Here is a 120904-nt window from a genome sequence, read left to right on the forward strand (position 1 = left end):
CGGCACGGTGGTGTAGTGGTTAGCACTGTCGCCTCACAGCAAGAAGGTCCTGGGTTCGAGCCCCGGGGCCGGCGAGGGCCTTTCTGTGTGGAGTTTGCATGTTCTCCCCGTGTCCGCGTGGGTTTCCTCCGGGTGCTCCGGTTTCCCCCACAGTCCAAAGACATGCAGGTTAGGTTAACTGGTGACTCTAAAATTGACCGTAGGTGTGAATGTGAGTGTGAATGGTTGTCTGTGTCTATGTGTCAGCCCTGTGATGACCTGGCGACTTGTCCAGGGTGTACCCCGCCTTTCGCCCGTAGTCAGCTGGGATAGGCTCCAGCTTGCCTGCGACCCTGTAGAAGGATAAAGCGGCTAGAGATGATGAGATGAGATGAGATGAGATGAGATATCATTTTGAAGCTAAAATAGTTCTCTATCTAGTGATACCATTTATATATGTTGTCAAAATATATTGTATTTTATGCCAAAGAATACATCCAATGGTGGAATGGCACTTTAAGGCACTGTAGCTGGTTTTAGGTTGTGTGTGGGTGGAAGGATCATGAATAAAAATACTTGACGAGATGAATATGACGGTGCGGTGGTGGTGTGTTCTGGGTGAAACAGGGCGCCTGGCCCTTTAAGAGGTGCCGTCCGCCATTTCCTGCGTGACCGCCCATAGGACGCGGAGTAGCCAATCAGAGAAGGGCGCACGTGACGCGGGCTCTAAGCGATGACCTCATCCCTGGAACGGGATGACGTCAAATACAAGATGGATGGAATCACGGCTGCTGTGGGGACGACGCAACTCGGAAAACAATAACAAAGAGAGAGAAAGAAAGAAAAACGGAGGAAGAGGGGGAAAAAAGACCACGGAAAGCGTTCGCGCGCTCTTTCCGGGGCTCGAGACGCGGTGAGTGCTGAGAGACTCCTCGGCTATTCCGTCAGCGTGCAGCAGCGCGCGCGAGAGAGAGAGAGAGAGAGAGAGGAAAAGAGAGAGAGAGGAAAAGAGAGAGAGAGTCTGACTGACTGAAGGGGGAGAGAAGTTTGAACTGTAATTAGGTTAGAAAAAAAGCGGTGTTTCCTGACGTCAGGTCGCGCGACGTTTTGTTCTTCTTCTTTTTCCGTTTCTCTTTCATTTTCTTTCTCTCTCTTTCCATTATCCGTCTCTGCGCCTCTCATTTACAGCTCAGCGCACACAAGTCAAATGACAACTCTGTGTGTGTGTGTGTGTGTGTGCGCGCGCGCGACTCCTTCACACACACTCTCGGTACACACTGTGCTTTCGGTTGATCGAATCAGCAGCGCGTGGGCCGCGATTAAAACACCCAGATTAGTGAATAATAGTCGTGCGATGAAGAGAAGATTGTCCACATCCCACCCCCACGGGCGCGCGCGCACACGCGTGTGTGTGTGTGTCACTGTGTGATTAAGCGTGAAGTAATGCGATACCAGTTTGCGCATGCGCCAAGAGAGCAAGCCTTTAACTTTTAGACATTTTTTTTCATTCAGGGTCCACATTTGGAGAAATAAGACGTTATGCAGATGCATTAAAAAAAAGTGTCGAGTTTCTTGTATTAAACTTGTATGTTTACATTAGTGTCATCGGATCACCACAGAGAAGACTTTTTTGAAATTTTGTTTGTGTTGATTTTTTTTTTTTAAATGCCTTTCTGGTCCATTTTGGGGCTGTTTTGGTTTGTTCCACTGTAGATTGAACTATATAGCATCATACAGAATCCCACATTTCTAGTGCATTTTTTTTTTGTGTGCTATAAGATTGATCTCATCTCATTATCTGTAGCCGCTTTATCCTTCTACAGGGTCGCAGGCGAGCTGGAGCCTATCCCAGCTGACTACGGGCGAAAGGCGGGGTACACCCTGGACAAGTCGCCAGGTCATCACAGGGCTGACACATAGACACAGACAACCATTCACACTCACATTCACACCTACGCTCAATTTAGAGTCACCAGTTAACCTAACCTGCATGTTTTTGGACTGTAGGGGAAACCGGAGCACCCGGAGGAAACCCACGCGGACACGGGGAGAACATGCAAACTCCGCACAGAAAGGCCCTCGCCGGCCACGGGGCTCGAACCCGGACCTTCTTGCTGTGAGGCGACAGCGCTAATCATTACACCACCGTGCCGCCTATAAGATTGATATGAAATGATAATGTAGTATCTCTGCTTAATTTAATATATGCATATAAAGGAGTCATTTATCACCTGGGAAATTTTTTTTTTTTACAGTTCTTTAATAATGTGTCCGTCGTTATGCCAGATGACATTTTTGGACAGTGTTCTCAAAAAGGAACCCAAAAATTCAATCACTGATTCTTTTAATGGTGTCCATTTTGGTAGTTTCAATCTGTCGGAATAATGCACAGAAAAAAATGTTTTGACTGTAAGGTACCGACACCTTTCAGCGTTCACTGGGATAATGGAAAAAGCCATGTAGTCTCTGTAGCCCTCTCTAAACTCGGGGTTTAATCAGGGTTAAAGAATTTCCCATCATGTTTTTATAATTACTATGAGAAGTAAAGGTATAAAAATGCCTTTAGTCATTACAGACTTGAAGTAATTGCACTGAGTGGTTTAATTGAGAAATGTAGTCTCCGTAGCCCCCAATTCTTCATTAGGCGTTTCTTCGTTAAAAAAGATATTTGATTCTGTGCTCATTGCCATACAAATTGTATTTCATAATGTGTCCAATAAAATATATCTACTTATACCTTTTAAATCTTTCTTTTTTTATTCTGTGGAAAAAAATATACCCTGGTGTAGTCTCCATAGTTCCCACCAATTCACCGAAACAGTGGTCTTGATCAACAGGCCATATCTTCTGAATCAGATGAGGATACCTCGTGAAATTTTCACACTGTAATATTAAGATATGTGGAAACAAAATGCACTGACTAAAAATCTGAAAACTAAACTTTCAAAAAATGACCATTTTGGAACAGAAATGTGTACCGAGTGAAAAAATGCCATTTGTTTTTGAACACGACTCTTTTGTGGCTTTGGCTACCATCAGTACACCTTTTGCACCCTCTGTACCTTTATACCTTTAATAAACACGTCTGAAAGATAATTTATGAGACAGAATACATCCAGTCGACGTTAAGTTTTTAAAGGCGCAAGCTATGGCATTTTATGATTATCGAACTCTAAAACCAAACTGTTTGTGTCCCTCAGGGCCGTCATGGAGAGCCTGGTGCACTACAGCAGCCCCGCCCATGCCGTCTCGTTGCTCGGTGTGTTAAACGAGCAACGTCTGAAGGGCCAGTTCTGTGACGTGGTGCTGATGGCGGGTGAACATCGCTACCCGGCCCACAGGAGCGTCCTCGCTGCCAGCAGCGAGTATTTCCACACTCTGTTCTCCAGGAGAGACTCAGAAACCCAAGATGTGATCCAGCTGGACTTCTGCGAACCCGAGGCGTTCGAGATTGTCCTGAACTACATCTATTCGTCGTCCCTGTTTGTAGACAGAGGAAGCCTGGCAGTGATACAGGAGCTGGGGTACAGTTTAGGCATCCCTTTCCTGACTAATATCATGTCCACCAGACCTCAGGTGTCTTACTGCGTGACCCGAAAGAGGTTGTGCTTTCCTGAAGAGGATGATGGTTCATTTACAAAAAGGAGCGTTATCGTACATCAAGGTGGCGTGGGCGTCGCCCATAGAGGGAATGCAGTTCCCCATGGAAAAGCGTCCAGGCACACGTCAGAGGAGACCGGGTTGGGTCTCGATTATCGTCTGTCCGGATATGTTAAACCAACAGAAATGGGGATGAATCTTAGCAAAAGTGCTCCCAAAGAGATAGAGGACGAATCAAAATCCATCATTCCGTCTTTGCCGTCCATCCTCAAGGGCCGTGTCGAGTACAGATCGCTGTCGGCGAGGCCGCAGCTGACCTCTTCGGTGTCTTTCAGCGAAACCATACAGCACTTAAACTCTGATCCTGCTGATGACCCGACAGAGGAGGTGAAACCCGAACACGCGTACGATCCCAAGTCGGTCTCTGGAACGCAGCAGGGAGCACATAACCAAACCGTAGACCGGAGCGGGCCACTTATTAAAAGCCTGCTTCGTAGATCCTTATCCATGGACAGTCCGGTTCCTGTTTTCTCTCCAGTTTTGGAGCTCAAGGACTCTCAGAGCAGGGAGCAGTCTGTTGCAAAATCAGACATGAACTCGGTAGAGTCGCTGTCGTCCGGGAGCAAGCATCAGTTACCGCAGCTTGTTCTCAGGTCCAGACAGCATAACGTGATGGCCAGCGAAGACAAAGAGGCTCAGGGAGAGGACAGAGTGACGGTCAAAACCGAGGCCACTAGCCCATTGGCCGATCCTTCTGAAATCATACGGGTCACTGTCGAGGACAGTCTGCCTGTCAACTTTAAAGATTTCCAGGCTAACTTTGACGAAAGTCCTCGAGGATACTTCAGTCCTCCTGTGAAAAGGAGGTTACCGTTGGACGGTAATTCGAACATGTTTAAGCGATCCAAAGTTTTGAACGAACACCAGTTCACGGATGAGGACGGCGTGGCCGACGAGTCGCCTCGCAACATGGACGATCAGGAACCCGCGGAATTGAGGCCGACGAAGATGTTTAAATGCTGGAGCTGCATGAAGGTGTTCAGGTCAAACGCAGGGCTTTACCGTCACGTGAACATGTACCATAACCCGGAGAAGCCGTACGCATGCGACATCTGTCATAAGCGCTTTCATACGAACTTCAAAGTGTGGACGCACTGCCAGACCCAGCACGGCGTGGTCCAGAACCCGGCGGCTTCTTCCAGCTCCTACTCTGTGCTGGACGAGAAGTTCCAGAGGAAACTCATAGACATCGTGCGAGAGCGGGAGATAAAGAAAGCCTTGATCATGAAGCTCAGGAGAAACAAGCAGGGCCATCAAGCTCAGCCGTTTGCCAAGAAAAGCCGGAGATCGAGGTCTTACGGATGTCCCTATTGCGGGAAAATGTTCTTCTTCCAGTCGCATTTCAAACTGCACATGAAAGGACACACTGCTGAGAGAGCTAGCATGGACGCGCAAGACGAGGAAGGTCTCCGTGAGCAGCAGGAGCAAAAGGGACAAGTCAAGGAGAACCAGGACAAAGAATTTTTCCCCTGCCGGCTCTGCAACGTGAAACTGTTCTCCCTGAGCGAGCTGGAGGACCACGAGAGAGCGTGTCGCTATGCAACCGTCTGTCCTTACTGTGGCCTCAGGTTCTCCAACACGCTGGTTAAAAAGGATCACGAGGCTCACTGCAAGTACAAAAAGCTGACCTGCCTCGAGTGCATGCGCACTTTTAAATCCTCGTTCAGCATTTGGCGCCATCAGGTCGAAGTTCACAACCAGAACATGATGACCGTCAGGGAGCAGCTGACCTTCGGGTACCACAACGTTAACCAAGAGACGGAGGAACTTCCCAGAGCACCACCGCCTCCTAAAGAGGTGATGAGAGATGACGCGACGTACGGCGACTCTGAGGACTCGTCCTCTTACCTCCCAGAGGATCTGAGCTCGACTCATAATCAGGGCAAGCTCATTGTAAAAGAAGAACCGCAGGAGGAACCTGTGACGGACCGAGAACCCTCAGCTCCCGAGGAACCAGGCGGGCGGCCGTGCGAGAAATGCGGCAAATTCTTAGGCTCTCACAAAGCCCTCGAGCGCCACCAGGAGCTACTCTGCCACATCAAGCCCTTCATCTGCCACATTTGCCACAAAGCGTTTCGGACCAACTTCCGCCTCTGGAGCCACTATCAGTCCCACATGTCGTCGTCCGAAGAGCCAGTGAGCAGACAGACGGACAGACCGCCATGTTCTCCTCCTCCGTCTCCGACTCCTCTTAACATCTCCGCACAAGAGCCTCTGTCCTCACAAGCGTCTCCACCAAAATCAGGTCAAACCGAAGGGAAGGTCCCAGAGGAGGAGCCTCGAACCCTCACGGCTTCTCTGTCAAAATCTGAAAGAGCGGAGCAGGAAAAGTCAGGCGGAGATTTCTCCCGTTCCAGGTCGGACACCACTGAAAATCCAGCAACTTCTTCTCAGGAATCAGACACGCTCTTTTATCACGCGCCGACGCTGTCTGCTCTGACGTTTAAGAGGCAGTACATGTGCAAACTCTGCCACAGGACCTTCAAGACTGCCTTCAGTCTGTGGAGTCACGAGCAGAGCCATAGTCACGTCTGAACATCAGTCATTTACACTAAAATCTGTTCAAGGAGCGAGTCTCCTTCAACCCAGACATAACCAGTCTGCTGTGATGTGTGTGTGATTTTAAGTTAAACAAAATTTAGAGGCGGGGCTTGGGCAGGGGATCCAAGATGGCGGCACGCGTAAACAGTGTTTGAGTATTCAGCTGCACGGTTTATAGATTCGGGTCTAAAGAAGGGAATGTCGCACCCTGATCACATCTTGATTGCGTTTGGGTTGCCAGGGACGATGATATTCCCCCTACACATGTACAGGATGTTTATCCATATACGTATACAACACTTACTTTGAGGTTTTTTTTTTAAAATACTTTCTGGTGCATCAGTGAACAGTGTGTACACAGATGTTACAGATGTCTTATTTCTCATTCCTGATTATCATCTCCTCATCCACAATGATACAAATCTGCTTCTAAGAATCTGCAATAAGTCTGTTAAAGTGCTTTGCGTCCGAGTTACGCTTGTTACTCGTCTCCGTGGCCTTTTCTCCTCTTTTGTGTTGATGGAAGTGGAAGATGATCAGAAAGGCACAACAAACCCAGACCCAAAGACTGCAGTGTTCAGGATGGGACGTCTTTTTTTTTCTTTCCCCTCTCCCCATTCTGCAATTATGTACTGTAGGGTATATTTATTTTGTATTACGTTTATACAATCTATTACCCACGACCTGTCTGAGTGACGGAGCTTTCGGCCATGACTTTGCTTGAAAATCCAAAACCGAGATGTTTTGGGTTGCCTTACTACAAGTACATCGTACGAGGTGCGATCAAAAAGTTCCGAGGTTGTTCCTGTTGCGAACGAAGAGCAGCAGGAGCTAGCGGTAACTTTTGTGAGTTTGTATGCCGCTCTGTCAACAAATATCAGGACCTGTTTAACAAATGTTTTTGCGACGACGAGTGCACCAACCTGGAAGTGCATCAGCAAACGTACAGCAATGAAGCAATGAGCCGGGTGAGGTGCGAGATGGGGCGTGGTGTTGTGTAGCGTTCACGCTTCAAGAGGGGCAGAAGTCAGGACCATCCAACAATCCTGACGCTCACAATTTCTTCGACCTTTTCTGCGTTCCTGATTTCCTGATTTTGACACAGAATTTGATGTTTACTCTCTGCATAAAATCGCAAACGTGTATGTGCACGTTGTCGCAAAAACGTGCGTAACACAGGTTCCGATGCTGACAGCGCAATGTCATGCGGTATACTGACTCATAAAAGTTGCTACTCGCTTCTGCTGCATGTGCATGAGCATAGCGCACTCTCTTCTTTTCAACAAGAACAGAATCACAACTTTTTGATCACACTTTCTATCCAGAAAATAACAAAAGTCATTTCATGCTGGTGTTTAAACTTTATTCGGTGAACAAGTATTATTATCATTATTATTATTATTATTATTATTATTATTAACAGCATATTCTTCATTCGGATGAAGAACTGCATGAGGTTTTGTTCCTTTGACAGTGTAAGTGTTGAAGACTAAAACGTGTTATTCTGAAATTACATTTTGTTTGTGTGATCACGTTTACACGTGAAACAAAACATGCTCTTTTTTCTTTCAATTTTAAAAAAAATAAAATTGCTTCTTTCATTCAGTGATTGAAGTGAAAACAAGGATAAACTGAAAACACACACGTATAAAATTCAGTAGGCATGCGCCGATATTAAATTTTCATCGCACAAATAATGAGCTAACATATTATCATGGAATAATTTCCGATATTATTCCAAAATTGTTTTAAAAATCTACGACATACTGTATATACAAGTGTTTTTGACATTCAGAAATGTTATATACACACCGTGATCATTTTATTACTTCTCGTAAATTGCTCATTAGCATCTCAACTTAGATATAAACACTTTTTATTTAAAATGATGTATGATATGTAGCTATATATATTTGTTATTCCACAAAATCGAGTCGTACATGAGCTGATGGGTGACGAGTCGCGTAGCACCAAGTTGTCTATAATCCATGTACGACAAGATTGAGTGGCATAACTGTTTTATTCTATCCACATTCACTGGATTTTGAGAAATGGAGCATTTAAATTTTTTTGCAAATTCGATAAATAAAAACTTTAGACAAAACGTCTGACAAAATCATTTCCGCTTAGAATGTAAACAAACCGGCACAATGACAGGAGAAATTTGTGAAAAATGCGATAATTCTTGAAAGATAAACAAGATACGTCCTTATCATTAAATACTTTAATTCTATATTTTGTTGCCTTTTTTTTTTTAAGTTTTGTTTTTGAGTCGAGTTTTTATTTCACCCTTGGTTGGTTCAGCAACACGCTCCGCCATTTTGTTTTTCTCAACTCACGCTATAAGAGCCGATGTCCTAGTAGTAGAGTAGCCAATCAGAGCACACGATTGCTCATATCCATTGACTGTGGATGGAATAAATCCATATATAATATGGTTGTGTTTTATATATCTTGAACATTTTTGTGCAATGTGATTTAAAAACAAAAACGATGCACTTATCATGACGTGAAAATAACATCGGCACACACCTAGTGAGCAGTGTAACTGTTAGCTCGTCATTTCTGGTTGTGTGTGTGTGTGTGTGTGTGGTATTTCCCCCCCATTAATGTTTAAATACAGAGTGAGAATTATTATATTACGGTACTGTATCAGTACTTCTTTATTAAAATAACACGAGCTCGTTACTCAGATGTCGATGCTAAGCTGATCGTACAGGATTCCTTCTGGCATCACCCATGTTAATCAAAGCACAATTTCTAGAATTATAAGAAAATATTCGATTTGTTCTTGTTGAGCTATAAAACTATATTTGTGCTGTGGATGTTAAACAGAAATATTCATAGGTAATTAAGAGTTTTGTCAGATTGATGACTCTTACATGGATATTTGTGGACACTTTTGGGCAGAGTTTAATGAATGTAATGTGCTTTTTTTTTTTTTTTATTACTCAGATTAAATGCCTCAGATTAAATAGAAGACGCCTCTTCATTTTGGTCCTCGAATAAGCTTAAAGGTGATTGATTTAAAGAGTTGATTCAGATTTCTGTCAGCCGACTTCGTATTTTGTACCAATTTTTTTTTGTTTTATGAACACAGTGTAACTTTTCAGGTATTTCAGTTATTGCTCTGCAATAATTCTTTTATAATAATTCTATTCTATAAATTTGTTCTGTGGCAGGTTTATTTTGTGTTGAGTGATTATTTTTTCTCCTCCCCTGCTGTTTAACTGCTTGCTTTCTAAAATAAAGTGACTCTGATCAGCAGGTCGCAGAGTGGAATCATTCAATCATCTCAGTCTTTAGTGTCAAATTGAAATAAGAACATCATCCAGTTGTATTAAATAGAAGACGCCCCCCAGCAAAAAGCCCTGAACCGGCAGTTTTGATTCCAGACTTTCACATCAGTCAGTCAATAATCCATCAGACACCGAATATTTTTACACAATTTCAGTTTTATTCTGAAAAAAGGATCAGGATGTTTTTCCACTGTACAAAACTAAACATCAGGATTTAGTAGTAGGATTTGTTTTACGCTGTACAGGACAGAAAATCAGCTCGAACTTCACATGATCATGCAGATATGGAGAGACAGATTTACAACAGTTAAAGTGTCAGTGTGTGTGTGTTTTAGTGAACTGACTCATTAACAGGGCTTTATGACCTTGTTATAACGCCAGCGTATCTTTGATGAGCCTCCTCATGGTGGTGCTCACCGATGTCCCAAGAGAATCCGTAATCTGGTACGTGATCTTGTACAGATACGGCTGGACGTCCTTCAAACTCATGTCAAACACGTTGTCCACCTCGGACTGCGTTGGCATCTTGGGCAGGTACTCATGCCGATTGATGACCTCTACGATGTTGATGACCTTCTCACCAAGCTTCTCGCCCACTTTCTCCCGGCAGATCTGACGCTCCTGTTCGTTGGCCAGGTTCACCACGTTCACCTTGATGGTCCACACCTCCCACGGGATGCACTCATCTGAGAACGGCCAGCGCGACTTCTTCTTCTGATAGAACTCCAGAGAGATCTGGCCCATTCCGTCACTGCCCGAGTTCCCGAGCGCATCCTGGAGAAGAAAGGAGGGGGGAAAAAAAAAAAAGTGCTTGATGCGAGAACAGCATTTTGGAAAGGAAAGAAGGTTGCTCTCCGAAGTCCAGGTTAATTCCAGTCTATGATCAGGTTCAGGAGATATGAATCATGGGTGAGCGAGTTGACTCTTTTGAACTGGCTCTTTTAGAGGTATTGGTGAGCCGAGTCAAATGAAACAAATCACCTAAAAAGATCTGGAATTCCTCTTATTAATCAGATCAAAGGTTTTCAACCTGGGAGATATTTTTACAGCAACCATTACTTATATTGTAGTTTTATGCATATAAACTTGACTTATTTAAATAATATCCATTCAGCTAGCGCGATACTGAACGAGTTGAAGGTAAGTATTCCAAGCTGAATGAAATACATCTGATATACCACAAAACAAGCCATTATTATTATTATTATTATTATAATACATACACGTTCCTTTCGGGTGTTCAATGTGTCTCTTTCAAAATTCTCAATTTTCCATATTTAACAAAGCAAACCTGGCGGCCATCTTTGTTTACAAATTGTCACAGCTGCTTGCTAGCGTGGAAGTTTTACATCTCTGACGTGTGACATGTTGTCTTGACAACCGTGCAATATCGTAAACTATATTCAACGCTCATTCTCCACTGTGTAGAGTGATGTAATACACGTAGGATAAGCGATATGCTAACAATATTGCATGCTATCGAACCAAATGAATTAAACCTGCTAAAAGGGAATAGAACACATGCTTTTAATCCATCAAAAAAGTGTGCTGTATGGATATAGATAATTAATTAATAAAAATAACGTGTTGCCAGGCAAAACAAATCTCGCCCAGTAGCACTCATGATGAATATGAAGGAAGATATCTGTCGATTACTTTCTGATACTATAAAGTTATCACGAGGTTTTTCTTATTTGGTTTCTAGTTCTGAAGTTTATCAAGAAATAGAATGGGGACTCGAACTTGATCCGGATAAGTGCTGATTGGTTACAAACGCTGTGTCCTAAATCACTCACTCGTTCACTACACCCTACTCACTATATAGGAAATTACTATACAGAGGACTATAGTGAGCTCACTGATTAAATGATAAAACTACTTCTTTGCCGTGGCACTACTTTTCATGATGCATTGTGAGATACTTTGAGTGCACTATACATTCAGATAGCACTACAAAATGGCGACATCTCTCATCGATGCAATTATGTGCAATAATATAGGCCTTAAACTATTTTTATGCATACTTATGTTATTTATATGTGTGTGTGTGAGTATATATATATATATCACACACACACACAGGGTGCGATTTGTCAAAAAACCAGAAGGGGGGATTTTTTTTTTTAATCATGAAACGTCACAAAATTAAGGTAACAATAGGCTAACAGCTCAATAACATCCAATGATATCAAATGAGGGGTGGCACGGTGGTGTAGTGGTTAGCGCTGTCGCCTCACAGCAAGAAGGTCCTGGGTTCGAGCCCCATGGCCGGTGAGGGCCTTTGTGTGTGGAGTTTGCATGTTCTCCCCGTGTCCGTGTGGGTTTCCTCCGGGTGCTCCGGTTTCCCCCACAGTCCAAAGACATGCAGGTTAGGTTAACTGGTGACTCTAAATTGACCGTAGGTGTGAATGTGAGTGTGAATGGTTGTCTATGTCTATGTGTCAGCCCTGTGATGACCTGGCGACTTGTCCAGGGTGTACCCCGCCTTTCGGCCGTAGTCAGCTGGGATAGGCTCCAGCTTGCCTGCGACCCTGTAGAAGGATAAAGCGGCTAGAGATAATGGATGGATGGATGGATGATATCAAATGAATAACACTAAATGAAAATGAACACTAAACCAGAGATAGTAAATTCATCTTCCTATCTCTCTGACTAAATACACGAACACTAACACACGACAAAGTTCGCATTGCTTGTCGCGTTGCTGTGATGTTTCTCTCCCTCCGGATTAAATGGACAGTGACTCGAAAATCACTGAAATACATGAATACTAAATGAACAGTTTGCTCTGATGGCGCAGTTCATGTGGCCTTTTCTGCTTTCCCGTCGGTGCGCTATCCGCCGCGTTTCGCCCTTCTTTAATCCACATTTCTGTGAATTTCTCAGCAGGGAAGGAACGCACGTCTGACCCATTGACAGCGAGGAAAAGAAGGCTGTCAGTGTGGATACATTCATTCTGTTGCACTCATCAGTAAGGATGTGATTCATGGCGCTGAATCCACGTTCACACTCTGATTATCTACAATGTATCTATTTGCTGGGGATGTTCGTAGGGTTGCCAACTTTCTCATATCCAAATGAGGGACACTTTGTTCCGGGTGCGGACAAGTACCGGTACAGGCCCTGTACACGCACCCCAGCGCCCCAAAACAGTTACAGTACCGAATCGCCTTTAGGTGAGGGTTTCAAATGTAGGCCACTACAAATTCATTTCTAAAATAGAGCTTTTAAAAATTAATAGACCAATTAATGGATATTTTTAAGTAACTTAATGCAAAATAAACAATTCTAATATTATTGTCTCATTTTTCTCTTTTAAACTTTGGCCAAATAATTCATCAGGCCATATTTATGAAGGCAATGTCATAAACTGAAAAATGATTTGCTGTAGCTGTAAAACCCTGATATTTGCTTAATTGTCCATTTGAAAACCCTAAGAACCTTCTGCAATGCTTCATAGCAGAAGAAGAAGAGAGAAAGACATCACAAAGGCAGGAGTGAGGCAGAAAAGCTCCCCTACTATAGGCTGAGGTCTATCCTGTTTCGGAAGGTTTTTTTTTTTTAAGCTATCTGCTATCCTTATCGAACAGTTAGGCTGTATCCACTGGCTGCACCATCTGCTCTAGTTTAATTTGATGCCTATTTTGTCAGTATAGCTTAAAAATTCAGGATATGGCAACAGTGAATGGTTTTAAATCGCAGATGACCGCGACTCGCGGTAATAGCGCTTCTCACAGCAATTACGCGATTTACACCACAGAATTGGAGTGAGGGGCAGGATCTGTCCCTGACGGGACAAATTAAAATTACCCAAAAAACGGGATGTCCCGCCCAATACGGGACGGTTGGCAACCCTAGACGTTCATGAACATCAAAGCTGCCACTTCGGGTCATTTTGAAAGTGAGTTCAATGTAGACCATAGAAAACTGTGTCACAACATGCCTGTCATGTCAACTTTTTTTTTGGTTTGTTTGTTTTATTGACGGGGTTGTCCCCGAGGATTTTTTTTTCAGCAGAGATAAAAACCAGAGGGGGGGGATGATCCCCACCATCCCCCCCAGCAAATCACACCCTGTGTGTGTGTGTGTATATATATATATATATATATATATATATATACACACACACATACACACACAGAGTCTACCTGTAATGTGCAATTTTTCTGAGCCTCTCAATAAGGCAATATTTCTATACTTTTTCACGGTAGCCCTCTGTATTTAATCCTTCGTTTGTCTAATTTTTATTTCAGTTTTATTTGTTATCTGTTTGACTTTTTCTTGCTACTGTAACACGTGAATTTCCCTGATGTTGGATAAATAAAGTGAATCTAATCTAATCTAGTCCACTACACTCTAAAAAATAAAGGTGCTTCAGTGGTTCTTCAAATCTCTGGATGGTTCCACGGAGAGTCAAAACTCTGTGATGAACCATTACATTATGCGAAAGGTTCTTCACATTGGAAATGGTTCTTCAGAGCCTGGCATTCTCTTACCATTTGCTGGTCAATGCACATACAGTGGTGCTTGAAAGTTTGTGAACCCTTTAGAATTTTCTATATTTCTGCATAAATATGACCTAAAACATCATCAGATTTTCACGCAAGTCCTAAAAGTAGATAAAGAGAACCCAGTTAAACAAATGAGACAAAAATATTATACTTGGTCATTGATTTATTGAGGAAAATTATCCAATATTACATATCTGTGAGTGGCAAAAGTATGTGAACCTTTGCTTTCAGTATCTGGTGCGACTCCCTTGTGCAGCAATAACTGCAACTCAACGTTTGCGGTAACTGTTGATCAGTCCTGCACACCGGCTTGGAGGAATTTTAGCCCGTTCCTCCGTACAGAACAGCTTCAACTCTGGGATGTTGGTGGGTTTCCTCACATGAACTGCTCGCTTCAGGTCCTTCCACAACATTTCTATTGGATTAAGGTCAGGACTTTTGACTTGGCCATTCCAGAACATTAACTTTATTCTTCTTTAACCATTCTTTGGTAGAACGACTTGTGTGCTTAGGGTCGTTGTCTTGCTGCATGACCCACCTTCTCTTGAGATTCAGTTCATGGACAGATGTCCTGACATTTTCCTTTAGAATTCGCTGGTATAATTCAGAATTCATTGTTCCATCAATGGGGCGGCACAGTGGTGTAGTGGTTAGTGCTGTCGCCTCACAGCAAGAAGGTCCTGGGTTCGAGCCCCGGGGCCGGCGAGGGCCTTTCTGTGTGGAGTTTGCATGTTCTCCCCGTGTCCGCGTGGGTTTCCTCCGGGTGCTCCGGTTTCCCCCACAGTCCAAAGACATGCAGGTTAGGTTAACTGGTGACTCTAAATTGACCGTAGGTGTGAATGTGAGTGTGAATGGTTGTCTGTGTCTATGTGTCAGCCCTGTGATGACCTGGCGACTTGTCCAGGGTGTACCCCGCCTTTCGCCCGTAGTCAGCTGGGATAGGCTCCAGCTTGCCTGCGACCCTGTAGAAGGATAAAGCGGCTAGAGATAATGAATGAATGAATGAATGTTCCATCAATGATGGCAATCTGTCCTGGCCCAGATGCAGCAAAACAGGCCCAAGCCATGATACTACCACCACCATGTTTCACAGATGGGATAAGGTTCTTATGCTGGAATGCAGTGTTTTCCTTTCTCCAAACATAACGCTTCTCATTTAAACCCAAAAGTCCTATTTTGGTCTCATCTGTCCACAAAACATTTTCCCAATAGCCTTCTGGCTTGTCCATATGATCTTTAGCAAACTGCAAACAAGCAGCAACATTCTTTTTGGACAGCAGTGGCTTTCTCCTTGCATCCCTGTCATGCACACCATTGTTGTTCAGTGTTCTCCTCATGGTGGACTCATGAACAATTAACATTAGCCAATGTGAGAGAGGCCTTCAGTTGCTTAGAAGTTACCCTGGGGTCCTTTGGGACCTTGCTGACTAATACATGCCTTGCTCTTGGAGTGATCTTTGTTGATGGACCACTCCTGGGGAGGGTAACAATGGTCTTAAATTTCTTCCATTTGTACACAATCTGTCTGACTGTGGATTGGTGGAATCCAAACTCTTTAGGGATGATTTTGTATCCTTTTCCAGTCTGATGAGCATCAACAAGACTTTTTCTGAGGTCCTCAGAAATCTCCTTTGTTTGTGCCATGATACACTTCCACAAACATGTGTTGTGAAGATCAGACTTTGATAGATCCCTGTTCTTTAAATAAAACAGGGTGCCCACTCACACCTGATTGTCATCCCATTGATTGAAAACACCTGACTCTAATTTCACCTTCAAATTAACTGCTAATCCTAGAGGTTCACATACTTTTGCCACTCACAGATATGTAATATTGGATCATTTTCCTCAATAAATAAATGACCAAGTATAATAATTTTTTCTCATTTGTTTAACTGGGTTCTCTTTATCTACTTTTAGGACTTGTGTGAAAATCTGATGATGTTTTAGGTCATATTTATTCAGAAATATAGAAAACTCTAAAGGGTTCACAAACTTTTAAGCACCACTGTAGGCTATGTTTACACAAATCTGTCTTCACTGCTCAGACAAATGGTTTAAATGGTTCTTTAAAGAACTGTTGCATGAACGGTTCTTTGAAGCCCTGAAAAAAGGTTCTTCTATGGCATCACCCTGAAGAACCGGTACTGGCCCCATTATTTTTTAGAGTGCATGTAGTGAGTGATTTGGGACACAGGAGAACTTTTGCTATCGTTACACTCATTCTTACATATGTTCTTGTGTACTATAGTAATACTTATGCGCATGTGCAGTGTGCTACCGTTACACTCATTCTTACATCCTCACAACGCAATCTCAACTGTTCATATCGCAAGATCACAATTCACCGTTCTGGTGATGCGCATGCACAACTGTTAGATTCTTACAGCATGATGACATCGTGGCTATCGCCTCTATAGACCCCTTTCACTGACGTCACCCGAAACCGGAAGTAAACAAACCCTGCGCCATATTGGAAGACCAACAAACTCGTGATTAGGGGGAAATAACGGCAGCGCGCGGTATTTGAACCCACGAGGCACTTGGATCATCAAAAACCTACAATGGTAAACTTTTGTGTTGTGTTAGGGTGTTCTAACAAAGCTGATGGGAAAGGTGAAAAGAAGGCTTTCTACAGAATACCAGCTGTGATTGAGACACAAGCAAACCAAGGAGCTTTCTGCCAGGAGACAGCGAGAGCATTTAGCTGCTTTATGCAGAGCGGATCTGAATACTTCTTGTCTACAACAGTACAGAATATGTTCAGACCATTTTGTTACTGGTAAGTCACTAGGCTAGAGTGTTGTAGAACATTTTTTTAAATGTTTACTGAATAAAAACATCCTTAATTTTATCACATTTATGTTATGTATTTCATTTCTCTCTTTTGTTTTAATTTTCCTCCCTCCATCCCGCTTTGGATTTTAAATATAGTTTTTCCCCCCATGTCCAAATAATTCAAATATGTATAAATAAAAAGAGATAAGTAGTAAATTAAAAATAAATTATGAAATAAAAAAAATCCATAACAGCATGAATACAGATTGCAATAGTGGTCAAGTGCTATAATTTTTTTAACATGATAGTGGAGAATTTCATTTAATCTGCACTGATTATTATATGAAATATAAATGAACAAATTCTGAACAGGTCTTTCATAGAATGGAACAACTGTTAATGTAGTAAACACTGTTAACATGTTAATAAAAGAAAATGTGCTGCTACATTTCAGGTGTAGTTTGTTTTATGTATGTATGTACTTGCATAGATGTGTACTTGGTCTTCCAATATGGCGCCCTAACAAAATCTCGCGGTGTGGTGACGTCACGCGAAAGGTAGTAGCCACAAAAACCTTGACCATGACCAGATGACCCTCAAAATGTTGGAGGTTCTATCTGAGACCAATGCCCATCTATCCTGAAAGTTTCATGAAGGTTGGTCCAGCTGTTTTCCCGGAATACCGTTAAACAAACAAACCCCACAGAAAACAATACCTCGCCCCCTGGTGGACTCTGTCCCGGGTGAGGTGGTAATAATAACAACAACAAGACTGTCAGTGATGGCGTAGCTCACTCTGACCCCGTCTAGTCCAGAAGGAACGATCTAAAGTGGGCCACCTTGCACAATAAATGTTGCAAGCTATATACACTATACACAAGCTATATATAGAAGCGATATCCACCCTAGGAATACTGACCTATTTATCAGAAAGAATCCAAAATGGCGAGGAATTGACTGAGAAGAAGCCATTTTTGTTGAACTTATTTAGTCCATAACTTCATTAATAATTGTAATGAAGCAAATCTGGGTAGAAGTTATATGCACCCTAGGTACCCCTACCTTCAAACTGGAAAGAATCAAAATCAGTGAAGAATTGAGAGAGAGAAAAGAAGTGATGTGTGTGGAAACTGCTCATTAGAGATTGATTGATTAATTACTCCATATCTTCATTATTAATTGCAATTATGCAAATTTGGGTAGAAGCTATCTATATGCACCCCAGGCAGACCTACCTTCCTGCCAAAAAGAATAAAAATCGGTGAAGAATTGAGAGAGAAGCAGCGACTTTCGTGAAATGTGGACGAGGCTGGGCGGACGCCAGACAACAGGATGGCATAAACTCATCGCCTGCTGGCCAGATGAGCTGCTAATAATAATAATAATAATAATAATAATAATAATAATAAAGTCAAATCATTTACATTTAGACTTTCATTAGCCTTCATTCAATCTGATCCAGAGTCGAAGTGAAAATCTGATTCGATGATAAACAATAGCGTTTGTTTATAATCCAGTATTTTACAGATTATCTGCACTTTGCGCTCCACAGTGATTGGCATAAAATGGGCTTTAAACTCATGAAAATGTGGAGTGATGTGAAATGTAGGGGCGGCACGGTGGTGTAGTGGTTAGCGCTGTCGCCTCACAGCAAGAAGGTCCGGGTTCGAGCCCCGTGGCCGGCGAGGGCCTTTCTGTGTGGAGTTTGCATGTTCTCCCCGTGTCCGCGTGGGTTTCCTCCGGGTGCTCCGGTTTCCCCCACAGTCCAAAGACATGCAGGTTAGGTTAACTGGTGACTCTAAATTGAGCGTAGGTGTGAATGTGAGTGTGAATGGTTGTCTGTGTCTCTGTGTCAGCCCTGTGATGACCTGGCGACTTGTCCAGGGTGTACCCCGCCTTTCGCCCGTAGTCAGCTGGGATAGGATCCAGCTTGCCTGCGACCCTGTAGAACAGGATAAAGCGGCTAGAGATAATGAGATGAGATGTGAAATGTAATGTGAACGAGACTGAACCCAAGTGTTTGCTGTCATTTATGTGATTGAGACCTGATGATGAGTGACACACAATCCCAGTCCCATCACTCCAGAGCCTGTGGTTACACACTCACTGAGGAGTTTTCCCCCTTCTGTATCACGAGCGGAACCAAACTCCGTGTGTGTGTGTAAACAGACTTGGCCAATAAACCGGATTCGGATATGGAAAGAGTGCGCGTGCTGTGTGGATGGTTGTATTTGTGTCGGTTTGTGTTTACAGTACCGCACCTTAAACTCGGTCACTGTTTTCCTGATCACGCGCTCGAGCTCGTCCGATGAAACCCGCACAAAGGTGAAGTCGATGAAGTCGCAGTCCACGTCCTGAGTGCCCACCGTGCCCATGCAGTACGTCCCCTCCTTCTTATAGTGGAACTTGCCGGTGCTGCGGTGCAGGAGGATGGTGTGCAACAGCGCCGCCATGGCCTCATCCACCTGCCGGGCCTCCAGAGACACCTCCAACACCTCCGAGCGGCAGTTCATCCCCGACACTCACTACACACTCTGCCAGGGCTGTGCGCTCACAATCCCTTTATTAACCCCCGGAGGGAAATTCAAATGTGGTCTGATCCTGGATCAGCTCCAGAACACGATGACTTCTCCCTCAACACTGAATACACAACGTTTCTAAAGCTTCTAAAATCTCTTTCGCGTTCACAAAAAGTCATACATAATAACAACCGAGGATCTGTTCATCCAGAATATTCCCTCGAACACGTCTGCGTTGTTTTTTTTCTCCCAGCAAAATGGACGCCTTCTAATACACAAAAGCGTCTTTGTTTTTCCAAATGCGCGTTTCTTTCCGAATTTGTCCCTTCTGACGTTCCGTCAGTTACGGAATGCAACGAGGGACATGCTCAATGGGGAAAAAAAGCGCGCTTCGAATTTGTTCGGACCTGTTTTGTTGTTGTTTTTAAGTTACCTTCGCGTTAGATTTACTGCTCTCCTTCATTTAATAGTTATTTAACTTCATGTCAAGGTTGTTTTTACCGGATAAAGTTGATTAATCTGGTGTAAAACCAGGAATAATAGATGTTAGCGAGCTAGTCGATGAGCAGGTTCATATTAATATTTATAATATTAATATTCTGTTGTTAAAAAACATTTCGACAGCACATAAAGATAACATCGACTTTATCTATCTATTTTTTATTATTTAAAAATCATGCTAGTCAGAGTATTTTTGTTTATCCGTCGCCCGGAAAATGAAGGGCTCTAGCGTTGTAATTATGCGGAAGTGAAATACGGAGAGCAAAAAGGGACAAAACAAAACGCGTTTGGAAATTACCGGCCTGTTGATTATAGCTATTTGTTTGTTTGTTTATTTAAGACTGCAGTGTGGTTTTGATATGTAAGAGTACTTCTGATTTAAAGATCAGGTGTGATTCTATATCATACCGATAAAAGATTAGAATTTAAGAATTCACAGAAGTGCAGTGAGAGGAATATGATGCTCAGGACGGTGTCCAGTTCTCCTTTGGCTCCTTCTGTGAAGGTCAAATTAATAAATGCTGGCTTTCACACAGCTGCAGATCTGACTGAGGTGCAGCCACTCCAGCTGTGTAAAGGTACACTGCTTCATTGCATCACTATTTACAGCTGAGAGCAATAGTTTACAAAAAAAAAAAATCACTTTATAGTGAGTTGTGTTTATCGGAGGTTCATTATAACCTTATTTATAATACTGTAGATTGTTAAAAACTCTCACTCTATTAAAATAATGAGTAACTGCTTCAAAACTCTTTTGCATTCTTTGAAGTGTAATGTGCACAAAGTATTGTCTTTTTTGCAGTTTTATTTTTATATTCTATTTTGTCCTGTTGTCTTTTCCAAAATATACTCATATTTCATTTAAAACTTTTTTTTAATGATAGATAAATTGCATAGCACATACATTTTCTTTTTTTCTGCCTTGAAACTGTGAGGGATGCAAACTTTTGCATTTGACCATCCATATGTACAGAAAGAACATATATGTTGCTGTAATAATTAATAGACGGTATGTTTTGATTCTGGCAGCAGCAGGTGTCTCTCAGGAGGAGGCTGATGAGGTGTCACGGACGCTGTGTGATGACTCGTTGCCCCTCCAGCAGAGAGCAGCGGTGCAGAGTCTCACAGCGCTGGATCTTCTGCACCAGGAGGAGACATGGGGCAGCATCGTCACGTTCTGCTCGGAGCTGGATGCTGTGCTCGGAGGCGGGGTTCCTGTGGGAAAGACCACAGAAATCTGTGGCGTCCCGGGCATCGGAAAAACCCAGCTGTGGTGAGACCTGAGCGTCGTTCTGGTTCTAATGACTGAACTTTTTAATGTTTCCTCATTTTACACACCAAATTCTGGTCCTCGGGGTCAGTCATGCAGCTTCATGAAGCCAGGATAAGGGTGTCCCGTTATTGTGCCGTTGAGGACTTTTGAGCGGTTCGGTGTAGAACTCCATAACAGTGTTTTCCTTTTGCACAGGGTTCCAAGGAGAACCTTTTGAAAGCTGAAAACCTGAATATTAATATTTAGCATGAGAATTGGGGTTAGTTAGACGAGGAAAGAGTAAAATGTGATTATTTAGGATCGTTATGAAGAATCACAGGCCTGCAGTGTGGATTTTGTGTGTGTGTGTGTGTGTGTGTGTCAGTGTGCAGCTGGCTGTAGATGTGCAGATCCCGGTGTGTTTTGGAGGACTGGGTGGTGAAGCCGTATTCATTGACACAGAGGGCGGGTTTGTGGTGCAGCGGCTGGTGGGCGTGGCCAAGGCTGCAGTGGAGCACTGCACTGCTCTGGCTGAGGACGAAGGTGTGTTTATAGTCATGTTTACATCCTTTTTCTGTTATACAACTTAAAAAAAAAAAAAGTTTTCCCTCTGGTGTACGGCTGTGAAATAAACATGTGATAGATGTGGAGTGTCCTCATGACTGTGATGTCACGTCATCACATTGCTCCTCTTCACACCATTCAGTCGAACAGTTTGGTCAGGAACTCTGGGTTGTGTGTGTCTGTTCTCAGAGCAGCAGAGAGCTTTAGAGAGCTTCACCGTGGAGAAGATCCTCTCCGGCGTCTTCCTCATCCGCTGCCTGGATCACGTGGAGCTCCTCGCCGAGCTTCACCTCCTGCCCGACTTCCTGAGGAAGCATCCACAGGTACGCAGCTTTGCACACATCTGGGGAGTCGTCATCAGAGGAATGACATGACGCCACTGGAACGATTCACAACACAAACGAAAGCACGAATCACAAGTTTCTGGCTGTGTAGAAATGAAAATAGAAGTACAGATTTTAAAAAATGTTTTTCCGTGGTCTCATTAGATATCATATCAGATTATATCATATATACAATACAGTCTAAAACTTGGACACACACACACAGGAGCAGAAGCTTCCAGAAAAAGTGAAGTTGGATGATTGTCACAATGTAATTGTTAATATTGAAAGTACAAAGCAGAGATGTTTATTATTAAAATGCCAAGCAGGTCACATCTCAACCTCAAACATAATAAAAGCCCCACAGATAAATAGACAGATGAAAAATACAGAAAATAACATTAAAAAGCCTCAAATAGAATAAAAGCCCAGTAGATAAACAAAAAAAAAATCTTAAAATCTCTTCCGGAGGTTGTGATATTCGTTGAGTGATTGGAGAGATTTTTATGAACGGATATCGGACAGGGCGGCACGGTGGTGTAGTGGTTAGCGCCATCGCCTCACAGCAAGAAAGTCTGGGTTCGAGCCCAGCGGCCGGCGAGGGCCTTTCTGTGCGGAGTTTGCATGTTCTCCCCGTGTCCGCGTGGGTTTCCTCCGGGTGCTCCGGTTTCCCCCACAGTCCAAAGACATGCAGGTTAGGTTAACTGGTGACTCTAAATTGAGCGTAGGTGTGAATGTGAGTGTGAATGGTTGTCTGTGTCTATGTGTCAGCCCTGTGATGACCTGGCGACTTGTCCAGGGTGTACCCCGCCTTTCGCCCGTAGTCAGCTGGGATAGGTTCCAGCTTGCCTGCGACCCTGTAGGACAGGATAAAGCGCCTAGAGATAATGAGATGAAATGAGATATCGGACATGTGATTATCGATTATTGAGATGATTATTATGGGATGGCAGGTGCGGCTGGTGGTGATTGACAGCGTGGCGTTCCCGTTCAGACACAATGTGGAGGATCTCTCTCACAGGACACGTCTCCTCAACGCCTTCTCACAGCAGCTCACACACTTATCAGCTCAGCATGGGCCAGCGGTAACACAAACACACTACAGACAGTGCACACGTGCAACAGATACCACACACACACTACACACATGCTGTGGAACATGAAGAGATGTGGGACAGTAAAAAGCCTCTGATGATGGAGTGTGTTCGTGTGGCATGATGGATGCTGTAAGAAGTGGGCGGGGCTTATAGCAGATCAAAACGTGGTGACTAGTGATCATGGTGTTAGCAAGGCATTAAATAACTTGAACACACAAATAGTTTGGTGAGTTTCATCTGTGCACTTGTTCTTTTCTTTAAACTCTTTGAAAATAACACACACTCAGCCGGTTAGATAACTTTACTGATCATTAAACAAATAGGTTTAATTCAATAACAGCTGTCTCTCCTTAACCTCTCTCTACACACACTTCCCTCCTGTGTGCTGCTCTCAGGTGGTGTTGACCAATCAGATGACAACGAAAGTCTCGAGCGGCCAGTCCAAGCTCGTCCCCGCTCTGGGTAATCTGCTCCTTCCTCATGGTTGATTTTCTTTAGTTTTGGCACTGGAGTGATGATCATGCTCATGTAGCTAACAAGTAGTGGAAGTGTGTAGCCTCCAGTTTTGCATTCTGCAAAGTGCACTTGCGAACAACAGGAAGTTGAGGGGTGAGTTATTAGATTGTCCAGTAGAGGGCAGTACAGATTGAAGTGTGCGTTTATCGCTTTAATTAACACTTTTATATACTGTCTGTATAACATGGTGTGTGTGTGTGTGGTTGTCCATCAGGTGAGATTTGGGGCCATGCAGCCACACAGAGACTCGTCCTGCACTGGGAAGGAGCTCAAAGGCAAGTGTGTGTGTGTATGAGTGAGATTTAGATATGCCACACAAGTGGCTGTTTTTGTGCACTCAGTAGGCAAGTGAGAAATTCTCTCTCACCCTCTCTATCACACACACACTCTCTTCTCTCTGTCTCTTACACACACACACACACACACACACCTCTCTCTCACACTCTTTTCTCCCTCTGTCTCTTACACACATACGAGCATTCCTCTCTCTCTGTTTCAGCTGTAGTTTATTTCCATCATTCTCTGTCAGGCTGCTTTTTTCCCGTCTGAGCAATAAACACTCAAGGTCATTGTGTGTGTGTATGATTGATGTGCATCAACTCTGCAGTGAATACAAAATCAGAAATACACATCGATCTGTTTCAGTTCTCTCTTTGCTCTTCCTGCAGGTTTGCATCTCTGTACAAATCATCCAGCCACAGAGACGCCACCATCCCCTACCACATCACGGTTAGTTCATAATAATTTATTATTATTATTTACTGTTGGTTTTTGGTGCCTTGCAATTAAATATGAAACAGAATATTTATAATAAAAGCACTTTCATGGTTAATAATTTGAATCTAAACCTCTGATAATCTAATGATCAAGAAAACTCACGAGAAAGTTTAACTTGCTTTGGAGATTATTTATTTCTTTGTTGTTGAATAATAAAATTGATTGGTGTGGCACTTTGACAACTAACGTTATGTTTACAAGCTCAGACGGCATATAAAAAAAACAACCCAAACCCCTTCACCAGGTCCACCAGTGCTGCTTGTCTGGTTTTTACCCTCTGAAACCTGATTGGCTGTTGTTTGATGATGCAATCACTTTTTTTTTTTTTAACATGAACACGGATTAACTCAGTACTTCAGATGGTTATGTGTTTGGAGCTGCACTGAATGTTATTAATATCAAGTGTCATGTCATGTTGTGGTGTTTTGTCCTCATTTCTCTGTGATGAAGGCTGAAGGATTCAGAGACACGAGTGTTTCAGTGTCTTCCGTCCCATCTCACAGTCCTGCAGCAGGAAGCCACAGTAAACGTCCTCGCACTGAACACTAGCACAGTTAATCTCTCTCTCTCTCACTCACACACACCCACTATTTACACAGGAACAACTGATCTACAGTCTGTCTACTGTTTAAGTGACCTGCATGTCCTCTCCAAACACTGTTCTGGATCAGAATAAAGATTTTTGTGTCATTACAAATTATTCACGTGAAATTGTAAATATTTTGTATTTACAAAAAATCAGTGGAATGCTGAATAGTGTATATGTAATGATGATTGTTTACCATTGATATACAGTTTGTATTTGATTTTAGATTTTTACCGTTCTTAGTAGTATAATTGGTTTAAATCGTTTTCAGAACACGACTTTAACAACTTGTGGCTCAGTTTAAATAAGGTTTCTGTTTGAGGAAATCATTCTTCCTGCAGGTATTAACTCTGTTTGTCTTAGATTACAGTACACTTTTAATCAGAGCAACTTACTGCAGTTTTTTATGCCTCTGTGCAGGCGACCAAAGGTCAAGGTCACTGTGACCTTGTGCGTCCTGTTCTCATGAGCACAATATTTCAAGAACACCTTAAGGGAATTTCTTCATATTTGGTGGAAATGTTCCATTGCACTCAGAGATGATCTGATGATATTTTGGTGGTAAAAGTTAAAATCACTGTGACCTTATGTATCCCATTCTCATGAATGCAATATCTCAAGAATGCCTTGAGGGAATTTCTTCAAGTTTGGATGAACTGATTAAGACTGAGTTTGGTGGTTATGAGGGTCAGTGTGACCTCATGTTCTTGGGAACATGATATATCAGGGAGGCATACAACGGCAGAGCGGTAATTTAAGTTCAATTATTTATGATTGTTGTTATTATAATAATACCAGACTGGGGTGTGTATATATATATATTTTTTGCATCATTGTTCTTGTATTTAGTTTGAAAAATATTACGTGGTTATCAAAATGTACAAATATTGTGCGGCAGGGGAATGCAAATTCTGACAAAAGTTTTGAAAAATCTTTGAGACAATATGTTATCTCAGATGTTATTTTCATTTCTCTTCTTGTTTCATTCTCTGTACAGCACTTCAGCCATTGTAAGTTGCTTTAATAAATAAATCTTGCTTACTGATCATCAGAGAGAGAGCAGAAGAGTTAAATCTCAGCCTCTGTGAAATGTGCAGCAGTTATTTTTACCCACTGGTGCTCCTCTGATGTCCTATATACACTCTCGCTGCACGACAGAGCACAGGTTTGTGGTGATGATCATGAATCCCTTGAGCCTCTTTGGGGAATCAGGGAGCTTTTCACTGCTCGTTTTCATTAAAAGCCTCACAGGACTCGAGGCATCACTCCTTCGAGGCCAATTAGCTGATGGATTTCCGTCCCTCGGATTCTTGTGAAATGCCATTAGTGAGGTGGAAGGGAAAGTAAGTCAGATCAGCAAGAAAAAGGAACATCTGAGACACTGAGTGTCTTGCTGCTGCTGTAAATGACATCCTTGTTTTGACTCATTTTTCACCTGCATGTATATTTAACACGTGTTTATTATGTTGGTGTATTGTTACTGACAAGCAGAGTACAGGGGTGCCAAAACTTTGTGCAGGGCAACGGACTATGTTTAGTGTCTGTTTTTATTCATACATTTTTGTCCTAAATGAAGTCATTTCAATAGTGACGTCATTCCTGACTCAGGCCAAACACACACAATATTTATTTATTCATTCCACAATTTAAACGCGTTTTAAAATAGTGTCTCTTACGTGCACGCGCGTCGAGACTACTCGGGTTTTACGTCATTCCGGCGCCGGAAGTAAAGTTCCTCAATTTATTTCTAATAATTCATATTTTAACACTTCTGCATATTTAAACTTTCCGGTCGTTTTTTTTTTTTAATTTTATATATTTTTGTTGTATTTTCTTTATGAACAATGATTGAATATTTTATTGTATATTTATTATAACCGCTGGCATTAAACAAAAACTCCATGTCCCATGACCACTCGCTTCTTAAGCTTAGCCTAGCTAGGGTTAGCATCTGGCTAATGTTCGCTAACTAGCAAGCTAGTTTATTTTCTCACACAGCGACATTTAAAAAAAAAAACCTTTCTGCTTTGTTAGTGTTGTAAATGGAGTTTTCTTTGTTTAGACAGTTAGCTAGCTACAGTTTATTACTCGCCTCGCTATTTAGCCTAGCTAGCTAGTACCCACTGACAGAAGGCTGGGCTAAGACCCGGATGTGAAGGCTATATCTGATTGGTTCAAATGAACCCCGCGATGCTTTAACGAAACTGGAGTAAGATTAAGACATTTCCGAAAAAAAAAAAAACAATTTAAACATTTGATGAGTCGAAACATGTCGCAGTAATCCAGATAAAATAAATCCGGTTTGTGAAGTAGTTAAGAACTGGAGCATTGAGTCCATTCAGGTACTCATTCATTCATTCATTCACCCCAAAGAAACCGGATGACGTAGTCACCCCAATGGATAACGTACTCTTTCTATTTTCTGTTTAGCCCCGCCCCATCGTATCTGACGTCACCGCTGCTCGTTAACGCGCTCTCGCGTTCACGCGCGCACCTGCAGCTTGTTCATGACTCAAACCCACAGATCCTCCTCCTCCTCTTTCTTCTCCGTCTGTGTCGTGTCTCTCCGGGAATGAGAAGGAGCGATGGCGGGCTGTGGCAGCGAGGAGAAAGCTTACCGCCGCTTCCTGGAGCTCTTTCTGCGGGAGATGCGGCCGCCGCTGCGCGAGGACTCACCTGTGCCCGCGCGCCCTTTGTCGGACTCGGTGGTGGAGGACGAGGTGGAGGGGGAATGTCTCGACCTGTGTCTGCAGCACCTGTGCAAATAGTTAAGTACCCAGCATGCCTTTCGGAATCCCTAGCCCACTTAACAGCGCACTAATTAACAAACTATATAAAGTAGTCTGAAGAACCAGCGGAGGAGATTATTATTATTATTATTATTATTAATCTCTACATAGCCTTACACAGGGAAGTGTTTTAGTAGAAGCTTCATCTTTCCAAAGGGTTATGCTCACTTTATTCAGAATCTAACTCAAACTTTTTTTTTTCTTTAAATTCCTAATGAGGGCTTTAAACTGAAATATCATCATGCATCCCTTAGTGTTAGAAATAAAGTCTACAAACTGTATTTACTGCATTCCATCTTCTACCTTTTTTTTAGTTTTTTTTTTTTATTCCACCTGTCAACTGATCTAGAGCATTCTTTCATGGCTCCAGATATGTCCCTGAAAAGATTTGTAAAGGTTTCCAGCTATGACCCGAATCCCCTTACTGGTACCGCAACAGTGACGAGCAAAAGTACCATTTGGTACCTCTAAGTTTGAGCTAATATTGTTTCCTACTACTACTACTAATAATAATAATTATCTTAAGTGTGATGCTTTGAACCTTATGTTCTGTATTGATTGCCTTTTAATTATCCTAAATAAATATAATTCATAATCTTATGACCTTGAAAGAGATCCGGACTATTTGTTTCTGGTTTTTTTTAAAGCTTTATCCTAAACACTGTTTACGGTACATGACTGGACTGTAAATCTGTTGTAACAACCTTTCCTAGTTTATGGAACTGTTCACATGAACAGATTGACTTGCCATGTCATTGATCAAAATCGTGCCATTAAAAGAAGGTTCGAGTGTCTGTTCAGGACCGCACGGAGTGAACAATAAAGCAGAAAAAAAAAATGTCCCAGTGGATGGAAGTGGTGCCCTTGATAATTTCAGAATCGTTTGCTCTTATAAATGTTCTCACTGTGGCACCAAGACAAGTACATAATTGTACATCAAGTGGTGCTTTTATATTGTGGCATCTTTCATGTGTACAGTGCATGCAGTTGCATCTGTCAGGCTTGTGTTCTTGTGCTTTTGAGAAGTGGTGAGCTCGGTGTGTTGAGGCGCGTTCCCCCCTCTGTGTCCATGACTTGAGGTGCCCTAGTGGTAAATCCCCAGTTTTTGCGTTGCACAGCGTCACTACTGCAGTTGCCTCCCTCCCCCTTCTCCTTCTTCTCCTCCTCAAACCATCATCCATCAGGAAGCTTCCGGAGTGAGTATGAGATGGTGGGGGGGGAGAGAGAGAGAGAGAGAGAGAGAGAGAATATGAATGCACGCACGCAGAATAACTGCACTCTTGGTTCTGTGTGTGAGATGATGTGGAGTGGTATAATGGAGAGGACGTGCAGTGTTCATGTTAAATTGTCGCTTAATGTGTGTGTGTGTGTGTGTGTGTGTGTGTGAGAGAGAGGGAGAGATGGTTACCTTTATTCTTCAAGATGTCTGCAGTGTTGGTGCGCTCTGCTTCTCATGCGGGAACACGCGCACACCAGAAGCCTCTTGCTTTTCTGTGGCTGGATTCCAAATGGCTCCTTGCTCCCTTTATTGGAAATAAGTGCACTACATTAGAAATAATGATGCCTAACCCACAATTATACAGTGTGACGTGCACAATATAGGCGGACTTGCCACGATAGTTAGTGCACTTAATCATCAAGGCATTCAGCTCCCTCCTCTCCATGGAAGTGTTCCCCCATTTAGTGCATTACATGTCCATTAGGGAACTACTTAGAACTCCATATTCTCCAGCTCCCTACTCACTATTTAATATGTACACAACAGGAATCTCTCTCTCTCCCTCCCCCCGTTAGGTGTAAAATAATGGTGTGTCCATGATGCATGTCATACTTGGAATCATTTGGGATTTGGCTCCCTGATCTGTAACTAAGTACGCTACATTGGGAATGGATGATTGGAATTTCCACTTTTTTTCGGATTCAGGTCCCTACTTCCTGTATCGGCACTACAGTACTTCACACAGGAAGTACCCACTTCCCTACTCGATGTAGGGCACTCCATGTGAAATGAGGAGCCATTTTGTGGCTTTTTAATTACTAGTGGCTTCCCAGTATTGTATGTACGGTTCCCTAAACCCTCAGACCTTCATCTTTTTACTCCCTATGTAAGTACACGACATATTTTGTAAAAAATAATGGCTCCTGTACCTTGTAATGCAGGTAATTGGGGAAACATTTGGGATTCTCCTTCCACACAAGCACTATGCCCTATATAGTGCACTGTATGTGCAATAGGGAGTGATTTCGGGTGTGCTGTGCTTTTCCCGATATCAATACACTGCATCCTATTGAGTGTACTATTGGTGCAGTAGGGAGTGATTTGGTATCCTGCGCGCGCTCTCTCTCTCTCTCTCTCTCTCATATATATATATATATATATATATATATATATATATATATATATATATATATATATATATAAATAAAAAAAAAATAATATAAGCACGCACTAGTCCCTATTTAGTGCTCTTTAAGTGTAAGAGTCATTTGGGATGCTTCTTAGTATGCTCTGTCGGTACACGATACCCTTTAATGATGTTGACTAAAAGTGTAATCAGGAGTGATTTGGGATTCTGCCCCCTGCTCCATATACTATAAGTGCACTACACCCTATGTAGTGCACTGTAAGTGAATTTTTGGTTCCTTGGTGCTTATATAAATGCTCTATACCTTTATATAGTCAGTATAAGTGCAATTGGGACACAGCCGTTGTGAGCAGTGGATTGTGTGGAATAGCGTTATCCGGAGATGTGTTGTAGGTGAACCTCCTGCTTGTGTGTGTGAGATCTGATCAGTGAAATGGAGCATTAGAATCATGTTTTATTGTTAAAACTGTGGTTCGTGTTCTGAGGCTAAGACACAGAAGTCTGGTGTTGGTGGGGTTCTTGTCGGAGGCGAGGGCGTAACGAGGGGTTTTTCTGCTCGTCTCCCACTCTGCCCGCGCTGATGTAGCTCAACGTGTGATTATTTTGTCTCCGGGTTGAAGATCTAATAATAGAGCAGGGGAGAGAGGTGGAGATCCCCTTTGTTCTCTAGCTGTGTGTGTGTGTGTGTGTGTGTGTGTGTGTGTGTCAAGGTGCAGTGAGATGAGACGCGTTTGTCTGTATGTGGTGTTGGGGTGTGTGTGTGTGTGGGATTTGAGTTTTGTGGTGATGGAGGAAATGAAACGGCAGGTTTAATGAAGTTCTCAGTCACAGGACGATCTTGTGAAGGTTATAACTGCTTATGACGGTCTTATTAACTAGAGTCCAGTTTGAGATTCAGTTCCTGCTGTACAAGTGCACAACATAACGAGTGAAAGAAATGCCCCCCTACACGCTACAGTGTGTTGGGTCAAATAGGAAGATATTTGGACCTTCTTAACCCTCGTACCTCCATCTGTAATCTCCTTCTGTATCTGCGTTGGAGGGTCTTGTGCTGTTTAGTGTGTAGGAGCTGGATGAAGGGTTAAGTGCTTAGAAAGGCGTTAGTAGTATGAAGACGAGAGTAATGGACGGTGAGGTGTGTGTGTGTGTGTGTGAGACAGTGTTTTACACTGTGATAGCAGTTGAACCTGGGATTCAGATGGAAGGAAGCGAATCGGATGATTCCGAGGCGTTAGTGATTCAGTGTGATTCACATGGCAGAAGGAGATCCGGATGTGTCATGCTCCAAATGGAGGGAGGGAGGGAACAAACGAATGATGGGGGCTGTTCCCCCCCCTCACGCTGTGAGCCATGGGGAGTCCTGACACGCACTAATCGAGAACGGAAAGCTCTGCTAAAGCTCATTAAAGCCCTCTGTCTCACACAAATGTAATTCCCTCACTGAGGAAGTGTCACACCTCCATCTTTCACATCTCCATCATGTCCCTCTTGTGCGTCCCTCCTTCCTGTCCCTCCATTGCGTCTCCATCATCACGTCTCTGTCGCGTCCTTCATCCCTCCATCACGTCTCCATCACATCCCTCCATTGCGACACAGATGTGAGCTGAGACTTTAGTTTGGGACGTGTTCGATCCCTAACTGTCCTCTATCTGTGATGTAAAAATAAAAGGTGATCATTGTTATTTATATGGGAGTGTGCTTGCTCTTATGGTGGACTTTCTCTTGCTGGAACGAGAATTAGTGTGAGGGAGCAGGAAGTGAAAAGGGTTCCGTTTCCCCCTGGCTGTACCTCTGCACGGGTTTTAAATAAACCTAGAGGTTCATCAGTACCGTCACTGCGTGCTTGTTCCTGGAGTCGAGGAATAACATGGAAATCCTTTTGTGTAAAGCTGCAGACAGTGTGGGTTTATTTTAGAGTTTACAGGAACAGAAATGTAATCAATCATAGAAGCTGAAAGGGAATGGAGCCTGGCGTTTGCTTTCACATGCTGGAAATCATCCTGATTTACAAAGGCAGTCCTTTTTTTGAAACACTCCTCAGAAAAATCGAAAACACTCGCAACAGCATGGATCACATCTAATCAGTAAATCGCTCTCTTTTCCAATCTGACACCTGGAGGCTTTTCCTGCGTGGACCTGACGGTGGATCTGTTAGACAGACGGGAGCTTTGTAGATAAGACAATCCTGTTTTAAACTGGCAAAGAGCCTGTTTGGCATCACATTAGAGCACAAAAACCTCTTCAGCTGTAGTAGAGCAGCTGCTTCTGAGAGGATGCTGTCGAACACACACACACACACACGCACGCACGCACGCCATGCGCATTTATCTTTATCCTTTTGTTTCGACACAGATTTTGAGGTTATTGCAGTCTCAGAATCGCCCGCATATCCATTTAACTCTGTGTGTTTGTGTGTGAACGAAATGTTGTTTTTTATTTTCATCTAATTGGAAGAGTCTTTAAAATCTGATTAATAATAATTTATTATTTCAATTTATATAGCGCCTTTTTCAAAACCCAAGGTCTCTTTACAGTTATAGGGAATAAATAAATAAAGTCCACCAAATAGAGGTCAGGATGTCATTCCAGTGGTGTAGCAGCCACAGTCCCACCAAAAGGTGCACGAAAACAAGTCCCACATCTCCAGCACAGCTGCTGCGCCGCTGCCGGCAACATCACTCAGAACACCACGCCATGGATCCACAAAGCAAGCACAGAAGCACAGTCATGCAAACCGCCGGTACGTCCCAAACTGCCTGCACAGCTGCCGTGACGCCACTGAGCAACATCACTCGGAACGTCACGCCAAGCACTAAAGCACAGAGCGCTGGACAACCCCGATGTTAAAATGAGCAACGAGCTCACTGCAGTCCATAGCTGGGAGCGCAGGCATCACCCACAGCGAACCAAGGCCTGGAGGGAACCGACGCCCAAAACTGGGTCCGGAGCTACACCACAACCGGCGGACAAAACACTCAAACAAAACCAAACATCAAATTACACAAACACACAAAAAAAGAAAAAATAAATAAAATAAGGAGAGAGAAAATAAAATAAAGCTCTGGTGAGAAGCAGCAGCCAGAATGCACACGACGTAGGCTACTCTCAAACAGAAAATGGATGTCTTAAAGCTTCCAGAAATGATCAAAATACAAAGTAAAAGGCATGATCTCTTTAGAACGGACTGCAGCCCTGTGTCTTGTAACTCTGTCCCCTAATATGGAGGATTTTCCCCACAGTTCCCAGTGTGGTGTTGGTTAAACCGGTTTGTTTCTCGAGCGCTGAGGAAGTTTGATTTTGTTCACTGACCTCCGTGAGCCCGAGGCATTATCGCTCTCCGCTCTGTGACTCTTCTAGCACCCTCGGGCTTCCTCTCATTACAGCCAGGGGCAAAATAAACTGAGCCAAGCACACACACAATCAATACATACACTCTCTCTCTGTCTCACACACACACGGAGACAATTGGAGAGGGATCGGTCCCGGAGGGCTGGCCTTCCTCTCGTATCGATGCCGCTGCTGCATTAAACTCCTCTTGAACTCCACAGCGTGACTTAAATGATTGCAAATCATTTAATTCCTTTTCTCTGTACAGTAGATTCCCGCCTATTCGCGGTTCAGTATTCACGAATTCACATTTTCGCGGGATTTTATATAGAACATATCTCCTATACATTCGCGGAAATCTCAGCGATTTGCGGTCATTTGCGGCGAACATATCAAACGTTTCCGCACTGCTACATTCTTGGAGCCGAATGCTCGCTCGCTCGCTTGCTATTGGCTGAAGTTTGAATGGCGGGCTGCTGCTCATTGGCTGATACGAATGAGCGCATTGTACAGTACAGTCTCGCGGTTCCCGTAGTTCAGAATTGTTCACGTGTTGTGCGTTCTTGGTATCTTTGAATAATTTTTACGCCCTACAATGGCTCCTAAACGCTCTGCATCTTCTAAGGCTCCTGCCAAGGAACCTAAGCGCCAGAAGAAGGTAATGATGCTGCAGGAGAAGGTAGGACTTCTCGATATGCTAAAGGAAGGGAAGACTTTTGCGGCAGTGGCTCGTCACTACGGGCGCGTTATAAGTATCCGCGATTTTGACTTATTCGCGGCCATGTTCGGTCCCTAACCCCCGCGAATACTGAGGGCTTACTGTATTTCTGTATACAGTGGATTTGGGGCGGAGCTATGTCTGAGCTCAGTTTGTGATGTCACAAAATATCCTCCGCTGCTTTGGACCAGTTACGTCTGAGGTTAATGTAGGATGACCACGTGGTACCTGGAGACATTTAACATGCAGTGGTTGTCATGGTAACATTGTAATTATATTTTCCGACAGGTTTTGGTGAAAATAAATAGGTGAGAAAATGATGAAGTAGCCTGTGAGCTAGTGTACTAGAAGGTAGCTAACCTGAAAGCTAATGTTAGCAATGTTGACGTCATGGGGCGTTTCCAGTTTGCATGTATTTATATATTCGTGGGAGTCGATGGATTTGTAATGTGTAAACACGTACAGCTGTTCGTGGCTTTAAAGAAATCCTCATAAAGGGTTTATAATATGTTCAGCATTAAAGAGTCGTAACTGATGATGGTTCAATAAATAGTCTATTGAAGATCTTTTATTTAAAATTTTCAAATGCTACTAACGCTCGTGTCCCTGGTGAGAGTTATGTAAGACCCTGTGCTCCACCACTGCAGAGCTGATCTGAGGAGGGCTGTGTTCAGTGTGCTCGCACTGATGAGACGGAAGTTTATTATAAAACTCCAGCGTCACGCTGCATCTCTGAGGTCGTCCAAGGTCGTCTCCTCCCGCAGTGTTTCATTTGGCTAAAAGAGGTCCGTCACCTCGTCTCCGGCTGCACGCTAATTGAATTGAAATATGATTGATTCGCCATTTCTCAGCGGTCACACAGCAATTAGGCTGAGTGGGTTGGACGTCGCTTTCCTGTCCATCGCCATGTTCTCTGAAGAAGAGGGGGTGGGGCTGCGAGATCAATCCTCTACCGTGTGGAGTCAGTGCGTAGGGGAGGGGGGAGAAACACTCATCACTTCAATTATTTAAAGCTCCTGAGGGAGATTGCAAGCGGACCCACAGATCTCTCTCTCTGTATGTCATCCTTTAACGAGAGCCCCTCGGGTTCCCCACACATGACGTGTCCAGCCCTGGACGTGACCTCTGATTCACTGAAGCACGAAGTTTCACTGCTCTCTTTCGGACTACGAGGCCGTGAGTAAAAAGTGAGATGAAACTCGAGTTTTCTTCTTCAGCAGATCAAACCTTAACAAGGTTGTTCTGGTTGAACAATCCTCTTCCTTCCAGATTCTACTGAAGACTGAAAGTTTTTGCTCCTCCATGCCCTGTTTAATGGAAATTTCCAGCCGCTCCTGTGGGAGGATGAGGTTGATGTAGCGATGCATGAAGTGTGTAATCATTTCCAATAAAATAAATCATTGTTGGGCTTCTCCACCGTATCGGCTCGGCGCTGTTGTAAAACAAAAGCTTGTTAAACAAAAATGCAGACGTTTGGTTTTTAACCCGCAACAACATCCCTATGTGGTGAACATGTGTCGTGAACAGGATTGTTCTTGGGCCATGCTGATTTTGTTGAATGAAAGGGCCAAGTTTAAATTAAACTTGCTCAAGCAATTACATGCATCATCACATCACATCACATGACTAAGGGTTGAAAAATAACTGATACTAAAAATGCCATAATCCAATTTTTACACACTTGTATGCAGAAAAGTTTCATTTAACTAAATAACGCTACGTTCACACTGCAAGGCTTAATGCTCAATTCCGATTTTTTTTGTGAAATCTGATTTTTTTGTGAGGTCGTTCACATTAACAAATATATGCGACTTGTATGTGATCCTCAGTATGAACGAAAAGCGACCTAAAAGTGTTCCGCATGTGCATTGCAGGATACGACGACGTCACACGCAGTGAGCATGGCCAGTGTTTACGGAAATAAAACCGCCCGGTTGCGGTATGACTCATCCAATCTAGCTTGAATAGCTGCATCCCCCCAAATGGAAATCAGCTCCCTAACCTCTGCGTCCTTCCATTGAGAAGATTCAGAACCTTCACAGCCCGAAGCGTCCCTCGCATTCATGTCATGCGCAGGGGCGCAGATACGTTTTTTTGAACTGGGGGGGACAAAGCAAACCAACCCCAACCCCGATATGCCTGTCAAACTTGTTGTTAGTAACCATAGCAACCAAGCTCGAGCTCGCAACCTGTGCAGTCTGCGCAGCTCAACCAACCGAATATCAGTCTTTGTTTTGTTTTATGAGAGTTGTTGCAACTATGTATACACTGCTGTGCACCTCAATAAACCGAATGGTAATTAGTCTTTTGATTTTTCCGTGAGGTTTGCCTTATGCAAAGAAAGACAGCATAGACGTTTTTTCCTCCCTATAAGTGGGGGGGACCGAACGAGGTGAATTTAAATCTGGGTGGGACGAGTCCCCCCCTCTATCTGCGCCCGTGATTATGCGCCATGTTGTTGTAACTTTTTTTGAGAGACCCGCCGCCTGCTTCAGCGCAGAATAGTGACGTTTGTGGCTTGTTGATGACGTGCAAGTCGGATGAATGCGACCTGGCGGTTCAGACTGAAGTCGCATATGAAAAGAGCGGATAGGGATCGGAATTAGGACCGCATATCCAAACGGCCTGGGTCGGATTTGAAAAAATCGGATCTGTGTCGTTCATATTGTCAATAAAAGATCGGATACAGGTCACATATGGGCGAAAAGATCGGATTTGAGTCACTTCAGCCTGCAGTGTGAACGTAGCCTAAAACTGCTTTTTAAGTTACTGTGTAGAAGTTTGTTTGTGAATGTGTTTTTATCATAAGTATATAACCGCTTCAGACTCTGTCTTCATTTATACACTTGTTAATGTCTCAGGGAATCCATACTCCATCATTTAAACATCACATCAAGTCCCAAATACCCCCATATTCACTATATATGCTCACTAAATAGGGTAGAACAGGGCAGTTGTAGACACTACATAGTGCACTACATGCTCAATTTACCGTCGTTTGAATCTCAGCTGATCCTCCAATAAGCTCCTGATCAAAAGGAACAAATTGGACACCACTGAAGACACGGGCTTTGTTCCTCTTGTTGTTGTTATTCAGCCAGAGATCTTTTCCTGGAAGAAGTAACACACAAGTGATAAAGTATGTATAGGAATGTAATAAACCCACACTAGGTGACTGAAAGGAGGACATGGGCTCTTAGACACTCTCTTTTGAATATGTAAATATGATGTAAATTTGAGTCAAATCCATTCCAGCAGCTTTCGTGTAAATATTTATTTCATGATGACAGTGAATGATCATCTCGCAGAGTACAGAAATCCAAAATCGAGAAACTTCTGTAAATTTATAGTTGTCACAGTATCATGAGTCAGAATTGCATTCACTAATGAGTCACTTGAGGATTAGAGGTTACTGATTCGTCACCTTGCCGTGCCAAAGGAAAGGAAAATGAGGTTGGGGTGACGTCATGCGATTCGAGTTCTGATTGGCTGGTCGAATGTAACTTAAAGCTATACTGCCTTTCAGATATTTCAAGTGTAGGTCATAAAAAGAATTTTTCCTGACACCCAATTATTTTTGTTTACTGGATCGAAAGCTACTGAATTTTGAATCACAGACTTTCAATTTTATTTGGTTTTATTTAATAGAGCAATTAATGAATTTATCTCGAAGTGGCCCTAAATTTTCCACTGTTTTTTCCTGCTTCACTATGAAGCAATACAAGATACTAAGTCGTGCATCACGTGGTGGGCTTTCCCCGTTCGAACAAGGCATTGTGTGATACAAATTTGAAACCAGAGAAAAAAATGGAGGGTGTGAGTGTGCGAATGAAACGTGAAAGACTGACGATAGTAGCGGAAAGTGAGAAGACATTGTTAATATACGAAGGAAAGGAAACGCAGGCCCAAACTAATAAATATCAGCGGTCAGCGAGCACCTCGGTTAGCAACAGAATGATGGAACTGTCAGTGCACGCTCAAAGGCAAACCTGCGCACGCACGCACACAGACTTCCTCTGTCTGCTTGACTGTGCGAAGCGAGCGATTTCATGCACATTTGCTTTAATCCCCTCAAATTAAATAACTTCCCAGCCACAGAATGGCCTGATATTTTGTGAGATATTACAGAAATAAACATAAATCACAATGACCACATTTCAGAGGGAACTAAATTTCACCAATTTTATAAAATCGAAAGGCCGTCTCACTTTAAGGTCCGCCCTCGTGATCCAGACGCAGTTATCCATCTTCAAAATCAGGATATTTTCCTCCTGTTTCTTCTTTAAAGATAGCTCTCAGGTAAACTTTCACACAAAAATCATGTCCTTTGTCACTAATCTATATGAATAGTATAAATATAATAAAATCAATCCTAAAAAGTCAGGTCTCGTTTTTTTTAAATGGAAATATTGAAATATCTTTTCCAGTCTTTGCTGTTTATTACAGGATCTGAATTGCGATACGTTTTCTCTGATAGCTGATCCCCCATTTTGTGCCAGTATTGGCCTGATCTTGACACTGGGTATTGGATCAGCACAGTCTCGAGTTATTTTCATAGGTTTGATTTATTTGAATGTAACTTTTACATGTAAATAACCCATAAAAACTCCTTTTTAAATTTAATTCCTGTGAATTTTAAATAAAAACCTGTAGAGCAGCTTGTAGTAAACTGTAGGAGTCTTGCTGTTAAATCAGAAACTATAATTATGGTGTGTGTGTGTGTGTGTGTGTGTGTGTGTGTGTGTGTGTGTGTTTTCCCCTGCTGTTTAAATGCGAGTGTTGTGTAGCCATGTGCTAAAAACCAGTAAGAGCATTTAATCACAGTTAATCCTGACAGTTGACGTTACCAATCTGTTGTTAAAATTAGTTTTTCTCTAACACCTCTCTCTCTCTTCCACCCCCCCCCCCCCCCCCCCCCCGTTTTTCACACTTCATCCTTCCCTCCTTTTTCACTCCTTTTTAAAAAAGAAATCCTCGGCCCTCTCTCTCTCCCACGCATGATGATGGCGTGATGTTTTTCTCCTGCAGTTAAGCTGCTGATTCTACACTCGCTCTGATCGGGTTGTGATGGCTCTTTAGCCTCCACCTCACTGTGGATTAGCGAGATGCTGCGTAAGTGCAAAAACTCTCAGAACCAGTCTGAAGGTTCTGGTGGGTTTAGGTTTCACCATGTTAGTATTACTAGATCTTCAAAAGAAAACATTGTGTCTGCTGTAGGAAGTGTGTGTGAGAGAAAGAGAGATATTTTTCTCTTTTAGTGAGACAGGGATTTAAAGTGAATTTTATCCGATCAGGAAATTGGGGGAGGGGTTTGTGTGTGTTTGAGATTTTCAGTAAAGAAGGGAATCAAGAGATTGGTGGAAGTATGGTGCATTAACCTTGTTATGGAAAGTGAAAAAAATTTTGGTGGGTAAGGGAATTAAAAGAGGAAGCAGGAACTCATTTAAAAAAAAAAAAGGCATGTTTAGAGGGTGGGGAGTGTTATGGTGATGATACACGGGGCAACTTTTTGGGCAATGTTGCCGAGCAATGTTGCTGGGCAATTGCGTTTTGACTCTTTTCTATTGAGATTGGGCAACATTGCTTCTTTCTGAATGGTTTTGATAATCTCTGGCAACTTTTTGAGATAAGCCAATCAGAACGCAAGTATCGAGTCATGTGACCTCCGGTGAGGTTCGGATCAGAAATTTCAAACAAATATGGCGGCCGCTCAGTGTCAGTGGAGTGAAGAGACTCCTCATCTGTTTTTACGCCGGTAAGTTATTTTAATATTCCATATGGAGGAATTTACCTCACCAAAGCTCTAAAAAACAACAGACAGCTTGATTAAATGGTCACAGCAAAAATTAAGACATCGATTTTTTTTTTTTTTTTTTTTTTTTTTTTAGCTAACTGTAAACTGCCGTTGCTAACTGTTGTTGCCCTGAAAAGTTGCCCTGTGTCTCACCTAGTTGCCCGTTGCCAGCAACTTTGCTCGGCAACATTGCCCAAAAAGTTGCCCCGTGTATCATCACCATTAGCGAGGTAGGTAGAAACTAGTGAGATGGGGTGATTTTGGCGAGGTAGGGAGACATGGGTGAGGTTGGGTGTGTTTGGCGAGGTAGGGAGACATGGGTGAGGTTGGGGCGTGTTTGGCGAGGTAGGGAGACATGGGTGAGGTTGGGGCGTGTTTGGCGAGGTAGGGAGACATGGGTGAGGTTGGGGTGTGTTTGGCGAGGTGAAGGATGTGTAGCAATGAGCTTCGTCTGAAAATGACCTTGTTTTGGACACTGAAATTGGACCAGATGGAATGAGCCAGGCAGATGACCTGTTAGTGCATGCGTGCACACGTGTGCATAACCTCCCTTGATCATTTCTCTGTACACACACACTCCTAAGGCTGCAGAACTGGGCTGTGTGGGTGCTGAAGTGCAGCGATAACCTACATTCAGATACTAAAGCTTCCCTCAATCTGGATCTCCACTGAACGAAAACACACACGCGCTCTCTCTCTCTCTCTCTCTCTCTCTCTCTCTCTCTCTCTCTCTCTCTCTCTCTCATATTGTGTCCCTGTGTATTGAGTATGTTATTCCTTTGTGTTCATTGTCTGTGTTCCGTGTTGTCTCTTGTTTACTTAATCACAATAAGTGTGTCTTGAGGGATTGTGTATTAACATAAAGCAGAACTTTACCGTTCACGTTTGTCTAGGTGTGTGTTGCAGAACTCGAAGATCTGTGCCGCTTCACTTTTTTTCCGTCTAACCCGAGTTTATTCTTGTCGTAGTCTTTGGGTGTCTTTGGGGGATTTTGATGTCAGAAGTGACCCGGAGTTCGGGTTTGTCCTTGACGAAATGGTGCTCTACATTTTATATCTCATCTCATTATCTCTAGCCGCTTTATCCTTCTACAGGGTCGCAGGCGAGCTGGAGCCTATCCCAGCTGACTACAGGCGAAAGGCGGGGTACACCCTGGACAAGTCGCCAGGTCATCACAGGGCTGACACATAGACACAGACAACCATTCACACTCACATTCACACCTACGGTCAATTTAGAGTCACCAGTTAACCTAACCTGCATGTCTTTGGACTGTGGGGGAAACCGGAGCACCCGGAGGAAACCCACGCGGACACGGGGAGAACATGAAAACTCCGCACAGAAAGGCCCTCGCCGGCCCCGGGGCTCAAACCTGGACCTTCTTGCTGTGAGGCGACAGCGCTAACCACTACACCACCGTGCCGCCTTACAGTTTACATGTGTATAAATAAATCTTTTCTCTCGATCTGTCTGCCTTGATCTTGTACTTATCCACAGATATTGACACAGTCCTCCCAGTTTTGGGTCTCTGGATCCCATTTTATATCTTTGTTTTTGTCCTTTTTATGATGCTGTGAGGTACAAATGAGTAAATATGTCCATTATCCATTATAACTCCATGATCCATTCACAAAAATTACATCAGGATTCATTCTTTAGTTTTAAATTTTCTGTCCTGGATTCACATGGTGCTCACTTAACGTTGGGTTTGTTAACATTTTGCACGTGAATCACCTTTTAATAATAAATTTTATTCGACTAGTATCAATAGAGCTTCCTATGTAACTTTTTGTTCTTAAGAAAGGTTAACAAAATGCCTAGCTTTAGTTAACTTCCACCAAACTACCACTGACAGCACTTTCAATACAGTATAATGATTTGAACATTGATTTTTGAAATACTGTTTGGAAGTTTATACTCTGTTTGTTTGCTATCCTCAAGTTTTTTTATTTCAGCCTCAAACCAAAATACAAGATGTTTTTATTTTTGCAGCATCCGGACATGTTTCAGCAAGATACAAGAACAGATGTTGCCAGCATGAAAACACTGACGGCACCTTTAATCGCTAGTTTGGTCTAAAATCACATATGGTACCTTTAAACCTCATTCACAGTAACTTGCGGAGTGAACGTCTGCAGAAAAGTTGACCTGCAGGAAAGTTGAGCGCTGTATCTGGGTCAGTCAGAGAAAGGAGCTCTTATGGACATTGTGATCTCATTCTGTCCTGGTAAACAGGTCTTTGTATGTAGTGTTGCTGAAAAATTCAATACAGCCCAGTCCAGGACCCATCAGTGTTGGAGCTGAAAATATGGCTGTGTGTTTGAACGGCAGTGCGTCGCGTCACGTTCCTGAGTGGAGAAACTCTGCATTGTTGACGTCGCAGACGTTTGCCCTCTGCTTTACCAAAACGACCGACGACTTCCATATATGCACTCTAATTTCTTTTCGTACAATCATGGATGTGAACGTCATGGCAATATTGGGCTTCCAGTGAATTCTTTGACCTGTTCATTTTCTCAGGCAGGTTGATTCTTGTACAACATCTTTTAATAGGAAAAAAAACTATTCAAATTTAATTGATTTTTTGATTTTCTAAAAGTAACAGTCAAAAATTTACATACGCCCACTAATTATTTATTCAGTTATTGCTGAAAGTTTCCAAATGTCTTTTAACTTGAGACCAAGGCCTTTTAACTTGTTGAGAATGATGATGATTTGAATACAGCTGGTAGCTTCTCTGTGCACAACTTTTAAAAAGGGTTTGTTTGATACTCATTGGATTGACCAGCGGAGACACGGTACAATGGGAAAGTCCAAGGAGCTCGGTGCAGATCTGAGAAAGATCATAGATTTCCACACACAAGAATGCCTTTTGGAGCCATTTCTAAAGCATTTGAGTCCAAGATCATTGGTTCAAACAATTGTACACAAGTACACGTTATTGGAAGGTGTAGCCACTTTGCTGGAAGGAGACCCAAACTATCCCCCCTCAGCTGAAAGGAAAGTTGTTCAGATGGTCAGGAACCACCAAGGCACAAGTCTGCCATGAACTGGAAGCTGCTGGAACGCTGTTTTATTATATATAATATAAAAAAATATTGGGGCGGCACGGTGGTGTAGTGGTTAGTGTGGTCACCTCACAGCAAGAAGGTCCAGGTTCGAGCCCCGTGGCCGGCGAGGGCCTTTCTGTGCGGAGTTTGCATGTTCTCCCCGTGTCCACGTGGGTTTCCTCCGGGTGCTCCGGTTTCCCCCACAGTCCAAAGACATGCAGGTTAGGTTAACTGGTGACTCTAAATTGGCCGTAGGTGTGAATGTGAGTGTGAATGGTTGTCTGTGTCTATGTGTCAGCCCTGTGATGACCTGGCGACTTGTCCAGGGTGTACCCCGCCTTTCGCCCATAGTCAGCTGGGATAGGCTCCAGCTTACCTGCGACCCTGTAGAAGGATAAAGCGGCTACAGATAAAGAGATGAGATGAAAAAATATTGCCATGGACTGGGAGGTTGCTATCCAAGAAAGAAGCCCCTTGCTCCAAAAATCAACAGCTTCAAGTTCAAAGTTTACAGCTGACCACATGGTCAAAGAAAAAGCCTTCTGGAGGAAAGTTTTATAGTCACATGAAACAAAGATTGAGTTGTTTGGCCACAATGACAGATGTACAGAGGAACACATGGTACAGTGTTGAGCATGGTGGCGGTAGCATCATGCGCTGGGTCGGTTTCTCTGCCAGTGGAACTGGTGCATTGCACCAAGCAGATAGAATACTGAAGAACCTCCGAATTCTTCAGCATAACTTGAAACCATCAGAAATTTTGACGCAGTTGGGTGTTCCAAAAGGACAATGACTCCAAACACACGTTTAGAGCCAGTTATGGAGGATAAAGCAGGAGAACATTCATCTCATTATCTCTAGCCGCTTTATCCTTCTACAGGGTCGCAGGCAAGCTGGAGCCTATCCCAGCTGACTATGGGCGAAAGGCGGGGTACACCCTGGACAAGTCGCCAGGTCATCACAGGGCGCAGGAGAACATTTAAGCTTAAAACAAGTCCTGACCTCAGTACTATCGGAAATACGTGGACTGTATTTAAAAGTTGAGTCTCTGCCAAGAAATGCCACACTTAATTGAACTCTGCTTTTCTTGGCAGAATTGGTCGTCAAATATCCACCCAGAATTCCATAGCCTTTTGGCCCCATGTTGATTTCAGCAAACCCAAAATATAAACTTGTGCACCAAATTCTTTTTTTAATGAAAGATGTATGATGATATCATTCTTCTACGGAAAAGGCGCAGTTCAAAGAATTCATCATTGAAAGCCCAACATTGCTATGGGATTCATGTTCCTGTCTGTAAACATCTGACCACAGCTGTCTGACCTGTGGTTTAGCAGTTCAACATGAGTATAATATGTACTGGTGTATCTGCTGTGACCCGCATAATAAACTGTTCCAGTGCTGAAGTTCAGATGTTCTACACTGTGTGGTATGTATTTGGGGGTGTGGCTTTGCAGAAAACACTTAAGGGAGGGGCTGTATCTTTTTTTTTTTCTCCAAAAAGGTTAGCTCCAGCTAATTTCCACCAAAGTCTCCAAATCACTGACTACACCTTTTTAAGATGCTTCTGATTTTTATTTATTACAATCTTTTAATGTATTTTTTGAACTGGTACATCTAGGTCACGCCTCCTTCAGGGCATGTGATGCACACAGGCCACACCTCTTTCACCAAGTGTGATTGGCACAAGTGTTATCTCCCCTTTATAGTTGTTGGAAGTTTTAGAAGTCAACTTTTGAGTCAAGTTTCTTTTTTATTCAAAGATTGTGTTAATTGCATGTTTCTTAATTGTGCCTTTCGTGTATCTAACTCTGCTCCATTTCGGAGCTGACGTGTGGTGATTATCTGACCGCCGTGTCGGTCGCTCACACCAAAAGTGTGAGGTGCTGGTGGTTGTCACTTCCTCTCCTTCTGTTCACTCTGAGTGTGGAGGAACTGGGGCTGAGCTCACAGTAGATTGGGGAGGCCTAAGATCTAAGATGGGAGAAATGTAAGTGTGTGTGGTGGGGAATCGTGCACCCGATCAAGCCTCCTCCGCCTTGGCCTTCAGCTATTAGTGTTGGGGATAGTGTGAGAGAGAATTAGTGTGTGAGGGCTGACTCATAATAAGCACTATGCTGATGGATTGCAACTCCCTGAAGCTCCTTGATTAGCCACCGTGTCTCCACAAACACCATAATCTCTGAGTCACGGCTGAATAACCAGCACGCTCCCATTGCTCTGACTCACCACGCCGATGCTAAATCGGGGGTCACAGTACAGGTTTTTGGGGGCTTACCCGCTCTCCCTCAATCCATCTTTGCTCGCTTATTAACAGCAAGGTCGAGCAGGTCGTTGCCATGTTGGAGAATGCGATATTTTCAGTTTCTTCCTCCAGCCAGGAGTGTGTAGGGGCTGGGCTAGTTATGTGCTGGCTAACTAGCATAGAGCATAGGATTTAAACATGACTAGCATAAAGAGTGGCATTTTTCACAAGTACTTTGTCTTGAAAATACAAAATTTTTCCACCAAAATGGTTCAGCTAGAAATTTTTCTAACTAGCTTGCTAACTTGCTAAGCATTACTATGCTGGCAAATGAGCTAGCCTCTATGTAGGCTGGATAATTAAAAAAAAAAAAGTCTTGTTAATTTGTAAAAGTCAAATCATCAAACATTTCAATAAGACAAAACAAAATTCTTAGTTAACTATATGTGCCGTATGGGAGAAGCTAGCTAACTAGCTTGACATGATGAAAAGGCAGGCTAAGCTGAGGAAAGTTATTAGCAGTAAATCTACATTAATCCTGAGAACGTCATGCTATTAATTTCCTCACATTACAAACCAGATGTTGTTTACTCAGTAGGAATGATTAAATTAATATGGTTGTGAATTTGGATGATGTAAATCCTGTTGGGCAGCAGAATGTGACGTCATTGTAGCTGTTGCACTAGTTATGGAGCTTTGCTAGCATAAGAATTAGCATAAAAAGCTCGGAGTTCAGCTGTAGCTTAAAAGGTTTTGGAACGTTTTCCTTAGGAAATGCTTATATAGATATGAATTCATATAAAGAGAGCAGGATTGGGGCTCTCTTAGTTAACTAAGGCGCCATACCATAAATCCGGGGACCCGGGTTTGATTCCAACCCGAGGTCATTTCCCGATCCCTCCCCGTCTCTCTCTCCAGCTCATTTCCTGTCTCTACACTGTCCTATCCAATAAAGGTGAAAAAAGCCCCCAAAAAAATTAAAAAAAGAGAGCAGGATTTGGGTTTTATTAATCTTTATTGCATCATAGCGCCGCTGAGTTCTGGATTGTGATCAGTCAGAAGGTGTTGATTAATTTTCTATAACAGCAGCTCTGACAGTAGTGCAGCTGCACATCACAGGTTTATATTAACGCACTCGTTATAATGCGTTATTGTTTCTACAGTAACAGCTCATACAGCAGATGCTTCACTGCTTGTTGTGGTCTAAGAGGAATAAAACACTCAAGGACGTGCTGTTACAGGAAACCGATCAACTTCAGGGTGATGACTCTTTCAGCACCACCTCATCACTCATGCTGTTTTATTTGTTTGTTCACCTTCTGTTGGACTCAGTCTGAACGTTTTTGACATGGTCACACCTCTACGTCTGAGCCGAATGGACAGATTTTTTTTTTTTTTCCACAAAAGCAGCCGGTGGGTTACATAACCCTCACTTCTGAGCTGTTCAGTGCTCATACCGGCGCTCTGTTGCCTGGAAGGAGGATGTGGTGTCGCTGACCTGTTTAGTGGGAAGTGAGTCAAGGCTCGGAGGGAGGGAGGGGGAAAAAAACCCTTATTGGCATAAATAAATTGGTGGACAAGCTGTAATCTTGATTAAGATGAAAATAAGTGTGGTTATCTCTAACAAATACATAAATGTGCATGCATACACATGGTAGTATTGTCTGCTCTGTGATTTTTATTTTTTCCCTAAGAAAAGAGCAGCAGAACGAGTGTAACGTATTGCCGATGAAGTGCAGAGGCGGCGAGAGTATGAGTCGATGAGGATTGCTCAGCACCACAGGTGGAAATGATATGAAATTTCCAGGATGTAATCGGGCTGGGTGATATGATAAATTATATAAATATTGTATATGTTCCAGTACATTTGAGATTTAAAATTATACTAATAATTTACAAATGGTTAGTTTTTCACTTGGTCTTTAAAACTATAATGTGTTTTTAAAAAATAATAATAATTCGGTGTTAGTTTTATTGATTAAAACAATTTTTTTTTAAACTAAATCGAGCCTCTCGAATGAAGCTCTACTTTTACCAGCTTATAAACTTTAGTGTTCTCCATTTACAATGCAATGGTAATCAGTGTGATCGTTAGCTGAAATGATCTTGGGTCATAAAAGCATCGGCAAGAAACGGGTCCCCTTCTTGAAGCTTGTCCCGAATCAACAGTCACCTTTTAAATTGGTAGATCAATCCAAACGCCATAATTAACATCTGAACAAGTTTAGCGTGATGTCAGTTGACAGCGTTTCAGCATGGATGCCGACTCTGTGCTCTAGCATTCGCACGTTGACCAAGAAGTCTATCCCACAAGAAGATAAAGATTCAAGTCTGCAGTAAGAACCCTTGTCTCTATGGACTTCATGTTAACTTGGATCATGTTCCTAATGTTGATGTTTTGTGTGTTCTCTCCTCGTTGTGAGTTCCCTCTCGCTCCAGCCGCACTAACCCACGTCCCAATCACTTATATAACCATTGCTATGTGGAGGCGTTGAGCCCCGTAATCTCTCTCTCTCAGCGCTCTGATTCATTTGAGGACGCCAAGGCTGGAAGCTGATTGTAGCACAGCCGGTGCTGACTTTTTTTCGTTCCTCTCCTCAGAAACTTTGGTCCTCCATCAGGCACACACAGTGGGAACAGGGCCAATCGTAATCTGCAGATTAAGACCTTAATCCTGGTTTGTAAAACAGGTGACGAGTCCATTCAGGGTCGCTACAGGCCATTGTACTGTTCCAGAGTTAAAAACGACCATAGTCCCTCATTTAAACCTTCACCCCAAAGACACGGCACATGCATGCTGGAGCTTTATGTTGTGCTCTTGTGAAGTCAGCTATAAAATAGGCAGTGCAAAATTTACTGAATATTTCTGCATGATATATGATGTACAAAAAAAAAAAAAAAAACGGCAAATTTGTTGCTGGTAACCTGATTAAACCTCATTTCAGCTCCTGGAATGACTCGCACACATTTGGAGGAGATTTTAGCACAATACTTAAAGAGAAAATAATAAAATCAGGAGTAAATGGCTGTGTCGCTCCACTCTGGGCAGAAGAAAGAAGCATTGCACCAAAAACTGACTCTCAAGTAGCTAATATTCTCCAGTGTCAGCTCTGTCAAGACACCGAGGTCAGAGGTAAACCTGTAGCTTGCCGTTTTCAGACATCTTCAGGACAGAGGACTTTTGCTCTTCTTCTTTGTAACATGACAAGCTGCATTGTTTTTGACTTGCACTGTATTGAGTACAGATGAGAGAATAAAGAGGGGCTGGTGAAGGAACGACTGTTTACAGCGGCTATAATGTGACTACAGGAGCTAACTTGGTGTACTGAAGTTCCACAACATTAAATGGGTAAGCGTGTAGTATATTTAATAAATAAATTTTAGTAGTTGATGAATTGTAACTTCTGGGTGGTGATGGTAAGACCATTTTGCCTCAGGAAACATCACACCACCTGTTTTGATTATTTTCCTTTATCAGCACTAACCCTGTCTTCACACTGACAGTGTTGTGACAAAATTGCCAGAAGCCATTATTTGCAACTTACCAGTAAAAGTAAGGGTGTGTGTGTGTGTGTACTTGAAAGTGGTATCAGGTATCCAATTTAATGACTCATCTTAAAGGTTTATTTTGCACACATCAGTTTCACCTTCTCCAAGACGTGACCTTAAAGGGCATATTCTGGACCAATTTCGTTATTTATTTATATGAAAGTATGTCTCTTTACACACTCATCCAGAAGGGTAATTTTGCACAAGGCCATCTGTCTACAGCAGAAAAAAATAAAATGACAAAACACGTCTGGAAAAATCCCAAGGGAGTCTGGAGCCAGATTCGTGACGTTATCTGCGGAAGCGCCAGCAGGCTGTGCGAGCTTTGCATGGTTTCAGTGCACAGCCTGTGTAGACCAAGCGCTCCCATTTCTCTCTCATTGTCCGGTCTTTTGGAAGACGGAGTACTAATCCCATCAAGATTGGTGTTGCTACACCCTCCTACGATACATCTGTTAACCGTTTTAATAATTACGTGATAACGTTGAATGTAGGATTCAGAGGGAGGCGTCCCGCACGCGACATCACAAAAATCAATGTTTCCCGGGAAATCCAAATGCCAAGGACCAATTCACCTTAAATGGCTTGATTTTCAACTGAATTTTTCTGGTATTGTGCAAGGTAAAAAAAAAAAATGCATAAAATGCAAAATGTGACACATATTTGACCAAAGTTTAATATAAAATAGGAGAATTACATTGATCTTGCTCCTGAATTTACCCGTAATATGCATCTTAAAGACCAAAACTGATGGATTTGACCATGATGAAAAACCAGAGCGTGCGCACTTGCACACCAGAATTGCTATTTAAAATTTATATTTCTTAAAAAAAAAAAAAGTCCTTGACACTCCTCCTCAGAACTTTTATTCAGTGTGCTGTAGCGGAATGGTGTAGAATTATTCCAGGAGCTTTGAGTGAACGCAGAACTAAAGAACAGCTTTTAATTTTACAGAATTGTAAACGTGTCCTGGCCTGAGGGGACAGAACATCACTAAGTAGTGCACACTACAGGAGGCTAGTGTAGGGAACAGGATGGACTGAGCCTGAGTGTTTGTTTAGCCCACATTACTGTCCTCTTTGGCCCAACTAGGCCATCATGTCTCTCAGAAAAGGCACACGCACTTCCTCGCTCTCTGCACAGATGACTTATTTACCCTGCTTTTGTTTCTTCTGTCTGTTGCTAAACCGCTTGATCAGATTCTCACAACCGTGCACACTGACACAATACTTATAAGCGCAAGAGTTTTCAAATATGATCCATTTTGAAGAATAACAGCAAATATTAAGTCATGTTTTTGGTTTGTAATTTCGAGGAGGCAGGAGTGATGCTTTAATCTCCTCATTGTTTCAGGATGACTCAACCAGAATCTTTGAAATAAATCAGGTGTGATGTATTGGACAAATGGTTTACAAAGGGTTTTTTTCAAAATCCTGGTGGGGTTTTTTTTTTTTTTGTAATTCATAGTAATTATAGCTCTAGAATTAGCACTAATATTAAAAAAAAAAATCAGGATAGCCACCCATTTTTAGTGATGGTGCTTTGTTTGTAAATGACTCTGATGAATCAATTCACAAGCACAACTGAATCAAAAGGGCCTGCCCCCCGCAAAAACATTGATGCATCATCCAAAATGCCCATTTTTTTTTTTCCCCCTGACATCTATAAATACACAAACATGTGAATTTGTACTTCTGTACACAATGGGGAGGTGTCGATGTTGAGTGCTGTTGCTAGACAACTGGAAAATACTGCCACGGAGAATAAGCTAGCTCGTAATTTTAGGTAGCTAGCACATACCTTTTTTTTTTTTAAATACAAAAAGTGTAAAGACAGTGATGGTGTAAACCACACAGGATGATCAGGAGCGTCAACATTTACCTCCAAATATGTTAGTACATTTTTAATAAAACACTCCGTGACCTAAAATGACACCATTTACACTTTACACCTCTGTGGTGAAATCACAAGGCAGGATTTCTCATCAATGGGGAAATACTCCAGAACATATGATGACTTGGTTAGCTGTCGTAAGTCTTTTTATAAAAACAAAGTGACCTTGGAAATGAAACGGAATGATCTGGAACATCAACTTCAGGTTTATTGAGAAACTGGTGAGAAAAGATTCAGAATGGCTAGAATTGTACTTGGCATCGACTGCTAACACAACTTTCGTGGTTGTGCCATAAGAAGTAGGAGCAGCTTTGTGTCATGACGGTGAATGGAACATTTCAACTCCTAAGGTAGTGAATATCATGAAGAACTACTATGGAAATTTCTGAACTTTTACTGAATCCGAATCGAACGTTTTGAGGCGTTTTTGAGCTGAAATGAAGTCAGAGCGCCATCATTTAGCACATCACCGCCATGTGTGAATGCCAGAACCATAGGATTGTTTATAAATGTAATTAATTTAGTAATGAAAGATTAAATGTGTTTTTATTTGGAAAACTGTTTGTTCACGCTGAATTGTTGTTTTTTTTTTATTTTAAATGTCTAACCATTCCTGACAGTTAGATTGTTCCCGGCAGTGGTGTTCTTGGATTTGATTAGAGCTATTTTGTAACACACATTTTCATAATGGTGTGGGTTTTTTCATTTTATTATTTTTTTTATTAAAGCTTATTCTCAATAGGAAGTGACTTTTATTTTTAAACCACTAAACGTTGAGCTCCATTCCATCTGCCTGATCTGTTTATAGTGTGAGTCCTGCATTATTGATGATCTCCGAGCCGTAAGAGACCGCATCAGCCTGTCTGCTGCCGAGTGGGATTCCCGCTCGTGATGTGTCGTGCCTCAGTCCAGCCGCTGCTTTCCATAATGTGGAGTCGGGGGGGGGGGAATAAAGGCATTTGTTTGGCAAATGCAGAGCAGGGATACGCAAATGCACCGGACGCAAAGCCGTGCCTTCTCCCCTTTCCATTGTTGAGGTCTGTTTTGACTCCTCGGGTGTCTGAGGATTTGAAGGTCAGCTCCCACTGGGAGTGTGTGTGTGTTACAGAACTGTGCTTCAGAGATGGTATGGTCTATCTGGATCCTGCAGAATAATCACTCCTGTGAGGAGAAATGGAGTAACACACATCTAGAGGTGCTCCTTAAGGAAAATGTCTGAGAAAGAGATTAAACGAGGCTGTTTAAAAAAAAAAAAAACTCCTTCAACATTGTCACACTGTTCATGAACCAATTCGATGGATGAAAAATGGTTCTACTGTTACACCACTCGTTGGTTCCCAAGTGGTGTAACAGTAGAACCTTCAGAACATCTTCAGTGCTGTTCAGAAATGTTTTTCATGGTTTGTGTGGAACATTTAGACAAGTGACCTGTAGTTCTGTTAATCTTTTCATACAGAGACGTTACATTTTGGGTTTTTATTGTCTATCTAAGGAAGGCATGAGCCACGGGGTGTAATTTTCCTCAGTTGCTATGTCATTATTTTGTCTTACCAAGTCTTTATTTTGAAGTAGTAATTCAAAATAATGAGGTGTTTAAATCAAAATAATGACTTTTTTTCCCAGGTGATAATTCTCCCACCTTGTGGTTCTGTATCTTCTGGATCTCACGGTGTGTCTGAGATTGTCTTTAGTGTGGTTTTTTGAGTGAGTGGTTGGAAGTTTGGAGGATTTTATATAGAACGATCAGTACAAATTTCAGGTGAAGAAATGTACCACCTTAGTTTTACAGAGAATAAAACAAACTCCGACGCTTGGGCAGCACTGATGCTCTCATGATGTAGATCTTAATCCTGCTGCTTTAACGTTTAAGACACAAAAGAAACACACATTAACACGCTTTCTATAGGAAGATGGTTAATTGTTCTCGCTTTCTGAAGAGGTTCTACTTGTGACAAACCGTGTGAGTGATGTGGCCAATACTCACTCTATGCACTTTTAGTAGGTATGCAAAGTTTGTGTGAGCGAGACGGAGGAAAATCTTGTTCAGCTTTGCAAAAAAGCATGGAGTAATGACCTCACTGTCTGGCTCACTCCATGTCTCTGTGTGTGTCTGTCTGTCTGTCTGTCTGTCTCAGGGGTTAAAGATGGTCTCTCTCAGGTCCTTGAGAGAAAGACATGGAAATGGTCGTTTGTGTGTCCTCAGTGATGGACAGGCTGTAGAATTAGTGTTGCACGATTCCTGCATGTTGCTATTAACAACCTGTGACTCATCCACCTGCATTCGTCTCTCACACACACACACACACACACACACACACACACACACACACACACAGCCTTGAATACTCAAAGCACTCAACACACACCCACAAACCCATTTGCACCCACGTACGCACTCCAAAAACGAACAACCTTTCTCACCTAGATCATGGCTTTTGGGAGGGTACAATGAACACACACACAGTACACATCAGTGTTGTGTAACACTGGATGATTGTGCAGCTGGAGCTTGAAGGGTCTCTTGGGGAGAGCTGTAACTAACACACACACACACACACAGGCTTTTGTTAAGGAATGGTGACAGTGGATTTCTCTCTCTCTAACACACACCCACAAAGGAAAATCCCATATACTATTGGTGTGTTAGAGCTACATTTTTTTTTTTTTAATACCATACTAATGACGTCAAAGTGGCTTCTTATTGTATATCTGTCTGTCTCTCTCACTAATCCTCATTCCTCTGCGTCCCGTTGCTCAGTAAACAGAGCGCTCTGATTGGTCCAACACAGTTGCTTCAGCCAATTAGGACTCCCCACCTTGACGCCCCCTCCTGCCTGCCGCTGACGTGTGTGGTTTTTTTTTTTTTTCCTATGAATGGAAATGCGGGGGTGGATCCCAGAAAGTGATGGCAATTTGCGTCTTTTCTCTCCCTTTGTATCCCTCTTTCACCCCTTCTTAATTTTCTTTTTCATCTGCACATTTCTGTGCAACTAATTCACTATGATCCCTCACACACTGATGGTAGTAAATGAATAATTTTAAGTGATCATGATTTTTGAGCCACTTATTTTCAGCAGGTGACAATTTAATGTCTGAGGGTCTGCCCACATCTCATCATCTCTAGCTGCTTTATCCTGTTCTACAGGGTCGCAGGCAAGCTGGAGCCTATCCCAGCTGACTACGGGCGAAAGGCGGGGTACACCCTGGACAAGTCGCCAGGTCATCACAGGGCTGACACATAGACACAGACAACCATTCACACTCACATTCACACCTACGGTCAATTTAGAGTCACCAGTTAACCTAACCTGCATGTCTTTGGACTGTGGGGGGAAACCGGAGCACCCGGAGGAAACCCATGCGGACACGGGGAGAACATGCAAACTCCGCACAGAAAGGCCCTCGCCGGCCCCGGGGCTTGAACCCAGGACCTTCTTGCTGTGAGGCGACAGCGCCAACCACTACACCACCGTGCCGCCCCGGTCTGCCCACATTATTTTTTTTTTTTTTTACATTTTATTTTTTTAAGACCTCATCCACAAAGTGTTTTTGAATGGTAGAAAAATGCATTTTAAAAAAAACGGTCAGCCTGAACCTTCACAGGACTGTTGTGCGTGTGATTTTAACGTGTTATGAATCTGCTTGGATTGTGTTTTTATCACGGCTACTCATCAGGTCGATGAATCCTCACACATGGAGTTTTAACTTGATTTTGGACCTTGTTGGTGTTTTTAATGCATTTTTTTTCCCCTCCCCTCTTCTTGAGCTTCCAAACTGAAAGTAAGATATTTGACATTTGGGCTAATGGTTGATGTTCGGGCTCATGTGAGCAATTTTCCAAATGTTTGTTTGATGTGGAGTCAAGTATGCTTCTTCACAAGACTGTGTGGATGGGAGTGGTTTTGAAAATGGAGGCACTGCGGCCTGCATGCACACGATGCGTTCTTTGTGCTGGCAGCATCTATATTCAATACAAATCCTTTCAGTGGTGATGGAACTTGACCTCCTCAGCACACAACTTTTTTTTTTTTTAAACTTCAGGAACCCTGCCAAGCTCGTGAATGTTACGTTTCTCTTATTGACCAATTAAGAAGGGGCAGGACTTAAGATAACAATGGTGGATGAGAAACTGAACCTGGTTGTCCCTGACAACTCGGTTATTTATGATCTAACATTGAAGGGTTACCATTCCTTAGCAATTTCTTTATCGTTTTAGCGAACACCTCAAAAGTAGACTTGACGTTCACGATGAGAAGGAATGCAGAAGTGCTAAATGTCTTTTATAACCAACAATAACAAGCACTTGAGGGAAGCATTCTGAGAATGAGGTTGTGGGCGCTGCCAGCACGAAACCTGCATCTGCTGGACACAGGAAGAGACAACAGCTGTGTCTCAAACCACACTACTTTCGTTCACTGTACACTACACTGATGTAGCAGAATAGAAACGGCTTCCAGAGGAACCACACTGACATTTTGTAAATGATCTTTAACTATAAATTGAAACTTGCAACCCTGATCTTAACACGCGCGTGTGTCTGTGCGGATAGGTGGTTTCTCCTCCCTTGGTTCGACACATCTAGAGCAGGCTGTCATTGATGTGTCCTTGAGACACAGCGTTCCACTTTCCTGTCCACAAGAGCAGCTTGTGTGTGTGTGTGTGTGTGTAAAAGACCTGCTCTAATTTCTAATACCCAGAGTCCTTTGCATAGGACATCAGCGTGTTTTCTCCTCCTGCTGCTCTGTTGCCACCATTTGTTGTCATAGTTACGTCGTCATGGTTACAAGCAGCATCCATGGGTGGCCTCATGTTGCTACGGGAGCAGAGAGAAGACGATTCGACCCTACCTGAGAGGATGAGGATGATGTTAGTGATGGCATGTGAATCCATGCGCTGTGTGAGGCAGGGTTTCGATACATCATTTGAGTTAATGCGCGTCTCCTGAAACACACACAAACTAATACACAGTAATACAAAGGAACACACGACACCATGAGACTAATACACACTTCACAATAAAAACAATCATGTAGTTGACTGTAACACAGACTAATTGTCCATTTCAGCTCAGGGAAGGTTTTCATTGTTCTGTCGCTTTAGTTGTGGAGACGTTAACGTTCAAAGTCTTCACCACGTGCACCCTGAGCAGAGAATTCTCCAGAATGTTGGCGAGTCGTTACTTTTTTTTTTTTTTTTTTTTAACTTTCAGACTTTAGCAGAATTTGCAGCTGTACTTCATTATTGGGACATTTACTACAAATTTATTACCAGTCTTTCAGGTACATTAATTTACACACAATATAAAATATGCTAAGAAAGTGTCATAACATTAGCAACGTTAGTCTCATAGCTCCAATACAAGACTTCACGCACTGAACACTCAGCTGATTGACTGGATTTGAGAGGTCATTTTTATCCAAACTGTTGCATTATTGTGTCTCTCTGTACGCATGTTTTACAGTAACTGTCCGTTCCCGCTGGCGGCAGGTTTGGCCCGTGGTACAGCTGACAGCGTTCTACAGACTGATCTCTCCAGCTGTCACCTCCCCAAGCCCACAGAGGACGGCACAGAGACTGAAACCATTCCTCGTGAGTGTTCACTGTTTAAACAACACTGATATTGTAACGCTTCACTGTGTCTCACTCCAAACCAAAACCTCTTTATCTCCATATCTCTGCTGCTTAATGCTGTAGAATAGGGTTGGGAACTGAAACTTGGTTCCAAATTAGAACAAAATTCTAAAGTGTTAAGTCCCAGGTACCTGTATTTTAAAAAAATAATAATTTGAATTTCAGTTCTGCTTCAATTTATTATTGCAAACAAAGGCGGCATGTCTGCTCGGACCCGTCGAGATGAATACATCACGCATCGGTGCAAGGGCGTGTCCATTTGTTTGGATCTGAACTCGCATACCTGGCTAATGTCCCAACAGTAGCCAGGTTTCCACTGCAGTTTTGCGTACAGTAGAAGCAATGTGTTTTTGTTGCAATTTTTAAAACAACTGTGAATGTTGTGTGTTTCCGCTGAGTGATTATCTGATTTAAAGCTGAGTTTTCACCTCTTGCAATAGCTCTCACAGCATGCTTTTTTTTTTTTTTTCCCTTCCCCCTCAAAGATGGCATTTCAATTTGCTCTTCTGGTCATGTGACTTAAATGAGGAAAACCGTTTCCATTTAAATTTTGCAAAATATCACTATCAAATCATCTGAAAACAACTCGTGAGTGTAAATTGTTTGTGATGTCTGAGGTCCCCCCCCCCCAAAATTCACGTGTGTCTTACTTTAAGTTCACCATTTCAAATTGCACATTAAGCAGGTTGATGGAAAAACAGCTAGCGTGAAAGATGGACCATAGTAAATGGTCACATGTTTTATCTAAGTATTTAACATTTTTTTTAACTAATTTTGATGAGATTCACTAAAATTCAAAACACCCAACTGCAGAATATTTCTAGTGTTGCTAAAATAATTTCATTTCGGTCCATGATAGTGACTCCCATTTCCCCTCTTCTGTCAATAATACGCATGTATTTTTACAAATGTTTGTGAACGGTGCTGAATAACGGTTAGGAAGTTTGACTCAAATTGCTGAATCCAATTTCTGTCAACTGAATGAAACCACCTGAATTGATTTGAGGGTGGTATGGGAGTGTATTTTATTTTTTTTAAAAATCATCAAATCGGTTCATGTTTGTCCCAAAGCGCACAAATGGTGAAAGTTTGGTGAAATTCCTTTCATTGGCCTTTGAGATCGCATTCACAAGGTTTCAGGACGGACGCACGGACAGACGGAAAACCCGAAAACATAATGCCTCCTGCACCTTATGGTGGCGGAGGCATTAAAAAAAACAACAGGCTGGTAAGTGGACTGGCTAAGATCAATTGCCCCACAGTGCGAGAGAGGTGTGTCGCGATGTGTCCTGTGATTGACTGGCGTCCTGTTCCGGGTGTCTTCCTGTCTCACACCGTGGCCCTGACCAGGATAAAATGCTTGCTGAAGTGAATTGGTTTTGAGTTCAACTGAAAACGGATGAATCACGAATCGTGTTGAATCCGTCAGCCCAAAGATTCAGACATAACTGAACACAACTGGAAATGGAGTTATATAGTGTTTAACATGTACACCATTTTCACTGTAAAAAAGAGAAAAAAAAAAACCTTTCATTTCTGCTTCCAAGTTGAAATGCAAAAGCACTCAATCTGCATCGCTGAAAAGTGCATCTGAGTCCCTTAGAGAGCGCTGCTCTTGTTCGACATTGGCTTTGACATTTCTGGGTATTTCCAAGGACGCCCGTGACCCAAAAGCCGATGATTTTAGGTCTTCGAGAGGCTCAAACAGGGAGAGACTCTTCCGTCCTGCTGCCTCCGCACTGCTATCGGCTGTGAATGTAGGCCACTCTGCACAATTTAAACTCGCTCTCTCCTATTCGACTGCAGAATCAGGTCACTTACTAACTTAACTCTGGCCTGAATTGCTTTCTTAACTTTCTATATTCGAATGGAAATGGCAGAGGAATTGGAAGCGGGGACGACTGAGAAATGCTCCAGCCAGATGAATTAGAGATCAAACGTGTGGTCTTCAGATTTACGCTCGTGTGTGTGTGTGGGGGTGTCACAATTGGTTCTTACTACAACCATTGTGTTCGTGTGGAATTCAGCATGGATTTGTAAAGCTCATGACTGAGTAACACCAGCAGATGGTCTGTGAGGGCTGGATTTATCTTAAGTGATAGAATCTTCTCTAGGGATGAGGGTTTTATCCACAGATCATGTGTGGAGAGCTTTAAGAAAAAAAAAAAGTTTCCACACTTCTGTACAGGAAGCTTCTTTCCTTGATATCCCAGTGGGGTTTAATGCCTCAAAAACTCCATTCTTCAGTACTTGGTGTAATGGAGTAGAGTTGGTGTTTGGTAAAGGGCTGTACACACAGGAAGCGATTCCCTCATCACTTTGTTGCTGAAAGTTGGTCGCTTGGGCCATCTACATATCGAGTGATTAGCTCATCGCCTGGCTCCAGGGGCCTAGGTAACCTTGTACATCAGTAACGTATATCATACGGTTATATGATTTCATTGCAATTCCTGTACATTATTTTGATATAGGAACCAAAAGTTGTGGACGTTTTTCTCTTTGCAATAAACATTTTAGGGAACACTCTATTGGCATCATTGGTCCGTCAATGGTATTCTTTTGATCCCGCGGACAGGCACATCAGGCGAGAGCAGTTTAACTCCGTTCCTGTCCACTTTCTCATCACTAAAATCTGAACACTATTCAATTCAAGACTCATTAAACTGTAGTACTCTGATAGCCCATTGTGCATGTTTAAGTTTAAAGCTGATGTCCTGTTTATATAGAGCAGGTCGGTCGGTCGGTCTGTCTGTCTGTCTGTCTGTCTCTCTCGGTCCCCAGTGTCTGTCGCTAACCTGATTTCACAAAGCAGCACACCTTGTAGACTTCAGTGTGAAACACCATGTAGTGGAGGAATGGACATGCAGACGGCTGTCTGGTGCAATCTGTTCAGCAGGGCAGACCTGACATTACAGATTAAGTATAGATTGCACCGACGGGGCAGGAGGGATGCTGCATCTGTATAAACCACAAAATTGTTAAAATGTAAAATAAAAATGCACTTGAAATACTGCAACTGAAGGGGGAGGTCTTCACTCTGCGTGTCTCTCTTCGCAGATGTCCTCTTTTGCTCCTGTCCTCAATTCTCACATTCAAGTGTGACCGAACACGCGCACGCACACACTCATAGCCTTTTTTGAACTTTGGTAACTGTGCAGTGGTCCTTCACAAACCTGAACTGTCTTTTTAGATTTTGTAGAACTGGAACATGTCTGATGCTTGTGTGTTCCTGAACAGAGATCGAGGCAGTGAAATTGGCTCGTCTGGTCTTCAATAAGCTGTGTGAGACATGTTGCGTGTGGCTGAAGGGTTTCCCGCCGCGACGCCGCTCTCAGGCCTACTACGAGACCTCCATCCATGCCATTAAAAACATGCGCCGCAAGATGGAAGACAGGCACGTCATCATACCCGACTTTAACACGCTCTTCAACCTGCAGGTAACTGCCCCACACACACATGATCCGAAAAGTCTGCACAACACTAAAACCAATTATGATGGTTCTTAAGTCAGCTGATCAAGAATAAAGGACATTGAAAGTTGTGTGGCGTCACACAATGTTTTTACCACAAAGGAACCTACACAGGAGTCACATTCAGATCCATCAGACTCGTCACTTTTACAGCTCGTTGGTTAAGAACACAGCTCGACTACTGTTCCCACATTCATGAGTGGTGAACAGCTAGTAAGTTACCAGCTATTACGTTATTGGTGTTTTGTTGTTTTTTTTTTTAAAGCTATCTAAGGGCCAGGAGAGAAGATTTACTGCTTCATATGAAAGTTTGGCTGAACTTCAGGCGCATTTCTCAAAACCCTGACACCGAGCGTATGATCTTCTGATAAAGCTCAGTGTGTTCAGCTTTAATAGCTCTGAATTGAATCAATAAAGCATTTGTATGTAAACGACCGGCTTATTTTAGTGCTGCTGATAAATGAAGAGCTTTTACTGGAGCTAAAGAGTAGAAACTCTCTCTCCATCAGACAAAACATGAGCTGCAGCAAAAGAGAGAGAGCACTCGATATTCATAACGCACTACTCCGACAGACTGAGAATGAGGATTCAGAAGCTGCTCTCAGGATTTAAGAGGTAAAAGTTGAACAAGTGACTTTTATCCAGAAAGGGGGTACAAACTTTTGATCCAGTATTCTTTCGATTTATTGTTCATGATCATTTTTGATATTTGTGTTCATGAAAAGAGAAACCCATCTTGCATTTGCCAACACTTTCTTTGGTGGCTGACCAGGTCAATTCTTAAGAGGCAGATAGGGCTGCAGATCTCACAAATAAATGCCGATGATGTTGGTGCCGCTCCGGTATTAGCCTTTCCTCCTTGCCCTCTTTGCATCTGCTTCAGCATTAAGCTTGCGCTCGCCTGCTTCGAGTGTCTGATTATACACCGTCCTCCATTCGCAGCGAGAGATTCCCAAGTTGCAGGTGGTAAATCAATTTCGAGCATGTCTCTCTTGCAGACATCCTTGAAACGTAACGGAGGTCGGCCGACAGGTCTCAACCCCCGTTCCAGCTCCCTGTACAAGAGGTCCTTGGGGATTCGACCGTCTTCCATACAACGAACATGGCCCAGCTACCTCAGTCTGCTATGCCTGAGGAGGGTGTACATGGACGGAATGCCTGCTCTTTCAAGAACATTGCTGTTGGAGACCTTATTTGCCCATAGGATGGACAGAATGCGACGAAGGCATCTCATGTGGAAGATATGTAATTGTTTTTCCTGCCTAGCATAGGTGGTCCAAAACTCACTTCCGTAAAAGTAGAGTACTCCCAATGCAGGCACGATAAACAGCAATTTTGGTCTGGGTGCTGAGTTTCTTGTTCTCCCACACTCGAGATGAGAGCTTGGCTATGTTTGCAGCCTTCCCAATTCTTTTTCCAATCTCCACATCAAGAGAAGCATTGTCTGAGATAGTAGCGTCAAGATAGGTAAACTGTGGGATGGCATCCAAGGTGTAGTCTTTGATGGTATGGACAGGTGTAGCTTCAGAACCTTGACACAACTTTTGTCTTCAAGCTGATGCTAAAATCACTGCATGCATTGGAGAACCAGTCAAGGTGCTGAAGGTCTTCCTCATTGTGTGCAACAAGGGCAGCATCATCAGCAAAGAGGAAGTCGCGAAGGGTTACTTTGCGAACTTTTGTCTTTGTTCAAAGACGTGCAAGGTTGAAGAGATTGTCCATCAGTTCGAGTACGCAGCAGGATTCCTTTGTCACAAGACCTGAATGCATGTTTGAGGAGGACCGAAAGGAAGATGTTGAACAGTAATGGTGCCAGTACGCAACCCTGCTTCATACCACTATTGATATCAAATGCCATAGACATGTTGCCATTATATTGTACCGTCCCCTGTGTACCATCATGAAATGACTGAATGAATCTCAGGAGTTTTGGAGGGCAACTGATCAAAAGGTAATATCTGAAAGAGGCCAGCCATCTCTACTGACCAGGTCAAAGGCCTTTGTTAGATCGATGAATGCAATGAAAAGTGGCTGTTCTCTGCACTTTTCCTGGAGTTGCCTCAATGAGATCATATCCACTGTAGAACGTTTGGAGCAGAAACCACACTGGGATTCAGGGTACACCCACTCAGCAAGCAGTTGTAGGCGATGGAGTGCTACTCAGGCAAACAACTTTCCAGCAATGCATAGTAGAGAGATACCCTGCCAGTTATTACAGTCGCTACAGTCACCCTTCTTATACAGAGTGGTGATGGTTGAGTCTTTCATCTCCTGTGGGACAGAACCTTGTTCCCAACACTTGTAAAGCAGCTGGCTTCCCGTCCTGTCCAGGAGCCTTGCCAGATGACACCATGATTGCCTTGAAGAGTTCATCTTTAGTTGGAACATCGTCAAGGCTTTGTGGGAAGTCTTTCAATCTTATCGAAAGCAGGGGGAGAGACAAAACTTGTACCACCAGAGAGCTCATTATAGTGCTCTACCCAGCACTCCATCACTTTGGACTGGTCACTGACAATCTCCCCGCTTTGCCTTCAATGGGGCGCACTTGCTGTGTAGGTCCGATTGCTTTCTTGATGCCCTTGAACGTGCCTCTGATATTACCATTATCAGCAGCTGATTGGATCTCAGAGCGGAGACCCATCCAGAAGCTGTTGGCACAGTTCTTGCACTCAGCTTTCGTGCGTTTTCTGGCCTGGCGGAAAGCATCGAAGGAGCTTGATGAAGGGTTGCGCTGGTAGTTCTGCATGGCATTCCTCTTTTCCTCAATTAGTGGTTGGAGGATGGTGATATTTGCGTTGAACCAACCTTGGCTTTTGGGTTCCTTCTTGCTGAAAGCCTGAAGTGCTGCTGCATGAGTCATGTCCCTGATATGTTGCCAGTGATCATGGGTATCAAGTTCCTGACAAGGTTCGAGTTTAGCGCTCAGAATAGCCTTGAAGAGCGAAAGTCTCTCCTCAATGGCAGTAGTATTAATGTGAGGTTTGGCAGGATGTGTAGTACGATGTAATTTCTTCAGGTGCATTTGGACTTTCGAGCAGATGAGCGAACGATCGGTGTCGCAATCATACGAGATGTAGCCGAAGGGTGTGCAGGCTTTTGCACTGGGCCTTTTGTTTATTGGTTAAGTATTAGTTGTTGGCACTTGCTGGTTCCTGAAGAGTGAAATGATTATTCACCCTCATCACGTTTCTCTCTAAAGCCACATAACGACTCTTAATCTGCTCGTAATTAAACCTGATTTAAAGCCGAGAACGCAGAGTGCTTTATTTACTCTATCAAAACATTTCATTTAGTGCGTTATAATAAGAGAATAGGAGCCACTACTGAGTGTGAGGATTAAAATGGTTTAAAGTGCACCGAGTGCTGCAGATGAATTACACCCAGGGGTCGTGCTGCAGCTTAATTACTGTTACAGGAGCATCTCTTTACTCACTGTTTTATTGAAAAGCACAAACGGAAGCGTATCATCCTCGACAGACAATAACTCCTTGATGTAATTGGTTAAACATCGGATTAAAGATGGATTTAGTGGGATAGAGGATTGAATAAACAGTTTGATGGCAGAATATATATATATATATATATATATATATATATATATATATATATATATATATATATATATATATATAATATAAATATAAATAAAATTTGTGCGCGTGTGAGGCCACACCCCCCTCAGTAAAAACTGACAAGGCATAGAGACCACACCCCTTTTCATTTGGACTGATGGGTCAATTTCGAGTTCTTAAACATCTAGCTTGGGGTTTGAGGAGGTGGCGCCAAATGTGTGGCTGACTCGAGATTTGCGATCAGAAAAGCAGTTTAGATGCTTTTAACATACTGAGGCGTGCATGGGTTGGAACCCATAGTGTCATGTTCCAGAAAGGCAACATGACGGCAGTGCGTTTGTGTTTGCAGGATCAGGAGGAGCAGGCGTTCTTTGCCGTGTTCGATGGTCACGGTGGTGTCGACGCTGCAACCTACGCTGCAAATCACCTCCATGTCAACCTGGTGAGGCAGGAGATGTTCAGCCAGGACCCCGCAGAAGCTCTGTGCCGAGCCTTCAAACTCACTGACGAGCGCTTTGTACAGAAAGCGTCACGAGAGGTGTGTGCGCGCGCACGCGTTTCCTCACGCTAGATTAGATGGATACTGAAGGTGTCTTATGCTCAGGGCTGACTGCTCTGTCTTCAGGGCTCCTGAGCTTTGAACACTGTGGCCTGACACTCTCAAACCTGTTTGCGTGTGTGTGTGATAGAACCTGCGCTGTGGCACCACTGGGGTCGTGACCTTCCTCCGAGGCCGGACTCTGTACGTTGCCTGGCTTGGAGACTCGCAGGTCATGCTGGTGAAAAAAGGACAACCAGTGGAACTGATGAAACCCCACAAACCAGATCGAGAGGTGAGAGACACACGCGCGCACACGCGCTCCGCCTGGATGTTTTTTATCCATTACGTTAGTGTCTGCAACTGGTGAATATAATTTCATTTAGTTACAGTTTAGTGAGATTTCTCTAGTTCCAGAACACCTTTCTTGTGGACCTGTGTGCATGCATCACCTTTACACAACTACTAATGATTTTTATACACTCCTTGCGTCAAACAATGAATTAGTCAGACTGAAAAGATAACACACTCCTCCCGTGTTGATCCGGTCATAATTACAAAAAAGTTCAGATTATTTTTCACAAGCAATTAAGTGATTACAGTCCTAGTAACAGTTGGAGTAAACCAGCCTGCAAGATGCTGATGAAACGTAAATTGGAACATTATCACTATAAACACATTGAGGTGGACTGCAGCGCTCTTGGGTCATTTTTTTTGCTGATGGATATTTTTGACTGAAGCGCGCGTGTGTGTGTGTGTCTGTAGGATGAGAAGCGACGGATCGAAGCTCTCGGTGGGTGCGTGATTTGGTTCGGGACGTGGCGAGTGAATGGCAGCTTGTCTGTATCAAGAGCCATTGGTACGTAAATTAAACCCCAATCCACTTTCTAGAGCAGCAGCTCAATTACAGGTTTATATTAACGAGCTCCTAATATAGTGTTTCCATAGTAACAGCTTGTTCACAGGGACTCGTACAACTGATGCTCCACACAGACCGATTAAAAGTTCTCTGTACATGTAACATTTATGGAAGGAGTCTCCAGTGTCAGCAGCTTGTCATGGTAGTGAAAAATCGCAAAGAGAGGGTCGTCAACTCTGTCCTGAAGGTGCTGGGAAAACTTGGTGATGGCTTTACCTCTGACTGTTACAAAGCACAGACACTGGTGACACCTTCCATAAATGTTACATAAAGATCAACAATTATGACACGACTCTGAATGAGCTGTTACTATAGAAACAATAATGTACTGAGATAAACCTGTCACTTTCCCAGCTCGAATGCTGTTTTTAGATAATTCATCAACACCTGACAACCAATCCAGAACTGAACAGTAGAGGGGGATTCTCAGGTGTGATGTGGCTTTTAAACTTTAAAAAAAAAAAAAAAGGTGAAAATCAAAAGTCCAAGTTGATGCATGTCTAGCAGTTGTCTGAATTAAATAAACTCTCGCTGGATTGCTGCGGTGTTCTAAGGTAATATAATCTAGTATTCTATCCACATTCACTGGACATGAGCAATCGCATGCTCTGATTGGCTACTCTACTATTAAGATATCAGCTCATGTACAGTGAGTAGAGGAAAAACAAAATGGCGAAGCGTGTTGCTGAACCAACCAAGGACGAAATAAAAACACTACTCAAACCCCCCCCAAAGCAACAAAATATGGAATGAAAGTATTTGTGGGTTTCCCCCCCCCCAAGAATTATTGCATTTTTCACAAATTGCTGCTGTCATGTCACCGGTTTGTTTACATTCTATGCAGAAATGAAGTCAGACACTTTGTTTCTCAAAATCCAGTGAAATGTGGATAGAATAAAACTTATTCCACTCAATCTTGTCGTACATGGCTTATAGGCAACTCGGTGCTACGCACCTCGTTGGTCATCAGCTCATGTACAGCTCAATTTCATGGAATAACTGTTAGATCTAATAATTGCAGCCTATAAATGGGGGTGTGAATGGAACTGACTCATTTCAGAGGTTTTAATAGATTACATTTGCTGGACTTTTTGTTCCTAGAACACTCAACTTTGGAAATTAAACTGTTGCATAAGTTTTTCTTGATGGGGGAACGGTGTGATATTTAAATCAGTTGAATGTATTACTCAAGTCGTGTGTGTGTCTGTCTGTGTAGGAGACTCTGAGCACAAACCGTACATCTGCGGTGACGCTGATCACGCACTGTTTCCTCTGGATGGCACTGAGGATTACCTGATCCTGGCGTGCGATGGTTTCTATGACACTGTGTGTCCGGAGGAGGCGGTGCGCGTCGTCTCGGATCACCTTCAGGAGAATAATGGAGACACTGCCATGGTGGCGCACAAACTGGTGGCCTCAGCGCGTGACGCCGGCTCGAGCGACAACATCACAGTCATCGTAGTTTTCCTCAGAGACCCACGAGCTCCGCCCCCATCTGACGAGCAGCAGGATGAAGAAGAGCTGGAACCTGAGGAGGAAGTGGAAGAAGAAGAAGAGGTGGAAGAAGAGGAGACAATGCAGGGCGAGTTGGTGTGTCAGGATGGCGGCGGGGAGAACGGAGGGAAAGTGCGCAGCGGCTGGCCCCTGCAGCAGTGCTCTGCTCCTGCTGATCTGGCCTACGAAGAGCGCACCGACTCCTTCACAGACAGGACGAGCCTGAGCACCACAGGGCCTGATCTCCCACTCATGACCGGCGGCTGCTTCTGTCCCGTTCTCAGCAGGTCAGACCTGGGCCTGAGAGGAGGAGGAGGGCGACGGCTGGGTCCCAAACCTCAGGTCCCGTCCTGCAGCGGACGCTGGGTGGAAGCGGCAGCTCTGTTCACTCAGCAGGGACGGAGAAAGAGGAGGATGGACGAAGAGTTGGAGCGCAGGATGGAGGAAAAGCGGCGTATCCAAAAGAAGGCAGAGTGCCGCGGTATCCTGAGCTCCTGGCCTCGACTACCTGAGCCGCTGCGCTACACCGAGACCCAGCCTGGAGTCGCCTTTCCATGCTTAACACAAGAATATGGCATCTAAACCCCTCCCCTCACAAACACACCCACCATGTTCACATTAGCATTTCCTCCTGCAGGTCAAAGCCACATTTTCCACCCACATTTCCCCTGAGCCAGCGTTAGTCCCTACTTGAGCCAAGACATAGAAACACACTCCACTCTGACCTGATGGAAAAATTAGTCAGACCAGTGAACGTCTAGGATGTTCTTCAGAACAATCTGCCATTTTTAAAAATTTATTTATTTCTGTGTTAGTTTAAAGAATGTCAATTCTGACTTCTCGTCATACAGGTAGTTACCGGTAACTAAGTAGTGTGTCGTTCCTGTCGTTTAGAAAAGGATGCTCACTCGCTGAGCCAACACCTTGCGATTAAAAGTTGTTTGCCTTTTAACAGTGAAAAGGAATACAATTCTGTTCACATTTAAAACCTAATACTGATTTCTGTACACACTAGGGTTATGACTGTGAAAGTGTTTTCAAAATTTCTACTTTCCTGATGTTGCATTTGGTGAACTTTTACTTGTATATTACTTTTTTGAAGTTATTTTTATTGGGTCATGCAAAAACCTCCCGCACCCAACATCACCTCACTTTTGATAAATGCATGTATATTAAATAAATCATGATTATAAAATAAATTCATTGAAAGATGTGTAAAGTACTTTTATATAACAAATTGCTTAACAATTGTTGTAATTATAATTGTTAAGCAATTTGTTATATAAAAGTACTTTACACATCTTTCAATGAATTTATTTTATAATCATGATTTATTTAATATACATGCATTTATCAAAAGTGAGGTGATGTTGGGTGCGGGAGGTTTTTGCATGACCCAATAAAAATAACTTCAAAAAAGTAATGTAAAAGTTCACCAAATGCAACATCAGGAAAGTAGAAATTTTGAAAACACTTTCAGTCATAACCCTAGTACACACGCTTCAAAAAAGGGTTCTTTAGACGTCCTTTTTGAAAGTGAATATTTCTTTACTTTCTGTTCTATATCCTATAAAGGCTTCACAGGGTTTTTGAGCCTTTACACATCTTTATCTAGACCAGACTCGGTGAATAAGTGCAAGATGATACATCAATTTGAGTCCACAAAATGTCAATTTAGCTTACCACTTTATAAAAACAGCAAGTAGCTTAATTAAATGAAATTGTGAATAGGTGAAAGCAGAATCTGTGAAATACGTTTTTAAAGTTTTTCCAAAGGGAATTATTTGCCATCATTTTAGCCCAAACCTGATCTATCCTGGCACTTCTTACTTTACATATCCCTTTTGAGCCATTTTACTGGTGTATGGTTCTTTTTACAGAAATGTCAGCGATGCAGTATGAAACACTGGATGTGTTTACGACGACAGCGAGACCAAAGAAAGGCCGTACAGCTCAGTGTGCGCGTGAGAGGGGGACAGTACCTTATACAGAGTTGTACAGTCAGGGGGTTAGCGGTTTCACTTTAACTGCAGCGCTGTGGGTCCTGTTCATCAGAAATGTCTGCCGTGTTGTATTTGCCATTTTAAAAGTCAAATGAATTTCGTTAACACGTAATGGAAGCGTACAGCCTTTGGTTTGGTAGGGGGTGTGGCCTAAAGGTTGAAGGCAGGGCTTGAGGTTATCTTAATTTTAGTACAGACTTTATGTAGAAATGCACATCTACTCAATGTTCCTGTCGGAACAAGACTCGCACGCGCAGATCTGCACAACCGGAAGAATGTTTTCGTAACGGCCAAACTGATTCCATAACAATTTAAACTTTAGTGGGAAATTATGCTACTGGAAGTTAAAGTTCTTCCTCCACACACACAATATCCACTCACTCTGAAAAGCCATGACCAGGAAGCCTCGGTGAAACCTCCTGCACTCACATCTTCATCCACAGCACTCAAACCTGATCTCTGTTCCAACAAGAGCCTGTAACAAAGCACCACCGAGGAAGAACAGCTGTGAATCCTCCTCAGATCTACAGACTGTGGAATGTACTCACACAAAACATTTATCATGTTATTTAAAAACAACTTTTTTTTGTTAAGTCCACTGAGCCTGAGTCACATGACCATCACCTGCACATCACGACAGCTCGCCACGTTTAAGTGAAAAGCAGCGGTCTGAGGTTCTGCGTCTTGTACTGAAGTGCACAAGTCTTCTCGCTCTCACTCATTCCCTGATTTACCACTCAAGGGGTACAAATATATTTAACAGAATTGTAGTAAAACATGTGTATATGTATTTTTGTGGGCGTGGCCGTGTGTATGACACTGTCTGTCTTATTAATGTGATAGTTAGGTCTTACACACTTGTGTATTAACTCTTCAGCCATGATGTCCCTCTGCATCTACTCCGAAAGTAAACTACTTGAAATTATCTGAAAAGGAGGACGTGCCATGAACAAAAACACACGCATCAGAAGCGGCCGATGGCTTCCTCCTCTGTTTTCAGGGACCCTGAGCCTCGGCGCTTCACACTGCCGGCGTGCTCCTGCTCGTCTCACCTCGCACTTCCTGTCTCCCTCTCTTTAGCTGCGTGTCACCTCATCTGATCTTCACCTCTGCTTTTACTTCCTGTAAGCAATAATGAACCTACTGAAGCCATGAGACTCTCAGCACTGGACTGCATTAAAGGAGGCGTTCGGCCACAACTTAAACGTCCACAGCGACCGTCTTCAGTCGTAAAGCCGAGGCGTGTTCACCGTGTGAAGTTTGCTTCTTTAGTTTAGTGATGAAGGAGCTAATAACAGAATCGTTAGCGCACAGTGGCGGTGTGAAGCTGTAGGGGGGAGCACCAGTGCAGCTGCTATTACATACTGGGGGGGGGGCGCAAACAAACCGAAAGCAGAAATAATTAAAATCTATTTCACAGGAGCTTGAACATAAAGATTTTATTCTTCAATGTGTCACTGACGGAAAAGACGAAGGTGGGTGATGCTCTTTTACACAACTCGAGAGAGTAGTAAAGACCACAAATGCTGATCGTTTCACATAAAACTAAAATACCACAATCAAATATTTTCAACTGGTTTTTGTTCCTGCAACACGAATAATCATTTGATTATCTGGAGAGGAGAAACAGAATGTCAGTAGCATAACAGGATGCTGAATTTCGAGTTGTTCCTTATTTTTACATTATATTGTTGACCAGAACAAAACAATACAAGTGATTTATTACAGCTATGTTTATAAGCCTGCTTTTTTTTGTTTAATTTACGCTGATTAAATCGCTTGTCATGAAAAATTTTTTGCAGCTCTAACCAAAATAAATTGACTCCACCCCCCCCAGAGATTTAACAGTAGAATCGTGGGAGAAAGCCTGAGATGAAGTGGACGATAGTCAAGTTCCACTTTTAACTTAAACATGTCCAAGCATTACACAGTCAGTCAAGATTTCAAGCGACGGGAACATTTGCCTCAAAAATCTCAAGATGCAAACTCCACACAGTGATCTCGTCTCTGGTGTTTTGTTTCTTTCCCTTCTTTTTGCTGAACTGCGCCTTTAAAGGTGTATAAGACTCCTGTAGTTTTCCTACAGAGTGAGAGTGAAAAGGTTTTGGATGACGTGAGATGTTTGCGTGAGAAAGCGTGAGCTGGGGATCGTGTTTGGATGTTTCAGTGAAACTGACTATTACAGACTCATTAAAATACGTCAGCCTTTAAAACACACACACAGAACAGATCCTCATCCTCACACTCATTGTCACACCTGTAGGAGTTTTTTTGTTTTCCGTTTCCTGCTGGAGGACGAACACAGTGAGTCACGCCTTCTCTTCTGTCCTGGTGAAGGAACGCCGTCACACCGGTGTCGTCTCCTCCAGAACCTCAGTAACCTGCGGACACGAGACACCCCGTCCCCCAAATTAGCTCTCAGTAAATAGTGAAACTGTGTCTGAATGTCTGTGCGTGTCAGAAAGAGTGCGTGTGTGTGAGAGAATGTTCTGTCTAATGTAGTATTTATTATAAATATGTATATCTGGTGACTATCATGTATAAAAAGAGTGTAAGAAGTGTGTGTCACGTGTGTATCACTTGTCTGTGACTTACCGTATTACTAAAGATAAACAATGTTCACTGTCTGAAGACAAACATTCAGTTTTTGAAGCCAGTCGTTTTCCTGAATACGACTGCCTGATTAAGCCGTAACTAACGAGCGCAATCAGACAGACAGGATTAGCTTTTTGAAGGTTATTTAAGAATAATGAGCATCTGAATAAAATCAAAAGACAACACGACACGTCAGCTACATGGCCATAAAACTTTATAACGGTGCTTAAAAGCATCCAGTGTTTGTTTTTATATATAATGCGTTTATATTTCTTTTAATAATCACTAATTACTTTGTAAATTAGATGATTTTTTCATTCCCATAATCCTAGAACAGTAAACACCCAAATCAAATGCTAATCAATTGCATGTTGTTAGTGACTGAATTCATAAATTACTTCATTAATTAAATTACATGATTTATTACAATAAATTATAGTTTGTAAATTTTGCTCCAAAAAAAAAAAAATCTTAAGGCTCATAACTGGATCATCACTAGCTCAAGGTTACAGTTTATAAATCACGTGTTTATTCACACTGTTAAATGTACACAAATGAGCACTGTCACAAAAATTAAGTCATTATTAATAAACAAACTGATGCTTTTTTTGCATTTTAAATACACAAATGTTTGTAAAATTTATTTTTTTTTTTACATCAACCACTTTAAATCAGTTTGTAGTTAGATATTTTTAAAAATATGAACTCTCTCCACAATATTTCAGAAACATGTATTATGAGGTAATGGATCACAGTGGTGTTATTATACAGTCGCATCACTCAGCACTAACCTGCAGTTACTGCGTGATGGAGGAAGTGTGTTCCAAACAGTGTCTACTTCCTGTAGAGGGTCCCTTCCGAGCTCTCAATGTGGTGTAAGGAGTAGTCAGGGAGGGAGAGGGGCGGGGTTATGCTGATCATTTCTGGCTGGGGGGCAGGGCTGACTTGCAGGCCAGAAAAAAAAAAAAAAAACCCTGAAATGAAGAAAACATGAAGAGCGTGAAGTATCAACTGCAATATTCTACACCACAGCACTTGTGTGTCAGGGATCTTTAATGGAAATCATGTGATTATTACACATTTACAGTCAAACAGTTCCACGTTTAAACCATTTTATACACAGACGTGAGAACGAAAGCATTCATATGAGATATAATCCACTTTCAGTTGTTTAAACACACTTGGGCTTGGTCATGACTCCTAATGTGCATATTAAATAATGAATAAGAATAAAAATAACAGTGCAGAATGGAAACATTTAAGTCATTATGGAGTTTATTCATCATCTTCCGTTTATAAGTAAACAATGCTTGCACACAGTACGCTTTATGAACCGTGGAGTTTCTCCACACGTGTTCATTTCCCTCATACCCAGGAAGCTGACAGCAGGGTGCGCATGTTTGTGCGTGTGCGCGCCAGGAAGTTTAATTACTGTGCGCGCATATGTCATGGCCTGGTGATGCAGCAGGACGGTTTAATTAAAAACATGTTGCCTTTTAATCAAAGCACACACTCTTAAACTCGGGATCAAGATGATGCAGGATGCTAAGCAGAAGTGTCTTGATTCAACCTGAAGAGGTTTATTTCGCAATAAATGACTGACTCGCAGTACATTATCCCGCTTATTACACACCTACTTATTAAAGAAAATCAATAATCTGACAAAATATTAAACTGAACATTAAAACTAATCTTAGAAAAAGCTTCCATGGTGTTTTCTGACAGAGGAACGTGTTTTTTAATCAGAGGGAGTGGCTGATTATGTTAATTAGATTATTAAAAGTGACAATTTACCGGACTTGTTTCTGTGAATTGACACGATTGGACGTGGTCCTTCAGAGTCTGTGATCAGAACTGTGTCCATAGCGACAGTCTGTTATTCAGAAATAACAGATCGTAGAATACCATAATCGACTAATCAGAATCAAGTATTCAACAAAGCTGTGTAAAACTATTATACACACAGGACACTTTTTCGATGGAATAAAAATGTGTTCTATTCCCTTCTTGCAGGTTTCATTTGTTTGGTTTGATAGTTTGCAATATTGTTAGCATATCGCTTATTCTACATGTATAACATCACTCTACCCAATGGAGAAGGAGCGTTGAATATGGTTTACGATATTGCATGGTTGTCAAGACAACATGACGTCACACATCGGAGCTGACGCGAATATCCAACGAGAGAGTTTTCTGCTGCGCATGCACAGAAACATTTCTTTGTTCGCCAGGAAAGAGAAAAACACGCTGAACACCTGAAGGCTCCCAAAACTTCATTGGATATTCTTCACACATATTTACAAGAGAAAAACATACCAACGGACATCAAAAAAACTGGAAAAGAGACATGTCAGAAATGTAAAACTTCCACGCTAGCGAGCAACTGAGACAATTTGTAAACAAACATAGCCACCAGGTTTGCTTCATTAAACATGGAAGATTTTGAGAGAATTATGGCTGCCAGGTCACTCCGTTGTGCGTAGTTGTCGATGTTGATTTTAAAAAGTAACCAAGTAAATTACACAGGGAAATGAATACTTGAGTCTGAGTGAAAAATACTGTGGCGAGTGTGCAGTGTGGAAGAGGAGTCTGAAGACAGAGATCATAGTTTCTCAGTCATTAGTCTGTGCTACCTGCTCTCAATAGCACTGGCTTGACTGCTTTATTAGCATTGGCTAAGACTACTGATGAATGCTACACTGGCTGGAAGGTTACTTCACCGCTGCGTTGATGGCGCCGACTCACGGGTAAGCTAGCGTTGGCCTTCAAGAATGCTGATGTGAAGAGACTGTATGTCTAATAATAATAATGGCTTTTTTTCATGGTCTATCAGATATATTCTATTCAACTACTCGTCTTCGACCTGTTCAGCATCATGCTAGCTGAATGGAATATATCTGATAGACCGCTCAACGCCAGCCAATATTGTTTAAATGTTCAACAAAACCATGATAAAATGAATCTTAATCAATCAGAGAGCTGGCTCAGATACAGAGGTCTGGACATGGGATTTCTCAAATGTTTAAAAATTCAGAGAGTACATTTTTAGACTTTGTGTTGAAGTTCAGATGTCACACACTGTCTGACACAAAGAAAACGTCACATCAAGACAAATTCAATACGCTGCCTGGAAACACTTGAAAAGTCCAGAGACATCATTCTGTAATGGCCGTTTTACAAATCAAAGTGATCCTGACTGATCACATGACCTTCATTTAACAACAGGGAATTCTGCTTTACTTGGAGTAGTGCATTAGTTTCTAATGCAAGGTGCCGATATTTTTCAGCAGTGACTCAGGTATTTTTATTTGAATATTAAAATAAGCCTCAACCTTTTTTTTTTTAAAGACCTGTAGCTGATGGAATTCCCTGCTTTTATTTAATGCTCCATAATCTGGGTGGTTAAACGCTGAAGTGCCTCTTCTTGGTTTCTGACCATCAGTTAAATAAAATAAACCTACGGCAATCTCAATTTCCTCCTTTCATCGTCATGTTTTGTTGTGTGACACCATTAAGACTCAAGACGCTGTGTTTCGAAATCTCTTTAGACTTTTTTTTTGCATCAGTGCAGCCTGTTTACTGATTTCCTTTTTTACATCATCCAGTTAATGGCTTACAAATAAATTAAACTGAGCACAAAAATACCGTGAAACGTTTTCCATGAGCTCCGAGACGTTAATTGTTAAAAGGCTCAGTTTAGCACCAACATGGCCTTAAAGTAATACAAAAGTAATGTACAAGGTGACATCCTTTTCTGTCCTTGTCCTTTATTTGCGATGGCGGAGGAATTAAAGCGCAGGCCACATGACCAACACAGAATGAAGAGCTGTTCAGACGGGATTGTAAAGCGAGCCATCAAGGTGACGCTCTCATCCAGGTTACATAAAACTTTCATTGTTCTGGAGATATTAATAGAAATATTTGTGATGCATAAGTGCTTCTGAGGTTGTAGAGAGATGCTAAAGCGCACATTATTCAAACTGAAAGAAGAGCGAGAGGAAGAACACAGTGTGGGGTTCTGTGTCTTCAAGTTTGATACAGAACATCCACCAGAACTGATGAAGAACTGCAGATGAAGAGAGAAGAAAATGTTGTAACCCAAGTCCAGCTGAAGTTTCACTGGTGTTTTCTTCCCCTCCCCCCCAAACACAAACCCAGGGAACTTAAAGGATATGGGACATGGATTTTTTTCTGGGTATAATTATGTATAAAGGACATAAGAAATGCCATCTAAATCACTGCAGGGCGTCAAAAATGTGAAAATCACCACATTATTCAACTTTTTTTATACATCAGCGTAAAACAATGATTCGTTAATTAGCTAAGCGGTCACGTGACCCGTGACATCACAAAAACTTTCCAAGGAGCCAGCGCTTGGGAATCTAATGTAAACAGGTTACCGAAATGGACACCATCGACAGTGATATTCCCGATGTTTCACAGAGATGTGAAGTTAGACCCTATCAATTCGAACCGATAGCTGGAAATTCACATGAACATGGATCTTGTCTTTACTCTGACGGGTCAGATGATTGAGAGTGAGAGTTCATTCAATCCCCATGAAACCGAAAGCGGTCGGCTCGATAACACATCCTGGTAAGTTAAAAACAATTCTGCTCAAAGGCTAATGATCTGTTGAAAGAAGTATTATTTTTGTATCATACATTGAAAGTTCATCATAGATCTATGTAGGCCTACCCTGGAGTAAGTTTTTTTGCATTCCCCAAGGATCTGAAGCTGAGGAAAGTGTGGGCTCACTATTGTCGTAGAAAAAACTTTGTACCTACTGTTTCCCACAAACTGTGTTCGGACCATTTCACTGAAGATTCTTTTAACATTAATACTCAGTTACTGAGCGATATTAATTGCCAAGCCAAATTTAAGAGGTACTACTCAGTACGTAAACAAAGAAGGACAGATATAAGAGTAAATGAGTCAGAATTATGATAATCAATAATTGATACACCCAAAATTATAATACTAATGCTTACCTCGGCTTTCAGTCGCTTAGCGAATGCACCTCGTGGTGGCCATAGCACTTCGGGTTTCACTCCGCCGTCTTGTTCCTGAATTGGGACGTTGGGAATGGCTCCATCTTTAAGTAACCTCTTAAATTTGGCTTGGCAATTAATATCGCTCAGTAACTGAGTATTAATGTTAAAAGAATCTTCAGTGAAATGGTCCGAACACAGTTTGTGGGAAACAGTAGGTACAAAGTTTTTTCTACGACAATAGTGAGCCCACACTTTCCTCAGCTTCAGATCCTTGGGGAATGCAAAAAAACTTACTCCAGGGCATTTCCCATTGGAATTATTGCAACCATAAGCAGCACAATACACCATGATGTTCAATGTACGTTAAAGACTATAAAAACGAAACAATTTTCTTGTCATCCAAGACACAAAAACTATTTTGTCGCATTCGTCATCATCAGTGATGGGAATAACGGCGTTAGAAATAAACGGCGTTACTAACGGCGTTACTTTTTTTAGTAACGAGTAATCTAACTAATTACTTTTTACATCGTTATAACGCCGTTCCCGTTACTTACAATAAAATGCTCTGCGTTACTTTATTAAAGCTGTTTTCATCTGGCACGCTGCTCATTCAGCCTTTCTTTACTCTGCTTTAGTGTGGGGCGGGGAGACGCGAGACAACAGCATAGTCAGCCAAACAGAGTAGCTTTGGACAACATACGTAGGTAGGCCACGCCTACTGCACTACTGCGCACACTTTCAATCAGAAGACACAGCGATGGTGAGCGGTCAGCCTAGCACTGCGCTTTCAAACTGGAAATACAGCATTACTTTTCATTACTTGAAATAAAAGGCAAAAATGTCTACGTGCAATGCACATGATGTCGAGGAATAAAGCGTTTGTCCTCGTCAGTGGCCAGTAATTAGTAACAATTTTAATAACTACAAAAATATATTAAATTTGATAGATGTCTTATCTCACATTGTCCCACAAAAATATTAATATAGTGTAGATAACGTTACTAACTGGTTCTGTTAAGTGTCCATTTCAGTCATTAAACACATTTAACATTTACTTTTATTATGATTACACTAATTGAATTTTTTTTTTTTTTTTTTTTTGGGGGGGGGGGGGGGGGGACGACACAAAATGTAACGGAATAATTACTTTCCCTGGTAATTAGTTACTTTTATGACAAAGTAACTCCGTTACTAACTCAGTTACTTTTTGGGAAAAGTAACTAGTAACTATAACTAATTACTTTTTGAAAGTAACGTGCCCAACACTGGTCATCATCACGATTCACACTTCTCCATATTCATCTACCCGCTTGTGCTGTACCCGAAAGTTTTTGTGACGTATGATCACGTGACAGCGGCTCTTCCGGTTGTAAAATATGCATATCGGAGCTCGAGCAGAAATGCCATATAATCATCACGAATATAACGATTTTGCTGAATTTAATAGATAATTTTGTATTTGTTGATGCAATTATTTCATATTTTTAATGGAAAGAAACTGATATAGCGTGCATTTATGTTTCATGTCCCATGTCCTTTAAGGGTCCTGCTCACTTCCCAGCAACACAACAGTCAGAAAGAGAACACCGTTACGCCCAAAACAGGAAGTGTGTCTTTGACTCCATATATGGTTCCATTGTTTTTGAACGTGGCTTGAATACCATATATGGGGCATGGGCGTGTCCCAAAATACTACACACAGTTTACACACATGCATTAATGTTAACGCAGCTCAATTCAACCAAAAATGCATGCATAACGTGTTATGATCACATTACAAAATATCAGTATCTACATTTATACAACACAGAATATAAAAGTTTTATCAGAACATAAACAGCAAAATGTTTAAAAAAATTTTATTAGCAGTGTAATGATTTGAATAGATTTAAAAAGCAATGAAATTTATCGATGCAATAATCAAAGTGATTGTTGTTGGAGATAAAAACAGACAATTGCTGTGTGTAAAATAATAAAGACAGTCCAAAAATAATATGAAATAATGCATCTCTAAGTGATTTGTAAATAATTTAATAGCCTTGCAAAGTGACTGGCCTATCACTGCGGTACTTAAAATATTCCTTCTCTACTTTATCATTACTCATGCATCAACGGTATTCCAGATTCTGAACAAACATGGTCACAAACTGACTGATCAGAGTAAAAGATATCGCATCATACTATTTTCAGTGATGTCGTCAAATAAATAAACATCGAACAAACAAATTATTATTATATTATGAATAGTCTGGAATATGCGGCTCTAAGCTTCTTCCACTTTATTTCATTGAAAAAGTGTACGGAGGACTCACACAACATCATCCCAACTGTGGATTTATTTACGCAGCCATTGCCAGGCAAGCTTTGGGTTTGACAACGACCAGCAAAAGTGTACACGTATAACTGTAAGCAAATGGATGCAAGTTACATCCAAAAGAACATTGCTAGACACCTGTAGTGCTTTTGGATGTAATAACAGACGTGGAAAGACGCCTTTTTTTATAAAACTTTTCACTATGGGAAGACTGGATGCCAACAAAGCATTCCCATGTGTGTGGAGAACATTTTCTCTCAGGTTAGTATGACAGCTCTGTGCTGTTTTAACAGGTTATATGGTCTGGCACGACTCAGTACAGTCTACTGGTACATACACAAGCGTGCCATACTTAGCAGCTGTACTGCAGTACAACAAACATGCCAAATGAAAATGTATGAATGTTAAAATGTATATCTGGATGCGATATATTTTATTAGACCTAATGCTTGGCTCAATTAGTAGAACATTTATGTACTGATAATGTAAACAAGGCTAAGCATCATAACATATGCCAGATCTGCACCCTGACTTGTTTATTACTGTTATAAGTCTGCACTTGAGCTTACCTTTGTCATCATAAGATATTCCTCTTTATCAGGAATTTCCCATAACATTCTGGCACAAAAACTGCCTCAAAATATCGGTAGGCATCTGTACTTTCGTCTGCCTTTAGCATGTCCGGTGTATTTAGAAGCCCAAATACTAAATAGTTCAGGACGTCGAAGCATCCCAAATCCGGTAGTTAGTTTGTCAAACACTTCTTGGAATAAAAACGTTGGTGGGGTAAGCTATAATAAATTTTATTTAAGGCGCCTTTCAGGGCACTCAAGGTCACCTCACAATACACATAAACGACAATAAAAGAGCAAAAAAAAGAACAATATAAATGCAATAAAATCAGAAATTAGCAGTAGTGGATGACAAGTTATAGTGAGTAGGCAAGTTTGAACAGGTGGGTTTTTAAAATGGATAATGAGTTAATGTTCCTGATGTCGGGGGGGGGGGGGGGGGGGGGTCCAGAGGCGAGGGGCAGAGCAGCTGAAGGCTCTGGACCCCATGGTGGACAGACGGGCAGAGGGCACAGTGAGGCTGACCTGAGTGTCCGGGAGGAAGTGTTGATGTGGAGACGGGGGGACGAGGTTGTGGATGGCCTTGAAAGTGTAGAGCAGGATTTTAAAGGTCTCATTGCATCGTTTTTTCATTAATTGTGCGGTGGTCTCTAGTATGAATGAATGCCCTGTGAGCCGGTTTTGGTGAAAAAAATGCTGTGGTTCTCCTGTTTCAGGCTGTTCTAGTTTGGTGGAGGAGTGGGTGCCAGGAGAACGACAGGATTTCAGCTCTTATTCATTAATATTCATGACATGTAAACGTGTTACCTCTGATTGGCTAACAGCACTGTGACGCTCCCTCCAGTGGGTCAGAACAAGTGGATGTGGGCATCTTTGTAAAAACTGTTTTGATTGGCTATTATGGTCTCAACATCGATGTTTTGACCAATAGCAATGTAGATAACACGAATTTTACATCACGTTCAACGAGATTTAAACGAGACTAAAGATGGTGACTTACAAATAGTGTAAACATCGTTGGAGTTAATAAAGTTTGAACAGCATGAAGGAACATACCCCAACCCCCCGAAATTAATTTAAAAAAAAAAAATTCTCAATGGATTTGGCATAGTATAAAAAGGTCGTTTTTTACTCAGGAAAAGCGGAAATCCGCCGAAAAGCGGAAAACTCTCATCCCTGCCTCGCTTGTGACCATGTCATCCATGCTAACGTGGAGAATATGAACATGCTATTTTGTAACAAAAACCTTCGAACAAAAAGTTCATGTTTTACTTACAGCTTGTGAGCTGGTGGTCGATCGTCTTGACGGTACAGATCCAGGTATTAAAAACAACCTCAAAGCAAAACCACTACTGAAGGCACCGAAGTTTGAAAAGTCACTGTGGTTGAAATGATCAGAACACAGTACTAACATTGCATTATACTTTGCTGGTGGTGTTCCAAAGATAAATTCCAACCATTTCTTCCTCACCTCTTCTATCTTGGGCAAGAAATGCAACGTTGATGTCTTACTGCCACAAATAACACAGGCACGAACTTGTTCAGCCATGTTTTCAACTTGCTGTTAGATCCTCTTTGTTAGCTACTGACGAGATGGGCTCTGCTATCTCTCCTCGCGCTTAAATCCGAACGGCGGTCGCAAGCCAAGGTAGGTGAGGCCATGACTACTAATTTTCGAACTTACGTAAGTTCATAGGGTTTTTTCTGATTCGCTCGTTTTTCCGACTATTTTCTTTCATAAGCTAATACAGAGTAGAATTACATTTTCACATGCAGCATGCATATGCAACTCGGAGTGAACTATGGTATTTCAAAAAGAGCCAGTATTAAACTTTTTTGGTGGAATGGCACCTTTAAAGTCTATGCGAAATTTGACAGGAAGCCAGCGGAGTTGTTGGAGAACAGGAGTGATATGATTGACGGATGGATGGTGTTCTGGAGACAATACGAGCGGCTGAGTTCTGGACCAGTTGGAGCTATACGGATCTGTGATGCCTGCACGTTTCAGCTTTTCGATGTAGCGCGATCTGCTGGTCTAATCTAACTTTATAAATCACTTTAGAAATTGTACTGACTGCAGATGTCTTGATTTTCATTACCTGTCGCGGCTACGGTTCTTTGTTTGCCCAGGAATATGGCGAACGCTACATGATAAACAAAAATCCATGACGTCAGTAAAGGTCCTCTATTGATTATGCAAATAACCACAACGTTTCAATGAATATGGAAATTAGAATTTGACGTCATACGGCGATTTACAGCATATTTTTGAGCATCAATGAGCTCCTTTCCCCTGAAAAGACCTGAACAGTAAGAGCAACGGCGATTTTAGTGACAAATCATGACCATACACATAAATAATATTTTTGAAAGGAAGACACACTGCACTATGTTTTAAAAATTGTTATAAACAACAACTCTGTAGGAAACAGTAGCCCGCGCGCGGCAGCCATTTTGTGAAAACACCTCAGATTAGCCTCCTCTCTCTCTCTCTCTCTCACCTGAAGAATATCCACACTTTCTCTCAGCAAACTGTCAAGTTTAAAACAACAAAATCACACCGTGAGATAACAAATGACCAGGTGAATTAAAACGAAAACTCATAAATTCTACTTTCCTGAGAGAGTCGAGTCTTCACAGTGGAGCTAGGCTGAAGGAGCAGGCGGACAAGATTTATTTAAAATATCTAACCCTGACAGACACTTTCTCCTCTTTAATTCTCTCTCTGAGAATTAGCTTTCGGACTCCAGCTTCGTGTTTATAAAATAAATTAATTCTGACTTTTTAATTTCAATTCAATAGGTCAATAAACTCACTCAATCGCTACTTCTGAATCACGTGATCAAATCAGACGCATCCTATTGGACAAAATCAGCTCTCTGTAAATAAAACACGGATTTTCTTTCAAATTACACAATAATACAAAATGATAATAAAACTATTTATTTAGCTTTGATTTTCCGATTAAAACTGAGGAAGACGCGCCGATATCATGTTTAATTAACGGAGTTATTTACCGCTGAGTTGGTGCTAATAGCCGCGCGCACCGTAAAGAGGAGGTAATCAGTCACGCATTGACGTCATCACTCATCTACCTGCACGTCCAATGCAGTACTTCCTGGATGCTTGTTGTCATGGTTACAGTATAACCAGCAGTCATTTTAAAGAAGCAGTGATGCATTTTGATGAATCCCAAATTTCCCCTCATCTATCTATCTATGAAAGATGTGATGTGTGTTATGATGTAAGAATACATACCTCTCAGCCTGTCAGGCATTTTTAGTGCCAATAACAAATCCCTTTCAATGTTCATGTGAGTCTCTGTAACTTTACTGTGAATTTTTAAATAAAGTAAAACACAGCCACAGTGCCAATAAGGAAACTCTTAAAGTAGGAGAGAAAAAAAATACATAAAGTCAAGTTTATTTGAATAGCACTTTTAACAACATATATTGTCGAAAAGCAGCTTTAACCTCCTAAGACCCAAGCTGTTTTTTTTACATGCATTTTTTATTTCTTTTTGCTATTTGGGCTTATTAGAACCTGATTAGAATAAAAACTAAGCATCATCTTTGATAAGATGTATTTTTTTGAGAAAAAGTATGTCCACATATGTGGATTCTTGTTCTGAATTTCTAAAAAGTGCTGTCCACGTATGTGACCGCTAGGCCCTAGGAGGTTAAGGAAAATTAAATACTTTAAACATTAACTAATATTATCCCTAATAAATATATTTAAAAAAAAGTGACAGGTTTTCAGAAGATGGTCAGAGCCCTGAGCTTCACTACAAAGTGTGTGTGTGGTTTCTATTAGGATACGACAGCTGGTGTTGATGAAAAGAAAGACAGAAAAGAACACAAATAGCTGTGAGCAAGCATCGTGATGGACAGGACACCGCCTTCTCTGTGTGTGTGTAGCCAGAAGACAGGAGGAACACACAAAGTAGACGTGATGAGGACAAAGACAATGCCAACACAAAATCAGCCATCCACAAAAACACAGCTGAGGCCAAATCTGACTAAAGCTGGCACAGATCTCCCTCTCTCTCACACAAAAAAATGCACACAAATACACACAGGAAAAACAAACACTATAAAACACACAATAGCTTATTTATAGATAAACTGTCACAAGAAAACAAACTCTGATTTGATGAATCAAATCATTTTTATTTCTTTGCATATTACATAAAGACATCACTTACATCACCAGTTTGTTTGCAGAAAAGACAGGAGCTCACAGCACACACAAATCAAATGTCTGCTTTTTGATGTGCCCTTCATCAAGGAAGAAGTGCAGAAAGAAATGCAAGAGAAAAGTGCAGCTGTAATCAATCAGGACACACATACATCACCCTGTACACAAACTGGGACTGGGTCAGGGGATGTGTTCAGTCTTGGGTTAGAAACACCATGATGGTGAAAATTTACATGCATACAAGCAAAGAAAGGCAAGAAAAGCTCACAGAATCCAGGAAGCTCTTTAATGAGGAGCAGTAGACGCAGACAAAAAGCCATAGAGTGAAGAGCAAACACAATGCAATTAAGTTAAACTCCAGTGTTTTTCACTCTAATCTCTGCACTGTACCTGTAGTGTGTGTGATTATAAATGTAAACCTGTTTCCCTGTACTAAGAAAAGAACAGAAATCCAGTTTACTCCAAACTTGCTTATAAAGGCAGAATTATCATGTGGTGCCCCTCAAGGCTCAATGCTGGGGACTCTATTATTATTATTTAAAAATCTGTTAAACTACAGTTTCTTATACAAATATAAAACAAATTCAACACAAAAGTATTAAGAATAGACAGATGTGAGAGAAAACCTTCCTCACTTGGTTCTTATCGACTTATCAATACTGGAGCGATGCAGTAAAAAGTAGATCCAGTTACTTTATACTTTCCTGAAGGTTGTTGTGGTATTAATACACCATCACAGACATACAAGTACAAATTCATCCCTAAAAGTAGTTCCATCTCAAACCTTTACAACTTCCAAAAAATGCTTTATTTAAACATTTATTAGCACCTTTTGATTATTCCAAGTCTGAAAGAGTTGGGAGTAAATAGGGAAAGATTTGAGAGGAAAAAAAAAAAAAGACATTCAGGCCTAAAGAGGAAATAAACATGCCTGTGTACATGCGCGTGCGCGCACACAATGTTTATTATGACATGGAAACAAAACACTGTACAGTACAGACAACCAAATAGAAAAACAACAGACCTAAAATAAAATTTAAAAATAAAATAATGTGTGAAATGTGGAACAAGGTACGTGCTGATAATCAGTATTATGATACGCCACGATATTTTACATGCAATATTGTCATGAATGCTCTTTAAAGATAAGCATCTTCTTAAAGTAGTGGCGTGGAGAGTCAGATAAACTACTGCCTCCAAGTGATGAAGGTGAACCCTGGATGAGATGCAGGTGAAGGTTATTTGAGGTCATAAATATGGTGTAGATTAACAACAGGGTGATAGCATCAGCACATGCCTGTGTGTAACATGCTCTCTCTGGGAAGCACCCTGCAGAAAGGAACACTTCCCATCTCGCAGTTTAGGAAATAAAAGCATCCACTGTACAGAGTAAATCAAAGCTGAAAAACATCACAAGGAATAGTGTTCACAAACCTAAAGTCCAAACAGCATTAAAACCATATCTAACTGGAAAATAAACAAAACCTATACATAAGGATGTTTATAGTTAGAAGAGCAGCAGCTTTCACTGATTTTGCCAAAATCCTCATAGCTTAAATTCACTTAGGAACAATTCAGCTGAAAATTAAATGTTCAAGATGTCTATTAATTCAAATTAAACCTCCACTGTATGACATGGCTATCTGTAAGCATGCACAAGAGGTGTGTGTGTGTGAGAGAGAGAGAAAAAGACACACACACACACACACACACACACACACGATGTGAGATGCTGAAGCCGCATTATTTTCATTCACTCGCTGAGGGGGCGTGGTTTAAATTCTGACAGGTGGAGACTATATTTGGAATTAAAATGAGACAGGGGTGTACATTTAATTTTTGGCCAAACTGCTCCTTTCAGAGATTATCATACGTCTATTTACTTCTTGCAAAAAGCTGTCTGATAAATTTCAGTCATTTTAAATGAGCTGAAGAACAAAAGTGCAAAAAACACACCGTGGTTTAGAATCAGTAACCCTACCCCCCCCCCATTTTTTTATATTTATTATATAGACATGAGCGTTTTACTGGGAAATACCCCACTCATATTTTTCATACAAACTACATCCGGGACATTGAGTAACATTAGTCAATAGGTCACTCGTGAGACCTTAGGCAACTCTTATAGACACAAAGATAGGTAACAGGTAACTCTTGAGGATAATCGATGAATTGTTTTGATAAATTTTCATACTTTTTTTTGTGGATGTGTCTATGATAAAAGCTAAAAATCACACGGTGGAGCAAAGATACAGAGTTTATCTTCTGGCGTTCAAAAATATTCGCCACTCGAAGATAAACTTCATATCTTCGTGCCACCGTGTAATATTTGTGTGTATTTTTTTATTAATTACACACACACACACACACCCACCCCACCCTTGGTCACATAACGGAATGCACAGCTCTATAGTATATAAGCTTTCCATTTCTAAATATTCTATCCTCATGTAAATGAGGTTCTGTAAATTTACACGATACACACCGACACCCACCCACACCCTCTCGTGCTCTGGAGTCTGCTGATCACCTCTCAGTGGTCCCTCCACTCACAAAGCTCAGATCATCTGGCATCAGCTGCTCTCCTAAAACACACAAACACACACTTTGTAAAAAAAAAAAAAATTTAAAATTAAATTTCACCACAACTGCATTCTGCAGCGTATTTAATATTTATTAAAAGGTGTTACATGGATGGAGAGGAAATTGTGTTTGTGCGTGTTTGATGGGATAAGAACCTGAGCAGGGCTGTGGGAGAACCTCTCCATCCTCCAGAACTCCAGCCTCGTCCTCGTTCTCATTCTCAGTATCACACTCCACCTCGCTGTCACTGCTCATACCTGGCAACAGGTGCATAGACGCCTTCTGATTCAGCAACCCTGATGTGTGAGCACACATTACACAAACACACACCATCAGTGCGATTCTGCATTAATTCTGGTGGACAGAAGGAAAAGAAACTATCCAAGTCATGTGATTTATGAAACACTTTTGATTGTAATGAGTACGTCTATCCACCTGAGGAGGATGGGCGCGACTACGCTACAGATGTGCGTGTGATAAAGATGCATCACCTTCTTCAGGGCGTGAGGAGGAAGATGGTGACTCTGTGAGACTCAGCAGTGACTGGTGAATGTCTCCGGAGCAGTCATGCTCAAAATCCAAAGATGTGTCAGTCAGCAGCGCAGCACTGAAACACAGCAAAGGAGGAACAGTGTGTGTGTCCATTCTGCAATAATCATATGTGTGAAGGTAACAGCTGTCTGGAGTACAATCACGTACTCATTTAATTCTCATTCTCTACAGAAGATGTAAAATTATATTACATAAATATCAATGTGTGTGTAACTAGTTTGAACAAAATAGTAGCATTTTCAGAGGCATACAATTTACACTAGAATACCCATAATGCACTGAAGCATGTGAGGACTTGATACCCCATGTACTGAACAGGTCGTGTGGTTTGGGACAGAATAGCAGCAGACTGCTCTAAAGTACTGGGTGTCATTTTATCCCGAGGAGGTGTGATAATCCTTACGTGCTGCAGGTGGTCCTGCGCTGTTTGGTGCCTGTAGGGGGTGCTGTACTCAGACCAGGCAGGTTAAAAGCATCGCTCACAGCAGCTCCGTACAGAGACTCGTCCGCTTTGGAGCGGTTCTCAGAGGAACCGGAGACAGATGGAGGGGAAGCATGCATATTCAGAGCCTTCATTGAACCTAAACGCAATAAAAATAACAAATCAAAAAGACCAGGAGTTGCACAAGGGTAGGGCACAACGGTGCTTTGTGACAAGGCCACTGGTTTTATACTGACTCTCTGCAGTGGAGGGTCCCTCTCTAGGGCACAGCGATGGTTCGAGAGCATCTCCTGCAGCTCCTCTCAGCTCTTTCTCACCAGTCTCACAACTCTGATGCAGAGAGGCTCCTCCCACTGCTCCTACCACTTCCTGCTTGGGAGAGGCAGCTTTTTTGCCACCTATTACACACACACACACACACACACACCATACTTCCAAATCATGCTAAAGTGTTTTAAAGTGTTAACAGAAGCAATCTCTCTAACAAATAACCATGTGGTTTATATCGTACCATGGCGGCTGTGTCTGTTCGTCCCTGGAGCTTTAAACAGCAGGTCCAGTTCTCGTGGTTTGCGTCTTGCTGCTGTTTCCAGGTCAGTTGAGGCATTGTGATCCAGAATGGAACACAGAGGGGTGACACGAGCATCAGGGATGCCTGTGCGGGCCTCCAGCTGCCCCTTCACATCCGCCATCTTGCTGCGAACCTCCGCCATCTGGGCCTTGAGTCGGGTCAGGACGGCCAAGTCTGGGGCAGAGCGGCGCACAGCCTGAGAACGACGCTCTCGCTCTTTACGGGCTGAAACCAAGGCCGCTGCACAAACAGATTATGGGTTTAGGGAATTAAATTAGAGCAACTAATTTAGAGTAAATAAATAAACCACATCGTTCCCAGTGTTTTAACGGACAATAATCACAGCATGCTCAGGTCAGCTGATGATTCGCCATCGCTTCAGGGATTTGGATTCACACACACACACACACACACACACACACACACACACACACACACACACAGTCTGTGCTGTAATTATGAGTGGGTTAGAGGAGCTTATTAAAAAAAAGCATTACCCTGGCTGGGGATCAGTGAGGCAGGCGGCCGGGGCTGGATTCCCCACAGAGACTCCACGTGGCTGTGCTCTTTCAGGTCCAGGAGCTGGATCAGGATGACCGGGTCAATCTCCAGCAGACTTGCCGTGGCTCCTGCTGCGCTCCTCCTTGAACCCCGGAGACCTGCACTGGAGCCTCCTGAGCAGCAGGGGGAGACACTCAGCTCAGTGTGGGCCACTTACAGTTTAAAGCTTGCATGTGAATAAATCAGTAACACCAATTAAACAGTTTTATAAAGTTGTAGGATAAATACATACTGAAAATTCTAATCATCCCAAATCACTGAACATACAAGCTACTCCTTCAGACTTTAGTCCACACCCCCTTCCCCAAGTCTGATACTAAATTGTGCTGAGGAATAAGGAAGAGATCACCTGTGGCTCCTATGACATCGTCAGGAATTTCTCCTTCCTCCAGGTCCAGATTTCCGCTGTACTCCACATCATTCTCTCCAGACCTGGTGGAAAAGAGTCTTCAGTACAGAAATATGAGCACAGCACAACACACGTGTCCATATCACAGCTAGAAATATTTGGTGAAGCCACCCAAACATCTTTTCATACTGCTGCTCATGCTGCGACACAGAGCAGCGTAACACTCTTGAGGAAAGTGCTATCCGTCCTCTTCCACATACATGACTTCACAGACTGATTTCGCTCTCTTGGCTGCCGGCTATGAAGGGCCGCTGCAGCGCTGGGATTCGAACTCGTGTGCTCTAGTTGATAAAGCGAACACATTTCTGCTGTGCATTTGAAACTACTCTCTCTATTCATGTTTAATTGTGTGTGTGTGTGGGACAAATGCAGAAATGTCATCTGCTAATACCAAGTTGGATGGCTAGGTTCTGACCTGCACACTTCATTCGGCTATGGTCAGGGTTGCAGTGGATCTGGAGTGTATCCCAGGAACACATTCACACCAAGGGACAATCTGGAGTCACCAATCCATCAACCGACATGTTTTTTGGAGGTGTGAGGAAACTGCAAAACCAGAACACGCCCACATGGACAACATGCTGTCCACAGAACCAATAAATCTTTTTCAAGATATAATCCACAGTCGAACACATGGTATATTCAAAAGGATTTTACAGTTTGTAGCAGAAATCTGGGTTCCTGCTCAAGAACGCGCTGTTGTGAATTTCCGTACCTACTGATATAACTGTGCTTTTATGAACCAAACTCCTAAGAGATTTTTTTTTTTTTAAAAACACACCCAAGTTATAATGAAGTCATGTCCTAAAACGGTACATTTATTTTTTCTCTCTCTCTCACACACACACACAAAACACAGTAGTGGCTCAAATGTGAACTTCTCCAGTGGGCGGCACAATGGTGTAGTGGTTAGCACTGTCGCCTCACAGCAAGAAGGTTCTGGGTTCGAGCCCAGCGGCCGACAAGGGCCTTTCTGTGTGGAGTTTGCAATTTCTCCCCGTGTCTGTGTGGGTTTCCTCCGGGTTCTCCAGTTTCCCCCCCATAGTCCAAAGACATGCAGGTTAGGTTAACTGGTGGCTCTAAAATTAGAGATGAAAGTGGAGCAAAGAAAAAAACCCTGAACTTTTGAAATGAAAGTCAAACTAAGATTTTTTTTTGGGGGGGGCACGCGCAACATCCCCCGAAAATATTTTAATAACATAACATGCAAAATCCTGCATTCTAGTGCATTTTAAAATTTGTTTTCACTAAAACAAGTTATAACTTTTAAGCCTTTTTCTTTCATGTACGGTACATTAATGACTAACGTCAAAAAATATCAAATTTAATTCCCCTAGTTAATGAGTAATTTTCAGGAGTGCATTTAGAAAACGCGGTGATTTTCCTGCTACACAGTTCATTACTTTGAAAAAAAAAATCAGACAGTTGAAGGTAAACTCAGCAAAATCCCAAAACAGTCCTGTTAAAAAGTAAAGGTCTGTTAGAGTTTCTAAAGCTTTCAGGTTTCAATGTTGGGGACATTGAGCCTCGTTTATCAATCTTTTAGTAGAGTTGTGCGTTTGCATAAGCTAAAGTGAACTAAACATTTCCAATTCATATTTACGCAAGTTGAAGCCAATTGTTTACATTAGTTCGTATTGTCTGTAAATTTAAACACACCAATGAATACCAAATTTCTCATATAAATCAGGGGCGTAGGGTGTGGGTGTGTGTGTGTCACACACTGACTGGCAGCCTGAGTACATTATGTAACAAAAAATAATTACCATTGCCAGTTTTAGGCAGCTTAGAAACTGGCTCTTCCATTATTGCTGTTTCTTCCACGTTTTCCTGATGTTGTGTTCTAGAAACGGCACTAAAACTTGGCTTCGAAACCACAAAATGCAACTTTGATGGGAAAAAATATATATAAATATATAATAATTTGCTTACCTCTCTTCACGTCGAAAGAAGGAGGAAAGTTTTGCTTGTTTTGACACGGCGAATTATTAACACAAGAGAAAATACTCGTAATTCGAAACTAAAAAGACTGCAGCTACACTGGCAGCTTGAACATGCTTTCCAGTGCGATTGTGTTGCGCTTGCGCAGAACGGTGTCAGTCCTGCACGTGCACCTGAAGGCACGCCTTGGGCGCGTGCATGCCTAACGAGCTCCGGCACGCGCGCCGTTAACAAAGAACACCTGTCTTTAATCAATGAACTATGTTTGGGCTATTTAAGGACTGCGCCCATGCAAGGACAATGCGAAGTATTATGCCGCGTCTAGGAACGCGAAAAATCCAAAAAATAAATTTCTCCATTCAGAAAACCGGAGATTTTCAAGAGTTTTGTCAAATATCCGGATTTCCGGGTATTTCATCATTAGCGGAAAAAATCCGGAGGAATTTTCATGAAAATCTAAAAATCCGGAATTCCGGGAAAATCCGGAACACTTTCATGACTATAAAATGACCGTAGGTGTGAATGTGAATGGTTGTTTGTCTCCTGGGATAGGATCCAGCTTGCCTGCGACCCTGTACAGGATAAGTGGCTACAGATAATGGATGGATGAACTTCTCCAGTGCTGTAGAGCTTCTGTCACTGGCATCTCATCTCCTGATCACTCCAGATGAACCCGAGGCCCTCAGTTCAGCAGTGCTGTGTTTAAACTAAACTAGCTATTTATATTTCAGTGGTAAAGCATACAATAGTTTGAGACCGGGGTCGTGACAGCATACAAGCTTCAGAAGAGAGAGAAGCATCTTTAACACGGCGCTGACACGAACAGTCCTGCAGCAAAATCAACTGGCCAAGAGTGAAGAGAAATGTGCGTGGGTGAGCGAAAGTGTGTGTTCATATGAGCATGACTGTAGCATTGTGTATGCGAGAGTGTGTGTTTCTGAGAGAGAGAGAGAGAGAGAGAGAGAGAGAGAGAGAATGAAGCATTTGGATGCAGGAGCTCTGATGACTCATTTGTCTCATCTGGTTTGAGAGTGCTTTGTGTGTGTGTGTGTGTGTGTGTGTGTCACTAGCTCACGGCAGGAGCACCACTGTGACATCTCACTACAAATACTCAAACAGTTTTCCAGCGCACGCGCGCACACACAGAAAGTGCTTTCAGCTCTCTGAGAGAAGCTGTGCTTTTATTAGACAAGAGCACAGAAGAGTTGAATTCTGGGTAAAGCTGCCCTTTCAGGCTGAATTAGTCCCGCCTACTCGCTCCTAAATGCCAGCACTCCAGCGCTGGCTCAACTGTCTGCATGTCTACAGCAGCAAATTAGCCACTTTAAACAGCAGCAAGTCACCGTGAATAAAGCCCAGCTCTATGTGCACGCACAATTTTACAGCTCACTCAGTTTTTCAGGCAAAGTTCTAGGTCGCTAGTTTCAGCCGTCACTGAGTAAGGTCAGCTCTCTCTCCCTCACTGCATTCAGTGATCAAGTTTAGGAATTAAGAGCTAGGGTTAGTTCTCTCACTCACTCATGAGAAATTCAGCTCTTGCTTACTATGTCCAGCTTTCTCTTGCTTACTATGTCCAGCTTTCTCTTGCTAAGGTCAGCTCTCACTCGCTGTCCCAGCTTTTGCTCACTAAGATCAGGTTTCTTTTGCTAGGTTCAGCTCACACTCACTCGGGCCAGCTTTCACTTGTTGGGATTAGATTTCGTTTACTGTCTCAATCAATCAATTTGTAGTACCATGAAGATTTGCAATTTTTTTTTTAGAATTACAATTATGATAACCACACTGGAAAGAAATACCAGATTCCTGGAGTCAGGAAGTGAGGAAACATTTGGTTACATGTTTATACAGAATTTATGTTTTGCAAATGAGGATTCACAGTGCTGCAAAATGTTGAGCTTTAGCTGTCACCCATCCTTCATCTTCTAGTGACACTGCTAGAGGATAGAATTTAAAAATAAATAAATAAATAAATAAATAAATAAGGACACCCCCCCCAAAAAAAAAGAAAGAAAGAAGCCAGCCAACAAGGTGAGAAAGAGAGAGAGAGAGAGAGAGAGAGTTATGAACACCTCACTCACATGTTCTCTTCATCAATGTCATTCTCCTCCGTGTTGCTGGTCGCCGTGGAGCTGCCTGACGTGCTGCTGCCATCCAGAGGGTTCACGTCCTCGTCTCCGGTCAGACAGTCAACCTCCAGGTCACCGTCAGACAGCTCCTAACGTCACACATACAGTTAGAGGAATCATAGGATTGGGGAAATAGGGTGCCAATACTTTAATTTTCAGCAACAGAGTACGCAAATTTGATCAGACATTAAGAAACAACAATCCCAAGGAGCCGTGCTTCTTTGTGGCTTATTCTCAAATATTGATCTCCACCATGCAGAAGGGCACGATATAGGGTGCAGAGTGGCTTTACATTATACCGTGCGTAGGGCACATACACAGTGAACTGACAGCCATTTGGGATTCAGCTCCAGTACATCACTTGACTTTAACGCAAGAATTTAGAATAGTGACTTTAAGTTACGAAAAAACACAGTAAATAAACAAACTCACTAAAAACAGAAGATAAATAAAGTCTGAAACATTAAACTGATATCTAAAACTGTGATGCTGCTCCTTACATATACCCAAAAATATTAACTGAAAGACCATACACAAAAAACCCGCACACCTTGTCCTGACACAATTAGAATTACTTTTCCCTCATCCACCTCATCTTTTCATGACTTTTTTTAGTTGATGTTGATAAGGAGAGGACGAGATGTCTTGCTGAGAGAGCTGCAGCTCCTCTCCTCCCGACAGAGATTAATTCCTTGCGTCACATGTGTCATTAGGTTTGATTTATCACCCGATCTGCAGTTGCTATTTTTGTGCATGGGACACGTTTATTGTCTCGTTTTGAACAGACTTCACACGACGTGTTCGGATGGAACGTCTGCAAGCTGGGTTTGCTGGAGCGACTGTCTTGGCTCTGAGTCACGGATTTGCCTGCATCATTTCTGACATGTTACAGAACTGAGAATTGAGGGGTCACTGACAAACGCAAATAATTATGTACAATGTCTAATCAAATCTAAATCAGCGCCATTTTGGTGCCTTAGTAGTAGCCACGTGATTTTAATAAAAGTCTGTTAAGGAATAAATGTCACTAAAAATCAGGAAGTAGGGCATGTCTGAAAGCCAAACACCAAAAAAAGCCGTTTTTGGACAGCACCCAGCCTTTAAAAGTAACTGCGTATATTAATAATATATAGATTTAGGCACTGCCTAAAAGCAGAGCTCCCATCTGTTTCTGTAATGTAGAATTTTCTTATATCAAAGCCAGCCTCTTTTGTTTTATTTCTTTACCGTTATGTTTCCTTATGTTGTACAAACATACACAGAAAGAGAATAGCTCTGGCCTGATGAGTAGTCAGGGCAGTGATTTTATTTACAAACTCGACTTCACCATTGCTGAGACAAGAATACAAAAACATATTGGAAAAATAATATACTGAAAACAAAATATGATGCAATGAATATGCTGCCCTGTACAAAAACCCAGGATAAAAACCCAGTGGGATTAAAAACTCTCGGGAACGTACTCCTCGTTCGAATGCAGCACACGTAGCTCCGAGGATTAGAGCTTTGACTTTGAAAAGACGATAGAGGTTTTGTTAAAAAAAAAAAAAAGTGCAATTGAGGAAATCTTTAAAACACTCAGCATCGGCAGGGCAATCCTATGGTGGCAGGCAGGTACGCACGCACGCGCATGACCGAAACCATCAGAAAACAACTCGATGGGTTACTCACTACTCAGCTCATGGTTTCCTGTGGTGGCAGGCACGCGTACACAGGACCGGAACCATCAGAAAACAACTCGATGGGTTTCTTTATGTATCCACACACTATGCCTATGGGGCTCCGCTCGCACAGGAGCTCCACTATCAGTGACTTCCTTCTTCCTATTAACAACTTCCATATATAAAGTCAAAAGCACGCCCAGATTTGCATTTCAGATTAACCTTCACTTCTGCCACTGAAACCCTTCTTACGTTAGAGTCATCGTGCTGCGTCTTTTCTTCTTCTTCCTCGTCTTCCTCCTCTTTCCTCTGGTCTCCATTCACCAGCAATGTGTCCTCCACTGTAGTGCTCTTCCCAGGACGGGAGTCTCGGCCTGATGGGGCGGCAACTGCAGTGGTGGGTGTGGCCGGGCACATGCGGTGATCCGGCGGGGACGAGCTCCGAGATTTCTGCCGCCGGAAAAGCTCAATGGCCAGCCTCTGATCCAAACACACACATTTAACAACAGACGCATGCACGAGGTGTGCAGTGTGTAGTGTGCGTCTTGCGCTCACCTCCTTCAGGTTGTTGATCTGTTGGACGTAGCTGGACTGCGCCGCCTCCAACTGGCTGATGTACCAGTACTGATCACGGCACTTCTGGAAGAAGGTGGGTGACCGCACCTGATACCTGCAGGATGTCAGAATACATACACTTTCACACAGGGCTCTTCATCGTAACCGAAAGAACAATATGCACTGAAGGTTTTAACACACACCTCAGGATGAGAGTGTCGGTCTGCATGTTGAGGTAACCCTCACTCGCGAGCAGATCCAGTCTGAAGAAGCGGTTATAGCCCCAGCACTCGCCCACCTCAAAGTCCGACGCGAATTCTCGGATGATGTTCTTGGTCGGGTCGTTGGAAGCCTGGTGCACCATCTCCACACGGTACTCGTACCTGCACACAGGTAAACTCCAGTTCAGCCCGACAGGCTAAATTTCACTGAGCTTAATTTACAGCTGTACAGCCATGCTGCAGCTCATTATTATTATTTTGAAGAAAAGCTCAAATTTAAATTTAGCGCTTGCTGAAGATTTCCTCTCAGAGTTATCCAAAGTGCCTGTGTTCTTAGTTATGGCCACAGATCAGCTAAACATCCTGTACAGAAAGTAGGTGATGAAAATAACTTTATTGAAACTTTAATTATTTACTTGGAGGTCTCGGGCAGGCCAGCAGACAGCTCCAGGAAAACGGAGAGGTAATTTCCCCGAACAACACCATTCCCGTCCTGAAACAAACACACACACATTCTTATTAAACCTTGAGCAGCTTGTCAAGATGCAGTGTGACAGTGGAAATGTGGACGAGTGTAAAAAGTGCTTACAGGGTAAACCTTCAGCCTCCAGCACAACCCTGACACCTGGAGAGGGGGGCTATACACAGGGTCCGCTCTCTGTCTCAGTGTACTGAACACACACACACACACACACACACACAAATCAAGTATGCAAACCTTCCTTTACTACAAATATATTAAATCCAGGAGTTTAAGTACCTGAAGTTTGCCAAAACAAAAGTGCTCGAGTCGTAAGCAGGAACCAGCTCACTGAGGAGAGACAGATAAGTAGGAAGGTTCTAGATTAACCACTTTATAATTAAAACACTGCAAACTTTAGATTTGTGTGGGAGGAATTTTAGAAATGTTATTGTCCATATAGCTCATTAAAGGGCTGATGACACGAACATGACTCTATGCAATTTCTTAAATAAACTATACAACATGGCAAACATGTTAGATTTCTGTTATAATTACGTGAAAAGAAGCTGTTGTTACGCGAATATCCAACTTTTAATTGCACAGCGCAAGAAAACTGGGTCCGTGGCTCGCGGCCATGTTGTGACGTCAGCGGAAGAACACGCTGCGGTTCACTGGCTGTTCTACTCTGGTTCTACTCAATGGAAATGGCGCATGAAAACGCCGGTGAACTCTCTAGTGCTAGCTCTTCCTCTTCTGGGAGTCTAGAATTGTGTTGATCTCTTCCGAATAGAATCTATGATAGCCTACCCTCTTTACCCTTTGCCTCTCGTTGCTAGGCGGCAGTTACATGAAAGCCGCAAGCTTTCACAAGCAAATACATGACTGATATCACGCCGACTTTATGATTACATTTATGATTATCATGTAGAATCTATAGCTCTACGTACCTTTATCTTATGTCGTTTCACAACACATGTTCTGACAGGAGGACTGTCTTTGGATCCGGCATAGCTACTAGTAGACCCCCTCCGGAATACTGGCAGTGTTGCCAGATTGGGAGGAATCCCGCCCAGTTGGGCGGTTTCAAGTGCATTTTGGTGGGTTTTGAACATATTTTGGGCTGGAAAACGTCAGCAGTATCTGTTGCCAGCTCAAAATATGTTCAAAACCCACCAAAATGCACTTGAAACCGCTCAACTGGGCGGGAAACCTCCCAATCTGGCAACACTGTGTAGGCACTGCTGATGGTAGTAACACACGTTTGTGATGAACTGAACACCCAAGAGATTCTTTTAAGCTGGGAAGGGTGTCAAAACAATCCAAATCGAAGTGTTCAGAGCACAGGACGGATGTTGGTGAGGGCTCCCACTTGTCACGAGTGCGCCTGACTTGCTTCACCCACTTTGCATGCAGCTCGGGATCTCTGGGAAACTTGAATAAACTTACCCCATCCTTGTAGGTTTTGGAGCAAAAGCCAGCAACACAACGCGAAGGCATAATAACTCATCTCATCTCATTATCTCTAGCCGCTTTATCCTTCTACAGGGTCGCAGGCAAGCTGGAGCCTATCCCAGCTGACTACGGGCGAAAGGCGGGGTACACCCTGGACAAGTCGCCAGGTCATCACAGGGCTGACACATAGACACAGACAACCATTCACACTCACATTCACACCTACGGTCAATTTAGAGTCACCAGTTAACCTAACCTGCATGTCTTTGGACTGTGGGGGGAAACCGGAGCACCCGGAGGAAACCCACACGGACACGGGGAGAACATGCAAACTCCACACAGAAAGGCCCTCGCCGGCCCCGGGGCTCGAACCCAGGACCTTCTTGCTGTGAGGCGACAGCGCTAACCACTACACCACCGTGCCGCCCCGGCATAATAACTAATATAATAATGTATAATAATAATAATAATAATAAATGACAAACTGAACACCTGTCACATCAGCAACAAACTGGTAAGTTAGGAGGAAGGTTCTTTCGCTGACGTCATATAGCTCCTCCTCCTCTTTCGTCTCCTGGGTGCTGCAGCCCCGTCAAATTTGCCCAGATAGCAGCGTTTTTTATCATAACTTGTAAAATAGGCGCCTTCGTGAATTAATATATGGATCATCGGGAATTACTTATGTTATAAAACATCGCCAAAGATGTCAAAAACGTGTCATCAGCACTTTAAAGTACTTGTGTCCAAGTCCAACACTTGTTAGTTATAGAAGGGGGGGAAAAAAACCCTACTGGAACACCTCAGATTTATTTGATTTATTCGTCACTTACTTAAATGACTCGATTACTCAAATGACTCATTAAATTAGAATTAAATCAGGGTGTCATACAAGACAACAGAGTCAAAACCTGACAGACAAAATGGCTGTCAAATGTTCAAACACTTCAAATCTGCTTCAGCGTCTCTGTAATCACCTTCCATTACACAAGTCAAACAAATACGTGACATTAAAAAATAAGAAGGGTGCAAGATTAAACAATACTTTCAGTTTTGACATTCAAGTTCTGTTGCTCTGTGTGCGTGTTACCTAGTGAAGTCAGGTGGTACAGGTGTGGTGACGAAGGATTGCATGGGCTTCCTGTGAACCTGCTGGAACATGAGCAGGATCTCTGGGCTCTTCAGGATCAGCTCACTCTTACTGCACGAGCGCAGCTGGAATATCATATACATAATATATTTGAGATAAATAAGTAAATGTAAGGCATTTTACACTTCCTTAACTGGAACTTTTGACTGTGGGAGCAAAAATATTAAATAAAACATGTTAAATAATGAGAGTTTATGAAACCTTCATGTAAAGCGTTCTATAAATCAGCCACTATGACTCCACCCACCTGATGCTCAACCTCCTGCAGCAGAGACTCGAGCAGCTCCGTCTCCTGTGTGAGGGACGTCTTCTGGCCTGTAACACACGCCCACACAGTTCAGATGGAAGGAACAGCTGAGCTGAGCATGTGCCTGCAATTAGAATTACCCATGAGTGTGATGAGTTTGTTCTTGAGCTGATTGTCCAGCCGCGCGATCATCATCTCTACAGCATTCCTGATCTCTCGCACCCGCTCATCTTTCGCTCCTCGCACCGCCTCCACATTCTTCTCCTGATCAACACACACACACACAGGTGAACCATTTCAAAAAAGTGACATTTAAAAAAAAATTTAAAAAAAAAAAAAAATCCCCGTCCACAGAGCTGTAAACATACAGGGAACTCTGATGCCCCCAAGTGGATATTTCATGTAATGGAGGTATTTTAAAAGTTAAATTGTTTCATATACAACAAAACTCGCAATATTATCAGCTAATTACATTTTTATTAACTTGTTCAAAAATTGTCCAAAAAACTGCATCTCCAGCCCACAGGTCACCCTACCACTTCCTGGACGAGACTGATGAGCTCCATGAGCCGGCGTCGGAGTTTGGCCACCTCCTCATTGACCTTGTTGACATGCTGCTCGTAAATCTCCGCCAGTGGCTTAAACGTGTGTCCTCCATGCTGGGGGGGAAGGGGTGGGGATTAAAAAAAAAAAAAAAGGAGTGTGTGCACTGATAATTATTTCTCACACAAACACACACCTGAGTCAGCATCGGAACTAATGAAAAATGGATATGAACTAACACTATACTGACTTGTGTATGCACCATCTTATCAACTCTCAGGTCTCAGCCAGGTCCCTCCAGAAGTTTTGACTTTTTTCAGTAAACGTACTACAATAAAGCTCTTCGTATTTGTACGATTTAGAGGTTTTCGCTAATTAAACAAGTGCTAAATAAACCATGATGCAATTTCTAATCTAAAACAAGTGCACCACTAGTTCAATATGCATGTAAAAAAGCACAGACTCTCTGATTGTGTACCATGCCTCCCCACAGTGCACACTGATGACAGATGCATTTCTTACAGGTCCAGCAGAACACACTCAGCTTCTCATGGTGATTTTCACATCTGTGTGATTTAAAAAAAAAAACACTCGTTGTCATACATTAACACAAACGTAGCTTACGAATAAAACCCAATATACATTGAATGCATTTCTGACATGTGCATAAACCCTGAGTTAATAGTAATTTGCTCAGAGGACAGTGCTATCCGTCCTCTTCCACATACATGAGCAAACAGTCACTGTGACTGACAGGGGAGATCGAGTATGCCCTTCCTACTCATGAGGCAAAGCCAATTATGCTTTTTCTGACTCCTGGTCACAGATGGCTGAGGCATCAAATCTGGATTCAAATCTCTCTCCAGAGATTTTTTCCCCATGAGCCTTAATCAGTGTTTTGCTGGCCATAAACACGTGCATCCCTAATAAATGCAATAACTCATGTTAACCTGTTTAATGTTAGTGAAAAAAATCAAATTGTTTAAGAAAGATTACCAAGGTGAGATGTGGGAGGGGGCGGAGCTTCCAGGGGTGTCAAAAAACCCACACAAACTGTCAATCATTCCAGATTCATGTCAATTAGCTCTTACATCGTGTTTTTATGAAGAGGGGAAAAAAAAGAAAACGCGTGATGGTCTGAATGTCATGAACGCACATATTAACTGTCCCACTGTCTTTTGTGATGTTTTTATTGATCGGCCACGTTTTTTCACACTGCTGTACACGTCAGTGTTGTAGCTTAGACAAAACATCTGGTGTAAACTCTGAGTAAGAGAAAAGTACTGACTTTAGCCATAACATTGCATTGTTGTGCGAGTGAGGTGTTCTGCTCACTTGTCTTTGTCGTTCTCTTCGTGTTTGGAAAGATTACACAGCTGGAGTGTGTCCAGCTGCTGTGTGACCTCCTCAGCCCAGCGACAGTTCACCAGCTCCCGCAGTTGTAACGGAGCCCTCAACACACACAACGAATTTATACATACAGTATAATTTACATCTCTTGACTTGACTGTAGTAAAATGATGCTGTGATCACATCTAAGTCCTAAAGGTTTAACCAGACATGATCCACATATGTATTGACTTCTTTGTTAAATGTTCCTACATAAAGCTATTCCTAAACCCAAAACCAACCTTAACATCAGTGATTGAATTTCAATCTGATCATGAAGTTTGTTTATTATAGAAAAAGTCAATTTCGTTCTATTAGGACCAGTCAAATGTCCTTATAAATCTCCAATTTTTCATGTATTCACTCTAAGGATATTTTGTTCTCATAAAATAAAATAAAATAAATCCACATTTCTTTTCTAACCTGGCAGTGTCTGCAACCATGACCAAAAGTTTGCTGAAATCCCTAACAAACAGCCTTTCATGATACACATCCTTTAAGTGAGTATTTAAAAAAAATCTCATTGCAACTGTTCTGGCTGATAATTTTATTTTGGCTCACAGAGTAACAATCACACACTGAGCATCAATGAATCTCACATGTTCATACAGACAGGAGGAGACACTTACCGGCAGTGTGGACACTGTGCTCTCTGCTCCGTCAGCCAGCGCTGCCACACACACACACACACACACACACACACACACACACACACACACACGGTGTCTATTTATTAATGCTGTATTCAGACATACTGATTGGTTGTAAAAACTGAATTAAGATTATCTGTAATTTAAAATAGCTTCCTCTTTTTTTTTTTTTTTTTAAATTTTGGACCTGTAAATCATTAGATGTGACAGGGACATTAAGAGGTTGCTGTGGTTCTCTTAACTTCCCGAGTTGAATCCGGTTTATTCGGGGGGGAATGAAATGCGGACGTGAAATTCTAAGAGAATTGATGTAAACATTAAAGGTGACATATTATACACCTTTTACACAAGTTAACACAATTCACTGAGGTCTTAATGAAATGTCTGTGACATGCTTTCATCAAAATACCACAAGGATAAAGCACCGCAGCACCTTCTCACCCTGAGAGAAGCCAATTTGAGTGCCTGTTCCTTTAAATGATAATGAGCCACTGCTCACCCCACCCCCCTCTTCCACTAGCCGAACATTCATTCACAAAAGGCAGTTCTCATGCGATGAGTGGAGATACTCAGATGAGGGAGCAGCATCATTCTAATGATCTCCCCTTGTGACATACTAAGAGGAGTCGAATCTGAATGATTTGCTGAAGCACAAGTTTTCCGAAACAGCCAGCACAAAAAAAAAAAAAAAAAAGACCTGACTGAAACTTATTTCAGAGTTGATGGGTTAGTAGAGACTCCAGATACCCAAATGTATGTGCACAAGCACTAAAAAAGTGAGTTTTCATAATATATCCTCTTTAAAACTGAAATCTTCAGTTTCACCACAGAGGGAGGTATCACAACTGCTTTCAGTCAAGTAACTGCCTGTGTATTGGAGTAGCTGTTGTGTATAGTGACTAAGTCAATAAATAAGTAAGTAAATAAATAAACAAACCAACTCCACGTTTCCTGTCACCATGTTTTACTCTGGCAAAAACACCAGTTTGATGCATTATCCAAAAATATGAGGCTCAGCATTATATAATATTAGAATCATAATTATATTGACACAAGATACCAACACTAAAGGCCAATTTATGCTGACAACCCAGTCCTCGCAGATGGCGTCGCAGATGGCGTCTGCGAAGCCCCCCCCCTTCGCAGACGCTCTGCGCGCACCTCCCAAAAACTGTGACCACCGCAGACAGCCTCGCAGACAGCGTCGCAGACAAGAGGGCTCCGATTGGTCCACTCTACATCCGCTGTACACGCACTTCTGCTTCCCTACTTTCCCGGTTTGGTTTGTTTTCACGACTGCCATTTTTTAAAAATATGAGCGAAGATGGAGCAGCACGAAGAGCGGTTGATCGAGGAAGTGAGGAAGTACGTACATCTATACGACTCCAGTTCTAGTCATTAGTAACCGGAGGATAAACACTCCACTAACCACACCCACCAACTACTCCTAGCGATTTCGCGCCCCCTTGCGTTGTGGCGGTGAATAACATCGCGCACGCCTATTACTCCCCGCTCAACGATAAATTACAACTGTCTGTGAAAAGCTATCTGCGAAAGCCTTGTCGCAAGAGCATGCAGAGGCCCTTACCCTTCAATGAATTCAGAGCAAGCTGGTCAAATACACTCAATCCGTTTAAAAAATAAATAAATAAATAAATAAATAAATAAAGATACACAATACAGCCAAAACCCTTGACCATCACACCCATATGTGCTTCATCCCAAAATTGTTGCCACAAAATTGTAGTGTATGCGTATACTTCAAAATTACAGCATTAGATTCCTTTCCCTGGAACTAAGGCCCTGTCCACACGGCAACGGATTCAGGTGATTCCGATACAATTGCTTATCGTTTAGGCCTGGCGTCCACACGGCACCAGGAAAGATCTGACAACATTGCCGTTGTGAAGTCATCTGGATGAGTAGAACGGATTTGTTTACGATGACGTCACAACCACATGACTGTGAGTGCTTCACGCCGGGTAGAAGTGTAACGAATATCACCAGGATATCACCAGGAAAAAGCCTTACAGAGCACTAGTGAGAGTGAAACACGAGCTTGGATATTATTATTATTATTATTATTATGTTCAGTGTTAGTTCACAGTAGTAATGCAAGAAGCAGAATAGTGACAGTAATAGTGAAGCAAAAACATGCAATTGTACAAACACTGCTGCAGCTCTACAGCAAAATATTCATTTATGAAATGGTCTGATTCTTAACACCAGTAGTGCCAATGATCTTCTCATTGCGATGCAAGTTGTCAACAAATCCTATAACTTGGTTCATGAAATGCGCTTACAAAATATTTTCACTGTGAATATTTATTGTGTAATGGTGCAAAGTGAGAGAGAGAGAGAGAGAGAGAGAGAGAGAGAGAGAGACTCTGCCCTTAGGCCAGAGTTAATCCCGCCAGCAAAAATAGGTATAAAAAAAAGGAGCGATCTCACCTCTTCAGATGTTGGTTTTAGTCCTACAATACATTCCTCAAAAAGGGCGTAGAGGAGCAAATTAATCCATCAACGTGTAGCATTCAATTTATTCCGGACCATAAAAGACGCCGCCTTCCGCGTAGAATCATACGTCATCCTCGCCGCCATATTGGATAGGTCAAAGCAGAGAATAAAGATTCATGCGCTGCCTTTAACTGTACCAACAGGTTTACCGTCCAAACGAGATCACATGGGATTACCTTTCACAGGTGAGAAACAACAAATTAATCCATCAACGTGTAGTATTCAATTTATTCCGGACCATTAAAGACGCCGCCTTCCGCGTAGAATCATACGTCATCCTCGCCGCCATATTGGATAGGTCAAAGCGGAGAATAAAGATTAGCTGCGTTTAACTGTACCAACAGGTTTGCCGTCCAAACGAGATCACATGGGATTACCTTTCACAGGTGAGACTGGAAAAATACTTTTCATTGTATTTGGTCATTATAATGTAATTTTACGAACAGATTTTCCTGACTTTGTGGCTAATATGAAGTCTCGCGCATAATAGTTTATGCGCATGCGTCCTTACTTCTTCTATTGTTCTGGTGTCTCCGAAGGGACCGTCTTACAGCGCCCCTAGAGGTGTGGCATGTGTATTGCATCGTTTTCAGCAAGCGTTGCGTTGCCATATGGACCCGATATTTTACTGATCGTTGCCCATTTGGACGCGATATATTTTTAAATAACATCTCGTTGCCGTTGTCGTGTGGATGTAGCCTTAGAGGCCCAAACCTGTTCCAGCACAACGATGCTGCTGTGCACAAAGTGATCTCCATGAAGACATGGCGTGTTAAGTTTGGAGCGAAAGAACTCCTACACAGAGTCCTGACTGAACTCAACCGCACTGAACACATTTGGAATGAACTGGAACACCGACTGCACCCCAGACCTCTTCGACCGACATCACTACTGCTCTTGGAGCTGAACAAACATAAATCCCCACACCCATGCCCCAAAACTGAGTGGAACCTCAGGAAAGGAATGACTGGGTTAAATGCTCAGGCATGCTGAGGTGCAGTCTAATAAATAAACAAACAAAACAGGGAAGGCTCGATTTCTGGAGCAATACAGAGATTAGCATTTTTACTCTGTTGCATTGATCCTGTGCTCAACAGAGGCTTGATCATTAGCCAGAGTAGCTCAAAGAGAGAGAGAGAGTGTGTGTGTGTGTTCACCCGTATACAGCTGAAGCAGCAGAGTTTGGAGCAGTGGGGGCAGAGACGAGCATCTCGCAGCTTCTCCATACAAATGAAGCAGCGAAACACCTCCGCTATACTCTGCACCACAAAGAACAAAAAGCATTCAATACACACACACATTTACACTCGATATCTACAGGTAAACACTTACACAATACACCAACCATGACACACACGTACACAAGCTTATTTATGTCTGAATCAATATTAAAAATTCCCACTGGCATACCTCAACACTCTGCTCGTCCATGTCGGCCAGCTTTTCCTCCTACAATCCAAAATGATCAGAATGTGTATTAAAAAAAAGGAAACCAGGAGCTGATTTCATAAAAGGACAGACAGAAACACACAATGTGCATGTTGAAACTCAGCCACTGCTATAAAAAAAAAATGTTTAAATAGAAATCTACACTTTTGTAATGTTATAATGTCCAAAACCGAAATATATACCTGTCTTAAAAAAAAAAACACACAACCCTAAACACCATATAATCAGAATGAGGTCAAGTCCTTTAAGTCAGTTTTGTTAGCAGCCATGTGGGTATTGAATCCATCTTTCCTGATCTTGTCTCGTTTTAATTCTTGCATTGATTTTTTTTTCCATTAATTTGTCCCCCCACCCCCAATTAATTTTACAGGTATATTTTTCCAGGGTTTTTTTTTTTTTTGTCATGCGAGAATGAATGAAATGATGAATTTAATTATGGTATCTGATTGCTAGAAAATACTTCAAACATGCAGTATCATACACATTTTTTTAAGACACATAATTTATAAGGATTCAATAATGCAGGTTTCAGCTAGCAGCCTCCACCTAGGACTTGACTCGCTCTATTCGTTTACATATCTTTCTAGAACAACTTAACAGTTTAAACAATTTCACACCAAAACGAATTTAAATATGTCAGTACAGAAACAGTTTAAACCCCTGATGAATAAATATCACGGTTTATTTATCTAGCTTGTTACCTGGTGTTATTTTTCTTTCCCCCTCGTTTTCCGACAAATACTCAGCACAGAGATTCTGTCCAATCAGCGCTCAGATCATGAATGACATTAAAACCATTATCCAATCGTAACAGGAATAGCGAGGTGCTGTTGGCCAATTCTCTGCAAGGAGGCGGGATCTTCCAGAAGCCCACTGAGGAAAAATAATGCTAACGGTTAGCACGGTAAAATTATAGTAGCTAGTAAGGTTAGCTAGCGTGCTAGCTTCACAAAGCTAACATTAGCCACCTATTACACTTTACCCCACAATGTAGCTCTCGTCGAATATCTACATGAAATTACACCAACTGAAAAAATATATATATGTGTGTGTGTGTGTGTACAAACTTCGTTTACCACTCTGTAGCTAATGCAGATATATGCTAAGCTAAGCGTCCAAATGGAGCTCGCGCTGTCAATGTATGTCGCCATGGGAAACCGATTCAACCAATCGAAGTGCTCTATTAGAATTCACATCCCCCAATCAGAGGTGTGTTTGTGACTCAGAGGCGGGGTTTTATGAAACCTCATGAATCCTGCCTGTGGATCTGCATTGCGTTACAAAACCCATTAAAAATACCAATAGATATATTTGCATTCGTTATTTTAGTATATAAGTATAATTGTTTTTGCCAGAAAAGTGGAACATGACCAAACCAAAGACAACAACACGTCAAAACATAGGCTTTAGGATTTATACTTATACATGAATCAGTGTTTCCTGATGCTCAGTGATTTCAGGACTGTTCATGTTGGCATTATTTTGGCTTTAACAGTTAATTCAAGTCATTGTATTATTAGAAAACCTTTCATGAAGGTCAAATGAAGGAGTGTAAGAGGAAAAAGTGCAAATTTGGGTCTAATACTGTCTCTCATCCCCATTTATGTGCTGCCTCTCTCTGTCTCTCTTCAGTGCAATATGAGAAAAGTGCCATTAATTTCACTTCACTATGTTCTAGTCTCATAAGAAGGTGTGACCCATATTCTAAAGTGAGAACGCCTGGAGACCAGACGCAGCACACATCTGGGACGACGCTCGGTATCGCAGGATTGAGCAAAATTCTCAGCTGAACTGTTTTAGCCAATCCCTAATGATTTTATAGAAATAAAAGCTCTGAAGTCAGGTTACAGAAGCTGAGCATGAAGAGGTGGCTCCTGAAATGAGGTTAAGCATGTTAGTATACCTTTAAAGGGGAAAAAAATAGGTTTCATCTCCAACCTTAAAGGTTTTTTTGGTTTGTCCATAAAAGAGTGTTTCCCTTTCAGATGGACACCAATCTCTCCAAATAAACTCAGGGGTGTGATAAGTGCTTCACAGGGACAAGGACAAGAAGGTAAAAGGTGCTGAAATCCAAACACTGGATGATGAAACAGTATATTTATCCAAACCAATCTTAAACAGCAGTATTTTCAGAGAAAATAGTACACTACAAAGTGAACAGGTTGGGGTTTCAGATTTACAACTGCTTGCACTTTCTTTTAGATTTTAGGGAGAAAAAAAATCTCAGACACTGCTGAAAATTTTACATATTTACATTCATTTTTTTATTATGATTATAAGTTACAGAAAAGCGACACATCTCAGTCAGTTATCTGTACTTGATAAATAAAATCAGTATAAATTATAATCTCGCAGCACAGCGCCTTGATCACAATTTAAGTTAGTGTGTTTGTGTAGATGAATGAAATGTGTAAAAACTGATACAAAGAAAAATGAAAAACAGCTGAAAGTGACAGCAGACAGGATGATATTAAGCTCTAAAACAGCCAACGTTAAGTGTTTTACACGAATCACACTCACTGCATTTCCTCCTCAAGAAATCTAAGTGCTGAAGTCTGTGGTTTTTGAGTGTTAATATTCACATCATAAATATATCACCTCTCACAATAAGTGGCAAGTTCACCACCTTTTATGGATCAATTCATTTTTTTAGATATATATTTGGGGATTATGCAAATCAGCTAGTGACAAATCCAAACAATTATCTCTGAGGTTAATCGCTATGCATCACACCTGAGCTTTAATCTTGGTTTACGGTGTACACGTCCAATTCTACCTTTTTAATTTGTCCATTAAAAACAAACTCTGACTAGAAACCTGAACAAATGATTATCGGCACAATGTCACTCCACTGTACACTATATTAATATGAAGAGGAAAAAATTAAGACTATTTAAATTAACATTTTTACAATGTACCGTAAGCAGGCCAGATCTGAAGCTAATTTCAAGCAAATGCCCTTTAAAGTAATCAACATTAATGCAGTGTGTGTGTGTGTGTGTGTGTGTGTGTGTATGAAATCACCTGTAGAGTAGCTTAAACGTAGTTTGATACTAAAGTAGACAAGTATTTTACTTCACCTCCACAATTCAATCATTGGGCCATGTTAAGAGCCTATTCATAAATAATTCATCAGATGAACTTTCGATGAGGACGAGAAGTCAGACATAACTGTTTATAAGGATTAAATAATATGTAGTAATGCACTAATAATCCAATACGCACTATGTAGTGGTTTACGGTGCTTGTAGTACAGCACCCAGGTATTAACAGTGCACCAGGTCTCACTAAGTTTCTCATATGATGGTGGGTTTTATTCCTTGCAGTTATGTTCTTTCTGGTGGAATCGAGTGTGTTCCTGTGAAAGATCCACTCTAACACACACACACACACACACACACACACACACACACACACACACACACACACACACACTTCCCCTTACGAGTGAACACTTGCTGCAAATCATCAAGAGTCAGTTTGGGTAGAAATCACCATGAGAAATTATCAGTGAGCTGAAATGATGACAGAAACTAAATGTGATGAAACACGAAATTAACTGGTGGCTAAACGGGTTGGGTTGTGTTTCAATAAACACTAGGCCCATATTTGGCAGCACCAAATGCTCTAAATGACACCAATTGGAGCCTGTAGAGGGAAATGACAAAAGCACAGCATTGAAATGCATGCTGATAAACTCGCGTCCTTCATGTCAGTGCTTACTAAAAGCTCAGGAGGAAAAAAAAGTCTGTAAATCTTTGAAATGTACCTTGAGTCTCCTGAGTGAAGCGCACCTTAGGATTCCTGACATTGTAAGAGTTGCAAACACAGAAAGAGCATCATCATCATCATCTCTTAAATGATTAATTACTCTACAACCCAGAACTGTAATGTCGTGCCTTTCTCAGGTTTGATTTCAACTTCTGCAGAAGTGCCCATGAAACAGTGCGCCACACTGCCCCCTAGTGCATACATGTCTATATTATGATACATTGTGCATGTGTGTGGACACACAACACTGCCCATGGTTACAGATTCTCACTTGTCTCACACACACACACACACACACACACACACACACACACCTCAATAAACATTCTGATTTAAAACTCAGTCACAAGTTCTGAAAAACCTGCTTTCGTAAGTGAAGGTTCTCAGTTACTACTGTAGTTTAAATACAAAGCAGGGCTGATCTGAAAGCTACTGGACTCTGATTCACACTGATTCACTCCTACTCACTCAGATCGACAGATTCACAATGACTCACACCAACTCTCACACACTGATTCACAGTGACTTACAATTACTACCTTTGACTCACTCTGACTCATTGTCTCTCACTGACTCACACCGACTCATTCTGACTCACCCAGACTCACTCTAACTCTCACTGACTCATTCTGACTCACATTCTAACAATGACTCACTCTGATTCATTCTGTCTCTCAATCACTCACCCTGACTCACACTAATTCACTCAGATTCACACGGACTCACTCTGATTCACACTGACTCATTTTGTCTCACTCAGATTCACACTGACTCACTCACACACTCTGACCCCTTCAATTTCATCAGCAGTTCTAATCGGCGAACACTTGAGGCTGCAGGGGCGGGGGCAGCCTGTCGTTCTCCTCGTTCTCAGAGTCGATGGCATGTGCCACGTGCCTTTTGATCTCCAGTGGGTATTTGTCAAGGATGTCCTGCACCTCACGGGCCACGCGTTCCTGCCAGCACTGGAGCTCGGCCTGCAGACCCTGCGCCTCCTCCAGAACCTGCTGCTGACGTTCCTGCAGAGCCGAGAGCAGCTCCAGTGGCCACAGGGACGACGACTCGGATCTCACACGTGGGGAAGCATCACCAGATCCACCACCACTGCCGCCGCACATGTAACGCTCAAAATCCTCCACACTCAGGTTAAGGGAATGAGCGTCCAGCTTCTCGATAAACGCCACTGCACAACACTGCAGGAACAATGTGAGGGGCGGAGTTACATAAACAGCAATTACGATTTCAGAGATAATTTCTTCATTGTTCTATCAATGAGTCATGTCATTAGATAAACACAGATGAGTTGAATAGGAGGAGCTTTGGGAAGTGACGTGCACGCGTGTGTGCATGCACGTGTGCGCGCGCACATATTGCTGTTGTTTTCTATTTATAATGTTTTCAGCATTCTGTGAATTTCTTTTGTTTATTTAAGTTTCAGAAACTAAAAGTATTGGCACCGCTTCCATTTCTCACTCTAAAATTACTCTGGTTGATTTTATGCAGCACATGAAATTTCTTCAAGGAAATCCATTTAAAAATGAATTTATTTCTTTTTAACATAAAATATCACAACACAGTTGGTCTGAGGAGTTTATCTGATGACACTGTGACTAATATGCATGATGTTGAAATGTCTGTGAAAAGGTTTTACAAGATAAATGAAGCATTTTTTTAGAGGAATGGAACAGTGATAAAGTCACTGTGCTGTGGTGTGTGTGCTGCAATTTAAACATGATGAGGGTGTGTATCATTTTAAACACCCCCCCCAAAGTCCTCACCAGGTTGGTGAAATAGTACCCGTCCTCTCCGCTCATCAGGCGGCTCGGGTTGCAGAAGCGTGTGATGTACTGGATGTTGGACTGCAGGCGGGGTGGGTTGGCCTTCAGCACAATGTAAATGAGCGTTGGGAGGAAATCGTCGGCCGATGCCGGCTCTTTCTTCGTCACCTTGATGGCGTTGAAGATGTGTTTGCTACAGCTGGTGATGCAGGCCAGCTTGTCTCTCGGCACACGCTTTGAGTCCATCTCGATTATATCTACAGCAAAGATATTAGAAGTGAAAAAAAAAGATCTGTTTTTTGCAACAAAAGCACAAAATTCTCTGTTTGTCAGGAACAAATGGACAAAAAAAGTCCCTCATGGGGACTTTTCATGACATAGAATAAGAATATAGAAACATTCATAATATAGAAATGTTTAACAGTTATTCCACGAAATCGAGTCGTACATGAGCTGATAGTGGACGAGGTGCGTAGCACCGAGTTGTCTATAAGCCATGTACGATGAGATTGAGTGGAATAACTGTTTTATTCTATCCACATTCACTGGATTTTGAGAAACAGAGCATTATTTTTATTTTTTTGCAAATTCAATAAACAAAAACTTTATACAAAATGTCAGACAAAATAATTTCCACTTAGAGTGTAAACAAACCGGCAAAATGACAGTAGCAAGTTGTGAAAAATACTATAATAAAATTCTTGAAAAATTTAAAATATTTATGTTCGTACCATCAAATACTTTTATTCCATATTTTATTACTTTTTTGTATTTTTGCCGTTTTGTTTTCAAGTAGAGTTTTTATTTCATCCTCAGTTGGTTCAGCAGCACTTTCCACCATTTTGTTTTTCTCTACTCACGGTATATGAGCTGATATCCTAGTAATAGAGTAGCCAATCAGAGCGCACAATTGCTCTTATCCAGTGAATGTGGATAGAACAATTTTTATTAGAAATAAGACAGGCAGGGTGAGTAGTAATGCATTAAACACATGATTAATATGAGTAATACTTTTAATAAATAATTTATTTCCCTGGCATACAGTTTTTTTTATTGTAAATATTTTTATAGTATTTTGTGATATGTACATAATGCCTCGGTCACAACCGGCCGTACGTGCTCCTATGGCTGGTCTACATGCAAAAAACACAAAAAACGCACGGAGGGCGTGCATGTGACGTGCTGATTTTCAAGCCGTAGACTGGCCGCAGAGGTTCTTTGTCATGTCAAACAAACTCTACGGGCGCTTACATTTTTTTCAGGTTGCAAGACAAACTTACGGCCAACGTGCATCTTTCTCCATGAACAAAAAAAAAAACACAGCGATTTGGGAAATGCCAAAAAATCGCACGGCCAAAAAAATCGTACGTCCGGTTGTGACCTAGGCTTTATAAAATATATATATATATATATATTTATTTTTTGTATTGTAATACTATTACTCCAAATAAAAAAAAAATAATAATAGTAGTAATATTGTAACAAAATAATAATTACATTTACTCTTATTTAATTATTATAATTACATAATACTAATTAAAATATGTAACAAATATATGACAGTTAATTAATTAATACCAACAATAATAATAATAATAATAATAACCTGTAATGGCCTTCACTACACTATCAGCTGCTTCTGGAATTTCTTCATCCACAGGAACACACAGCATCTGGATGGTCACCCAGTGTAGCGCCCTGAAAACCAATCATCATCATCATCATCATCATCAGAATCCAGAGAACTTTCCTGATGTATATATTAGATTGAGATCACTGACTCTGAATAGGAAGTGTGTATTCACTGTTTTTGGAAGAGCGTTTGAGAAAAAGTGAATCGCACTGATCTTGGCTGTGTGATGTAAATGCAGGACTGCGCGAGACGCTGCTCTCACCGGATCCTGTGCTGCGTAGTCAGATCTTTCTTCTCATCATCAGTGGTCTCAGGACAGAAGACACTCTTATAGAGGCGCGTCATGATGTACTTCTCCACCTGGTCCATCACTCGCTCTACCTTCTCAGAGGAACCTAAAAAGGAGATCATCACACACACACACGTTACACACACACACACACACACACATTACACACTCTGTTCTGGGAATTTTCCAGGTCTTCTGTGAACTTCCTGTGTAATTGTTTACCTTTAAAGTGAGTGAGGAGACGGTCAGACATGTTCTGGTAGAAATCCTGCACGCACTCAGAGAGCTCATCAGCACCAAGGTCCTGAAACATCAACAGCACACACACATCATGGACAGGTTTGTCTTTTTTTTTTTTTTCCTTGACAAGCAGCATGCTAAACTGGGGGCAAAAAGCTTCTAATTCCATTATTCAATCATTTTCATTCTACAGTTTCATGCACTCTAATGGCTTTTATGTTTATCTCTCTGATTTGTAGCCAGCCAGGTTGATCAGGAAATTACCAAGAAATTACAAGGAAATTGTCAGGAAACTACTATGAAATTACAAGATAATTAGTATGAAATTACAGGGGCATAACCAGGAAATTATTAGGAAATTACCAGGATCCTGCCAGGACATAACTAATACTAAGCTATTGCCAGGAAATTACTAGGAATTTCCCAGGATAAAAGGTAACATTGGTGGCTAACGTTCAGCATACACACACCTTTTTATTCCCCATGCTCTCCACAAAGGCTCGGCTCTGTTTGTGAATTTCGCGTCCAGGTTTCAGACTCTTCAGGAAATCCATAAACTCCCTCGACACCTGATCTGTCTCCATACTCGACTGACGCACAAACGATGGACTGTGGGACTTCGACTCATGACTGTCTGGGACACAAACACACACACTTTAAAGAGGGCCACAGGTTGGTGTGTTTGACTTTGACCCTGAAAACTAAGATTACTTCAAAAAGATTCACAATCTCAAAATCTACTGCAGCAAATTAACCTAAAGTAGAAACATATGTGACATATATTACATACACATACGTAATAACACCCCCACCGAACTCTACTTATTTTTATATTTTTTCTCAGATTCTATTATTATTATCATCATTATATCACACACCCACCTCTGAGTCTGGAAACCAGAGCTGTCCATCAAAAACATGATGATGGGAAACAAAGACACAAACGAATGGAATGACACGTTATTACACAATTACACATGCACACACACACACACACACACACATGCACACACAGCTGAGGGAGTAAAGAGGCTGATGGTCAGCAGCTAAAAGCGCAACCTGCATCTACTCTCACCATTTTATTTGATTTTTTCATGATTAACGGCTGAAATCAAAGTGGCGGTTTCATCATTTGTGTTTCTCTCATTAACGTCCTGCTGGGTCTCAGACTGTGCATCATGCTTTTTATAGTATTTATAGCATCTCTATAGTTTTAGCTGCTGTGCATCACATAATCCATCTTTAAGGAAGAAGTACAGTTGTGAATCCAGCCATTTTTATACACTCCACACAGGAAGTCAGGAGACATGGCACTTCCTCTCAGTTTGCCAAAATCACTGAAAGGAGGGCAACAGAATCACGTGCACCGAAATCAACAGTTTGAAGTTCCTGCTGCGTGTGGTGATTTTGGGAAAGCGAGAGAGTCGTGTTAAGTGAAGAGCACTCAGGTGGGTTGTCTAAATGAAGGGGGCGTGGCCACGGCCTCTCCGGTTACCTTCAGTTGGAGAGCCGATCTCCCATGGGTGTGTAAAAATACCCTTCAGATCTCGCAGCAGCGTCTCGCCGTGACGCTCCCTCCTGCCCTGCACCTTCTCTCCTCTCTCTCTCTCACTCTCTTTCTCTCTCTGCTCATCCTTCTCTTTCTCTGAGGGACACCAGGGCATGCCCAGAGTAAGCATGCCCAGAAGAAAGGGGGCAGGGCAAAGGGAGAAGCAATGAGAATGAACAAAAGAGAGAAGGGAAAGGGAACAAACAAAAAGAAAGAGGGAGAAAAGAGCATAGGAAGAGAGGAGGTACAGAGAGAAAGGAGAGAGATGGGAGGATGAAGGATGGGGGAGAGAGAGATGGGAGGATGAAGGATGGAGGGGAGAGAGAGAGAGATGGGAGGATGAAGGATGGAGAGAGAGAGAGATGGGAGGATGAAGGATGGAGAGAGAGAGAGATGGGAGGATGAAGGATGGAGAGAGAGAGAGATGGGAGGATGAAGGATGGAGAGAGAGAGAGATGGGAGGATGAAGGATGGAGAGAGAGAGAGAGAGAGATGGGAGGATGAAGGATGGAGAGAGAGAGAAGATGAAGGATAGATAGATAGAGAGAGAGATGGGAAGATGAAGGACAGAGAGAGAGAGAGAGAAAGACAGCGAGAGAGATGGGAGGATGAAGGATGGAGAGAGAGAGAGACAGACAGAGAGAGACAGGAAGATGAAGAATGGAGAGAGAGCAATAGATGGATAGAGGACAGAGCAAGAGATAGAGAGAAAGAAACAGGAGGATGGAGAGATAGAGAGAAAGAAATGGGAGGATGGAGAGAGTGTGCAGGTGATGTGATGTTGGACATTAAAACAAAAACAAAAAAATGAATAAAACTAAATAAAGACTCAGTAAAACAACAGACAGAAATAATAACAGATGAAATGAAAATGATGAAAAGAAAAAAGATGAAGAGTCTCTGCATCATTTCACACCTCCATTATCAAACTTTAAATCATTTCAAAACAAAACTATGTGATGAGAAGAGGAAGTGATACGTGAATGGGGCGGGGCACAAAGTGAGGAAATGCCCGTCTCACTCTCATGCACACATCTAATTTACATATTCTACATTTTTCACTGCTATTATTCAGCCTGATTCTTCTTTATTACTTTATTTTATTTACTTAGTTTACTTTGTGTTTTGACTTATTTTATCTCATTATTTATTTTATTTGCTTACTTTTAAGGATTGTATCGCATCCTGTATCTTTTCATAAAAGGAATAAAACAGAAATTAAAGGTTCGTACTGAAACAATATTTACATCAGAAAATTTTTAAATAATATGTTGTGATTATTTTTAAAATCACAATAAATCAGAAACTGTAATAAAAGAAGCAAATTATTACGATATGAACATATTATAATTTTATACTTTTTTTATTTCCCGGTACACTTTCATACTTGCTTTCATTAGTTTTTAATTATATTTTTAATTATTCAACTAAATTGTTCTTATTTCCTGAAAATGCTGCAACACTTAAATTTCTCACTACAGATCGATAATTTATTTTATTTTCGTTGTTTAATCAGCACACGTCCACTCCTGTGTGCTAAACATCTCCTAAAGGGACGCAAACTCATCTGCAGTTCTTCTAAAATAAAGCAAACAACTCAAGCAGACAACAATCATGAGAGCAAACACACATTTAAAAAACAGACAGACAGGCAGACAGACAGACAGGCAGACAGACATGTCCGTATCACTCACGGCCCCTCCTGCAGTTGTGCTGCTCGAGTGCGTGCCAGTGTTTGTACCTTTCTTGTTGCTGCTGCGTGATGACGGACTGAAGAACTTCTTCACTGTGGTCACTTTGCGTGTTTTCTCGTTGGTCTTTTTCTCCTCAAACTTGGAGAAAGGAGTGAGAGAGGGCTGAGACTGAGAGCCATGACTGCTGGCATATGCTGCATCCTCCTCCCTCTGTAACCTGAAATGGGGAAAAATAACTCTGTGCTCAGGGTTTAACAGGATAAACACGATCACATACTAAACCCTGCAGTGTGTGTGTGTGTGTGTGTGTGTGTGTGTGTGTGTGTGTGTGTGTGTGTGAAGACAGATGCGTAACAGTCAAGTCAAGTTTATTTGTATAGCGCTTTTAACAACAGACATTGTCGCAATGCAGCTTTCTAGAGAATTAAAGACTTTAAACATGAGCTAATTTTATCCCTAATTTATCCCCAGTGAGCAAGCCTGTAGTGTCGGTGTTGAGGAAAAACTCCCTCAGACGACATGAGGAAGAAACCTTGAGAGGAACCAGACTCAAAGGGGAACCCATCCTCATCTGGGTGATAACAGATAGCGTGATTATGAATAACTCGCTTCTATAACTGTGTCCTATAGAGTCACAAAGTATAACTGTGTAACCAGGAAATTCATTATAGTTTTAACAAGAAGAACAGGAAGACCGAACTGACGGATAAATGGATACAGTGACACTTCATTTTTCCCAATTTTACCCAAATTAATTTTGCATGAACAAACCAAAAATTTCCAAATGCTTCGTAAAATTCCCGAGAATCAATTTTTACAGGAAGTGACATTCTGACGTTCCTGCAGTTCAACTCTGACACCTCCTGTGTGTGTCCAAAGTGCCCTTTTATTAAAATGTAAGTCTTATTTAAACCACACAAATGTATGAATGTGGCAAAAATTATACTCCAGACCGGATACATTCTGGCTCACACCATTTCTTATCAGACTCTTAAAAAAGTGGAACAGGCCACGCCCACAAACAGCAGCAGCTTCAACACACAGGCATGAGATAAATGAGAAGGGACAGTAGCAACCTCCTGAGAGATCAGAAAGCGCTAACGAGAGGATTAGAGATGGAAATGTCAAAATATGAGGACTATTTGTTATGGACATAGATTTCAGTTTTATTTGAGGATTTCTCACACAATAAAGTTATCGCTAATAGGCCTGATGGAATGATTTACTCAAAGTTTAATCCCACTCACTTCTCAGCAAGTTCCCAGTCCTCCTGGATCTGTTTCTGTCGTGCACGCTGGTACTCCTCCCTCCAGCACTTCGAGCACAGCCCCTGCCATGCCGCGTTACCATAGTAACCACATCCCTTCTTACACAGCAATTCAGATTGATCCACATGGATCCCTCGCCGTTCTGACCGCTGACTCATCACGTCTACAATACACAGGAGTAAACACAATGAGTGCACGGTAAAGGCGGACATCAGGAAAAAGATCTTTCAACGAAGAATGAGCTTTTTTTTTCTTTTTTACTTTCATGCGGACGAGAGCAGGCAAACTGCATAATTGCATGAGTGAATGACAGAGACGAATAAAAACAACAACAACAACAACACACACACCCGTGACCCGTGCATACCTCTAACACTGAATTCCTGAAAAGTTCCAGAACATTTTCTTTAAACTTCACAGGCTTTCTAGTTACAAGCTGGTACACAGAATAAAGACAACTAGACAGGGACACTCTAACGAGTGCAAACCCCGCCTTTTCCCTTTTAAAATACATTGGGCGAAAATTTCGAAGTTCTGCCATGACCTTGACCTTTGACCTCCAAAATTTAATGGTTTCCTTCCTGGGTGATTGGCAACACATGTACAAAATTTGGTCCAAATTGATCCATTGGTTCTTGAGATATCTTGCAGACACACAGACAGACAGACAGACACACACACACACAGACTGACGCAGGTGAAAATAATAACCCCTCCGACTACTGTCGGCGGGGTTAACAAAGCTTTATACAAGTCTGTACTTTTTCCTAAATATGTGCTGAGTAAGACTGCACAAAAATCCCAGAGCAGGATCCGCAAAGCTGCAAAATGGCTTTAATGACATGATCACAGGATGAAAATGAGGAAGGAAAGTCATTAGAGAACTGGAGAAGTAGAGGAGTCTTCATGGTGTGGTGCAAATCACACAGCTTTTCGCTTGAACACTGTGATTGTGAGAGTCTGGAAGCGAAATAGCCCTCGGTTTCAGATTAAACTTGATCCGTCTGTCTCCGTTCTAGCCTGTAGAGCATCTCATGTAGGATGTTCGGAATACAGCTCAACTCATATCTCCGTGCAAATCCTTGCACTCTAGTGTTCATTAATTGTGACTGCATTTGAGATGTTTTTACATATTTTAGTGTTTAATCTGCTTCAGTTTATCCACACGAAGCTTCATGTATCAGGAAAACATAGTAAAATATAAAATGCAGAACAGATACTAGAGTAAAAATAAACTGACTCAGATTAATATTATCAGTTTATCTGTTTTAGTCTTCAGTTTGCTGTCACAAGAGGAAGCTTCTTGCAATCCCAAGATGTGCCTCGGTGCGTTAGTGCGCATCTTGTTTTTTTTTAATTATTCTATTTTTATAACTACTTTTGTCTTTTTTATTCTTTCAAGCATCAACCACCAAAGCAAATTCCTTGTACCTATGTGTGAACAGACTTGGCAATAAACTGGATTCTGACTCCGATTCTGATCCTGATGAAGCTTTATGTGTCAGGAAAACACAGTAAACTATATATACACAATGCAGGATAAATACTATAGAAAACAATAAACCGACTCACATTAATATTATCAGTGTATCTGCTTTGGTCTTCAGTTTAATGTTAATCTGCTGTTAATTCAGTTCACAAGAGGAGGCATGAGATTGAGAAAAACACCTGGAATACATATTTAATATATGTCAGCAATGCTAAAATACAAAATACATAATCCAAACTCAGGACTTTTTAAAATAAACTCTGTACAGTGGAATAAAGTGTGTATAAAGTCTCTACAGTAACTGCAGCTATTCGGGTTATTTGTGGAGAAGCTAGGCTAGTTAGCGTTAGCGGTTAGCACACCCACATTCTTACATTAGCTAAAGCGAAAAGAGCCGAAAACTACAACTGTCTACTTCATAAAAACCCAAACGGTTAAATAATTTAAACAAAATGGCAAAGGTTTCGTTATAAAGGAGGTAAAAGCGACAGACCTGATGAGCAATAGCAAAACGTCCCCAAGCTAGTGCAATAACTGTGACGTCATATCTGTGCGACGCTGACAGCAGGACACCACGGAGAGGATCCGGCCATCAGGAGCAGAGTCTGGATACATTCTGTGAAAAAAAAAAAGCGTTTTTCAAGCGTTTTCATAAAATTAATACACAAAACATTCATATATTCAGGCGCTTTTTTCAAGGCCAAACTTGAAACCAGAGTAAAAGGATTTTTTTATTAAAAATATTTCTTCCACAAATAAGTTGACTGGCACTTCTCTTCAGCTGCAGTTAACGTTTTCTTTTTTTTCTTCCTTTCAAATTATTTTATCCACACGAGCAAGTTCTGACAATCTAAAATTTGATTAAACTCTAATTTAATTTTTAGCAGTATATTTTAATTATCTCTTATTACTGCCAGGCTGACATTATGACAATTCCAATTACACTACCGTTCAAAAGTTTGGGGTCACTTTGAAATTTCCTTATTTTTGAAAGAAAAGCACTGTTCTTTTCAATGAAGAAAACTTTAAACTAATCAGAAATCCACTCTATACATTGCTAATGTGGGCGGCACGGTGGTGTAGTGGTTAGCACTGTCACCTCACAGCAAGAGGGTCCGGGTTTGAGCCCCGTGGCCGGCGAGGGCCTTTCTGTGTGGAGTTTGCATGTTCTCCCCATGTCCGCGTGGGTTTCCTCCGGGTGCTCCGGTTTCCCCCACAGTCCAAAGACATGCAGGTTAGGTTAACTGGTGATTCTAAATTGACCGTAGGTGTGAATGTGAGTGTGAATGGTTGTCTGTGTCTATGTGTCAGCCCTGTGATGACCTGGCGACTTGTCCAGGGTGTACCCCGCCTTTCACCCGTAGTCAGCTGGGATAGGCTCCAGCTCGCCTGCGACCCTGTAGAACAGGATAAAGCGGCTAGAGATAATGAGATGAGATGAGACATTGCTAATGTGGTAAATGACTATTCTAGTTGCAAATGTCTGGTTTTTGGTGCAATATCTCCATAGGTGTATAGAGGCCCATTTCCAGCAACTATCACTCCAGTGTTCTAATGGTACAATGTGTTTGCTCATTGCCTCAGAAGGCTAATGGATGATTAGAAAACCCTTGTACAATCATGTTAGCACAGCTGAAAACAGTTTAGCTCTTTAGAGAAGCTATAAAACTGACCTTCCTTTGAGCAGATTGAGTTTCTGGAGCATCACATTTGTGGGGTCGATTAAATGCTCAAAATGGCCAGAAAAATGTCTTGACTATATTTTCTATTCATTTTACAACTTATGGTGGTAAATAAAAGTGTGACTTTTCATGGAAAACACAAAATTGTCTGGGTGACCCCAAACTTTTGAACAGTAGTGTAGGTTACTGTATTTTATTCTCTTTCTTTTAAAATGTATTTATTTCTTTATTTTTGCTGTGATGCTGTTTCTTTCACATTAATACTATGCATGTTGTCGGCCTAGCCTATATAATAAATAGCCTATATAATACATCATACATAAATAGCTAATAAATAACACACGTCAGATATAGTGTAACAGCTTTGTCTGTGTGGTTCAATGATGTATTTGGATTTTTTTGTTGTTGTTTATCTTACATGCTCCTCTAATTATTTTATTTGCGCACACAGGTTTTCTTTATACATCTCATCTCATTATCTCTAGCCGCTTTATCCTTCTACAGGGTTGCAGGCAAGCTGGAGCCTATCCCAGCTGACTACGGGCGAAAGGCGGGGTACACCCTGGACAAGTCGCCAGGTCATCGCAGGGCTGACACATAGACACAGACAACCATTCACACTCACATTCACACCTACGCTCAATTTAGAGTCACCAGTTAACCTAACCTGCATGTCTTTTGGACTGTGGGGGAAACCGGAGCACCCGGAGGAAACCTACGCGGACACGGGGAGAACATGCAAACTCCACACAGAAAGGCCCTCGCCGGCCCCGGGGCTCGAACCCAGGACCTTCTTGCTGTGAGGCGACAGCGCTAACCACTACACCACCGTGCCGCCCTTCTTTATACATGCTTAAAATGAATAATTATTATAAAGGCAGTGTTTTGCGTGTGACTTGTGTTTACAAGTTTGTGTGAAACTTGTAATAAATACAGTAACATTCAATGTGAATACATTTTCTGATAGTGTCTGTAATTAAATATTATTGAAATAACTACTGCAATCAATAAATTGAAGTCTTATATGACTGTGACAAAATTTGATCTTGCTCATTTTCATACATTATAACACAGTTTTTATATTTTTATGTTTAAG

The 120904-nt window shown here is 42.0% G+C and overlaps 6 protein-coding genes across 19 annotated transcripts; 3 read left to right on the top strand and 3 right to left on the bottom strand.

Moving 5' to 3' along the window:
• Positions 1-723: 723 nt before the first annotated feature.
• zbtb21 (zinc finger and BTB domain containing 21) lies at positions 724-9287 on the top strand. Its single transcript, XM_060908293.1, has 2 exons — positions 724-892; positions 3180-9287. The coding sequence occupies exons 1-2, from the start codon at positions 735-737 to the stop codon at positions 6172-6174; spliced, it is 3153 nt and encodes a 1050-aa protein (XP_060764276.1). The 5' UTR covers positions 724-734; the 3' UTR covers positions 6175-9287.
• A 328-nt stretch (positions 9288-9615) lies between these two features.
• On the bottom strand, positions 9616-20031 carry atg101 (autophagy related 101). The gene is made up of 2 exons (XM_060909179.1): positions 19030-20031; positions 9616-10253 (listed from the first exon to the last, which is right to left on the bottom strand). The coding sequence occupies exons 1-2, from the start codon at positions 19279-19281 to the stop codon at positions 9849-9851; spliced, it is 657 nt and encodes a 218-aa protein (XP_060765162.1). The 5' UTR covers positions 19282-20031; the 3' UTR covers positions 9616-9848.
• Positions 19641-27471, top strand: rad51c (RAD51 paralog C). Of its 4 annotated transcripts, none has more exons than XM_060909178.1 (9): positions 19641-20366; positions 20818-21061; positions 21426-21583; positions 21794-21927; positions 22881-23012; positions 23420-23486; positions 23755-23815; positions 24209-24269; positions 27334-27471. In XM_060909178.1, exons 1-9 carry the CDS (start codon positions 20246-20248, stop codon positions 27370-27372), a joined length of 1017 nt encoding a protein of 338 aa, XP_060765161.1. In that variant the 5' UTR covers positions 19641-20245; the 3' UTR covers positions 27373-27471. The 4 variants fall into 4 exon arrangements, 3 of the variants coding, with proteins under 3 accessions (XP_060765161.1, XP_060765159.1, XP_060765160.1); XM_060909176.1 differs by lacking the exon at positions 27334-27471 and adding an exon at positions 24768-25948; XM_060909177.1 differs by lacking the exon at positions 27334-27471 and adding an exon at positions 24768-25948 and having other exon boundaries at positions 20821-21061.
• Positions 27394-67275, top strand: ppm1e (protein phosphatase, Mg2+/Mn2+ dependent, 1E). Of its 2 annotated transcripts, none has more exons than XM_060909174.1 (7): positions 27394-27670; positions 56096-56223; positions 59503-59702; positions 63657-63845; positions 63997-64140; positions 64611-64704; positions 65981-67275. In XM_060909174.1, the coding sequence occupies exons 1-7, from the start codon at positions 27489-27491 to the stop codon at positions 66838-66840; spliced, it is 1797 nt and encodes a 598-aa protein (XP_060765157.1). In that variant the 5' UTR covers positions 27394-27488; the 3' UTR covers positions 66841-67275. The 2 variants fall into 2 exon arrangements, with proteins under 2 accessions (XP_060765157.1, XP_060765158.1); XM_060909175.1 differs by lacking the exon at positions 27394-27670 and adding an exon at positions 39812-39858.
• Positions 67276-82921: 15646 nt separating this feature from the next.
• trim37 (tripartite motif containing 37) lies at positions 82922-105563 on the bottom strand. Of its 6 annotated transcripts, none has more exons than XM_060909451.1 (27): positions 105398-105555; positions 105117-105288; positions 104377-104415; positions 104124-104225; positions 100429-100469; positions 99746-99862; positions 98889-98976; positions 98404-98526; positions 98008-98131; positions 97868-97935; positions 97561-97685; positions 95319-95369; positions 95148-95229; positions 94975-95051; positions 94541-94720; positions 94338-94452; positions 94035-94262; positions 92074-92210; positions 87995-88077; positions 87582-87758; positions 87025-87324; positions 86750-86911; positions 86475-86652; positions 86011-86126; positions 85675-85815; positions 85432-85521; positions 82922-84336 (listed from the first exon to the last, which is right to left on the bottom strand). In XM_060909451.1, exons 3-26 carry the CDS (start codon positions 104395-104397, stop codon positions 85463-85465), a joined length of 2895 nt encoding a protein of 964 aa, XP_060765434.1. In that variant the 5' UTR covers positions 104398-104415; positions 105117-105288; positions 105398-105555; the 3' UTR covers positions 82922-84336; positions 85432-85462. The 6 variants fall into 6 exon arrangements, with proteins under 6 accessions (XP_060765434.1, XP_060765433.1, XP_060765431.1 ...); XM_060909450.1 differs by having other exon boundaries at positions 85422-85521; XM_060909448.1 differs by having other exon boundaries at positions 82922-85521; positions 105492-105563.
• Positions 105564-106655: 1092 nt separating this feature from the next.
• Positions 106656-118668, bottom strand: rabgef1 (RAB guanine nucleotide exchange factor (GEF) 1). Of its 5 annotated transcripts, none has more exons than XM_060908115.1 (10): positions 118620-118668; positions 116617-116800; positions 115417-115586; positions 113009-113029; positions 112597-112760; positions 112109-112190; positions 111860-111992; positions 111571-111662; positions 109965-110221; positions 106656-109379 (listed from the first exon to the last, which is right to left on the bottom strand). In XM_060908115.1, the coding sequence occupies exons 2-10, from the start codon at positions 116793-116795 to the stop codon at positions 108999-109001; spliced, it is 1479 nt and encodes a 492-aa protein (XP_060764098.1). In that variant the 5' UTR covers positions 116796-116800; positions 118620-118668; the 3' UTR covers positions 106656-108998. The 5 variants fall into 5 exon arrangements, with proteins under 5 accessions (XP_060764098.1, XP_060764101.1, XP_060764097.1 ...); XM_060908118.1 differs by lacking the exon at positions 113009-113029 and adding an exon at positions 113622-113771; XM_060908114.1 differs by lacking the exon at positions 118620-118668 and adding an exon at positions 118210-118279.
• Positions 118669-120904: the final 2236 nt, after the last annotated feature.

The sequence above is a fragment of the Neoarius graeffei genome, chromosome 25 (genome assembly GCF_027579695.1).
Source record: "Neoarius graeffei isolate fNeoGra1 chromosome 25, fNeoGra1.pri, whole genome shotgun sequence".
Taxonomy (NCBI): Eukaryota; Metazoa; Chordata; class Actinopteri; order Siluriformes; family Ariidae; genus Neoarius; species Neoarius graeffei.

Excerpts from the sequence above, each read along its gene's own strand:
- trim37 (XM_060909448.1), bottom strand. The coding sequence starts at position 104,397 with ATGGACGAGCAGAGTGTTGAG. Across the intron at positions 97,936-98,007 it reads CAAACTCATCACACTCATGG|GCCAGAAGACGTCCCTCACA; the intron begins GTAATTCTAATT and ends CGTGTGTTACAG. Across the intron at positions 95,230-95,318 it reads TTTGTTTTGGCAAACTTCAG|TACACTGAGACAGAGAGCGG; the intron begins GTACTTAAACTC and ends GTGTGTGTTCAG.
- atg101 (XM_060909179.1), bottom strand. The coding sequence starts at position 19,281 with ATGAACTGCCGCTCGGAGGTGTTGGAGGTGTCTCTGGAGGCCCGGCAG. Across the intron at positions 10,254-19,029 it reads AAACAGTGACCGAGTTTAAG|GATGCGCTCGGGAACTCGGG; the intron begins GTGCGGTACTGT and ends TTTCTTCTCCAG.
- rabgef1 (XM_060908118.1), bottom strand. The coding sequence starts at position 116,795 with ATGAGTCAGCGGTCAGAACGGCGAGGGATCCATGTGGATCAATCTGAA. Across the intron at positions 111,663-111,859 it reads ACTACGCAGCACAGGATCCG|GGCGCTACACTGGGTGACCA; the intron begins GTGAGAGCAGCG and ends ATTGGTTTTCAG. Across the intron at positions 110,222-111,570 it reads TGTAGTGAAGGCCATTACAG|ATATAATCGAGATGGACTCA; the intron begins GTTATTATTATT and ends TCTTTGCTGTAG.
- ppm1e (XM_060909174.1), top strand. The coding sequence starts at position 27,489 with ATGGCGGGCTGTGGCAGCGAGGAGAAAGCTTACCGCCGCTTCCTGGAG. Across the intron at positions 56,224-59,502 it reads AGAGACTGAAACCATTCCTC|AGATCGAGGCAGTGAAATTG; the intron begins GTGAGTGTTCAC and ends GTTCCTGAACAG. Across the intron at positions 64,141-64,610 it reads CCCACAAACCAGATCGAGAG|GATGAGAAGCGACGGATCGA; the intron begins GTGAGAGACACA and ends GTGTGTCTGTAG.
- zbtb21 (XM_060908293.1), top strand. The coding sequence starts at position 735 with ATGACGTCAAATACAAGATGGATGGAATCACGGCTGCTGTGGGGACGA. Across the intron at positions 893-3,179 it reads TTTCCGGGGCTCGAGACGCG|GGCCGTCATGGAGAGCCTGG; the intron begins GTGAGTGCTGAG and ends TGTGTCCCTCAG.
- rad51c (XM_060909176.1), top strand. The coding sequence starts at position 20,246 with ATGATGCTCAGGACGGTGTCCAGTTCTCCTTTGGCTCCTTCTGTGAAG. Across the intron at positions 21,062-21,425 it reads ATCGGAAAAACCCAGCTGTG|TGTGCAGCTGGCTGTAGATG; the intron begins GTGAGACCTGAG and ends TGTGTGTGTCAG. Across the intron at positions 23,487-23,754 it reads CAAGCTCGTCCCCGCTCTGG|GTGAGATTTGGGGCCATGCA; the intron begins GTAATCTGCTCC and ends GTTGTCCATCAG.